The following is a 122,006-nucleotide window of genomic DNA, read 5'->3' as shown; positions in this document are numbered from 1 at the left end:
AAATTTTTGATAAATTTACTTGTTGCTTTAAGTGTCAAACAAATACTAGTCTTTTTTTTCTATAAATGAAAATATTCTTATATCCTAATGGCATCGTCCCCTAGTGTCAACTGCATTCAAGCTATCTTTTATTCTTTTGATAAAGGTAGGAAAAGACATTTTCCAGATATGTATTTAGCATGTCAGTCAGTGTTCAAGATATCATCCCCTGGTGTCCGCTGCATTTAGGATACCACACTTCTTGCTATCTTACTTGCTGCTGACACGGGAGAGACTGTAAAGAGTCTCTCTCTCTCTCTCTCTCTCTCTCTCTCTCTCTCTCTCTCTCTCTCCAAAAATTTGCGGAAGCAGATTTAACATTGTTGTGCTGATATATAGAGTAATTATATATATATATGAGAGCCATGTTTGTGATTTGAGTTATCCCCCGTTGGCCGATTAGAACATATTATAATCATTTAATTTTATTGTACGCTTAATATTAGATCCATAATTGGAAATAAATAAGACAACGAAAAGATATGGGCCCATAAATATGTTACAATTATAATATGAAATTTGCGTCAACCTTTCTCATCACTGAAAACATCACAAGCGTTAAAGGAATGCTTATACCGTCATTGAAAATTATTCATGTTCTCAATTTTAATGCAAATGAGAATTGTAGTACATTTAGTTTAAATCATTCGTTCAAATAATTTTTTTAAGTGACTGATCAATTCCATTATTTAACGTTGAAGTTGTATATTTAACATATCGCAATATATTCAAGACCGCTTTTGTAGTCTTACTGTAAAATTAGAATTAAAATGATAAATAAAATATTAACTTCACGTCATTGGGTCAAACGGATGAACAAATATTCTTTTTCTACAACATTGCAATATATTTCTCCCAGTTTACTTTTTATTATGTGATTTGATTTAAAAATTACACCCATATGGGTCAACAAAGTCACAAAATATAACACATTATTAACACAGTATTAACACAGTATTAACACAGTATTAACATTCAAGAATTTCAGGTGCAAACATAAAACAAAACACATAGTTATGATAATGCAATTGTTGATGAACATGGACCTAATTGTTGATGAACATGGACCTAATTGTTGATGAACATGGACCTAATTTTTGCAACTCTAAATATATATACATGTACATGTATAAATAAAGCGATGTGGTATGATTGCCAATAAGACACCTATCCACCACAGTTCAAATGAAGTTGATATAAGCAGTTATTTCTAACCGTACAGCCTTAAACAATGAGAAAAACCCATACCGTATATTCGGCTATGAAAGGCCCGGACATGAAAATTGAGAAACAATTCAAACGAGAAAACCAACGGCCTAATTTATAACAAAACAATTTACGAAAAACAAATATGACACGCATTAACCGACGATAACTACACTTTATTACAGACACGTGAAGAATGTGGCGAGATTAAACATGTGTGTGAGCGCTCAACCCTTCCTTAACCTGGGACAGTGGTATAACTGCACACCATAAGAACAAACTGTAAAAATCCGAAGCAATTGGTTTAACTCAAAAGATCGGTTTGAGGGACAAAAACAAATAACATAAAAACAAAAGGAACAAAGCACCGGAATTAGAGTATCCGCAGTTACTGAAAGCCAATTAAAAATAATAAATAAATCATTTAGACTAAAATATCAATCAGTACAAAGATTGTTTATCAGACCTCATTTTCAAAAATTTTATAAAGTAACCAAATGATGTCAAAAGTTAAGATTCAGGATTTAAAAGTTTTTTTTAGCTTGAAAAGTGGTCGATAATTTGTAATAAACAAGTTTTATATTATTGATTTCGGTTTATAATCTAGAAAAGATAGGTATTATAATCTACAAAAGATAGGTTTTACCGTATAGAAAAAAGGTATTACATGTTTGTACTCATAATTTTAAGTTCCACTATATCATGACTATAATTCCTCTTACAGCAATATATGTAGAAGATATATTATTTAAATCTTTCCTAATAAGGTACGGTGGTATATATGTCCGGGTATTATTGAGAACAAAAAAAATATATGCTAGCTGTGAAATCAACAGAAATTTCGATCACGAAATGCTATGAATCAGAAAAACATTGAATCATTCTTATGCGTGCTCTAAATCACGAAATCACGATTTTTCAAAAGACGGTCTTATTAACCTTAGCTACTTTACTATACTATACCACGGTCTGGTAATCAAATTCTAAAAAAAAAACTGCCATTTAAATATAACATTCATTTTCAACAATCGATGGACAAATGTACTGAGGTGGATTTTCTATTATTTATATTGGGTATTTAAATTATGCAAGCATAGTTTACGACAATTAACAGATCGTAATACACCGGGTACATTTGTACATACACACACCACTCTATACGCTAAAACGATACATCAGTATGAATACAACTCAGCGCCATCTGTTGTTATTATTATTTGTATGGAATACTTCTGGAATCTTTACACTTTCGAATATTTTATCACATTTTGAAGAAACAGTTGGAGGTAAGAATACATAAAAATTGTATGTTAAATTCAAGATTGTAACCGCATATATGAGAGGGGGAGGGTTGGAGCTGATCCGGGTAGAATAATTAGTTATCGTGCATTTGTCCTGTACGTGCAATTGGTCATTTCAATTTGCCGAATACAAGTGCTTGTCTTTTACATTTAGAAATACAATTTTTCGGCCGGGGGGGGGGGGGGGGGGGGGTAAATATAATAATCCAAAAGATATTTTGTCACTTCATTTTTTTCATTTCCTCGTTCGGTAATGATTAAAATAGTCGTTCAAATTACGAAATCTTCCTGTATGTTTGTTATCACTAGATTGACAATCAAGTACCATTATTGTTTGTAAGTAGCTTATTTAATTACCATTACGGAAGAAATTGCCGTTAAAGTGTAGATTATAGATAACATAAGATTTGTGGATTAGATCAACAGACAAAACTAAACACGACATCTAAAAGAGACATATTGCATGCTGTTCAGCAACAGGGAAGTGACAATGCCATTAGGCCAATCTTAAAATATTTTCGCGTGTAGACAGATTATGAATTTATTCAACAAAGAGCTACAACCTTCACGTTAGTATCGTATCGTGTCTACTAGCAAAATTTAATATGTCTTTGTCCTCAAAGAATGATCATTACTGCCTTGAAAAATATTACTATACATATATAAGGTACCGAACGATTAGCCTAATAGTATATATTACAATCATAATTTTGTATTACCTCTTTTTCTTTTAAATATAATTCAAACTTTAAAACTTCTTTAAAATATGATTTATCTGAAAGGAACATTTGAACCCACGCGTCTGTTTTCAATACCTTTATATTCGCCTTCATCAGATTTTTTGATAACAGAATTGAGATTTTGATATTTAAATCAGTAAATGTGCAGTTTATCAATGTGCAAGCATATCAATTACAAACGAGAGTAAACGGAATAGAGAATAATGTGCAAAATGTGTAGAAAAAAGGGCAAAGAAAATAAAGACTAGAGAAAAATTGGCCAACAAAATTAAGAATAGAGAATAATGGGCTGTTAATATGAAAAATAGAGAAAAACAGGCAACATTTATAAAGAATAGAGACAAATGGCTTGAAAATCAAAGGATACAGAATAGAAGGACCCGGCATCCAGACCCTAATGTAATAATTGTGGTAATTTATTGACGTTAAGGAGCAAATACTGTAAGCGGTGAAAGCAGATATTATAATAACATATACAGTGTATCTTGCATTGATTGGCTTAATTATGCTAAGGAATAGAACCTCCATGATCATAAACATCCGCATAATTCCAAAGGGTGGATTTAGTGTAGAAACATGCAGGACACCTGCACTTCTAATATCCGGCAGTCAGACCGCTGTTGAGGTGCGACCGTTTCGTTTACCTGGATGTCATAAGCAGACATAAATGTTTCAAAATTGGGACGTCAAATATCTATATATATATATATATCTGCAACACAATTTTGTATTAGTTTCTTTCATTTAAACATAATCCATAATAATAAAATCTGATTTATCTGAGATGAGCATGCACTTAAACCCACGCTTCTATCCTTTGTGTCTTTATATTCGCAAATTCTTCGCTTGAACAGATTTTTCTATAGAAATATTGAGAAAGTAAGTTGATATTTAAATTAGTGGAGGTGAAGTTCAAATTAAATTTCTATCAATGTGCAAACAAATCAATTACAAAAGCATACAATATAATAACTCTAGTAAATTATTGACATAGATGTATGTATTAACAGACAGTAGACTTTAAATGGTGAAGGCAGACATAAATATATAAACAGTTTACTTAGTTAATTGGGCTCATAAACCCATTCGCAAAAATCTAAAGGGTGGATTGGCTACAGCAATAAAGGAAGGTCTATAGAAAGGGGAGGGAGTCTTACATTTCGGTATTCTTAAAATGTTTAAGTCATTATTCTTTACTCTTTAAAAATGACGCTCATTCTGTAAAATTCCCATGAAAATGATTTAACAAATATTATTTATTCCCTATATTTTTGCTCGTTTTTCTCTTTTCATTACTATTAATTATTTTTTAGCCATTATTTTCTGTAAACCCTATCCACACCCTCATATATAGCCACCTACACTTTTACAATCCGACACTGCAGCCGTTGCTGACGGAGCGACCGTTTGGTTGTACGATATGCCAAACACAGCCATTTAAAATATGGACGTCGAATCTGTTGTCTTGTTTTGAGATAGTGTCATACACTCTGCACGTAAAAGAACATGTGTAAAACCCTTTGAGGATTCCGTATAGGTAACATATTGCTTTTTTCAATGGCAGTAGAGCTTTCCCGCCGTTTATCCTTGTAGACCTGCTTTCCGAACCATCAAAATTGAATTTAATGTTGGCCACTGAAGGTTAAAGCAAAATCAATTAATCAATCGATTGTCCGTATAAATCGTACTGTACGTTTTCAAACCCTCATGATTACCGGCTATCGAGTGAATATAATTCTATCATAATACGTGATACGGCAGATACAAAACGATCTGTGTCCTTGATTTTTATTAAAACAATTGTTTTTGCTATCGTGTAATTTTGAATTAATTAACATTAATAAATGGAAATACGGGTTAATTGCACGCTTTCTATTGTGTCTAGCAACTTCTCGAAACCAACCATGACATTGATCGATTGTCCTTTCTAAATACCTGAGTTACCCCAACTTCAAACTAATTGAAACCTTCAATATATTGAGTCATTTCCAACTAATAATTTGTAGTAGAAAAATCATTGTTTGAGTCATTTAGCTATTCTCATCACTTGGTGTCCATCATCCGTCGTCGTCGTCCGTTATCTTTCAAAAAATCTTCCTCCTCTGAAACTACCTGATCTAATTTATCCAAACATGGCCGCAAACATCCTTGAGGTATGTAGTTTAAACAAAAGTGTCCGATGATCTAACCGACATGGCCGACATGGCTAAAAATAGAACATAGGGGTAAAATGCAACTATTGTCTTATATATCCTGAAATTCGTTATAAATAGAGAAATTCTGGCAAAACAAAAATTTTCAGAATATATACCTGTTATCCATGTACACAAAAAACTGATAGTTACTCCTTATGGGACTGTTGTCCCTGAAAGACGATTTGTTTTACTTATTTTGGCATATTGGCCAAACATATATTAGCCTGAACAAAAATATTAAAAATTAACAACAGGACAATATCTACATATTTGTCAAGATGGCAGAAATTTTCAGTTGACTCCTTTTATGAGCTATTGTTCCTTTAATGATGACTTTAACCAAACTTTTGCATATTTGCATATTAAGCTACATGTATAGTAAATAAAGTTGAATTGCAAAATGAAAAAAATTATCAGCAAGATAAGATTTGCAAATATATCAACATGGCCGAAAATGTCAGTCGACTCTTTATAGGAGTTATTGCCCTTTAACATTGTTTAATGATGATTTTTGCCCAACTTTTGCATATATTATGCTAAAACATATTACTGTAATGTTGGAGACTGGCCATTGTTGAAGTTGTTTGTGGATCAAGGTGAGCGACTCAGGCTCCTTGGGTCTCTGGTTGTTGTTTTTGTTTGTATGCACCGGCAATTCTTATTGTTTATTCATGATATTCAATAATATCAATACACGCATGTTTATTTAATCAAATTTAGTTATACATTACCTTTCATAAGTGATTATTATTATTTTTATTATTATTTAATCCTTGAAAATGTATATTTATGTATAAGAAATATTTGTGTGGGTCGTCTTCTTTTAAAATCACTATTCAGCTAAACTTGCCAGACCGCTCAAACAATCATAGTGATGGAGCACGCGATATCAAACATAAACCAAATAATTTAAAAGTCATTCAGAAAAGGAGTGTATAGATATATGATTAAACTGTTTGCCACTTTTCTTTGAATCACAGCGTCTATTTCGGTCAAAGGTTAATATATGTTTACCATGATTGAGCTTTGGACGACATATTTTCTTTTTATTGTTTAATCGCTCGTCCAAATATTTTTCAAACACTTGACAAAAAAGTAATTTGCTTGGAGCATACATAAAGCTATATCAATTTAATGTTTTACCATGAAGTGTGAAATTGTTTTAAGAAAATGGGATAATCTTAGTACAATTAGGTCAAAATTTTTAATTCCTATTGTAAATATTTCATGTACATGTATCAAATGTTGAAAAACTGAAAACTGGTGCTTTATTATTTTTATTTTCACTTTCGATGGCCTTGTTAATTTTTATCTTTGCGATGATCAATGCAGTCATTAAAAACTACCATTAAAAGTGTTAATGTTGCTGCACGGCAAGTTTGGCTTAAGCACATTTTTTGCAAGTCCAGCAGTTTAATCGAAGCCAGTTCAATGTGTCTTATCTTCCGTTTATATGTGAGACAGGCCAAGAGCTAGCTCCCATTGTTTGCTTAAATTGTTTTCGTTGTCTGTGTTCTTTCTTTCTAGAAGCTATATAATCGACTCGTTATCAGAATTATATTTCTGTCCAGGAAAAAGGAGACATTTCTTCCTGTTGACTGTAACCTTGTGACGTAGCTTTGGACGACATGCTCTTGTTATTTTTTAGTCGCTTGTCGAAATAATTTTTGCGAACTCGTAACAAAATAGTCATTTGCTTGGAACAAATATAAACTAGATACATTTCATTTAATGTTGTACCATGCAGTATGAAAGTGTGAAAAGAAGTAGAACATCTATGTCACTGGTATCATAAGGTCAAATGTGTAAATAGTGTAAGAAATATAGGCGAAAGTCTAAAACACTGTTTATTTTATTCGATTCATGAGTATCTATTCCCTGTATTCTAACTTTACATAAACGCAAATTTAAGTAGATAAAAGAGTGCCCATATATTTAATCACAATTTAAATATATATCTTTGTGTTGACAAATATGAAAATAGAACACGATTTGAAAAGAGTTCTAAGAATGATTCCGACCAAAACTGGTTCAAGTTACCAGTAGACTAGTCGGGTTTAACGTTCTTCAATGAAGCCATCTTTATCTCTTCACATGCATTTTTCGTCTAACTTTGAATAAATGTTCCCTAAATATAACTATACGATAATGTAAAACTGAATATATTATTGATCGATTTTTTGTTTGCTTGAACATCCAGTGGCAAATATTTCATGTACATACACATATATAGAGTGACTCAATATACTGTGTGAAATGACTATATCTATAAATATATTTGACATTCTACAGACAAAATATTTTATATTGTTTTACAAGTATTTCTATTCCGTTTCGTACGATTATTCTTTATAAATATTGATTATGAATGACACAATTCAAACGGACAATAAAATCAATGTGTGAAGCCTTGATTCTTTCATAAAAGTATTCAATTTGTATTGATATACTTCCTTGCCAAGTTGTATTTTTAAATCATTCATGATCACAGATCAATTGATTTATTATGTACAATAGGCGTATTGACTTCTTCCAAAAACACAGATTTTTTAGACATCTGGTATAACCAGATATATATGAATGTATTCCGTTTATATGTGCTGTAATGGTTATCATTGCCGCCATTTTGAAAGACAAATATGGCCCTTTTCCCGAACTTTAATGTTTCTAAATGTTTCACATTTGCAAAAAATATCGAAATTGCTGTAATAGAGGACTTGTTGCATACATATTGATTGATTGACTGCATAAATATTGATTGATTGATACATTTTGCTGGAGAACCTGAATTTTGTAACGTTTTTGATGGGGTTTGTGTTGCTCATCTTTTAATTTATCTGAACTATTTGTTTGTTTGTTTTTTTATCATTTGTTGCCATGTTCCCTGTTTTTATTCGTTTTTTCTGTTTTTTTTATTATTCCGTTGGTATCTTTTGTATCTTTTTAACATTGAATAGGCACCTGTTGGATGCATAAAAAGATATAAAATTTACATTTAAAAAATCTGCAATGGAACCTAGACAAGAAATTAATGTAATGTAGTGTAATAAAAGACAAATATAATATAAAAATGAGGAGATGTGCTATGAATGTCAAAGAGACAACTTTCCACCAGAGTTTTAAAAAATCGGTAGTAAGCAATTATATGCCACACTATGGCCTTCCACAATGAGAAAAACCCATACCGTTTAGTCAGCTATAAAAAGCCCCGACATAAAAAATGTGAAACAAATTTAAACGAAAAAACTCATGGCATAATTTATAACAAAACAATTTACGAAATACAAATATGACAGATATGAACCAGCCTCAACCACTTTTCTACATGCTCTTAAAAGCCTAGTATTGACGTAGTAAAACAAATATTTTTCTAACACACACACGGTTCTCAGGAATTAATACAAATGAAGTCGTTGGACATACTTCTTATCACACAAAAAAACACGGACAACTAAACATAAACGTTCTTGAATAGGTTGATATTTGAAATTGGAAGACCATTCCTACTTGTAGCCTATTTATATATAACAAATACGGTTTATATATTTTGCTCTTGTTTTAGTCTACTCCCTCTGTAAAAAATAGACAAAGTTGTTTATTTATGCAGTTAGTTTCCTGTAAACATTAATGATCCATCAAAAAAAATGAAGTATAAATGGATATTTTAATATGTCTTAGTTTGACGTATACTTTCCATTTGTTCATTGTCGTTACTACCCCCCCCCCCCCCCCCCCCGGTGGATCGCTATCCTTGCCGTGGTCGGGGGGCTTGCGTGTCTCAGTGACCCCAAGAGCTATGCCAGTTGGAGCTTCGTCTCCTAGTAGGGTTACCCATGCTGGACAGGTCGAAGGGTAGAGACCAGACTAAAGTGATCCGAACATCGTACGAGTTGCCCGATGTTTTGAATAAAATAGGCTCTCCAACCCGTTGGCCGTGGGTTGCTACCCGTGTCGGTGGTTGACGAGATCCTTGCGGATGAGGGCTGTAGCCAGACTCCTTACGGTCAGAAAATACCCGGACGGACAAGACTATAGTTCAATAAGCTGCTTTGGCTCCAATATCATCTAAACGGGAGGTCGGATGGACCCGGTTCGATCAATCGGCTGGTCATGTCGAGCCCTTCAGTTAATCCTCAACAATAAGCTTTCTTGTAACAATTTTCATGATATACACATGTGTTTAAAATAAAGCTATTTATATTTCGGATAACTGAAGAAGGCGATGGCTCATGGGTCAATCAAGTGGTACGCTTTCTATTTCGCTTGATGGATACGCTCTGCTTGAGTATACCATTCTTGGAACATCTGGTGCTTTCCGCAGTGGATCTTGGGTGCTAATTTTGGGGACCAGCTACGTTATACATGTTATACTTGGAGCTCGTTTTCAGCATTAGCACTTGACCCCGGCTCGCCACGGAAACACAGCATCGCCCTTGTAGGCACTCCGAGGTGGGTGGATGACAAGAATGGTGAATCTTTCTCATTTCCTATGGCACAACAAAACCAACCCTCTAAATCAGCTTTAATACATAAAAAAAGAAAATGTGATGATTCAGTGCCCTGTCAGGAAGATGACAGTTGGCCCAGATTTATTGTAATAAAAGGAACAGATGAAAAACCAATTTCCAAAATATCTCCCTTTGTGATTCACAAACAAATTCAAAGCGTTGCTGGTACTGTAAAAAAAGTTTCAAAAATGAGATCAGGCAATTTGTTGGTTGAATGTTCCAACAAAAGTCAATCAACAAATTTGCTTACACTGACAACAATTACAAACTTTCCTGTTTCTGCCTCTCCTCACAACAGTTTGAACAGCTGTAAGGGGATCATTCGAGACAGAAGTCAATACCTTGGTGACCTTACCGTGGAAGAAATCTGTGAGGAACTTTCAACTGATGTTGTTAGATTTCAAATAAAAAAGAATGGAAATATAATCAAATTAAATACATATCTTTTGACATTTAGAACTCCAACTCCTCCTCCATCTATTACTTTAGGTTGCTTCGGAATCAGAGTTGACAGGTTTATCCCTAACCCAATTCGATGCTTCACTTGTCAAAAGTTTGGTCATGGAAGCAAACAATGTCGTGGTACGCAGAGATGCTTCAAGTGTTCTGACGAAGGACACGAGGGAACAACCTGTAGCTCTGAATCTTCTAAATGCGTAAACTGTGGTGAATCCCATTTTTCATCATCTAGGGACTGCCCTGTTTACCTTAAAGAAAAAAATATTATCAAAATTAAAACAGAAAGAAACATCAGTTACCCAGAAGCTAAACAGATAGCTTCTGTTTCGAATGATCTTGTTTCGAACAGACCATCGTACGCCAGCAAAGTTGTCCGCTCATTCAGTCACGAGCATACACAAACTCGCATGACCTGGCCAATTGATGCTGAGACATTTACAATGCTGCCTGTTGAAACAGAACCTAACGATAAAATATTAATTCCAAGAAAACCAACACCTTCTAAAACCAGTACTCAGTCAACTCAATCTTCCTTACAGAGCTCAATGTCATCATCTAAAAAAAATGAAAAAAAGAAATCAAATAAAAAAGATACAGTTAAATCAGACAGTTGGGGCGGTGAATCTGTCTGGGATCTTCCCAGTGACATTGATGATTCTTCCATCTCCAATAGTCCTCCTTCATCTGCATCTAATAAAACTAGTTTATCTTCTGCATCTAGTACAAAGTCTTCTAAAGCCCCGTCTCCTCTTCGTTCTCCAGAACAGAAGGATGTCCCAAAGAAGCCAACAAATACATCCTCTCAGAAGTCTTCTGATTCGAGGTCGCGGGGTAGGGGTCGAGGCGGAGTAAAACCAGCTGCACATGGTCCTGGAGATCGACGACTCTCCTCACACAACAGATTTTCAACACTTAACGACGAATCAGAAATGGAAATCGAAAGTGTTCCGCCACCCGAAAGATTACAATCTCAGGGTGAGCGAAATAAGAATGCTGGAAAACTCGATAGCATTCGCCCGTCTATTAACAAAACATGACTAATATCATCCAATGGAATTGCCGAGGTCTTAAAATAAATCTTCTCGAGTAAACGCTTCTAGTTCAGTCTTTTTTACCTACTGCATTTTGTCTTCAAGAAACTCATTTAAAAGAAAGTGACAATGTATCTTTAAAAGGATACAACATGTATAGCACATTTTCTAAGGTAGATGAACGTGCTGCAGGCGGATCATCCATTTTTGTGAAGGACAACGTCATTCATAGCACAGTCCAACTCACCACGGATCTGCAGGCAGTTGCAATTCGTTTATCATTAGATAAAACAATTACATTATGTTCTATATATATTCCACCCAATTCAATTATCGATAAAGCTGAACTCAAAAACCTCACTGATCAATTACCCTCACCATTTATACTTATGGGCGACTTCAATGCTGATATTCGTAAGAAGCATTTCAATGTCAATAATATGTATGATTTATTTAATAATGTTCCATTTATAAATATTGTTTCATTCTTAGAAGTTGGAATATATTCTAAAATATAAAAATGTTATTATATTTAAAACGATTTTAAATTTTATCACGTTATCTTAATGTTCATTTTTATTTGTAAATAATCAATTTGCTTTAATCTAGAATTTTAGTTTATTGAAGGGCCTTTTGTCTGATTTTAAGAATATGCTTTAAATTGTAAAAAAAATATTCGAATTAGCTCTCGCCGCGATATAGCCTTGTTGTGCTAATGCGGCGTAAAGCAACCAACAATCAATCAATCAATCGTTACTACCATCCTCACAAAAATGTATCCGGGCCTTAAACACAGACCGGCTGGAGACGATAGGTGAGGTGAGGTGGTCCCTGCAAAGAACAAAAAACAATATGTAATCAAACCTGCGTAAGAGACCAGCTAGAATAAACAAAACCTTGAGTTATAGGACTACTAAGTCCCCCCTTGTAGTGTATTTCATATAGATTGAAACTGTATTAAAAGACCACCTGTCTTATGAGACCACTTTTATGCCCACCCTTTAGTGGTCTCTTAAGACAGGTTTCACTTTATATGTTTACATATGTATAAATATTTCAAGAGTTTAGACATACAAAATACAGTTATTTAATTTATTTTATTGTTACATTTTCAGATGAGATACTGGTACGAGTAAGAGCCAGTGAAAGAAACAAACGTTCAGCATCCGGGACATTTCATCCTGATCGATTCAATTTAAGATTAGCACCATCTGGTAAAGAGGTCCACCTTTCGCTTCGAAGAAATGACAGACTAACTACAGACGTACCGACTTTAAGTCTTAGAGATCGACTAATGCGTAATGAAATTTTCGAGGAAACAGAGGTATGCATGAACAATTTTTAAACTGCCTAAATAAAAAAAAATCTTCACTCAATATTATAATAAGTTAAGACACACTGTATTCCCTGTCTACCGAGACTTTTATAGCTTACTATACGGTATGGATTTTGCTCATTATTAAAGGCTGGACGGTGACCAATAATGCGAACTTCTACGTCATTTGGTCTCTGGTGGAAAGTTGTTTCACTGGCAATCATACCACATTTTCTTATTCTAATAAAGCAATTGGCATAATCACGATATATTGTGCGACCTCTTACAATGTGACAATACATTTTAATTCGTATGAAACTGGGCCTGTCAGTACAAACATTGTGTATGTACAATGTCATGCAAGTATGGTTTGTGTAAAGAAACTTAAGTTAAAGTGGAAACAACATCTAAATTTCGGAAATGAAAAATGGACTGTTATAAAAGAAAGGCAATATCGAATCAACACCACAAAGTAAATAAAAAAAAAAATACAAAAATACAACAGCCCCCTCTCGCCCCCAAAAAAATAGTAACGAGAATCCATTTCCTCGCAACTAAAAAAAACTCACACGCGGTTAAGATGTGGAGATATATGGATAAAATATGGTTAAAACTTCATTATTTGCATGCTAACTTATATGATATATGAAATAGCTTATTGAACCATATCCTTTATCTATCTTAGGAACAGGTTTTTTATCAAGAAATAGAAAATGGAGGCTCCTTTCTTGTTCACTTCAATAAAGACAGTACAGAAACAATGGTAAGCTTTCCCATCAAGACCTCTATTTCAATCTAATTATTACACATACATGAACTACAAGCATGGTACATGTATACTGTTACAAAAAGTTTAGAAAGATATATCCTAATTTAAAAAAAACTTTTGAATTAAAATTTGAGAAAATTGAGGAAATAAATTTTAAAATCGATTTTTTGTCCAGTGAAAATTTAACCTTATGATTTATTTTCTTTGTTACTATAATGTATTTATTGTTATTTTTAGAAGATTCGTTTAGTTTAATTTTAAAACTTGTTTTACTCAGTATAATTAAGTAAGACTCAAAGATCATCGTCCCTTTGTCGCTAGCTAACAAGAGAGACAAAACTACATCACGGAGCAAAGTGAAAGTTCTGATTTTCATCAGATTGTAACAATCGTATACATTGCACGTTTGCAAAATGGTGAATTCGATTACAATTGTGTACGACACATTAACAAATGTATACACATTTGTCTGATTTAATTTTTTTTAATTTTTTTTATTTCTTTTTACATAACAAATTAATTTTCCACTATATTGAATTCGTCTGAAGTAAAATTGGAAGTTACAAAAATCTTCATTTGGCCAAAATGTTTCTAAATGATACTTCCTATTTAACTGTAATAACTTACTAGTATATGATTAGAAAATATTTTCAAAATTTTCAATGATATGTTTTTGTTCTCCCATTTAAAGTTAGATGGGTAGTTTTAACCATTACAATTGTTACGGCCAAGGAACATTTGGTGGTAAAGGCACAAAATGGCTAAACCTTTGATCACTGAAATGATTTGTCACAATGTCTGTTTTGTATACTTTTTGTATATTGACTTCATCCAATTTCTAAATGATTTAATTTAGTTGTCAATAATTGTGAAACCAGATGTCTTCTAGTGCCACTCTTTATTTCATAACTGCTACAAACATGACAAAAGATTGTCATACAGGAATTTAACTTTTATACCATATTATTTGACGGTTCTTTATTATATCATTTACGTCTATTGAAAAAAGGTCGAAAGTTTGCCTGTTGGACCGTTAATATTCAACTATAAAATGATTTATAGAATCCATTCAGAGAGTAGGGAAATATAATAATAGCAGGTTAGGTTTGTATACTATTTTTATGGTTGAAGTTGTATTATATATATTTGATGATTTGTGTTATTTTTAAGGTCATGATATAAATTTGACCCCGGAATTACTACCCCTGTAAAGCAGTACATTCATTACTTTAACACTGGTTCTATATGTAATGGGGAGGTATGGTGAAAAGCAAATGATACCAGAATACGAGTTTCATATTCGAGTAGCAGCACAACTTTCTTAAGACTAACAAGACTATTCAAACTAAGCAACTAACATAGTGTCTGAAGTTTAGACTCGGGGACTATTAAGATTTGATAATATGGTCTTGACACATGTCGCGGAGGTGGCATGGCTTTCTAGTAAACAACAGCATTCTATTTTTTCACTCTTCATGTCCCAAATTAAAACAACCCATAGCAGAAAGGATGATTTCTTACATGCGTCTCGTATCACTAGGCTTGTAATGAAGTTAGTCTTTTGTCTGTTCATAAAATCAATTCTTCGTCTTTATAGTTAACTTATAAATCAAGTGATATCATTTGTGGCAAAATAAACAAAACATAGAATACTAAATATTTATAAATGACCAGAGGAAAGCGTGCAAATGTATAATTAAACAAAATATAAATATTGTAAAACACCGGAATCTGACGAGGCGAGGCGTCTTCTCCCGGATCCCAAAATGAAGACCCTGCCCTCAAATCATCGTGGGTCTAATGAGGCTTCAGACACAATTCTCCGTCTTTCTACAAATCCTATTTACAGTCCTGAGGTTCATAAAAATCTACTAAAATAGTTAACTTATAAATCAAGTGATTTCATTTGTGACAAAATAAACAAAGCATAGAATACCAAATATTTGTAAATGACCAGAGGAAAGCGTGCAAATGTATAATTAAACAAAATATAAATATTGTAAAAAACCGGAATCTGACGAGGCGTCTTCTCCCGGATCCCAAAATGAAGACCCTGTCCTCAAATCATCGTGGGTCTAATGAGGCTTCAGACACAATTCTCCGTCTTTCTACAAATCCTATTTACAGTCCTGAGGTTCATAAAAATCTACTAAAATAGTTAACTTATAAATCAAGTGATATCATTTGTGACAAAATAAACAAAGCATAGAATACCAAATATTTGTAAATGACCAGAGGAAAGCGTGCAAATGTATAATTAAACAAAATATAAATATTTTAAAACACCGGAATCTGACGAGGCGTCTTCTCCCGGATCCCAAATGAAGACCCTGCCCTCAAATCATCGTGGGTCTTATGAGGCTTCAGACACAATTCTCCGTCTTTCTACAAATCCTATTTACAGTCCTGGGGTTCATACAAATCTACCAAAATAGCTAAATCTCAATTAAAGTTGTTTCTTCTCTCAATTATAGACCCTTTCATATCTGAAATAAATCTAAACCCGTGGTTTAAAGTAAATCATAAAAATGATGATTTAATATTTGCTCGGGTCTCATGTTACAATAAGATTAAAAGCCATAAAAGTAGCCGCCTTTCATTGAATGAAGTGTATGTCAACTATTTAGCATGAAAAGGTGGATTAATTTGACAATGCAGTGTTCAGTTATTGAAATATTTCATCATATTTCACGTTTCTTGTTTCAAGAGATACTGTCACGTTGTCTCCGCTCGTCTGGAAAGTTTGTGCAGTAAAAATAATCATGACCGTAATATAATTTCCTTATTTACGTAAATATTATTATTAAAGTCGAATTTCTCACGTCGATAAGTTTTGTAAACATTGTAATATTAATGATAAAACAAACCTTTCTTAACATGTAAAATAAATAAATCTTTACGAAAACAGCTTGAAAAAGACTTAAATAATATTTGTCCGGGATTTTTAAAATTATCTCAAAAAGAGAGATTGCAATTACTTCTATCTTCATATGATATTTTGCAGCTTACTGTTCCTTTCATTAAAAAGTTATTTGCACTGAGGAGAGTGGACACAACACCTGCATACATATAATTACTTTTTTTTTACTACCTCTATATATTATGATGTTTAATATTTTATAATTTTTGCATTGTGTATTTATTTGTATTGTATTGTTAATTATAATATGCCTTCAATCCCTCAGGGTATAAATGTGCATTTCAGTGGTTGTCGTTTGTTGGTGTGGTTCATAAGTGTTTCTCGTTTCTCGTTTTTTAGATAGATTAGACCGTTGGTTTTCCTGTTTGAATTGTTTTACACACGTCTTTTTGGGGCCCTTTATAACTTGCTGTTCGGTGTGAGCCAAGGCTCCGTGTTGAAGGCCGTACTTTGACCTGTAACTGTTTACTTTTTACACATTGTGACTTGGATGGATAGTTGTCTCATTGGCACTCATACCACATCTTCTTATTTATTATATTTCATTAATAAACAATAAACATGCAAAAAATTGATTCGTTGTTTGGTTAGCGTCCAGTAACAAATATTTCAAGCATATTAAGGACGAGAATAGATAAATCAATACATCATATTCTATATTAGATTTGATTTTTTTTCAACAATTTGTATTCTATATTTAAATTGTTTTCTTTTCCAACAAATAAAATTTTAAACCTTTATAACTACGGTATCGTATTTTAAACTATAACAACTCTAGGGACAAAAGTGGGATTTTTCGACATAGAAATAATTTTATACAAGCAGGCTACATAATTTGAGGGTGGAATTTTTATTTAATGAACATAATTTAACAGATATTCTTTCAAATTAACTCAACCTTGCTTATCTGTATTCATAAACCATAAAACTAGTTTATAGAAGGACATTAAATTTATTAAAAGTGTATTAGTTTATAAAATGTCATAACCAATTCATCCATTTTTTTTTAATTTCAGTATGGGATTTTCCAGTCCGGTGGCAGTGAATTTATTTTACAATCAAACGATACAGATAAAACTACCTCTCATAGAAATGGTTTTCGAAAATTTCAAATAAAAAAGGCGGAATCAATAGGCGTCAACGATGAAACTTTATATCTAGGTAATTTTATTCTATTTTACAATTTATAATCTTTTTATACTATTTTACAAGTCTATAATCTTTTGAAAATACTTGTGAGAAATGACCATATTACAAAGCGTCCAACCTTAAAGAATTGTTTGTAAAATATTCCAAAGAATTAAATGACAAAAGAGGCATATAGAAAAAAGACACACGTGGTCCTGTCGTTTCTAAATGAAGATAATTGAAAAGTTTTCTTGAAGATAGATATTAAATTTTTAATTTCTATGTATTTTAATCAGCTATAGCCTATACAAATATGACGGACAGTGTTCCCAGTTGCTGTTAAAATTTAGGTGTTAAACCAATCGAAATATAGTCGGAAAGATTACAAAAAGGGGGGATAACGTAATACGGCGCGGATTTTCTTACGCACCCCATCAGTTATCTAAATTTTGATTTTCGATGTTCGAGTCTCGCCGTTTTAAAAGACCTAGATAAAAATAAATCAGATTAGTTCATTGAAAGAATGAAACGTCAGCGTGCGAAGCCCATTCAGATCTTCCAAAACTGTCAATGACAAAATTTGTCTTGGATGTTGCAAAATTAGGATAAAAGCAGATAATCTTTTCCAGAACATTGGAAATGTGATATTTGCAATTGCTCTAAGTTCATGCTGTCTAGAGGTCAAAAGTCAGATCAAGGCGAGCTAAAAACAAAGGCTTCAGAGGTAGTAGTCAGCAACATTTTGAAAACAAAATTCATATGCTAATTGACGAAAGTCACATGGGAAACTTTTTTTTAATGTTCGAACATATCTCAAATATGCCATTTCCAATGTTCTTGAAACAAAATGTCAGAAAATAAAAGAGATAAATGAATTACTTTTTTCGGTTTTTAATTATAAATCAACGAGCCTAAGTTGTATTCAAAATTTTATCAAAATCTGTGACGCAGTCCATTTACTGTACAGTAGTTCCTTGACTTTAAGTGTAATTTAGCCCTGTTTGTTGTCATGACTAAATCATAATAACTGATAAATTTTGATTAAAAAAAATCATTATATTTCAGACAAACGTTTTATCATATCCCCCGCTTCAATGAAAGGGTATATATTGATGTACATGTCCGTCCGTCCGTCCGTCCGTCCGTCACATATTTGGATTCCGGATAATAATTAAATTACCGCTAGACAAAATATTAATTTAAACACATTGACATGGACTAAGGAATACAGGTCAAATGATAAATTATTGTTTTAAGCATTTACCGCTTAAAATTAAAGTAATATACCTTCATTATCTTAAAAATATGATTGCTTTTCTTATTTACGGATAATAAATAAAGTACCACTTAACAAAATCTCTGAATGAACGACAATGTATAGGTCAAGTTCAGCTGTATCTGTGGTCATTAGAGCGCCTTATTTTAATATATATTCATATTTATATCAAACATTCAAAATACAAGAAAATGAATTCACATTTCAGACAAGAAATTAAAATCTTCAATTGAAAGGCACGAATTATCCGGCACAAGGAGACATAAGAGAGCATCGGGGACATACAGTATAGAATTACTTATTGTGGTTGACTATGCAATTTATCAAAGGTATAATGTTTGTCATTATGAATATTTATCAGTGTCAATCTAAGATTGTTAATTAACCGTGCAATACATTATTTTTATTAAATCTAAAAAATGATTATGAAAATAATTGTTATGTCATTCCCCAGATGAAAGATAATTATGTGTGTGTATATTTCAAATTGTTTATTTATAAACACTACAAACCAGTAAAAGTCTGAAATGGCCTATATTTGTACTCGACTGTACTGATTTTTACTCGACCAGTCTGAATTGGTCTGAAATTTACTTGATAATACTCGACTGTAGTCTGAACCATACTTAACAGTCTGAACTTGTACTCGACCTTTACTCGACCATTACTTTTCATCTGAACCATGCTCGACCTAGTCTGAACCATGCTCGACCTAGTCTGAACCATGCTCGACCTAGTCTGAACCATACTCGACCTAGTCTGAACCATACTCGACCTAGTCTGAACCATACTCGACTAAGTCTTAACCAATCTAGACCTAATTTTTGTATCTATCTATTGTATTTCATCAATTTAGGAACTGTTTTTAACAGCTATTTCCCCTGGCTAGAAATTTGAACAACAATTAATGAAATTTAAAATGTATTCAATATGGCATTGAAACCAAAATTTCACAATAAACATAATATAAATTCAACACCATATTTATCAACACTTACATATAAATATATATCACCTTTAAAATAAAAATAAAACAAGCTAATCAAATAATCTCAAAACTGAATTGTGACTAATATTTTCAATGTTATTAAAATTTTTTTGAATGTTTCAGATATATTTTATGGTTACTGGACAATTTTCACCATTTACTTAAGCTTTGTATAGATTTATGGTGTCAGTTGAGTTTAGTTAATAATGCAGTGAACATTTTTTTTATTAAAATATATTTAAAATAGTATATAAAGCAACTTCATAAATTTTTAAAATTACACCTTTGTTTTGTAAAACCAAGAATTTAATATAATCATGATAATAGAACTTCCATAGCAATCCTTGATAACCATTTCAAAAAGGAAATGTGTTCCAAAGTTGCAGAAAAAATTTATTTCAATTAAATTTAAATAACTTTTGTCAAAATTAAAGACATGGCATAAAGAAGCACTTTAATAAGGTTTAATTACCTCAGTACATGTGTGTTTTACAGGTAAAAAGAAAGCCCTTTTATTCTTAAACTCGTGTATTACTTATCTAGTGAATTCAAAAGGCCTTGCGATTTAAGTTTTACAGGATGTTGCAATTTTTAATGAATGTTAATTAGAAATTAATACTCTCTGACCAGGTGTGATCTTTTTAATGAGTTTGCCCCAAGCAGGAGGTATTACTTTATACTTTACCACTAATCAGAAGAATTTTTTTTATCTATTTCTTTAATCTTTTATCCCTTTTTGATATATATTATATATAATATATCCCAAATTATATTAAGAATAGGTATATTTCTAATATAAGGTTAAACAATTTCAGTGATTTTTTGGCTGTTGTTACCTCATTAAAAAGATAATTATATAACTATTGTATGTAACCATGAAACCTATATAGTTTTTCTTTAGGAATTTAGGAAAATTAAGTTTAAAAAAAAAAAAAAAAGCCAAACAAGAAGCACCTTAATCATGTTAATAAGGTTTTATTACCCTCAGTAAAGGTGTGGTTTTTAGTTAAAAGAAAGTCTTTTTTTTTAACAAAACTATAAAACTTTAAAATTAATTAATATAATTAAATTATTGTATAAGATAATTTAATTTAACTATCTCTATTTGATAAATCTGAGAATCATGTAAGGATGTAAAAATATGTTTTTATATATTATCTTTATTTTATTGTGGCTGTTGTCATGTCAGAAAAAAAGAAATTAATTTTTAAAGCTAAAATTAAAAAAAGTATAGGTTTTTTGGTCAAGTATGGTTCAGACTGGTCGAGTATTGTTCAGACCTTTGGTCGAGTATGGTTTAGACTGAAAAAATTGGTCGAGTACAGGTTGAGAATGGGTTAAGACTGTTTCAGACTGGTCGAGTAATAGTTCAGACTATTTTCAATGGCAAAAATAAGGGTCAAGTACAAATCAGTACGGTCGAGTATGGTTAAGACTGGGGTCGAGTAATGTCGAGTAAAATTCAGACCAATTCAGACTGGTCGAGTAAAAATCAGTACAGTCGAGTACAGATATAGGCCATTTCAGACTTTTACTGGTTTGTAGTGAAATGCATATGCATACTCACTTATATAAAAGCTAATAATGTTGAAATATATGAATAAATCACAGATTAACTTTTAGAGAAATCAGAAAGAGGGATGCAAATACAGATAAAAGTGTTTCGTGTACAAATATCTCACCCAGCAAACAGTGTGCATAGATTTTAACCCCAACTTTTTGAACTCGGCGTTTTATTCTTCCAGCCAAACCTTTCGCATAAAAGTAAAATTATACGTAAAAATTGTCATCGTCACTGGTCTTTAAAAGAAAATTAAAGACCATTACTAATCTTATAAAATGTGATTTGTCATTATTTATCAAATGGCTTTGACTATTATTCTTATTCAGTATTACGTGACTTTTTCACGAATTATATTTTCTTTTATGAATACGGAAACCCATTATCTAGAAAAAAGAATACATACATTTTTTATGAGAAAGTTATTAAATAATAAAAGTAATAGTTTACTTTATATTGGTTCCAACGATTGAGTATGTGTTTTATGCGATACCTTTGACTTAAGTTATTAGATTCGAATTTGTTTTTCTATTTTCCGGGTTTAAATCGAAAAGTTGACTTCGCATCATTATTTGCAAAGTGCCAAGCAAACGATAATTTACTTTGAGGGGGGTGGGTGGGTATCTGATTTTTTTTTAAAGATAATAGGCACATCCCTCATCCCTCGCCCACCTTAATGTTAAATAGTCGTTTCCTTATTCAAACCGAAGGACAGAAGCTTAGGTCTTTGGGAGTTACTCTGTTAAATATACTTTTCCATTATAGAAAGACATGTTATTGGCCGAAAAAATAGAATACCAAACACCTTAATATCTTTGTTGTCAGAATATGGCACTCATGGGAAGTGAAAAAAACTGTTTATCAACTAGCCGATATTTGAAAGTAATTCGTGTCCATAGAATATGCAATATACATTTTAAATTTTACAATGCCTTTCTATTTAATATTTTTTGTAATCAGAACATTCGTATATTTAAACCATACATTATTTTCAGTTTTTTTTAAGCAGTTACAAATAGAACTCCTTACTTAAAGCCACATTCCTATCCCATTTACACAGTTCGGTAACAAAAAAGTAATTCCCCAATACCTGAGTAATGTAATTGATTTGCTTGTAATTAAATAGATAACAACTGATACAAGATTTTTTTTTTTTTTTTCATCTATGATGACCTTCCAGTCATTTCAAGATTTATAATTGTATAACCAGTAACAGTTGTTCTTTGAATAGCTTCTTCTGTTGAGTTTTCTATTTTCCAGCATATTTTACGAATTTTACTATCACTCCGAGTCTTTATCGATCTAAATCATTCAAAAGTTACATGTATGTTACGCCTTACAATAATCCTTTCATTTACATTTATTGTTAAAGATTTATATCTGTCTTTATGATCAAATATTGCGCAACAAAAAATGTTGATAATTTGACAGATAGTGTTAATTGCCGAAAGCAACTCTTTACAAACTTTGATAAACGAAAATGTGTTTAAATCCGAAACCCCACTTTCACAAAACGTGAATAATATGATTTGACACCAACATGTTTTGATTGGTTTCCTTCTGCATGTCAATCAGACTTTGAATTTGCACTTTGTATGTGTTTTATGTTTGTTATTTAGATATGCTTTTGGTCATTCAAATATACATATGTGAATAAAATATGCAAACGTTCCAGCGACTTTGAAAAACACAAATATATGGTTCATGATTGATTGACTGCTGGTGTTTAACGCCACATTCAGCACTATTTGCGCTATTGTGGCGGCCAATATATATTGCATGGTGGAGGAAACCGGAATACTCGGAGAGAATTTCCGATCTTCGACAGGAAAACTGGCAATCATTGTCAATTAAAATTGGAGTCGAATACACTTGCCACGAGCGGGTTTCGAACTCGCAACCTCAGCGTTGCCTCAAATGCTAGTAAAAACTGAAGATGAACTACTTAGACCACTTGACAACCAAGACCCCTCTCATTAATTATATGACCGACCCGACGAACAACTATATCGTAATGGCAATAGAAGAGTCGATGTTTTTTTTCTTTTTCATCATTTCTGAGTATTGCCAAATCTCATATACAACCAGTTCGTATTTTTTTAAAGAGAAACGTTTAAATATTTAAAGATTGGACTATCGAATATTTGAAGCATCTTTTTTTCCGTCCTCGTACAAACATGTTTTTTTTAAAAGAAAATGCTCATATTTTCTAATGTGTAAACCTTTTTATTAGATGGTATGGCAAAAGAACTGGCTCAACTTTGAAAGACATTTGAAGCATCCTTAATTGTTTTGCTTCCGACGAGTGCATTCTTTTTTTAATGAAAAACATTAATATATTATTATGTTGAACAATCGAATATTTGAATCATCCCTTTTCATCCTAGCGCAAGCATTTTTTTAAAGCAAATGTTGATATTTTCTGATATGTGCACTTCTTTTATTAGCCTTCAAACTAGTTTAACCCCACCACATTCTGTAAGTGCCTGTCCCAAGTCAGGAGCCTGTAATTCAGTGGTTGTCGTTTGTTGCTGTTTATCATATTTGTTTTTTGTTCATTATTTTTACTCATTGTTGAAGGCCGTACGGTGACCTAATTTGTTAATTTCTGTGTCATTTGGTCTCTTATGGAGAGTTGTCTCATTGGCAATCATACCACATTTTCTTATTTTTATACTCCTTTAATTAGATGGTATGGCAAAAGTACTGGTTCAACTGTCAACGAGAGAGACCAGAATGCTGTTGCTTCTATCAGACAATACTATGCATTTGTTATTAACGGGGCAAGTATACTTTAATTTTCTTCATCGTAATATCTTTCAATTAATGACGTTCTGTAATAAGTCATGTGACTACTTTTTTAATATTTGAATATTTCCAAATTTTGTATCTACCTTGTATTATTTAGATATGGTATGACTGTCAATGAGACAACTCTCCACAAGAAACCAAAATGACGCAGAATTTAACAACTATAGGTCACCGTCCGGCCTTCAACAATGAGTAAAACCCACACCGCATAGTCAGCTATAAAAGGCCCCGAAATGACAGATGTGAAACAATTTAAACCAGAAAACTAACGGCCTGATATATGTACACAATAATGAACGAAAAACAAATATGATATACAGCAACAAACAACAACCACTGAATTAGAGGCTCTTGACTTGGGACAGGCACATAAAGAATGTGGCGGTATTAGACATATTAGCGGGCGCCCAACCCTCCCCTAACATGGGATAGTGGTGTAACAGTACAACATATGAACAAACAATAAAAATGAGTTGAAAAGAGCTTAAGTCATCAGATCGATACAAAGCACAAAAAGCAAGTAACAAAAACACAGAGTGGACATGGCAGGTTACTTATACATCCCCACAACAAAAAGACACTAAGTACAGATCTAAGAGTACTCGCAGTTACTGAAGCTAGTTCAAAGCCATTGACAACTAATAGATAAAATCATGCATCTAAGACTAAATTGCCAATCGTCTTGTAAATTATTTCAGATGGATGCCATGTATAAGAATCTACAAACGTCCAGTTTTACCATTAATATTCTGTTTTCCGGAATAATAATAGCAAAGGTAAATATATTATCATGTAGAACTATTTTAACTAATCGATCATCTAGCATATCAAATAAATATTATTTGTTCACATCCCTAAATATTAATTGTTATTTAATTATAAAGCATCAAAGGAGAGTGTTCACTAATGGCAAAATATGGCCTTGAATCATAAAATATTATACAGGCCACAAGTTGGTTCATAAATGGATCTATTTCAAAAGCCTACATGCTAGGTAAAACAATCTCTTCATAATAGTACACCATAGGCTCCAAAGTCAGCACATTTTGGAGATATTGTCAAAATACAATTTTGTGCATTTTTTGGAACTAAAAGCTTTAAGAAAAATTTTGTCTCAACCTACGATCCAAAATATTATGACACCAAAAGGTGCCAAGGTTAATATTGAATCCATAGACACAAACATTTTCTGGATCAATTAAATTGTGGAAAAACTGTTATAAATCAAGGAAATATTGAACCAAAACTGACGTTACAACACAAATAATGCATAATTAAGGGGTCATAACTTGGTAATTTATAATGTGATGTGCCAAAAATAAGTTATTTTGTGTTAATAGTAATATCACAACTATTTTAATGTGAAATTTGCAGTATTTTGGCCTGATTAAAAAACATTAAAATCTTAGGGACAATATAAGCCCTTCGTGAACCTTCTCCAAATAAAGACTGAAATCACTCCAAAACAAATATGTAAGATTAGATGACATTTTTATACATATGTTAATTGCAGATCTTTACAAATATAACACAAGTTTGGTAGAAGGGAGACGACTCAATTTCGTAAAATGTCAAACATGCGTTTGTGTACGTTTTCAGGGGTAAATTCAGTACTAGTAATAAAAGATCTCCGATTGACTTCAGTGCAAATCTATTTCTAGAATTAAATGTATACCTGGTTTACCTTAAGAAATCAGAAGCTTTCATATATCATTCATTAAAGTACAAATGTAGCCCCATATTTTGCAACAATAAAAACATAGGGCCATAGTTTTAATCCATCCTATCAAAATTATTTATTACAAAAAGTATCTACCAATCAGTGGAGCACAGGACTTAATTGTTATCCAGAAAGCTCTCCCCCAAATGAGAGGTCCTTGATGACGTATATCTATTTACTAAATTTACACCTTCATATACATTTTATCAAAGTAATGTTTATAAATAAAGAAGTTTTTTGACATACAATTTGTACGTCAACGGTACAGTCACCCAACGACACAAAAAAGTATTTAATATAAAGTCCAGGACCAGCATATACGGACTTCAAACGCATGAGTAAATGTAACATGTCTTCAATACCCATGCTTTTTTTGTCCTTTCTTACTAGTATGTATTTTCCAACTACGTTATCTCACATTGTAACAACCAATAATTTGTAGTACAATAATTACCACGTTCTGTTTAATACTTTTTTGGTCGCTGTCTTATTGGTGTTTTCTCAAAACATCAAATGCACATGACTTGTAATATTGATAATTATGCTATGTTAATTTATTTATGCAACATGATAGAACATTTTTTCTAGGATTTGGTCTATTCATTACAATTATAGTTACGCATACAATTGCGATTAATACATTTCAAAATAAAAACAAACTAGAAGACATTTTATAGGAAATGACACCAATTATTGCTTCCTTTCAGCTCCTTCCCCCTTAAATCATTACTTTGATACACTACCGTTGTTAAAATTGAGTCACAATATATTGAATCAGCCTAATATGGGAGATGTTGAATCGTTGTAAATCTCAGATAAAACATTTTTTGGTAAATCTGCTATTCATCACTTACTGACCACACCAAGAAGAGCACAAGAGAACGGATTTTTTTACCACTATTTAATGGAATGACATTGTTCACCTTGCTTACTTTTTAATTATCATTTATTTATTTTATTTCATATTCCTTTGTTTTCTAAGACAGCATCTGACGCACCATGGACAGAGACAATTAAAATAACGAGTGTCACTCCTAACCAAGTACCTGCATCTGCTATGTTGAATAGTTTTAGTTCCTGGGTCAAGTCACAAAGTAGTATACCAGGGCATGATCATGCTATGTTATTTACTGGGTAAGTCTTTTATTTGTAATACAGTCAGCTGTCACAGAATAGTAAACCAAGGCATGATCATGCTATGTTATTTACTGGGTAAGTCTTTTATTTGTAACACAGTCAGCTGTCACAGAATAGTATACCAAGGCATGATCATGCTATATTGTTTACTGGGTAAGTCTTTTATTTGTAACACAGTCATCTGTCACAGAATAGTATACCAAGGCATGATCATGCTATGTTATTTAATGGGTAAGTCTTTTATTTGTAATACAGTCAGCTGTCACAGAATAGTATACCAAGGCATGATCATGCTATGTTATTTACTGGGTATGTCTAATATTTTGCAGCACTGTCAGGTAAAGCATGCTTAGTATATGACCAATGAAGTTCTGTTCGGAACTCCTTGATATGGATGCGTAGTTTATTACAGTGGTGAGAGCAACCTGCATATTCAATGTTAGGCACCGACAATTTATACTTGTTCTGGGGCATGGTCTTGTTTTTGTCTCACCTACGACTTTCGTCGCGGTATGCGAGACATAGATATTACTATCCGGCGGCGGCGACAGCGTAAACTATTTGAATAAAGCTTTATAATTTAGAAGGTATAGAAGACCTGGATGCTTCATACCTTGTATGCAGATACCTTATGTTACGAAGTTTCCGTCTGTTATATGCCCATAGTCCTTGACCTCATTTTCATGGTTCAGCGTCTGCTTGAAAAAGAATTACAGTTTTTTTGTTATGTGAATTTCTCACTTATTATGAGTAATAGGATAACTATATTTGGTATATGGGTTCCCTGCGTCTACATGTCCATCATACAGGGTTAGCCTGACCTTGACCTCAATTCATGGTTCAGTGATCAAGTTACGTGATAAGCTCCATTTCTCAGATACTACAAGCAGCAGGTCAACTATATGTGGCGTACGGAATGATGTGAGTGGAATATGTCAAACTGGCAGGTTTCATCTGACCTTGACCTCATTTTCATGCTTCATTTGTCATTGTTATTTTTTTGAGTTTTGGTCTGTTTTTTTTTCAAGCACTGTAAGCAATAGGTTAACTATATTTGGTGTATGGAATGATTGTAAGGTGTACATGTCTGTTTAACCGGTGTCATCTGACCTTGACCTCATTTTCATCGTTCCTTGGTCAATTTTAAGTTTTTGTGCTTTAGTCTGTTTTTCAAATACTAATAGCAATAGGTCAACTATAATTGGTGTATGGAATGATTGTAATTTGAACATGTCTGTCTAGCCAGTATCATCTGATCTTGACCTCATATTCATGGTTCATTGGTTAACATTAAGTTTTCGTGTTTTGGTCTGTATTTCAATCACCATAAGCAATGGGTCAACTATATTTGGTGTATGGCATAATTGTAAGGTGTACATGTCTTTGTGACAGTTATTATCTGACCTTGACCTCATTGTCACGGATCTTTAAAAATGTTAAGTTTATGAGATACTTATAATAATAAAATCTTTATCTTTAAGACTTTCAACATAAAATCAATGGTCAGTAAAACAGGCGAGACATTTCAGCGTGTGCACTCTTGTTTGAATACATTGTTTGATTCTAAATTTCTTTTAAAAAATCTTTCAGAATGGAAGTGAATAAATGAGAAATGTTAAAAGTTAACAACAGCTACGATTTTTGAAAACAATTTTCTTGTTCCTGTATGCTATTGAAAAAAAAACCCAGTTTGTTTTGGGTATACGTTGAGAAAAGTGTTTGTCATATAACAGACATATATGGTGACCGGATAAGGCCATTTTGCTTTTTCAAGTTTTCGCCTTTTCGCATCTCATATCTTATTGGGCGAAAACGTGAAGTCGAAAACGCGAAAACGCGAAAACGCGAAATGGTTTCACTTTAAGTTTTTGCGTTTTCGACTTCGAGTTTACGCAATTTTTCCCTTTCGCCATCATGTTTTCGTGTTTTCGCGTTTTCATGGTTTCACATTTCCGCGTTTGTTAATTTGTCAATTACTGCCCACTTCTGTCAACCATCTCGTATCTTTGATCTGATTGGATAATGATTAGCTCAATTAACAAGTGTGCGCGTGTTTGTGTATTAGTATGTGTATAATTGTGCTTAGTTTCTTCTGTAACCTATTCTGACATCGGACTCGGACTTCTTTTAAACAGAGATTTACTGTGCGTATTGCTGTGTGTTTGTTTATTGTACATTGGTATAGGTGGAGGGTTGAGATCTCACAAAACATGTTTAACCCCGCCGCATTTTTGCGTCTGTCCCAAGTCAGGAGCCTCTGACCTTTATTAGTCTTGTAAGTTTTTTTAATTTTAGTTCATTTATATGTTTTGGAGTTTAGTGTGACGTCCATTTTCACTGAACTAGTACACATTTTTTAATGTGCCAGCTGAAGCCCGCATCTGGGTGCGGGATTTTCTCGCTGTGTTGAAGACCCATTGGTGGTCTTGGGATGTTTTATGCTCTTTGGTCGGGCTTTTGTTTCTTTGACACATTTCCCATTTCCATTCTGAATTTAATTACTATATTATTCTATTTTGTCTAATTATTATAGGTATGAGATGATTAAGGATGGATCAGCATCTATAGCTGGTAAGTAGAAACAAATCAAACAATCCTGTAACTATCTTATCAATACGAGACTTTAGACGAGTGAACTCTTGGTTGTAGATTAGTATGTCCATTTTGCATTCACGACAATTTAAAAAGTTTATTTATTTTATAATTCAAGTGCTTCATCAAATGACATTGTTAATATATTCTACCCAAATTCTATCAAGGATGGCCCGTTCATGACAGATGACCTTGACTTTCGTACAATGACAATGCTGCAAGATTTTTTTATTTCCAGCCGTATATCGGTAAATTTTCGTGAGTGCCTAAATTTCGCTATGTTCTCGGAAGACATTTTTTACTACGCAAAAGTAACCAAAGTAATATTTCATCGTCTATCTTAAGAAAACATAGTCCGTGAAACAAACAATGCGGTAAAGTCCCTTCTACAGAACCCGACGCAAAAATAACATGACATACGGGTATTATAATTTTAGAAGCTAGTAATTTGTCATTCTTATTTTCTCACAATGTATATAACAAAAATACTTTTTGATAAAATGATAGAATTGCACAATACTGAATTTGCTGATATTGAATCCTGCCACCTTTTAGTGCACTATCGACTGCTTGACTTCCAAGTAGATCTGCTGATATTGAAATCCTGCCTATTTTTAGTGCACTATCGGCTGCTTGACTTCCAAGTAGATCTCGAACAGCCTCGTCATGATATGTGCAGAAAAATGTGAGCATGTTGAGGATAGCTCAAAATAAGTCTGTGTCATAAAATTTAATACAGAGAAGAAAAATAAAGAAAATATTTGAGTCATAATGTTTAAGAACTAATTTCTTACTCAACATTAAACAATTCTTTACTAGATGTCCATCTTAACCTAAGTCAAATCGTTTGAGTAACAATGTATATTTACATCTTCTATATTTTAAAGTGTAAACTACACGTGGACGAACATAACGCTGTGTATATATGTGTTCTATGATGTAAATTATTTTCAAAAATTGCAACTTTAGGTTTTGCCACCACTGGTGCCCTATGCACAGCAAACAGTCAATCAATTGTAGAAGACAAATTCAACTTTGTTATACTAACTGTGGCGTCACACGAGCTTGGACACAGGTAAACTATTAATATCCACAAGTAAATTATCATAATAAACCAATCCTAATTCTGGGGAGGGGGAGGGGGAGCGGTTGAGGAACTGCAGGTATTTGTTGTCTTATTGGTTTCATTTTAGAGACAAATAAAAATCGAGGCTAGGCAACAAGGGTTGCAATATGAAATCGGTGGCAGGATGACAAGAGAGATAACCGTATAAGAAGAACATAAGATAATTATGAAAACAACATTGCATGACAAACAAGGTCGATTGACAAAGGCAGGGGTATACTATATATATTTTACGTCTGTCCGTCAGTTCGTCTCATAAATTTTCGGTCGCACTTTTCTCACGAAATAAGAAATAAATCTTGTTCAAATTTGGTAGCAAGCTTTGTGTGAAAATGCTATATCGTTTAATGCATTATCATATCTATTGCTATTCCGCTTCCTAGTTGTTTACCGAATTCTTAATGCCGGGGTATCATACCATGGCTCATAGTTAAACTTGTTTCACTCAGTTTATCATTAAATGGAACATTATGCACGATACTTCAATGGCAAATCTTATGATATGATTTCCTTGCACCCAAAACGTGTGTCTGTATTATGAGGTATGTCCGAGGTCAAACGTTTAGATATGGAAAAATATAAAAACGTGTGAGAGCATAACAAAACAAACGGATCGAAACAGAAAAGCAAAAACCATCTGAGGTCCACTTTGCCTGTGGGAGTTGTAACCATAGTTTAAGAACGATTACATAAATTTATAAACGGGAAATACAGACAAAATGAATTATTTAAATTAAGTCAGCAACCAACATACTGGGTTAAGGGTACTCTCGAGGACTAACATAACTGTGAAAAACACACGAGATGGACGTTCCTATCCACACATTGGTTAAGGAAAAAGAACCTACTCAATAAATTCATGCATTCATGAGTTTATAATAGAAAAGAAAGGATTTGGAGTATCCCTCCATGACACAAAAGCAGCCTGTGCACAGCATAAATCACAATAAGCACAGGAACAGCGCTTTTATTGCTGTTCTCCATCTCAATGTCACAGTGAGGCCTTCAACACGGGAGTTTTCTCAGTTTTGACTATGGGGGTTTTGTCAGTTTTATCAATGTCTTTTAAGCATTCAATTTAATCTGAATTTGAATAATCAGTGTTTCTTATTTACAAAAGGTGTACAATTTATACAGTTAAGTAATAATCTATGTGCTACAGGACTAATCATCTTGTTCCGTTACTGTTTTCGTTTTGTGAATAATCAACACAATAACAGAATAAATCGGTACGCACCGAATCAATCGACATTAAGTATACACATTATTCATACATGAAGCAATGAAATATTATATACAATGTATAATAATTATCGAGGGTGGTAAAGGGTTATTTTCGTGCAACGTGTTTTGCCATTTTTATTTCACGTGCAGCCGTGAAAAAGGTTCGTTATTCACCGTGTTTCGTGAAATCGATAAAATGATCAACGTGCAAGAAATTTTTGATTGTTCGTTCATCGTGAAATGGCAATTTTATTTCGCGTTCTTCCGTGCAGATACCCCCCTTTACGTCCCTCATTATCGACCAAATTCTATGCCTTGCAGGGTTTTAATAATTTGAGTTTGAATTCGGTAACTTCAATCATTCTGTGATGCGGTATAACAAACCTTTTCGCTATTGGAGAATCTACGACACTTGACCCGGGAATTTGCTACACTATTGACGTAACACAACAATCTTTTTATCTTTGTGAGTCAGAAATTATACGGGTACTTCTTTGATGTTCAGTAATGGTGGATATATATCGATTAGGTGTATATCGCTAATTATTGTTTTGTTTCTACCAATTTCCCTTGTTTGTAATCGTACTTTTGCAATTTATTATAAAGTTAATTTAGATTTATGTACGTTCTTTTACAGTTTGAGCGCACAACACGACGGGACTAACAATTTTTGTAGAGCAACTGATTCGTTCATTATGACTGCAACCAGCACACCTCAATCCAATTCACTTACAGCAAGCAATCCCTGGAAATTTTCGACATGTTCTACATCATATTTCAATACATACATTGATTATCTTACTACGTGAGTTACTTTTGTGTCCTACGTCATATTTTTTAACACATACATTTGTTTGTTTCCACGTGAGTTTTTTATATATATAGTTTGACTTTGTTTTATATTAAGGTGGATCATCGGTATATATTTCCTCAGATAGAAATTTCTTATACTTTGCCAAAATAATGATTTTTCTATGCTTTTTTTCAAAAATATAATAAAAAGTGTTATTTTTCAAGCTACAAGTCGTACAAAGTTGCCCAAATTTGCATAGATTGTTCATGAAAAAACACATTTTTGTGAATAAAAAGAAATCAATGCGAAAGAATTTTGAAATAAAATATGAGAAGATAGGTTTTATAATATGCTTTAAGAAAATGAAAAGAGAAAATGGGATCACTGAACTTGTTTCCTTGCTACAAAAGTAAAATATAAAAATTTCACTATCATTCCAGTATAAAATTTTTACTATAAGAGTTAACTCCCCTTAAATGGCTAAGTTGAAAAATTGATTCTAAAAACAGAAATATTTGTTATTTGTTTAAATCTTTTGAATAATGCAATAAATCACTTACTTTCTTTATACAAATAAACAGTCTTACACATAAATTGCAAATCTGTCTAAAAATTGGAAGATGAAGGCAAAAAAAGTAGACTGATAGTGTACTGCTATTGTACAATACAAGTTGGCGGTAAACAGTGAATCTAACTTAAAGAGTTTTTATTTTTTTGCATATAATTTGACTTTGTTTTATGTTAAAGAGTTTTATACTATTTGATTTTAATTGCTTTTCATATCTATAAGTAATCATATTTTCTTAAATATCTATATTAGTAAGACACCGTTTGTTTGATTAAAAAAAAAACTACTCGTGCTTACATATAAAATGTACATGTAAGAGGCTCTTGTTGAGAATCAGATGACACCGTTTTATGCACTGATTCGGTGATATACAATACTGTGGATTCATTAATTTATGTGGATTGAGGAAAACTTGCATTTTCGTGGATATTTGATATTGTGGTTTTGCCATTCTCTGCATACAAAGCATATAGACAGTTTGTCATTCGTTGAACATTTGAATTGATGGTTCACCTGTATCCACGAAACCCACGAAAATTGGTATCACACGAATAATAATGAATCCACAGTAATTGATGAATCAATGATTGTCTATTTTTAAGCTGGGGGAGGGGCAGGAGTATGTTTTGCGGATTGAACATTAATTTTTATCTGTTGCTTCACATGCTTATTTTCTTCACTTTTGTGAACAATTGTTTCCTGCATTGTGTGATGCAGAATATTCATTTCCATCTTGTCTTCTGCAAGATTATTTATTTTCAGCTGCTACCTAGCCAGGTTATTCATTTTCAAAATCCTCCTCCCATACCCCCAGAAAATCAAATGAGTTTCCTCTTAGAGAAAAAAATAAAACTCCTTGCTAGTAAGATAGTCATCAGTGTTTTCCGCTATCGATTTGGAGTTCGAACATTCACACAAAGTCGAACTTCAACTACAGCTCGAACTATTCCAGTTATAACTAGACTGTAAGCCACAATCTACAGCGATATCTTTACGACCTGGCATTCTCTTTATGTTACACTATGATTAGTAAATTTTTGCCCGTCTTACTGCTGTATGACTTACCAGACAGAAAACTTACATTTTGCGTATGTTTTTCTTTCTTTACCGTATAAATATAACATGTATAAAGTATATAATATAGGTATATAACCCCCGTCTGTTTATATTATAGAGGAGACGACAAGCAGCACACGTCTTTTTTTTTTTTATAAAACTCCCACATTTTATTTTAAATTTGTATAATTTATTAGGTATCCACATGTTTATCTTATCGCTACACTCCACACGGCGTAAAGTTTATACAAAAATAGTGCATACCCATGGTAGGATCTCGCATAAAACACGTACTGACATACATGTGTCATGGTATATAAGTTAGCGTTATTAATGAAAATGTATGTTAAACAGTTAAGCAGAATAATTAATTTTCACGTTAATTGCTTCAGATGTATTTTTATGGATAAAAAAATCTAAATGGAGGATTGTAGTCTCATTAGAAGACTGTTGTATCAATTCCAAAAAGTATCAAAATTGAAATAACATAATTGCAAAGGGTTTAGGCACATAAAGCCTGTAATAAGGCTTAACAAATGTAAACTAAACATTGTGGACATGATTCGTTCGGATCAGATGAAAACAAAATACTGTAAACAAGTGAGTTAAGCAAAGAAGGTATTCAAGAGATCACTCTACTTGTGTTTAGTGTCAAACATAACTGTTTACTTCTGTTCATAAAACTGAAAAGGTGACAGAAAACAACCGGGTTAATGGTAAATCCCACTGACTAGAAAATAATGTAACTTATGTATATAATATAACTGATGTAAATAATGTAAATAATGTAACTAATGTAACTAATGTAACTAATTTAAATAATGTAACTAATGTAAATAATGTAACTATTGTAAATAATGTAACTATTGTAACTAATGTAACTAATGAAAATAATTTAACTAATATAAATCATGTAACTAATGTTAATAATGTAAATAATGTAACTAATGTTAATAATGTAAATAATGTAACTAATGTAAATAATGTAACTATTGTAACTAATGTAACTAATGAAAATAATTTAACTAATATAAATCATGTAACTAATGTTAATAATGTAAATAATGTAACTAATGTTAATAATGTAAATAATGTAACTAATGTAAATAATGTAACTATTGTAACTAATGTAAATAATGTAAATAATGTAACTCCAATCAATAATGTTGTAGATAGTTGTATGTTTCAAGGTTTTTTTTACTTCTACATGTATTTATGTAATTCATTCCCTTCCATTTTAGGAATAATCTACAGTGTATGACCACTTTACATCCTGATTATAACTTTAATGCATTATACCCTGAAAGAAACTTTTTACCTGGTCAGAAATATGATGCTGATAAACAGTGTGAACATATGGTTGGACCAGGATCTGTAATGTGCAGGGTAGGTTGTTAGTCCTAACTTTACATATGGTGGGACCAGGATCTGTAATTTGCAGGGTAGGTTGTTAGTCCTAACTTTACATATGGTGGGACCAGGATCTGTAATGTGCAGGGTAAGTTGTTTGACCTAACTTAACATATGGTGGGACCAGGATCTGTAATGTGCAGGGTAGGTTGTTAGTCCTAACTTTACTTAACATATGGTGGGACCAGGATCTGTAATGTGCAGGGTAGGTTGTTAGTCCTAACTTTACTTAACATATGGTGGGACCAGGATCTGTAATGTACAGGGTAGATTGTTTGTCCTAACTTAACATATGGTGGGACAAGGATCTGTAATGTGCAGGGAAGGTTGTTTGACCTAACTTAACATATGGTGGGACCAGGATCTTTAATGTGCAGGGTAGGTTGTTAGTCCTAACTTTACTTAACATATGGTGGGACCAGGATCTGTAATGTGCAGGGTAGGTTGTTAGTCCTAACTTAACATATTGTGGGACCAGGATCTGTAATGTACAGGGTAGATTGTTTGTCCTAACTTAACATATGGTGGGACCAGGATCTGTAATGTAAAGGGTAGATTGTTTGTCCTAACTTAACATATGGTGGGACCAGGATCTGTAATGTGCAGGGTAGGTTGTTAGTCCTAACTTAACATATGGTGGGACCAGGATCTGTAATGTGCAGGGTAGGTTGTTAGTCCTAACTTAACATATGGTGGGACCAGGATCTGTAATGTACAGGGTAGGTTGTTAGTCCTAACTTAACATATGGTGGTACCAGGATCTGTAATGTACAGGGTAGGTTGTTAGTCCTAACTTAACATATGGTGGGACCAGGATCTGTAATGTACAGGGTAGGTTGTTAGTCCTAACTTAACATATGGTGGGACCAGGATCTGTAATGTGCAGGGTAGGTTGTTTATCCTATCGACTAGTCAGTTAGTTGTAATCTCCCCACAAATCATATAAAATTTATTATAATGAAAATATTAAACACAGTCAAACAAAACGATTTGTTTAATCAAAGTTTAGGAAAAACATTCCAAACTAAAGTCAAGCAAAAATTTAAAACTAGAACAATAACATATCAACAGTTATTAAAAAAATGTTCTAATAGATGTTTTGAAAAAAAGGAAAGGTGAGATGATATATAATATTACCATCACTTTAAAACAAAGATGAAGATATCAAATATACAATTAAAAATATAACTTAAAGAAAGACATGCATTACCATGAAGATCTGAAATGTAGACAAATGATTAGTTACAAAAACATACACAGACGTAAGGAATGAGAAACAAAATCTCAATAAAAAGACTGCATTCATTTCTTTAGGAGGGGTAAGCAGTTCATACGTCTTATGTGACATCCGTCTTTAATATTTTGGCATGATACATATAAAGGAGTGATCATGATACGGGTCGATGCCACTGCTGGTGAAAATGTTCCTGCACGAAAACATTAGCAGCCTAGTAGTCAGCGCTTTTTGATGACATGATTTATTATTGATATGGTCATATTTACAAATTTATTGTCAACAAAACTTTGAATTGTTCGAAATATTTAGGACTTTCTACCGCATGAATAGATTACTCAGCTGTATCTGGCAAAACGTTTTGGAATTTTGGATCCTCAATATAAACAAACATAACAGATATAATAAACAGAAAAAAAACTAACCACTACTGTCTCTAACATTATATTGATATCCATGACAGCTGTTCTTACCATAGGGGTTAAACCTCAAATAAGCAATTCCAATTCAAGTTTCATAATTTAAAAGTTTTATTAATATTAAATCTATCGTCATAGTGTGTTGATACTAAATTACATGCTGCTGAAACATTTTATTTCTTCCACAGCAACAATACTCTGGTGATTATTCTTCTATATGTTCAGTCTTATGGTGCTCTACGCTCAATAATCCGTCACAATGTCAAAGTTATGTTGCTGGAGACGGAACATTGTGTGGAAACAAAAAGGTAGGCTAAATAAAGGCGACAGTAAGTTACCGATGTTCAATTTCGTAAATCGATGTGGAAGAGACAAATCAAGGTAACGGAAAATACGAAAAAGAGTAGGTAAAGGTATAAAACCACTAATTCATAGCCCCATTGCTTTCTATGTTTAATTCTGCAATTTCAAGCATAAATGGCTACTTTGTCTTAAGTTCAAATAAAGTGGCAGTTATTTCATGTCAAAACTGTACCTTATGCTGACGTGCTGAAAAAATCAACATACCTTTAATTGCATATTAGAGCGTACTGGTTCCTGGAAGTTTGATAGTACAAAAACAGGAACTTCTGATCTGAACAACAGGCCAAATGAGCCCTCCTATTAAAATTGCATATACTTCTTTATTATTCAAATAAAACGTTCAACAAGGGTTCTACAGTGATTCCAAGTCCCCAAGCTTTCATTTGATACTAAAACTACCCAAATATTCCCACTATTGACAAAGATACAGCTATGCGTAAGAACTATTTTGTTTAAACTATGTACTTTCTTGTATGTTCTTTCCGACCGGGCCTGAATTAGTGGTATACCTAAACAGAGGGAGGGACTGTTCTACTAATATAGCAGTTCCACTGGGGATGCTTTCTGCGTATGTAGCATAACCAAATTAATTCAAACCGAACAATCTATCATATGCTGTATATATAGTACATGTATATGTTATTTTATCAGACCTTTGAATTTGCATCCTAAGTACATTTTGTAAATCTCATGCGACGTAAATGGTATATTTTCCATTAGTATTTGCTTTTTTGCCTTGAATATATATTCTAATATAAGAACAATGTTACATTAGCCTTGAAAAAAAACCCTTACTGAATATGTTCATAAAAAAAAGAGCCTTACAGACACAAATAGTCTAGAGTATTTATTGTGAGCCTCTTTGACAAAATCATCGAATAATCACTGTAATACAATTTTGATTAGTATTGAATATAGGTTTATGAAAACAGGACTATTTATATGTATATATATTTGATTAAAAAATAAAAGTATAAACAATATGTAACATATAAGGAAAGATAAACCAGCAAAGTCACGTAGCTTGCTTGTGTCCTAAAAAGATTCCGTAGGAAGACAAGTCGGTCATTGAATCTAAAAATAAACTCGGTTATCTCTTGTTAGAATGTTCAGTTCGAGTGCAAGGGCTCAAAGGTTTAGTCCAAGTCCGTGTCAACCGAAGGCTTTGAATTGACTTTTGCTGCTTTCCCACTAAAGATGCGGCATTTAGCAGTAATAACAAATAGTGTTTAGCTTGAAGTTAGACTAACGGTTATGGTGACATATCTCCCTATGGACTGAAATCATGCGGGGTACACGAAGGTCGTGAAACATCTAAATCAGTTTGTCGGCCCAGCACAAAACAGGATGTATTCATATCTCATTTAAATATTAATGTTTTCGACACGTAAAGAATTACAAATTTCCAGGTAGACGTTGGATAGATGTTAATCAATATCATGAATTGAATAACAACACTATCCCCTTAAATGTACCATACATGAATAAAAAGGAGAACTAGTAATTTTTTTGATCAAACATGTCGAATGCTAAATTTTAAAAAAGGAATCATACACAAGTTCTCACATCTTACGAATGTTCTTTCTTGAAAGAAATAAAAATATATTGCTAAATATGTATGTGTATGCAATAATCAGATATTCAATTATGATCATGTAAAACCGTACAAAATGAAAAGAACAGGTTATTAATTTTATGCGTCCAACTGTTAAAAATACTAAGGACGCCTTATCATTATTTTTATTGTATACTTATTTGGTTACTGTTTGTAGTGGTGTAAAACAGGAGTTTGTACAGCATCAGCAAATGCTCCTAGTGGAAGTGGTATGTATTGTTTTCTCATGTATCTAATTATTGATCATTCAGATGAGCGCTCTGTATGCCTTATTGTAACAAACCGTGATTGGTGAATTGACAATCTACTTTAATGTAGACATAGGGATTACAGATACAATTTATAATGTAATGTTTTTTGTTGTTTCATCCAATATATATTGACAGGTGTCACAACTGAAGAATATTCTCCTTACCCTTCCGGATCATCTGAGATCATCGAACAGTGATTGTTGAATTGTCAATCTACTTCTATGTGAACATAGGAATTACAGATAAAATTTAGCATGTAATTTTTTCGGTTGTTTCATTCAATATACTGATGGGTGCCACAAGTGAAGCAAAATTTCCTTACCCTTCCGGATCACCTAAGATCACATTAAGTTGTTGGTTGTATTCTTGTTGTTCAGTCTGTAGCTATGAATGTAATGTTTTCTTGACTTGCCTTTTCCTCGTCATCGTTTTTTGCCAGGGCGTATCATTTTATCTTTGACTTATGAGTTTTAAATGTTGCTTCGGTATCTGTTTCATTTTATCTTTGACTTATGAGCTTGGAACTTGTTTACAAACCTTTACATTTTTGAAATACTAAGGCTTTCCTACCTCAGGAATAGATTACCTTTGCTGTATTTGGCAAAACGTTTAGGAATTTTTGGTCCTCAATGCTCTTCAACTTCGTACTTTATTTGACCATTTTAACTTTTTTTGATTCGAGCGTTAATGATGAGTCTTTTGTAGACGAAACGCGCGTCTGGCGCAAATACAAAATTTCAATCCTGGTATCTATGATGAGTTTATAGTACTCTAAATTGGTTTATAGTTCTCCTGATTCGATGATTCGATCGCTCCAAAACTTTAATGCTGAAAACTTATCTCTCGCTCTTGAAAACATAAGTTTTGTTGAACAAAATTTAAAATACGTGGTCTGCTCACCAAATCTCAATTACCACAAATACTTCCTACAATATTCTTTTCAAAAAGACAATTAAAAGATACTAATTTCCCTCGCTCGAAGCTTTGTACATTATCGTTTGAAGAACAAGTATTCAGTTAAAATGACCTAGGCGTTTAAAGAAATGTCTGCTGGTTAAAAGCATTGGAAAAAATGTAAAAATAAACTGCATTAAACCTGTAGTAAAAATTACAAAAATAAATATAAGTTTAAACTGTTTTGTCAAAAGAGATTTTGAGATATATGCATAGAAAATTAAAAAAATGAGGGGTTATTAGAGAAAAGCATTAGAAAAAGTCCGATGAGATACAAAAATAAAGGTAAAGTTAAAATGTTCAAATCGAATGAAAATTATTATTGATGTGTAACATTTTAGTAAATCATAACGTCAAATTCCTCACATCAGTGTTTTGTTTACAACAGACACATGCTTGTATGGTGACCAGGTTGGTGCAATCTTTAGTAATGGTTGGACATGCCAAGTTATGTATGTAAAAGGACCGAATAATTGTGCTCAAACACAGATACAAACATCTTGTTGTGCAAGTTGCAATCCAACAACAGCAGCGCCAACAACGACAAAAGCTACAACTACCAAGGCAACGACTACTAAGGCAACAACTAAAACACAATCGACACAGAAAGCGACAACAAGAGTTACAGCTTCACCTGCTACAGTCTATAGGTTTTCTACCACACGACAACCAGGAGTTACTATAATCACAGAAAAAGAAGAGAAAGATTGTAAGTAGAGTGTGTGTTCTTATGAGATGTCATTATATACTGTGATTTCATTTTTATTGAATTTCGTGGTATGCCAATTTGTGTGGATTTCGTGAGTGTCAAAAAACCAGGAATTTGAATGTTCAACAAAGTATAAATTTTATGTAGTCTTATATGCAGACTTTGGCAAATCCACGAAATCCAATATCCACGGAAATTTATGTTTTCCTCGATCATTGAAAATTGGTACCCATGAAAATAAACATATCATCTGTAAATTGAATGGATAAACAATTTAATTTTAGGCTGTATGACATATTAATTTCATCTATTTATTTTAGTTGCCAGTAAAAGAATATTTCTAACTAAGATTGAAATTCTAAAAGGAAAATTAACTTTAAAATTATTTTTTTGGAATGGGATATATGTCAATGAGATGTCATCAAAATAGTACATAAAGGAACAACAAATTAAAACAAAAGACATCTAGAGGTTTTCAAGAATCAACATAAAGGAATTAACGGAGACTTCAAATTAATTAATTGAACGTTGCTTGGTGAAATTTGGACGACCACATGAAAGTGAGGGTATGTAGGATGGAAGCTGACATTTTGCCGTCAACAGGTCATCTACGGACCTCTCCAAGAGTATTTGCAAGGGTTCATTTACGTACAGAGAGCATAACAATTGCACTACATGAGGCATCGGATAAAATGTCGAAAATTCTATCTGTGTGCGTATTTATACATACAGCCAAAGAAATTTCTTTATTTTTTGACCCCGTTTAACCCTTGGGGTCCAGCGAATACCAATGATCTGCTATTAACACCAAAATTTGTAAAGGACAAAGAAAATTATAAGAACATTTCAGAAACAACCGCATGACTGGGTACTTGAACGTTTAGAATAGATGAGTCGTACTGTTTTTATTTGTTTGGTTTTCAAAGTACGAAAATATTATATTCTATAATAATGATTTTGCAGACAGTTTAAACGTTAGTACAAGTAACACGGTTCAAATAACAACAGTAAAAAAGAATGTTCGAAGTTACTGAAAGCTGCATAAAAAGACTTAATCTATTTCACTGGAAATTATGCCTTCATATACATTTGTAATATCAGTCGGTGTACCTCCTTAATTATTTATGTTATGAACATCGTAGAAAATGCGATCCTAATATGCAATATCCAAATTTAATTTGTAAACAGATTTTCAACATTACAGTTAAGAAAAATAAAATAAAAATTGTTGTCGTATTTCAATATCCGTCCTTCATGAAATAATGCAATGATTTCACAACAGCAGGGCATCGGTGACTGAGTGGGCGAAATAGTCCAACTATTGTATCACTAGCCTGTCAACGCTGAGGTTGTGATTGCGTTTTACTCCAATCTTAATTGACTAGGATTGTCAGTTTTCCTACCGAAGGTCGAAGGGCACGCCGGCTTCCTCCACCAATAAAAACTGACCACCACGAAATAAACCAGTAGTGTTAAAAGTCGGCGTTAAACATCATTTATTAATCAATCAATTTATTTAACAACAGCATTATTACACAATTTATCGGCAAGTTTATGTATGTTTAGTAGATGTTTAGTAGATACAGTTTCAGCGATAAGGACAGTTTTTTGCCAAGGTTTTACATGTTCTATTTATGATGACTTCATAATAAAGAAATAAAAAATCAGAGATCAATGAAATATAATGCTAATCGCAAAGTATACTGGTATCCATTGAATGAGTTGAAAAAAAGAAATGTTTGTCGTTTCAAATGAGATTTGGATTAAAATGAGGTTTTCGTTACAACATGTACAATAAATTACTTTATCGATCAATCATTGCTTTTTGTCACAATTCTTGCTAATTTTTCATCAAATATACGAGAACCTTGTGAAAACGATATCAGGCTTATAATTTGGTACGACAGATATTTGTTTTGTCTAGAAAAGAATTATTAATGACTCATGAATCAAAATAGTGAAATGAGGGTCGGAAATTCAACCTATCGCGGCATGTAAAGCCAAAACTTCAAAATGAAACAGTACTGCTTTTATGCTATAAGTATAAATTATGAGTGTTTTAAATATCATATTTTTACCTGTATCTCAAAATATTTGCAATGCTCTTTTAAAACAATAGGCTTTCAAAATACATGTTGTGTTCTGTGTTGTCGAAAATGAATAGTTTTATGTAAGTGATCCTCCTGCTTTAAATGTAACAAGATAATGTAGGAAAAGACGACCTGTTATCATCTGTATTTTGTGTATATCAATGGATTGATGCATCCTTAAATAAATAATAATGTCCCAACGAAAAATAATGTGTTGAAAATATGTTGCGTTAAACATGAATAACTGAAACGACGGTACACTGAAAAACATATTTTTACAGTCTTGTACAATGACCATATAAAAAATTGCGAGTATGAACATGCATGACGGATCTGCAGACGATGCTCAAATATGAAAACTAATGCTTGTACAAAATGATGTCACATAAAGTTGTGAATGCCAACAAAAATCATCACTACTTGCATTAATAAGATCAATGTATGATACATTTTATCAAATAGAACGACATGTGTTTCTAGGGGTCTCGGTGGTCGAGTGATCTGAGTAGTTCATCTTCAGCGATCAATAGCCTGTACACTGATGTCGTGAGTTCAAACCCCGATTTTTGCAGGTGCTTTCGACTCCTATCTTAATTGGCGAGGATTAACAGTTTTCGATGGTTCTCTCTTTTAATCCAGCTTCTTCCACAAATAAAGACTGGCCTTCGCGATATAGACAAGAGTGTTGAAAATAGCTTTAAATATCAACAATCAATAAATCATGTTCCTTAAATTACCTTTAAAATGTAGACTAGTCCTGAGAAAAGCAAACAAAAGCAAAAACAAAAACAGTCAAGCCCGTCTCAACTTAACTTTACCTATAACAGGGTTTTTCATTTTAAGATAAATGATAATTAAGAAAACTTGCAATAAATGTAAATAGTGACGCATTTAATTCATACGAGTATCAATGACCTTGGATGATGTAGCGCAGACTAGTTACTTCATAGACCTAATTGAAGCATTTCAATTGTTTCTTTCATTACTCGTTGTTGGTACGTGACAATAATAACTGCGTATATTCAAAATTTTTATTAGTGTATAATCTAGTCTGAGATTCTTCTGACAAACCACTGAAGTAGACCAAGAATTTTCAGCCCAAGTCTTGGTCAGCAAGTTCCTATTTTCTATTTTGACTGTACTCTAACATGTTGCAGCACTATAGAGTCTCCCATATATCCGTCAGACGTCAGAGCAATCTCGGACTGTATATTCTCAAAATGTTATTTTCAACATAAGCCATCAAAAAAGAGGTACTTGTAGTAAGATTTCTTTTGAATTTATATTCCACCTAGGTCATTTTCACGAAGGCTAAAGCTTCCTATCTTTATTTATAAAATATATATTCCATATATTATATCGCAATGTGTGAATTTTCGGGTTTGTTGGTGTTTTTTAAACAAATTTTCCAAATAATAAATGCTTAGTTATCGCTAAGATTTGCAATTTAACAGATTATGATGTATTTGAGGTTATAAGAATTTATCAGAAATAAGTATACAAAACACTATTTTGAAAACAACAAAACCAAAATCGTCTGGGAATTTAAGTTGTGGATTGAATAATAAATTCAAATTAATTGACTTTAAATGCAAATGTCCTTGTTTCAAAAGTTTACAAAAGTATGTTTAATGTAGATTTATCATTTTAAAATTGTCATTATAAGCAATCTAAATATAACGTTTTGATTTTATAGATGCATATTAAATTGATAAAAAAGTCTTTCAGAGTCTATTTCCGGCTCTTTAGGTTTCTTATTACACTACATTTGAACAATATAGTTGAACCCTGTGAATGAAACACTCAAAGCGAAAATTGTTCGTAGTTTTCATCGTGATTTCAATATTTAAGCACTTGCTATAATTAAAAGAATAAACATATGTCATTCTACTAGTCGAGACTCATATGTATAAGAAGAATACAAAACTACTATAAAAAAGGGATTTGAGACAATAACAATCCACGATGAATAACACAGAAACTACAGTAAATTATTACCTGCATTTACGATTGTCATCGTTGATAATCGACAATCAGATGCGAGTTTAATTATTGCGATGTTAGGAAATGCTCCACAGAAATACTGCTTTGATAATTTAAACGCGAGTTTTTATTTTTGCGACACCTACGTGTATCTCGTTACAATTTTTGCAATTATAATAACATCATAAAAACTTCTTTATTTACATTAGCTTGAGCCACACATATCCAACTGTAAACCAGAACGAAAAAGTATTTGAAGTCTTCATACTATTACCATAGTTTCATTTCTTTGGGATATACAGGTTCATTCATGGGTATACATGCTCGATTTGGCTTAAAAGTAAATGAAGCGATAACTTTATTCTTGTTTGCAAGAATAATTTATCGTGGGTTGTAATATTGCAGAATCTATGCAACGTTAGTTTGAGTTGTGTCCCTTTGTACGATTTTGTTTCAATTTACCGTGTGTTGATTTTACTTCATATTCAAATTCTATAAGAAACACTATAAAATTAAACATTTTTAAACTAAGACCTTCTATACATTGTTTCTATACTACAGTACATGTCAATAACACTTTATTCGTGAGCAAAACAAAACCTATGCAAACATAAATGTGGATAACATACGTACAGTTTAAATAACATTTTTTTATCAATCAATCAATCAATCTACAACTCTTTCAAAACGTAAACAGACATTTAAGCACCAAGCTAAGTATCAAATTGTATTAAAATTTTTATTATCTGTTCATGTCATGGTGACGGATGAGAATTATTGAAAACATTTTAGAATTTAAACTTACACGACGAACCAAGTCGGAAACAAAATTTCAACTCCACCTATCGTCTCTAGTTAAAAAAATAGCTCAAAAATGCTCTGCACTTATTACAGAAATTTTATTAAAATGCTTTGAAGGAAATACACGTCTGTTATTTTGCTTTAAAAACTGCATTATTCGAACAATCATAACTACGAGAAAAAAAGTTTCCATAAATAATCTCGTCAATCCTAAAACTTATCCATTGTACAGAAATATGAGTGTGGCCGTAACCTATACACAATTCAACTCAGATCAGTGTTTAACCTGCTAGTTTAAAATAAATTTAGAAAATCTGAGCATTACAGTAAGTTAGAATTATTCTGTAAAGACCAGACATATAGGTTTGTTTTTTTAATACTGCTGCATACCGATTGTTAGTACATGTCTGATCAAGCTGAACTTTCCAACTTTACCAGACTTGTCGCAGAAATGATATGCATCCTAAAAACAAAAACAATATAAGTTTGCATCTTGAACGGTCCTGTGGACGGGTTTGCTTCTTGATCCGTTCTGTGGGTAAGTCTGTCTCTTGAATTATCGTGTGACAGATCTGCTTCTTGATCTGTTCTGTGGGTAAGTCTTGCTCTTGAACTATCGTGTGACAGGTCTGCTTTTGGCAGATATGAGGGCTAGTCGACCGATTGATATTACACAATAAAAAATCTTTAGATGTATTATATATACAGGCACCCTTTCGTATACTGCAAAATATTACCATGAAAAAGGAAAATATTGCGTATATAATATGTTGGTGGGACAGTATATTAAGAATATAATATAATAAGTGGTTTGTACAATCAGCTACTCATATGACATTAATACAATTGAGGAACGATATTTCATGATAACATCGTTGCCATTCATATTGCAGGTATTTAGGTCTGAATCTCTGAATTATGTAAACTTTATCTGGTAAAAACCTGATAATTGATTTAGCTTCCAACTGTTTTGATTCGAGCCACACTTTGAGTCCTATGTGGACGAAACGCGCATCTGATGAACAAAATGATACACCTGATTTCATTGGTGATTTATTACACAGCATTTCACGGTCCCAACATTTTAAAACGACCCTTCTTAACACTGACGTCTTATTTTTCCTTTTTTTTTAAAGTCACATGGTTCATGTGGTTTTGAGGGCAGGGAGTCCACGAAAATATATTTTTATATGTATACCTAACATAAATATGTCGTTGATAATTGTATGATTTATATGCATATTGTTTTCATTTCTCTCACCGTGTTTGCTTTTAAGCAATTGACCCATATGGGTGTTAACTGAATTTCAATAAAGTAAAGTAAATCAATCAGAACAACCTCGACATACTCAGATATTTACTTTTTATTATACTAACTTCTAAAGCGTGGAGTAGACCAGGTCAACGTTAACTTTAATAATGGTCCGGTCGGATCTGTAAAAAGTCATAACAACTATCTTAGTATATTGTCAACAATTCAAGAACATCACTTTGGTCCGAGTACTTCTCGGAGCAGATAAAAAAAAACATGTAAAAAGAGTTGTTCTATGTGTATTTAAGTTATTGTGTTCTCAATATTCACCGCTAGCATTGATCCGGCAAACAAAGTTCATGGTGAAATAATCCTATATTTAATTAATAAACTATTCAAAATTCATGTCATTCATAAAAAGGGTGGGAATTTTTTTTAAGGCTATTTAATAACCTCCACCACTGATTTAACATAGTTTAACTTTTATTGATATTCATCAGCTTAAATCAACTGTATAAAACATACCTTTCAGCTTAAATCAACTGTATAAAACATACCTTTGAGTGTTTGAGAGTATGATATAGGATATGACTATTTATAAAAATGCAACGAGGGTATAATATAGAATATGAAGTTTTTAAATACAATCAAGGATATTATTACAAAAGGGTCGTTATACAAAAATGAGTGTAATTAATAAAAATAGAATACAGCATTTAAAGGTAAACGTAAAATAGGTTGTATCCTGTTTAGGAAACTAAAGGACGATATAAACGAAACACTGTTAATAAAAATCATAGAACACGAAAGTAGCATTTATAAGATTTTACTCTTGTGCAGTAGTTACTACACATAACATATTTGTTTTTTATGTTTATAAAGTGAGTATTAAAAAAAATGAAGTTATTTCTTTGCGGCAAATCATAAGTACGTCAAAAAGTGGTTTCCATTGTTCCAATTGTTTGTTTGATTTGTTTTCCTCTTATAGTTTTGTTTCACTCTGTGTGTGTGTGTGTGTGTGTGTGTGTGTGTGTGTGTGTGTGTGTGTGTGCATCAATACTCATACAACAATCCTCTTGCGATCATTCAAACTTTGAATTGTTTGAAGAACTGATGATTTTTTACCCGAGGAATTGATTACCTTAGTTATATTTGGCAAAACCTTTCGGAATTATGAGTCTACCATGCTCCTCAACTTAGTACTTGATTTGTCCTTTTAACTTCATTGATTCGAGCGTCACTGGTGAGTCTGTAGTAGACGAAACGCGTGTGATGCATACAAGATTATAAGCCTGGTATCTATGATGAGTTTTTTTAAGTCTTTTTAATGCGTGATACATTTCAGATTTATGTACATGATATTTTTAATGCTGGTGTTAAGCTTGACTATATTATATCACCATTATGGAACTAAGGTTACGAATCAACAGAATTTTAGTTTTTATGATAATTTGGTTGAGGTTACTCAATGCACAGCACTTGCATATAACAAAACTTCCGCATTAGATAGACTTTAAATAAGTATGTATTTTTGAGCGGCGTACATGGTTAAAACAGTCTATTATTTCTTTCATATTCATTTCATATACGTACAAAAACTGTTTGAACAACCAGAAATATTATCAAATTGATATTGATGAGAAAATAAAATATGGAATATTAGATATATTAAAACCTTTGAATAATCGAAAATGAAGGAAAAATAAGTCTAGTTCTAATTTTAATCTAAAGGTTATCTTTCTTCCAAATTATAATCATTTTACTGTATATTTGATTTATCATGAACCTCGAAAATAATAGTTAAAAGTTAACTTATAGTATTTAAAACTGCTGAAAAGTTGATGAACTGGAAATCTTGCAACAATTGACCATGCGTAAATATGACAATTGAAAACACGCAATTTCTGACAATTTTATTCAATTCATTTGTAAGTATCATGTCAAAATGTTGTTTTTTTACGACCGAGTTTTAATTTCAATTCGATCGTCATTGATAAGTCTGTTGTACAAGAAACGCACGTCTGGCGTACACAATTATAAGCCTGGTATCTTTGATTAGTTATTTTTTTGCACTTTATTTCGTCAACATTAAAATATATAGTTTTAATAATTACCTTTTATTTCTTTCAGATTTATTCGTAATCATTGCCTTTGGAGCCGGGGCTTCAATACTTATATTAATTATCATTATAACAACGACCTGCTGTTGTTATCGAAAGTCGGACACCACGCAAACACAAAAACAAAAACCAATTTCCAAAAGACCAGTAAGTATTGATTTTGTTTTTACCTGCTGGTTGTTTTTTCTTTGTGATAACAATTCAATTTTTAACAGAATTAAACATTTAAAACAACTTTTCTTATTTCAACATACATTGTCTTTTTTATTTATGAATATTTCTTTGAATATACAAAAAAAAACCAAAGTATTGAAAGACAATTCAAAATAAAATAAGTTAAGGACAGTTGACATTGAAAATACTTTTGTCTTTATGATAAATGTCGATTCCGCTGCGGGTTGACTGCAGTCCTAGACGGTATCATCATACTGCTATTCCTAGAGAATATCATCAGCACAGTACTGACATGAGTTTAGAACATATTTTCTTAAATTCGCCCTTGATAAATTCAGAAATTATTAAGAAACTAATGTTTTATCTTCCTATTTATATAGATAATCCTCGAATTTCAAATCGTTCCTGATGAAGGTAAATTTGAGAAAAGTGCTTCGGACGCACAATTTTTATAAACCTCTATGTTCATTAATTCGTTTTCTACAGGACCAGTTTGAAGGAAAAATCAAATTAATTTGTTCCATATTAAGTATGACAAAATTTCTTCTATTTTTAGAAAAGCAATGTACGCCACTCACAACCAAAGACAGGATATGATAATCGAGCTATGATTTACGATAACGTAGTTCGACAATCAGTGCCAAAAGTTCAACATGTACAACGACATTACAGTTATCTACAACACGTATAATACTCGTCATATGACAAACAGATCATGTGATCTAAGTAACAATCATATGATGCATAATTCATATTGTTGCATAATCTGTCTTACGTGTTGCATCAAGGATTAATGTTCGCAGGTTACATAAGTATGTCACCTGAGTATGATGTAATATACAGCACATGTGGTTGGCTTAGGTCAAATAATATGACTTCATAAGTTACATAACAATCAAAATCCATAAACAATTGTTGTTGTCTACTAAATGTCCAGTGGCAAATATATCACCCACCAACAGGACGAGAACTAATTTAATAATTAATCAAAATGGTTGTTTCGGAAAGGGGTGGTTTGTCACTTGATACATTTCATCTTTGAAAGGACGGAAATCATGACTGTTGTATGTATAAGACTCATTTCATTATGTACATGTATGTAAAATTTGATTTGCCTTGTCTATCGAATATGTTATGTCTACATTTTTAGTTTTAGGAAGTTATTGAGTATAATTTCGTGTTACTCTACAGTTTTAAAGGACAATATTGAATGTACGAACAGAACAGACATACATTTTTCAGTCAGGCTTATATTAAGCCTGAACTCATGAATTCAATTGAAAAAATATCTTAGTCGTCGTCACAGGTTGGTTTCTGTGTGAATCAAGCTATCATTTATGGATAAGCATTTTTTTGTTGATAATTGACAGAAACTACATGGTGATTCATTGTTTGATACTAATTTTCTTGGATTTCGTTGGTATACAATAGCAGATGAACCAAAAAATAAATTGTTCAAAACAAAACTAAATTTGTATGTTTGCATGCAGAATTTGTCAAAACCTCGAAATCAAGTATCCATGCACGAAAATATATGTATTTCCTCAATCCACACGAAATTTGCTTACCACGTCAACTGATGAAACTGTCTTGGATTGCACGTGTAACATGTGTCAGTCAATTACGAATGAAAAATCTAGTTTAATCTCATGTCATTCATTTTAGAAGTACAACATATCTTCACTGCGAATTCAAGCTCATGCTAACACTATCCAAATCCTACAACCGATGCCATGAGTTGGTCGCTATCACGCGAGAAACGCTGTGTGTTACTATGTGTAGATTCTTACGTTTTTCACTTTCCTTTATTCAGTTTGACACTTACTATATTTCATTCATGATCGGCTTACCACTAGGTTATACATTTAAGCAAGGTATATTTACCCTTCCTGACACCTCACCCAGTATTTATCGGATATGCATTTCCTTGTTTGTCCGTTCGCCTGACTTGTTTCCTCTGATATTACCTTCCTCTGTTGGCGTGTGCCGTTTCCGATCTTCTCATTTTGTGTGATGTCGTTAATATTGTAGTTACTATTATCATTATAAATTGTATTCATTTTAAATCAGACAACGAATTTTCGATGGTGTTCTTTTAGACGCATTGTAGAGTAATTTGATACAGAGAAGTATAGATAGTATAATTCGACTAGAAACATTTGTACAAATATCTCTAAAATTATAACATCATCTAGAATTGTAATGTCATCCACATGTTCACTTTATTTGTTCAGTCTCTGTGGCATTTTGTATTTAAAGAAATGTATAATATTTTTTTCGTTCTTAAAGAAATTGAGAGTCGATGGTAATTTATTTGGCCATGGCGTTGTCAGTTTGTTTTCGATCTATGAGTTTGACTGTCCCTCTGGTATCTTTCGTCCCTCTTTTATTTGTATATATGTTCACAACTTTACTAAACTTGGGACGATTTGACGCTTGACGTATGATAGAGACAATTGACTATTTTCACAGTTATCAATCTTTTATCTTACAATATATCTACAATGGTCTAAAACTTCATAAAACATGTTCTTTAGGAAATTAAGTTATGGAAATAATATCACCTTTAGGTGGTATGATGATATTTAAAAAAAATGATATAAACTAGTACATTATTTAATATTTTAAAATAAAACGACATACGTAAATAATTTCTTGATTATATCATTTAGAAGGTCATACAATAGGAAAAGCAAATGATATGGGGTATCCATCCATGACGAAATCATTACATGCACGGCCAAAAATACACACACAATAAAAGCAAAGGAACAACGCATTTCTTGCTGTTCTTCATCTCAAAGTCACAGCGAGGCCTTCAACACGGAGCCAAAAAACTCTCACCTCACTTAAGACGACCCCTAGCACTGGCTTGAGCGGAATTTTTTACAAAAGTTAGTCTTATTCTGTTTCTACAACAAATTAACCAATCATGTTTTTGCTTACACAGTATTGTCAGAGGACATTGTGTTTACTAAGGAATGAGAGACAGCTGGATTTTCCACGGAAAACTTAATATTCTCACTAATTACAAATGATGAGACAATTTTCGCCCGATCAGTTTGTATATCTTTTATTTGAAATTTCTCGTAATGTGATATTACAAGCTCAATTTATAAGACTCTAAATGATAATTTGTAATTTACCATCTGTAAGGTTTTTGTCTCGTTAAGATTCACTTGATAATCATTTTGTCCTGAATTAAGACATTTCATACTTTTGCAATTACAATTGAAGCTTCCAAAAGATTACTACATCAAACCTACATTGTATCAATACAGTATTGTTACTTTTCACTATATTAAGCATAGGTAATGGAACATAGGGTGCAAGGGATATGACCTACTCGTTCATAGTTGATAAGGAGTGCAAAACTTCATGTATTTATATACAGTCCCCATATTTTAGCAGAAATTTAAAAAATTCAGAAAGGAACCTTTAGCTTCTTTCAGATCTATGGAGGCACTTGCAACGACACCTTTTATAATAATGTTTTTTTCACATTTTGTACCCTCTCGTTTGAATTTTCGACATCTACTGAACTTAAGGCTCCTGGCTCGGAACAGACACATATCGAATGACGCGCGGTTAATCTTATGTATGCGCGCTCAACTATCCCCTGAAATTGGACTGTGATGTAACATTACAACAAAAAAAAATAAAAAAAATCACAAAATACACAAAGTACTGCCCTAAGAGTATACACAGTTACTAAAAACCAGTTCAAATCCAACTTTCATCAGATAATATTATAACAACTTAAACATGAAATTATGTTATGGTATATGCTAGTAGTTCAGTATGAACAAACTATGCTTTATGTAACCATCCAAACACTAAAAAACAATTAGTGAAAGTATTTTTGCTCACAAGTCAAAACGATTGATTGAGTGATTTTGCTGAACATACAGTTGGAAATGTGGGTTATAACATAGAAATTTCTACTACTGCTGAGATTGTGGGAATATTTATGTACCTTAATAGAGACAAATTCATAAACATTTAACAAATAACAAGGTCATTTTTATATGGACTCCATGGGAGGAGAACAACTTAACTACTGTAAGCTATATAAATAAGAAAGAAATGGACACTGTCTAATTAGACATGAAAGAGAGGCGACAGATAACAAATGGGTATTCATACTCATTAGTCAAAAACATACTGGCAATACCATGACAAAAGACTAAAAACATTCAAGAGACAAACAATAGATATACAAAACACAGCATCATAAAACCGAAGACTAAGCAACATGAACCCCATTAAAAACCGGGGGTAAAATTCGCCAGATGATAAATAGTCTTAAAATCCCCATTCCAACCTGTCAAATGCGGCTGTGCGTTCATTTCAGACAGCCAGGAAAACAAAAAAGAAAAGAGACGGGGATAGTTATAAGAGACTCAAACAAGAGGCACAGTGGGAAGTCAGGCAAGCCAACAAAAAATACATGGAAGAAGTAAGCACCAATTACAAAGACAACTCGAAGAAATTTTGGTCGCATATAAAGAGCAAAGGTCAACAATGGACAGGAGTAGCACCATTAAAGAACAGATTTGGGATTCCTACAACGCGATAATAAGAGCAAAGCTGAGATACTCAATGAACAATTCCAGTCAGTATTTACAAAGGAAAACCTAAATAACTTTCCCAACAAAGGAAAGAGCCCATATTCCACCATGGATGATATCAAAATCAGCACCGAGGGAGTACACAAACTACTGAAAAACCTAAAACCACACATATCTACTGGTCCAGACTCAATTTCATCCTTCATACTGAAAACAGCGGCAGACCAACTCGCTCCTTTTCTGACAGATCTGTACCAAACATCTCTCAAGACCGGTGAAGTCCCACAAGATTGGAGAGATGTTAATGTGGTACCCCTATTCAAGAAAGACGAAAGCCACTTAGCTTCCAACTACAGACCTGTGTCACTTACATGCAAGGTCTTGGAACACATAGTCCACAGCAGTATAATGGACCGTTTTGACAAACATAACATCCTAAATAATGTACAGCATGGATTCCGAAAAAAACGATCATGCGAATCACAACTAATCATAACCGTCAACGACATTCAAAAAAAAATGATCCCAAGTCGATATCATCCTTCTTGACTTTGCAAAGGCATTCTACAAAGTACCACATCATCGCCTTTTACACAAACTAGAAAATTAAGGAGTTAACCCTAAAGCTACAAAATGGATTCACTCATTCCTCGAAAAGAGAATGCAGAGCGTAATATTAGAAGTAGCTATCTCCTCTCAAGTCCCGGTACTATCTGACGTTCCCCAAGGCACAGTTCTTTGACCTCTATTGTTTCTGACCTACATAAATGACATGCCAGAAACATCAACGTCATCTGAAACCAAACTATTTGCAGACGATAGCCTTCTCTTTAGAACAATCGACAACCAGGCAGACAGTGACCTTCTGCAAAAAGACCTAACATCATTAGAAGACTGGGAGAATAAATGGCAAATGAGCTTCAACGCAAAAAAATGCATAGTAATCAGAATAACATAGAAGAACAAAGAAGTAATAGATACCTCATACAAACTTGGCGGACATACACTAGAAAATGTTGACGCCAGCAAATACTTAGGTTTAACCATCAGCAACAACCTATCCTGGGATTGACACATTAAAAACATTGTAGGCAAAGGCAATAAAACATTGGGATTTATCCGAAGAAATCTGAAAGACTGCACTAAACCAGTAAAAGCAGCAACATATACAGCCATCGTAAGACCTTCAGTGGAATATGCCTGCACAGTTTGGGATTCATCAAGCCGAAAAAAGATCAAATCATAAGAACAAGTTCAAAAAAGAGCAGCAAGATTTGTCCATAACAACTACACAGATCAAACACCTGGCTGTGTAACACACATGGTAAAACAACTACAGTGGGAAAGCCTGGAAGAACGTAAAAAAACCAACAGACTATGTATGCTATTTAAAATCCAGCATGGGCTAATAGATATAGACAGACAACAATATCTAATCCCAAACGACAGCCGGACCAGAGGTATAGGCCGCTTTTACCAAGAAAAAACAAAAACTGACACCTATGGACATTCATTCTTCTCAAAGACCATCAGGGATCGGAACCAACTTCCATCTAAAGCCACTTCAGCCGACACGATAGAGTGATTCAGAGCTGCTCTGAAAGCAGGCTTTGAAAGGGAGTAAACAGCATATCCTGCATAAGTTTTAATTGTAAATTGGTGAATGTTTTAAATGCAAATAGCTTTGAGAAGACTAGCTGTGTTGCCCGACACTGCGCAAAGTTTTCGCGGGACCATACACATTCATATATGAATTCGGTTCCTTACTTGGAAGAAGAAGAAGAAGACGTTGTATATAAACAATTTCAAGGAACGAATCAGTCCATGTTCAGATGCAGTCTGAAATCTTAACGTTTCATCCAAACAGATCGACCGGATCTGCATAATTATGTAATATACGAAGTATGGATGAAACATTTGCCGTTATCCTCAAAAACTTGCCAAAACTATCAGGCTTATGATTGTGTACGTCAGACGCATGTGTCGTCTAAATAAAACTCATCAGTGAAGCTTGAATCAAAACAGTTGGAAGGCCAAATCACATACAATGTTGAAGAGTATTAAAAATCGAAAATTCCAAAAAGTTGTGCTAAAAAAAGCTACGGCAATCTAAATCTTGGGGTAGAAAAACCTTAGTGTTTCGAATAATTCAACATGTTATAAACAGTAACACAGACAATTATAATCAATCTATAACCACTTCAATTGGAGTTTTTCAATTCATTTACAAATTTTCGTACATTCAGCCTATTTAGCTCTTCTTTGTTATCATTTGTTCGCTGCGAAACTGAGCTACGTTATAAAGATAAGATAAGATAAGAAAACTTTATTTTGATTCGGCATAAGTTAAAAGACACAACACAAGCTCTAAGGAGCTTTTGACCGAATATAAAAACATATTCATAACATAAAAACAGTCTAATTTGACATATAAAACAACCTGTTATACGAAGTTAAATCTCACTTACATAGCATGCAATAATAATTTAGCAACAAATTTAAAATGAAATAAAACATGCTAGACCAGATCAACTAAAAGCAACATAAATAATAAACATCTCAAGAATTATCTGCAAGCAGAACAGCGACATTCCAAACCGTTCCAGGACTGAACAAGACTTTTAAAATGTGAAAAACTATTTTCAGTCCTGAAATGGTTTGGAAGGCTGTTCCATAAAGTAGCGGCAGCAAATTTGAAAGATTTTTTACCTTAACGGGTTGACTTTACCTGTGGAACATCCAGAATATTTACATACCTGAAAGAATACTTAGATTTTTTGACACTCACCAAATTTTGTAAGCACACAGGAGCTATATTATTTATAATCTTAAAAGTTTCTAGAGCCATTGTTCTAATCCGTCTAATCTGCAAGGAGGGCACCTTAGCTTTAAGTAAGAGGTCCTCGTAGGGGCTGGTAAAATCCTCATATACAAAACGGAGTGCTCTTTCCTGCACCGTTTCTAATTTTTTGGAATTTTTCTTAGTGCAAAAATGCCATGCCAAAGGACAAAAATTAAAATTACTAAGAATAAAGGTATGAAAAATAGTAAGTTTACTAAGTCTATCCAAAACTGAGCCCAAACGTTTTAAAACATTTAATTGCTGTGATGCCCTCCTACAGATTGAGCTGATATGAACATCAAAATTTAACTGATAGTCAATTTCAATGCCTAATAATTTTACTGTTTTTTCACATGTAAGGTTCGAGTTTTGAATATGTATAGATGGGTTTTGTTCAAAGGTCTTTTTGCCAACAGCCAAAACTTGAAACTTATCGGGATTTGCTTGCATTTTATTCACCCAGAACCACTCAATAAGTATTTTTGACTCAGATTCCAAAGTTGAAATTAATAATTTGAAATCAAAATTTGGAGTACAGAAAGACAAAGTATTGTCATCTGCATAGTTATATAAACTACCATTTTGAACAAAAAGAAAAATATCATTTATAAATATGTTAAACAACAATGGCCCTAGTATAGAACCCTGTGGTACGCCTTTATGGATGTCAGCCTAACCACTCAGAACATTGTTGACTTTAATTTGTTGTTTACGATTAGATAAATAGGACTTTAAAAGAGCAACTGCATGGGGGGATACACCATATGCTGATAATTTATCTAGCAATATATTGTGAGGCAGGCAGTCAAAAGCCTTAGAAAGATCCATTAATACCGCTGCAATGTACTGGTTTTTATCAAGAGCTTCACGCCAATCTTCTAACACTCTGAGAAGTGTGGTCTGACATCCATGTCCACGTCTAAAAGCACACAAAAAAGGATTAAATATTTTATCAAAGTATTCAGTTAGTTGAATTTCATATATTTTTTCAAAGATTTTAGAAAATATGGGTAAGACACTAACTGGTCTATAGTTTGTTTTTAATAATGAGTCACTCTTTTTATGTAGGGGGGGGGGGGGTCACTTGGGCTTCTTTAAGTTTGTCAGGGAAACAGTTATTTTCAATTGACAAATTTACAAGAGTTGTCAGCTGTGGTGCAATATAAGATTTACAATTTTTTACTATTTTTGCTGGAATACCATCAGCTCCTGTAGCCTTCTTTATGTTTATTTTATTCAGGATTTTATTGACATTTTCGTTAGATACTTTCTTAAATTCAAAGTCAGAAACATGCTTTCTGTTACTCAAAATTTCTTTTATACTTGGGTGATTTGAGGGGTCATATACATGTACCACATCTGCTCCAATTTTGTCTGCTACTGTGGAGAAAAAATTATTAAAAACATTTGAAACTTTATTTGGACTATTTACAATTTTGTCATTTTCACACAATAAGATTTTTTGTTCTCCACAGTTCCCCTTTTTTGAGAAAAATGGTTTGACTGTTTTCCAAAACTCGCATGATTTTGACCCACCAGAGCAACGTTCTAAAAAGTATACTTTTATTGATTTTCTCTTTATCTTAGTTACCAAATTTCTTTGTTTTCTAAATTTCTCCCAATTTTTGTCACTCCGGTTTTTAGTATATTGTGAATAAAGCATTTGTTCCCTATATATGGCCCATCTCAGTTCTTTATTCATACATGGCAGTGTTTTTCTTCTTTGACACCTAGATTTGACAGGTGCATGTTTATTTAATATATTTTTTAAATCTTTTTTATAATCATCATAAATACTATTTAAATCTTTCTCAGTACAGTTTTCTGAAATCTTTATTTTCTGTAAATCATTTATAAATTTGTCAATATCAAACGTTTTGTAACTTCTATATGTTACGTCCCTGCATTTTTGTGCAGGTAAATTCCCTTTCACAACTGTAGAAATAATATTGTGACAGTCACTAACACCATTTGGACTATTTGTTGTTTTAAAACACACATTCTTTTTACTTGTAATAATAACATCCACAAGGGATGGGTTGCAACCCTTTTTAAAACATGTTGGACCTTTAACCAGTTGTGACAAGTTGAAAATATCACATATATCATATAAAGTCTGAGATTTTTCAGCAGACAACATATCAAAATTAAGGTCACCAAAAATAATAATATTTTCATATGACACAAAACATTTATCTAGTGATTTTGTAAAATTATCAATAATTTAAAAGTCATTATTTTTCATGGATGGAGGTTTGTATGCTCCCATAATAAGCCATTTGGCATCATTTATATAAATTTCATAGCAAATATTTTCAAGTTTATCAGATTCAAAACATTGTTTTCTACTGGAGGGAAAGTCTGATTTAATCAAGGTAAGTAAACCACCACCGTGCTGATCTCTGTCACGCCTTTGTAATTTATAACCATCGACTTGAAATAAGTTGTCTTGGAAGGTATTGTCCAATTTCGATTCGGCGATCATCAATAAGTCAACTATATTGTCTGTGAGTAGTTCTTTTACATCATCAAATTTGTACCTGAGACTGTTTATGTTTACATATGCCGCAATAAAGTTCTTTGGATGCAGACGTCTGGTCTCTCTCAAATCTTGGAACAAAAGTTTGTTTACACCGGAGGTAGAGTTTGACGATAGACTGTCATTTATAGGTGCGTTTGATTCCTCGTTAAAATCAATAAAATGCGAATCGCTAAAATCTGGTAAATAACATATTTTGCAGAACCAGCTGTCAGTTGAATTTCCAAGTAGTTCATATTCTTTTAAGGGTAGATTTGTACATTTTAGATGAAACCACAAGTTACAATCATCACACTGGATTGCCCGTTGGTTTTTTCTGACTCCCTTCTCGCAAGTTCCACATGGAAATTTTACTGGTCCAGGATTTAAAGACACATCTCCTGATAGTAAGAGTAATCTAATACAAATAGTCATTGTATATTTACAGTTCGTAATCTGTTCTTTATTTTTGTAACATGTATGACGGGTCTGTTTGGTTTGTACTCTGGGGTGCAGCAGATCTATTAAAAGTTCTCTATGAAGGTATGTTTGAATCGACCTTGTTGCATAAAAACCCAGATCTTCTATTTTATATTCGATGTTGGTGTTTACTGGCTCAGTTGGTGATGCCAGTAGACGGTTTAAAATGGTAAAAAATTGTAAGAGCTGTTAATACACCGCCTACACCTGCCGCCATCTTTCTTCTGACGTTTGGAATTAATTGTTGCCCCAGATTATTTCTCGTCTATTCGAACGCGTTTTTAAGTTTTCATTAATTCCAAAAGTATGTATACTTCTATGAAACATATAATCCAGCTCGATTATAATATTGCCACATATTGTTTACGAAGGTTTTAAATATTTTCATTTTTTTCCTCACAATCTTTATATTAATACACAAAAAGATGTTCTGGTCCATCCCCAAAGAAAAAGTATAATCTTAGAGCAAATAAGGAAATTACGAAAATGTCTTTTTTTATGGGAGATTTACCGATCAATATATAATGTAATTTTTTTTCGTTATTCGCTGAAATTAGGGTTAACTTCGCTAGTAAACTAACATGAACATTTATTACTGTACAGGAAGTAAATTACACCAGCTCAAATACATGTGCAGAGTTACATCGCGTATAAAAAATACCACTAAAAGTTTATAATCTAATTGCATATCAGGGATTGTTTTGTTATTTTCCCTGACAGTTCACGATGGACGATTAATCGAGTTTTTGTTTCTGTAGTTTTGACCTGATCTTTTATCGACATATTCAATTTCATGGATATAACTAATTGTACAGAAACTGTTAAACATTCCGAAGCACACGAGTTCACTCAATTTTGGTTGATTTAAATGGCTGCAAATTCTAGTTTTTAGTGACTTCATGCAACTTTATTTTCGTTTAACCACCCCGTTGCCTGTCTTTCTTCGACTTAAGGTTTTAACAACCTCGTTTCCATTTTGGCAATGATACTTTTGAATTGCGGTTTATAGAGTGGTATCAAGTTGCTTTTGAATAGCACAATTTAAAAACCTGTATCATTTTAATATAATAATTGTAGACTAGACATGTCCTTGCATTCATTTCTAATTGCCTTGTATCTTTTCAAATTAATTACTCTATGTTTTATGTTAAGACATGCTTTAAATGTGGACTAGCTTTTAGTAACTGCGAGTACTCTTAAATCGGTGCTTTTGTGCTTAGTATCCCTTTCAACTGATTTTTACATTTTATTTTCAAATGTTTTAAAACTGTTACGCAACTGTTCCAAGTCAGTGGAAGGCTGGCCTCTCATTAAAATGTTAAATCTCGCTTCACAAGCCATGAACCTGCAATTCAATGGTTATCGTTAGTTTAAATCTAAATTAGATTTTCTTTTAACTTTATTAGTTTAAATCAGGCCGTTTGCTTTATCTTTTGAAATGTTTCTTGTTTCGCTATCCCTGACCCTTTATATCTTACTATATACGGTATAGGTTTTGCTCGGTGCTGAAGGCCGTACGATTGAAATTGCATACTGTGGATTCATTATTATTCGTTGGGTACCAATTTTCGTGGATTTCGTGGGTACAGGTTAACCACGAATTTAAATGTTCAAGGAATTACACATTTTCTATAAGGTTGTATGCAGACTTTGGCAAATGCACGACAATGCAAATGCACGAAATCAAATATCCACGACAATGCAAATGTTTCTCAATCCACGAAAATTGATACCCACGAAAATAAATGAATCCACAGTAATTCCTTGTCCTTGTGGGAAAGGTAAAATATCTCGTGCATTGGCAATCATTCAACTTCTCCTTATTATAATATCACTGATGAAAGTTGAAACTGTGTTTAAGTCCACGTATGATATATTGATTCTATTGGGAGGGAGGATGTCTAAGCCATGCACGATTGGTCTAGCTCTGGTACAATCTATAATTATAAGCAACACTTTTTCATTATCTTCATCATTATAATCCTTACCTTTTTACGTTTTTTTTCATAGTTCATCAATAATGTATCACGAATTTTAACAAAAATCACATTGTATGATATTAACTTCGTGCAAAAGAAATCCATATCATATTGGAGTACTTGCGTACTTTATTTTATTATGATTTAAACCATTTTTATTTGCTCTACTGTTCTGAACAGTTCAGTAAGCAAGAAGAAAAACAGCGTAGTAAATCATGTTTAATCTCTAATCTGACATAGCTATGTATGTTGTTAAACGCTTACACGACCATTTGATTGTGGCTGTATATTTATACGGGAATATTTAACAACGTAAAAATTTATTGGTAAATGATTAAAACCAAACCTTTTTGAACCACAATACAGAATATTCATGCCATTCAAATATAAGTGAACGAGTGGTTTTAGTAGTTAAATAACTGTATCACTAGCCTGTCAACATCGAGGTTGTGAATTCGGGAACCCCGCACGTGGCAGGTGCGTTCTACTCCATTCCTATTTGACTATGAGTGTCAGTTTTCCTGTCGATTTCTCTCCGAGCATTCCGGCTTCCTCCACCAATAAAAAATGATTGCCACAAAATAACCAATAGCACTGAAATTGACATTAAACAAGAATTAATCAATCAATTATTTAAATTATCAATATGCAAATTCCCAATGCAAAACGATATGTAAGAACACTTTTGATTGGATGACGTCTATCGTCGTCAATTTAACAGTTGACGGTCGGAGTCATTGGGAACAACGTTGTGCAATCGAAGTCTACGTTTCAGGGATTCTTAATAAAAATGATTGGTGGGTTTTTTTTTTAAATTTTACTAGACTTGCGTTAGAATAGAAATAACAATACTGTGTTTGAAGGGTTGACACTCAATTCGGGCTTTGACGGTCGCAAATATTCTTTTCACTGGCTAACAGAATTAGCTGATGAATTTATGGTCGATGACATATTTATAATTCAGTATAACGCATTTGTAGAAGCAGGGAGGAATCAGGAGTGGGATGCAAGAGGTTTAAATGGATTTTTAAAAAATTTGTTCATATCAGTCAATAAGGAGATGCGGTATGATTGCAAATGAGACAAGTTGAACTATGATCCACCAAAGTTCAAATGAAGTTGATGTAAGCAGTTAAAGGCAATCGTATGGCCTTCAGCAATGAAAAATTTTCTCTTTTTTGTAAACCAAACAAACATTTCATTTTTTTTGTTACTGTCTCTGACATATGGTACATGTATACCCCACACCTTTATTTACATTCCAGCTCCTTTGTTCTACCAGGGGTGATCTGAGCCGGATCATCCCTACCAGATCACCCCAGCTTGAGTTTCTTTGTTTTGCATGCTTTCCTTTGTTTTGAAACATTTTGGCGGGAATGCCTAATCCACAATAAAACTTAGAAATATTCATTGAGAAAAGACACACTTTCAAAATTTATGTAGAAAAAATCCATTGTCAATGCTGGGATTCGAACTCAAGACCTATGGCATATCAACCAACGACACATATCCCTACACCAGGACGACTGGATACCAACTCTCAGTAATTTAATATATTTAAAGGAAGCAATATATTTTCATAAGTGGGGCGACTTTTATTCAGTGGGATTTTAATTCTTTTCATAAATAAGGCGAGTTGTCAGACTGATTGTTCAATGGGATTTTATCATTTTTCATAAGTGGGGCGAGTTGGTAAACAAGAGTGGGGCGATTTTTTAGAAAGTGGCGATTTAGTATGGGCCGATTGGCCAGTGGGGCGAGTTGACATGGTTTCATATTTAAACATCGTGTTCGGGGGTCATACAGGGTATATATTATATAGTAATATATAAAGTATATCATAACGGTTGTGTGGCGTTCTAAACTAGATTTTATGAATTGTAAATGGTTTTTCGTCTAATCTGAAACAGCTGGGATGTAAAATAGTTATCCCATTCGGACTTGGTGTGTGGCCATCGGGTGATCTTATGTGAGCCAAAAGTTGTTCCTGTGATAAAAGTTCCAGTGGAACAAATATCACATGAAATATATTCCGGGAGAACTTTTTTCACAGACAATTTCTATTTAATTTGTTCCATCTCTATAAAATAAGTTCCACACTTTACCTGGTGAAATAAGTTCTGGGTTTATGAAATTTGCTCCTTTCATTGTGAAATAAGTTCCTATTCTATGAAATTTGTTCCTTACCTGGTGAAATAAGTTCCTAGTCTGTGAAATATGTTCCACTGGTTATACAACTTATCTTTAATAATGAGCATTGTCATTAGTGAGTTTAAAGTTATCATTCAAGTACATTATAAAACAAGCACTACATTGATAATATATAATAATAAAAAGTGTAAACATCCAATATGGATCCTTTGGAGCATAGGAAAATATTTAATTACATTCTTGAAAAAAAATATCCAAATGAAACAAATGATGCAGAAAAAAGAAGAATTCGAAAAATCACACAGAAAAATTTCATAGTTGAAGATGAACATTTGTATTATATTGAGAAGGACAAAACTACTGGTCAGTTAACCAAAAGACAAAGTCCAAAGTATTTTAAAAATGTGCCATGACCATAGTGGGCACCAAGGTCTTAATAAAACTGTCAATAAGATAACAGAAAGATATTACTGGAAAGGTATTGTGAGTGATACAAAGCAATATGTTCAACAATGTTAAAATTGCCAAAAACAAAACTAGAAGGCTAAAACTGCAAAAATTAAATAGTCACGGTATTTATATTATTTATCACCTTTGTTAATCTTAATTTTAATCTTAATTGTGCATTTGTTTTTTAATCATATTATCTACTTACAACAGATATGCTGACTTAATTTGATATTTCAAAAATTTTTAACTTTTATAACGGGAATTTATTTGACTTTTTTTTAAACAATTTATATCGGAACGAAATTCTTGGAGCTGTGATATTTATTCCGGAGCTTATTTCACATTTGGTTAAAAAATTAGTTCCGGAACAAATTTTACAGGGCTGGAACTTATTTTCTATGAAATAAGTTCCGGCGGAACAAATGTCACGCCGGAACAAATTTTTTGTTACACTTACACTGACACACCGCGTTCTCATGGGATAACTATTACTTATTCAAATGCAATCTATTCTTAATTGAGGTTGTATTAGAATAAACTTTTCTTTCTACCTGTGAGCAAGGTAGATTGACTTGCCATTTCAATAATTGATGCACAGATTATGTCAAACAACTGGGATATGTAACTTTAATTACTTCGTTCAAAGGAAATCCATAATCAGTACTCACTGTCAACATTACGGTATGTCTGTGAATAGATTTTATTACACACTTTAAAATGAACTGTAATCAGCACGTAATTTATGGTTTGCAATTCAGATTGTCCTCACCAACCAGATCACGGAAGAAACCTAGAAATTGTTGTGGTCCATTATAATGGTTTATTTTACTTTTTACAATATCATCAGTTTTCGATTACAATAAGGCGTTGCAAAGGATGGGGTATTGGGACCGTACTACCCTCGTGATCCCTGATCACAATAAGGCGTTGCAAAGAATGGGGTGTTGGGAACGTACTACCCCTCGTGATCCCTCGTTTACTCCTCATCTTTGATATAAACTGATTGCGTCAATTTTTATTTACGATTTGCCTAAGAAAACACAAAAGAACAAAAATATTTTAGTTTAATATGACTTTACTTGCCTATCTTGATCTTAAGATAAAAATGTATCATAATTTGTCAATGGCATATAGTATTGTGAAAAGTGCAAAAACTTTGATTTGATGTTCACGAATCTTTGTATCATCTTTATATCATCTCGTTTATTAATAACACATGGCAAAATTAAATTCCATGTAAATCTATAAACAATCCGCATTCGCATTTGGAAAATAAAACAAATCTCGGACAAGTAATTTCAAGTACAAAGGTTATTTTACAGTAAGTCGATATCATGAAAAGAAAAAAATTCTGATCCACTGAGCAGTTAGCCTAGCTTGCTGGTATTTTGATCGATTTTCAATACTTTTCACTTTATTCTAACGACTTAATCAAGAATTAAAATCTACTAATAATTTAATTAAGTAAACGGTAGGTTCACAATGGTTTGTTTATTTCAGTTTCTTTGGTTACAAATTGTACGATGTACAAAACTGAGGTTCTATTAGGTATTAAAAGAAAACGCGCCAAAAAGTGAAACAGCAGACGACCGAAAAATAAAAAAATGTGTAAGGTAATAACGAAACCACCCAGTATGATCCTAAAAACAGTTTTATTTTAGTGGTATCAATTACCTTGTACATACTTAGTAATTGTAGGTGAAGAAATAAATAGTAATAGCCTTTTGACCCCCAGAAATCGATAAATATACCCGTTATTGGAAATGTTTGCAGGCCTTTGAAATGCACTCAAGTTCTTGATATTTCTAAACTTATGTTCATTTTGTAATAAGGAGATTGTTAGAATAATTGATTTTTTCTTACTATTGTCATTTGCTGATAACGGCAGATTAAAGGTGTGTTTACGGGTACAACAATCAAGGTAAGACTTTAACATTTTTTACATGCAATTGTAATTGGGTTTATTTTTACTTTACTAGATTTATCTTAAAAGTTCTCAATATTGATAGCGAAAATGGGATGCGGTTAGAGGTTTATATAAAAAATAAGGAGATGTAGTATGACTGCCAATGAGGTAACTATCCTTCAGAGAAAAATGAGATAGATGTAAGAAACTATAGATCACCAGACGTGTTTAACAATCAACAAAAGCCATACCGTATATGTATATCTTTAAAAGCTGTTTACCATAAATGAAGTAATGCCATCCTATTTGTTACTCTAACTGCTGGAGACTCATCAATTTATAATTTTATTTTTTTTTTAATCTGAAAAGCCAATAACAAATCCCGCCGTTTAGAAATTGTATTCATCCATACTCCCGCTCGTTGTAGTTATATCAGTTATCCTGTCGACGACGCACCCGCGTTCGCTCCTTTTGGAGTCCATGCGCTAACCGTTAAGTTACATGTAACCTTGATTCGTCCTTACGTGACGACCATTTTGGGGTCAGTGCAGGATGATAGGATTTTTTCCGAATGGATCATTTATTTTCATTTGTTTTTTTTTTTTTTTTATTTCGAGCGAAAATTTATTTTCACTTTTGAACACATTTGTGTCCTGCATTTGTGTTGCAGAATATTAATTTTCATCCTTTCATCCTATCTTCTTCAAAATTATTTATTTTCAGTTCTTACCAGACCAAGTCATTTATTTTAGAAATCTTCCTGCCCCCACTCCCCCCTTTAAAGAGACACTTTTTCATGTTAAGAGGAACAAATATATGTTGACAGCATTGAACTTGGTGAGATATTTTTGCAGATTGTATTATGTGATATGGATAAAAAAAAACTTAGTGACAGAAAACACCTACATTGACCACAATCGTGTAACACCTATTAAATGTTCGTATGAGCACCATTACTAAACGTAGAGATAAGGGTGATATTCTAAACGCATTATTCGGATTACCATCTACTGACAAATCCTTAGATTAGGACTTCATTCAGTTCATAATCTCACTACCAAGTTACTGACAATACTAGTACTTTATTTAAGATCACCATTTATAAAAACAGAGACAAGAGACATTATTAAGCTGTGAGATGTATCGATGAAACTCTGGATAGGGTTTACAGAATAGAGAAAATGGGCAACGCGTAGAGAATAAAGGTCATACGAAATAAAGAATAGAGAAAAATAAGTAAAAAAGGGGGGAATAACAAAAAAGGGACAATGATAGGCAAAAATATTAAGAATAGAGAAAACTGCTCTAAAAAATTAATAGAGAAATTATAACCTCTTCCCATTCAGACCTCTTCGACAACAATTAACAGAAGAACCTAATATATGCAGATAACGGTCCATGATTTAATATTCACTATAATCTTGAAATACATATGCTTGAGATTCTCAATTGGAAAAAAAGTGTGTGATTTTTCCCCCAAAAAATAGTCTTCGTTGAGGGACAGTACATTGCTTTATACATGTAACAAAAGCAAATCACATTTTTTGTAAAATAATTTGACAATGACATTTGTCTATTGTTGAAGTCCATATTTTGACTTCTATGAATGTCTCTTTAGTTTTTGTGTCGTTGGGATTCTTATCCCACATATCACTTTATTCATATATTTGAAAATTGCATCAAAAACGAAAGGAGCATCTGAAGTAAGTTTGTAACTTTTTATACAATATATGTGTATCACTAACCCGAATAATTTAGTCGTTATATTCCGCTGTTCTATAAAACCAGGTTTAATCCACCTTTTTCTAAATGTCTGAACCAAGTCAAGAATATATGACAGTTGTTTTCCATTCGTTTGATGTGTTTGAGCTTTTGGTTTTGCAATTTTATAAGGGACTTTCCGTTTTGTATTTACCTTAGAGTTCGGTATTTTTGTTATTTTACTTTTTACGATGGCGACAGGGAGGAACTTAAATGTTTTGTCGAGGAATTTAAGAACAATTAATCGAAAGAGTATAACAATTGGATGCTTTTTAGTTTTTCCCTCCAGCAGACAGTCCTTAAGCACCAGTAATTGTAAGAATCAGGCAATTTTAAGAAAATTCAAAACATGGCCGAAAAAAACCCACCGACCTAACCATCCTATTATATGAAGTTACTTTCATCCTGAGTTAGAAATGGTAGATCTTTCATCCTGAGTTAGAAATGGTAGATCTTTCATCCTGAGTTAGAAATGGTAGATCTTTCATCCTGAGTTAGAAATGGTAGATCTTTCATCCTGAGTTAGAAATGGTAGATCTGTCATCCTGAGTTAGAAATGGTAGATCTTTCATTTCTGTGTGTCTGGTAATTTGAGAAATCTCTAGATAACCTTTTGATTAGAATGATAGCAAAATTACGGAGTTTTTTGTTGAGGGGTTTTTTGTTTGTCATGTTTTCACCACTGCCTGATTCTTAGGCAGATTGGCACTTAACAATTACAACGCTGAAAAATTATGCAAATTTGTACGATTGTTTGAGTTCTTGTTTGATTATCGACCAGTGACAAATATTTCACTTTCATTCCGAATAAGAACTAAATAAACAATTAATCAGTTTGATAATTGTCTGCTAAAATATCGATGGAATGTGATGACATGGCATTTTATAATCAGCGACTCTTTTCACAAAAAATCTTAAGAGTAAAAATACTCGTAAGTCATACACATTTCAGTATAACTTACGATCAATTTTAATCGTAAGATTTTTTTGTGAAAAGAGTCGCTGGTCTTTTGACAATTTTATGTCGTTATGCATGTCTTACAGACATAAATGATGTTTTAAGACATGTACTCAGGAAAAATTTGTCTTTTTACATTTGTTAGTGACACAGAAGATAATTCTGACTGCCACCGGACAAAGCGGCAGACATTTTGCCTTGCAAAGAGTCACTTACGGATCATTTACGGCCTTCAAATTAATGAACAAAGTTTTGAACTCTCCCATCACGATTGATTGATAGATTGGTTGAATGTTGGTTGCTTAACTTCCAGTGGCAAATATTTCATGCATTTTCAGAACAAGAACAAATTGACAATAAATACAATATGTAAGTTTTTAATAGATGCCGTCCGGGATGAAGGGCGGAAAATCTGGACTGCCACTGAAAAATGAGGATGTATTGGATAGGGACAGACATTTTGTCTTGCAACAGGCCACCTACGGACTCTCCCACCACAAAGCTACGGTCTTAACTGATAAGTTAGATACCTATCAGGCGGTGTCTTAAAGTGATGTGTTATGTCCAAAAAAAACACAACATCCCTGACTGTTAGTGGTCTCCATGACAACGCATAGTAATATCTAAAACAGAAAAGGAAATGCTTAATTTCTTAATTCATATCGTTCTTTCATTGTTAAAGCCTTAAAAGGTAATTTTTAGAACTTAATGCGTCTTTCATTTAGTTTTATAAGGGCTGTAAAACGTTGACCGTATTCACATGTTTAGAAAGAAGCGCTTTCGCGTTGATTGAAATTGAAACGGATTCCATACTTCGAAAAAATACACTCCCAAAATTAGCGAATGAGATGTGTCAGAAAGATGTAAAAATGCATATAACTTTCGTTAGCGAATGAGATGCACCAGAAAGGTAGAAAAATACACCTAATTGTCGAATGAAATGCATCAGAAAGAACGAAATTGACAACTCTCGTTAACGAGCGAGATGTATCAGAAATGAGAACCAGTTCAACTCTTGACTAAGAAGAGTGCACCTCTCAGCAGTCGATCTTCGACCGTTATTTTCAAGTTAATCGTTTAAACATCACCATACCATGCAGGCCATTTATACGGGTTTGTTAAGTCGTCAAAGTGTCGACATTTCAATCATTTTATATTGAAATTCAAATACACATGCATGGAGTTTTCTCAGGTTTTACAACAATTTAATTAAAACATTTATGAATTTTCTAAACATTCAATGAAACACGTTTAACTGCATGTCGGGGAACTTTAACTGGCATCCAAAGAAGTATCATGTTTGCTTATGTGGTATTTGATATACATATATGTATTTCCCCAGTTAATGAAAATATATTAATATTTTTTAAAGATTTATGACGGATTATCTCAAATAAACCTTATGGGTTTATGGCTCTTATCACTAACTAATATCGGATTTTCATACAATATTAAATATCGTCAGAGTTATGTAAAATATTTTTTTATTTATCTCGGTTGAACGTAAACCATGATCGTGTCTTTTTATCATTCATTTCTAAAAAGGTTATATTATACTGAGTGTGTATAAAACGCAACACATCATATTTAAATCCCCTTTAGTCACTTTCAATGTATTCCTCAAGCAAGGCTACACGTTACTTTAACAGTTTGGTCTCGCATCGACTTTTTTTTCAATTGAAATTAATTGAAAACTTGCGATTATACCCATTGGAGTTAAAATTAAAAGTCACAAATTTCTTCCAAATGTATCCACACTGCACCAAATTCAAAAGAAAATTGTTAATCTGCACTTTTATATATAACCTTAGCTAAGATTTGCAAGGATTCAGTACGGTGGAAATTTGCCAGCTAAAGCGCAAATTTCGTTTATTTGTTGAATTTGTAAAGGTTAAAATCTAAAAATCAAGAAGATCTGAAAATTTATGGAAATGTTCCGTATGAATATTCTAAGAAGTTTTCAAAATCTTAGAACGATTAGTTAACTTCTAATGAATATCTATCGGTTTGACTGTTTATTAAATGGAAAATACATGTAGCGGTTATGTTTCTATTTTCACTCAGTATACTTATAACGTCCGAGAAAGAGGTTACATATGTACACCAGTAAAAATTCAGTTGCTATTCCCCCCGACTGCGATTACTCTAAGAAAGAGGACATGGTCGACAGAAGACGGGAATTGTATTCGAGTACTTACATGAAAAAACAAATATGATAAATTGATATGAAAATTAGAAAAATAAAATTATATTTATTAACAATTCTGTGAAACTAGGCATGCGCCAGAAAGTAATCATCAATCAGTTGATGTTTTTTTTTCCTGTAAATAAAGAAGAAAGAGGAAGAAGAGTCGGAGACATATCTGAATGTCTTGCAATAGCAACAGTACTGTGTTAACCTTTGTTATTTAACAGTATTGAATTCTTTTTTCATAATTATTCTTCAACATAACATTCTGGTATTAACACGAATGCTTGCACGAAACGGCAAAGTAATGAAAAGTGTATACATAGGTCGTGGTTCCTGTCCTACGCTTTCAAGGTAAAGTGTTTGACTATTTAACAAAACTCTTCTCTCACGCCCTGTTACCGTGGAGATTAGCATACACATACAACTTTTGATAATCTCTTCACTTTATGGATTTTTGAAATGAATATATTATTGATTATACGATTAATATCAATACACGATTAATTGAACAATACAAGAGAAAATCTGTATAACATGTTAAAGCAAACCCAAGGGAAATATCAGACATCTGCAAATAGATTGGTGCATATATCGGGTGCTTGAACTGTTTATTAAACCCTAGGGAAATATCAGAAGTCGGCAAATAGATCGGTGCTTAAACTGTTGCATGTTGCTGCAATTAGCGATGCATATTTCGCCGTGTATCAGGATCTGAATGGGATGCACACAATATAGAATAATGAGCGAAAATGGAGAAATAAGGGCCGAAAAACACAGACAAACACAAATAAGGAATGGAGAATAATGGGCAATATTAAAGAGTTGAGACAAAAATGGTCTATTGAAATAAAGTATACAGAAATGAACCCACATCAATTATAAATGCTATCTTCCGTTGCTTTGAAATATTGGCAAATGCGGGCATGGGTTTTGTGTTAGGAATTTACATACTTCATAACCTTTCTTTAATTAAATTACTTTCTTTGATTTAGCTAATATATGACGCATTAATCACTGATTGTATTCAATATTGTAAGATAGTAAGATAAGCCACTAAAATGATTTTTTAAAAATAAGTAAATGAGAGCCAAACGTAGATCCCTCGGATTTATTTTGTTACCATGGAAATAAACAGCATTCAGCACATACATACATGTGTCGAGGCTGATGATGGCATTCTCCTCATCAAAAAATTGTCTTATGTTCTGACTGTCAGCGATAAAGTATGGTTTTAGTAATGTCTTAGTTTAAAAAAAGAGTCAGAATGATTAAAGATGTGATAGTTACTATGACATTTCATATTGCGGATAGTTACCTTATGAACAAGCAAGTTAAATTTCGGTTCATCGTGTTGGTTTGGTACTAAGTAGGGTTTATTTTCATTACTATTTAGATCGCATTTCACGTCCAGATCTACATATAACATTTGCCACTGGACGTAATTTTACCCAAATCCAAAATTACGCCCAGAATCAAACAACAAAAAGAACAAAAAGTAAAAACGTTTACATGTGTTAAGAATGGAAAATGCTGAAAGATTACGATTAACACTCCGTGTAAGAACACCATTGAAAGTCTGTTATATAATTAACTACATGTTCATGCAATGAGATGGAATGTGCATTCATATATATTCCTTTCCTTTGTGAAATTTTATGTATGTGCCTTTGTATACAGTGTATTAGTAACATGGTATGTTTTTGCTTATCTATTACTCTTTTGATTATATATTACATGTATTATCTTTTAAAAATTGTTTTCTCTTATATGTAGAAGGCCACGGGGCGGATTAACTGTTTTGTAAACTGTATTACCTTCTGAAATATAGAATTTATTATTTTTTATTATTTTCAAGGTGAGATTAAAATAGTTTCTATTCAGTCAGGAGTCTACTTCGTCAAAATTATCTCCCCATTAAGCCACCTAATTTTCATAATCGTAAAAATGGAAGCCATTGTAGTGATGACGCGCTGTCAATTTATCTCTAGAAAACCCATAGCTTAATTACGATCCTTATATGCTAGGTGTATTTTAAAAGGCGAATGTATCTACTAGCTATTGAGCAACATGTAATGTACTTTTATGCATTTGGTCAACTTAAAACTATTGTCTGATTGGTTGCTTTCGAAAGTTTAAAAATATTTTTTAAAATTCTTATCAAATATTTCGTGGAAGGGCAGACAAACAAATTTCAGAGGTTGAAGACTAATTGTTATTCGAACACACCTACTGTGTTGTTATGGCTCATTAGAAAGGTATTTCACTTGACCCATATATTTCATCTTTTAGTACTGTAAATATTTAATGTTATTATATCAACCTATAGCCTAAATATAAAAAAAATACAGAATCTGAAGCGAGGTGAATCAGATGTATCAAATATGTTTTTCTTTTGTATGTTTTCAAGACAGAATAGTTCAACTCAAACACGCGTGAACATAAAAAGGTGTACTGGACTTTCTTTTTTCGATAAGATTATTGCGCTTTTTGGGGATTTTTTCCCAAAAAACTGTCGTCGGGGGCAGAGATGCAAACTAATGCTTTAAAAAGATCAATCTTTTATCTTTCTTAGGAATTTTTTTCGCCGGAATTTATGCTTATGCACAAAAAAAGATCCACATGCATTTCCACCTACCACAATCGACTATTTGTGAAATTATAATTTAAAAGTTTACAAATGGCTCGAAACTCTATACCATAATTTAGATAAAAAAAACGTAAATAAGATGCATAAAATCCTGAATTATGCGCATTCATTAAACTTTTAAAGCCCATAGAAACAGATGTAAACAATTCAAATTTACCAACTTGGCCTTTTTTACCTTCTCTAATAAAGAGTTCCATTTCTTTTCTTTAATTTCAACTGGGTTTCCGCCTGTATTGTCCATACATAATTAAAAGATTTACACGTCGAATAAAGCTTGGGAGAAGACTTATTAGTTTATGACAATAGTAACTCTCGCATGTTTGATTTTAACAAAGAAGAGAAAATTACAACGAACAATTCAGTCCACAACGGCGCACAATGTCCGTACTTGATTTAACAATTTACATGTAGAATCGAGCGTGATAAATCGATTAGTTCATGACAATAGAAACCCGCGCTTGCTTGAGTTTTGAACAGGTAAGCGAAATATACGACTGACCACTCTTATATGTTATTATTTTGTTAATGTACTTTCAAACGAGATGTATTTCAAGTAATTTATGTTATTAAAACTAATTTAACACTTCACGTGTGCATATACATAATAGTGGGAAAACTGTAGGGAATAGAATATAACATATTTTGAATAAAACATGGAAAATGAAGGAGGAAACTGGCGAACTCCTTGACTATTAGACCATAGAAAAGAATACCTAATTTTTGCTTGTAATTTTTAGAAGTTTGCACCCTGTAGTCTATTCAGTCCACTCCGACGCACAAAGTCCGTACCTAATTAAACAATGCATGAGTAGAATAGAGCTTGATAAATCGATTAGTTTATGGCATTAGAAAATCGCGCATGCTTGAGTTTTGAACAGGTAAGCGAAGAAGACAACCAACAACTCTTATATGTTATTATTTTGTTAATGTACTTTCAAACGAGATGTATTTCAAGTAATTTATGTTATTGAATCTAATTTAACACTTCATGTGTGCATATACATAATAGTAGGGAAAAAAACATATAGGGAGTATATTAAGATTACAGATTTATGGACTACTTGTACTTGAAGGATATGTCATGGCATAAGCAAACTTGCACTGTAAATAGTAATAAGGAAGTGGATACGCACTTCAAGTGAACAAACAAGAAAAAATAGTCCTTGAAATAGTTGTTATAATCAGTTGCATGTGTTCTGTTTTCAAATGTGTAAAGAACACTATTATCTCCTATGTAAATTTACAAGCACTGCGTGACTGTATGAATAAATTAGTGATTAATTTAGTATATCACTTGCAGATAATTATTGGGAAATCTAGCGAAATCACATGTTTTATTCATTTATAATAAGTCTTTTATTCTGGTTTATTTCCAGGATGTGACTAAGGGAAAAATGTCTTATAAATCAATTTTAGTTCAAAGTAAGAGGTATTTAAAGCAAACACACATTACGTACATGCACTTGTTACATCGTAGATAAGTAACATATCGAAAATGGCAAAGATGCAATGATTCTTACTAAGGATGCTCAATTTAAAACTTTCAATCTTTCTTAAATGGGTATAATAATGCATTATTTTCAATAAACTTATAAACTTATAATATTTCTCAAATACAATTTCAATTTTGATGTCAGAAGTGAGCATGTTTTCTTTCATCATATAATATATTTCAGCTCATTGTCAGTCAAATGAGAAACAGCGATCAAAGTTTGTCATTTTTTATGTCCAAACACTTCCCTTTTCTATCATCTGCCTATATCCAATTCTAATCAACAGCGCATTTATAAATACCTTTGAAATCTCATTGGCAGTTGTATTTGTCGTCGTTTCTTCCTTAAAATAAGCTAAAGCTTGCGTTCGTGTTACTTTTGATCGTTTGCAAGATATTCTGTCAAGCTGGTATTCAAGTGGAGCACTTGTTTATCTTCTTCGTTCTACTCTCGGGATCCTCTGGTTTTGTCGTAATAATACACACCTTCAAAAATTCGAATGCTGAAAATACATTGGCTGATGTAATAATTATCAAAACATTACGTTTTGTCAGATCCTAGTAAGAAAAGCGTTGACACAGGATCTGTTTTTCAATCAGATTGTTTTTGTCCAAACTAATTAAAAGCGTAAGGACGGTTAAATCAAGAAAACAAATAATGTAGATCTTTAATCACATAATGAAATTGCATTGGTATTTTTAAACGCGATACACTTAAGCCTTTATACACAAACAAGGACATATTGAGCATTGACAAAGCATGAATCGAACAGCGAATAATGATAGTACAATCCTATTTTTGGATTGATAAAAGATCTACTGATGGTAAAGAAATTTTACAACAGGTCTTTAGTTCATTAATGTTTTTGTCAAGCCTGTATTAATATGTCTTTTTCAAAGTTAAACTTAATATTGTTTTGAGAATTACCGAACTTAAGTATATTTTTTTTATACTGTTCTTTATCTTCTGATTATTACCAGCGTCCCTTAGGCTATACGAACATTGACGCAAATTGACGCAACATTGAATTAAATGTCTACTGAAAAATTCCAGGAAAATTTGCCAATCTTCTTTGACGCATACATGTGCATGTATATATGCACGTAAGACTGATAAATCATATTTTCAAAGTTGAGAGAACATCCATATGGAAATTTAATTCTTTTGGCAGTATTTTATATTAAAGCGATAAAATTGTGCAATATCATTTAAATTAATGATATACATACTTGACTCATAGGTATTCGTTTTGTTTCTGGAGACAAACAAATGTTGTCGACTTAAATTAAAATATAATCGATAACAAACAGAAACAAATTTAAAATGTAGACTTTATTGTTGATTTTTATTATTTTCAATTGAAACAAACTATTTCTTTAAATCCCTTTAGATACAAATTTTTCAGGGTATTTAGGATAAAAAAATAATTACGATAAAACTAACGGCCTGATTTATATACATAACAATTCACGAAAAATATATATGATATACAACATTAAAAGACAACCAATAAATTACAGGCTCCTGACTTAGGAAAGGCACACATAGAATATAGCGGGGTTAAATCTTCTAGCACCAAACCCTTCCCTAACCTAGGACAGTGATGTAACAGTACAATATGAGAACAAATTATAAAAAAGGGCTTAACTCATCAGATCGATACAAAGCACAAAGAACCTTAACCTAACAAAAACACAAAAGACACACAGTACAGAAGTCGAACATTTTTTGACCAAGTCCTAGTAATTTATAATTTATACCATGAAAACGACGAGTAAAAAATACAAGATATTTATGTCGCTCTTTAAGAAAAAATAATGAATTTTAATTGGAATATTTATACGTGAAGTATCGAACAGGGTCTACTGTGTTTTCAGTACATTCCTGATAATCAGTACAGTTAAGATGAATGTTTAGTGCACGTAAGCAGTGTATAGTACGTTACAATAGAAACAGAAAATTGTGTAAGACCGGACTTTGTACCAGACATCAAAGTGTTTTATAGGACTGGACTTTATATCAGGCATCGAAATATATAACTCATGACTATTGAGTATTGGGAACAAATGTCCATTTAGTGCGATGGTCTGGATGGGGTTTACAGAATAGATATTAATGGTGAAAAATACATAATAAAGGAGAAAAACAAATAGAGAATAACAAATGTATAGACAAACAAATTAAAGAATAGAACATTAATCATGTGGTGCTAAAATTTAAAGAATTGAAAAAATGGCACAAAAAATATAGAAATAAAGACCTCACAGACTCTCTACTTTCATTCGGACATGATCCCTTTAATTACATTGTTCTACTACAGTGATGGCAAAGTGAAGCCATTGACTAGTTTGTCTAATAGTAGCATTGTTACAGAATTTTGAATTTGCCCAAAATTAGAAAAATCGAGTGAAATTCAGATTTAATAAGACTGGTTAAGTAAAACATAGTGATAATTACGTCATAAAAAAGAGGTTTGATTAACGTGGTGTTCACGTCATCAGAGTCAAGGTCATGGGTCACATTTACGAGCAAAGGCAAAGACAAGTTTTAAAGGATATGTTTGTTTACTAATTAATCAAAAAAGGACGAATTCGGATCGCTTGAACTATTTATGATGGTTTAGATATTATCTTTGACAGTTTTATTAAATCCTTATTTGTTGAAACCAGGAAAGATTTTGACGGGTATATGTGACGTAATAAAAAATAAGTTGCGTAATTCCAGTTTATCTTAGTTTACTCCGAACTGTCAATTCGTATGTATTACACAAGTTGGCTGTTTCAGACTTCCCGGTTTGTAGTGTACGTGTATAAAGGTACAAACAATAAGTTTACAATTATTTGCATATATATATATATAAATATATATATATATATATATATATATATATATATATATATATATATATATATATATATATATATATATATATATATATATTCATATAGGTAGTTATGATACATCGTGTGTACAATTCATAAAACTTTACTCAGTACTCGGAGTACAAAATTTGTGCTCGAAACAGCAAATCAAGGATTTTGATTGGTAGATTTCTGAGTCTGAGTGCGAAAATCGTGCTTGAAAGTTTTATGACCGCAAGGCCAGAAGATTAGTGTAAACTTCTTTGGTTAGATCAAAGTCAACAGTCCGTTTCGATTTCTGGTAGTTTTTTCGATGGTATGAGGTAAAAAGCAACACAATATAAAAAAAAATAGGATTTAAAAAGGACATTTGAACTTGATTGGTGTTGTATATCGTTCTTAACTAAGGAATAACTGTAATATTTTTTCTGTCTATGAAGAAATAACATCAAAAATGTGGTGCACACTGAATAACCCGCGTACAGTCATTTCTTATAATTTAATTCTGAATTCCATTTTTAAGGAGAAAATCATGAAACAACGTTGGTGACGTCACGGTTACATGACAAAATTATGTCTATGAGCTGAAAGACAAAAAACTTTTAGCCAATCAGAAGACGTGTTACGTCCAAAATTAAATTATTTCAACATAAAAAAATTCTGTAATGATTGTTAGTTTTCTAAATAAAATATTCGAAAACAAATATTATTTTTTTTAATATAAACTGGCGTCAAAGCGTATGACGTTATTAGTGGATGGATGTGATCTTTTGTGATCGTTTTTTTCCTCCTGACTGGCTGGTAAATTTTGAAAATAAAAATTGACGCATAACAAACAATAACACATACCTGTCTAAGGTTGAATCATAAGTCTTCTTCAGACATCTTTTTCTTAACCAACCAAATGACTTATTCTGTTTCAATGACCTTGCAGTTCGTTGTAGCCATCATTTCAACCAATCAAGAAATAAATAAGCATTCAGTCCCAAGACTCATTTTACTATAACATCCCATCTACAAGGCATGAGGGAAATTGATAAAAGGACTTTCAGAATTCATAAGCAACAGAGTGAGACATCATTTTTTTTATAATTGAGATATAAAAATTAATTATTGGGATACAGGGTTGATGGTACATTGAGGCGAAACGATATCAGCAGTAATATGGACCCTTTTGTAGTCGGTACTGAAAAAATGAACTTCAAACAGAAAAAATTCGTTTTCATCTATAACTTCCAGTTCATAAAACCTAATATGTTATTGTGGTAAAGCAACTTTGGCTGAATTCCCTCAGTTGACCTTAGACAACAGCTGTTCTGTATTGCTCTGTTGGTTTAATGCTATCAAACGTGTTATATGTTTGACTTCTTGAAGATTTTGCCTCCAGCGTAACTCTAGAAACTCGCCTTTTGCACGCGAAAATCATATATATCATAGTCTTTTCAAGTCTTGTTCGAAAATTAGAATACTGATGAAGCATTTTCTTTTAGGTAATATTCAATAGCGTTCAGACAAATTGCATTAAGTTTGACATGTGTAAGAGCCTCGTGGGGATATCTAGTATTGAAGTAATTAACTTTATATATTTGACACTATTAAAATGTGATCATGTGCTCAAAAAATGTAAATATTTCCATACTTAGTATATGGTAAAACTGGGTAATCATTTAAAGTCAACTATATGCTTTATTTAAAATATTCGATGATCATGGGAACATTATTAAGTTATATGTCGCTCGCGTCAAAATTAGGTAGCTTTCAGACATTTAGTTCGACTTTAAAAGAGTCTCAAGGGGATACCCGATATGCCAAAAACTAAAATTATAAATATTTTACATGTGATAAATGTGGTCATATCCGAAAATATTAAATCGTTTACATTATATATGTGAGGAATCTGGGCAATCAATTATCATATATTATGTGCTATTTTATCTTAAATATTCATTGAATATTTATATGTACTTGCAAACGAACGGTTGCACACGAAACCAAAATTCCCAAGAGTGACGTCTTTCTATAAATACTTGATTTCTTGATCTCTACAACTGATATACAGTTAATTTGTTCAAAAATCATAACAATTCAATTCAAATTTTTATTTCCATTACACCATACATTTATAGCATGTGACACAACATAACAAATGAAACAAACAATTTCAACAAGATCATTTATATACATAATGAAAGTAAATATTTCAAGAGTCCCCTGTCCTCAGTTCTATGGGCTGTTTCAAAAAGAATCCAAGCTTATTTACCTGAATGTGTGATCTTGGGTTGAGTATATAATGTAATTTTATCTATAACCAACATTTAGAATACGAAAACATAGTAAAAAAGATATGATCCGGCTGAACAGAAAGAGTCAAAATCTTTCATATCAGATTATTTGTACTCGGGGAGGAAGACACTCAAGTTAGGAACAATTGTGCAAGTTAATATTATTAAATATAAACAGTTTCAATACAGAAAAACAACTAGACGCAAGACGACTAAGTTCTTCACATATTGTTTAATTTAATTTTGGATGTAATAAGTCTTCTGATTGGCTGAAAGTTTTTTGTCTATCAGCTCATAGACATAATTATGTCATGTGATCATGACGTCATCAACGTTTTTCATGATTTACTCCTTACAAATGGTATTTAGAATTCAGAAATTATAAGGAATGACTGTAATATTTTATTTGTCTATTCGAAAGAAGCGGGTTATTTAAAAGTGTGCACCACATTTTTTAGGTTATTTCGAATATACAGAAAAAATATTACAGTAATTCCTTGAATAGACATCTACAATGCACATGTATGTATTGTTAAATACTGTATGTCATCCTGTCGATGTCATCCTGTCAATGTCATCCTGTCGATGTCATCCTGTCAATGTTATCCTGTCGATGTCATCCTGTCAATGTCATTTAGTTATTTGTGTAGTTCGGTTGTTGTCTCATTGACATATACTCTATATCTTCTTTTATCTATATTGAACTTGCACGGAGGCTTGACCTTTAGCTTGGTGCTGAACGCCTCATTGTAACTTGTCTATGAGATAGATAAAAACAATACAAACACTCTTCCTTTGCTTTTGGTTTTGTAAAGCGCTTGTAGATATTTTGTTTCATGAAAAAATACACCACTTCCCGTGGTCTGTGTGTCCGTCCATTCGTTCTTCATACACAAATTTCCATCGTTCTTTTTTCAGCTAAACTGAATGATTTCATTTTTGGTCAACAGCTTGACATTGATGAGTTGTACCTTGTGAGAGTTACCATGTCCCTAGTTAATGTTTGCCGATACTTTTAAAATTTCAATATGTTGAATGAACTTAAAACTTCTCAAATACTACTGAACTTTTTAATCAATAGCTTGGCATCATGTGTGCGCTTTTCCGATCCGTGAGACACCTACTTCCTGTTTTCCGATAAATTGATATACGAATGATGGTAAAAACTATGCTTAGTACGACAACGCATGCATTCTTGTTGTTGACGACTCGTTGTATAGAATTTCGTACTAATAAAAATTGATAACTGGTAATTTAACGGGTTTTACCTATTTTTTAATGTGTTGACAATACGGAAATCGGTATCATACAAGTAGGTTCATTTTACTACGTAACAATTGATGGTGGCTTGCAAGTTCATGCGATAGTACCGTTGTCTGTGCAAGTTCACGAGATAATTCCGTTGTCTGCTACTCCTTTCGCAGGGTAATCAATTATGGGTTTCTACCCGCCTTCCCAATTCTTTGACAGATATTCCGTTACATAGTACAATAAGAGGCAATTAAATCAAACCCTAGTACATTCATTGACAACGGGAGTACAAAATAGTCAAGTTGATATTTGATCAAATAATAAACTTTTTATGGTATCTTTACACTCAGTGGATTGTGAAGATTGAAGTCATTCAAGCTGTATATAAACTGAAATCGTTACAGGTTTTTTGACAATCCGCCTTCATCATACACTACACCCAAGCAATTCTTTACCGTTTTCATATTTTTATGTTAATGAGTTCACTGCTTTTATTGAGTAGGTATCCAATTGTATCTGTTCACGGTGTATGAATCAAGATTGAACATTAAACAAGTATTGATAGAACCTTTCAATTGATACTGTATTGATCTTATAAGAGAAAAAATAGTTAAAAGAACTATTTAAAAGATACATATTAACATCAAAATAGTCTTTGACAGAAATATATACGAGTCTCTTGAGTTAGAATTATATAAACACTAGATATTAACTTTATGATCCAATGTGATTGATCTTCAAACATATCTTTTTATCTTTTATCAATGTAAAGGCATGGATTGACGTGAGTTTGAAAATATCAATAATGATGAATATTTGATCAGGAAAAACAAATTATAAAATCCTTTTATAAAAGATTTTGCAATTAAAAAATTATAGGGCGGCAGGATGTCAATCAATAATTCTACCACGATGAAGGAAAAACTGCAAGATGGTCGAAAAAAAAAAGATGAAATGACAAACAAAGGTTATTAAAACTAAAGATCAAACCTCAACCCACAAAATAATAGCATTAACTTAGTTACTAGACTACAAAAGAGTAAACATTTAACTCAGCAACTCCTGCTCCAGAAAAGGCTTATGGTCACAAGTCGTATTCAGTAACAAGCCATGTACGAGGATATCGGCAAAACTCGGGTGACTCCGCTATGCTTCTTACATATTGTTAGGCACAAGCCATCCGAGGAGCTCCAAGTGATGCACCAGAAGTGGAGTACGGGATAGTGACGATGTGAATTGATAATATATAGTAAAGGTCAAATCAAATTCATGATGGCATCCGTTATTTTTTTCTCGAAGATATGACTCCAATCTAACCAGTCTAACATTTATCATTCAAATTGCTTAATTTCATGGTTTTATCATTTCGGTACAGAAGACTATGGGAAAATGGTATTTGGTTGTTAAAAAACAAGACAGAAGACATCAAAGGGACAGTGAAAAATCACAAGTTTAAGAAAGGTCGACAATATACCATAGCAAAAAACGTAGTCCTCAAAAAAGTCCTGAAACCACTGTATAGAATACTGAAGACTCTGCAACACGAACCCTTACAAAAACTGGGATTATCGTGGGTGCTTCCACATGTTTCACCGGCTTCACGTAGTTCATGGCAAGTAGAAACTTGGTGAACAGCTTTTTTCGGCGATGTTACAATCCAGGAAAAAATGAATATTTGCATTTATGGTACGCCAAGTGTACCCACAAAGTTCACGAAGTTTTTGCCCAACAAATAATAGTCTAATGAATCCAAAGCACTGTAAGAGCGGACATTCAACTTTCCTTCAACTTTTCTTCCAATACATTTTAATTCAAATGATTTTCTATTAATGTATTTCAACCAAACACTCGTGTTTCATCGATATCCATACCAGTAAACTAAGCTGCATACTTCCCTACAAATATGTCAATTCATCTAGATAAATGGACTTTGATCATTCTTAGTTTGATCATAGTTTATTAACATTTAATTGAACAATATTCAGTCTCGTATGAAATCGATTTTCATTCAATGTAACATTTAAACCGTGTAGTTGTTATTTTTTTCATCGTTATCTGAAAGCAAATACTAGATTTCCCGTGTCTGTTGTTCTAGCTGAAACGTCGTTTGAAACTATACCATTTAAACCTAGGTATTGGTGCATTATGCCCCGCCTAGTAGAGGGGAAGTGTGTATCCGGTCTGTGAATACGCCTGTCCGTTCGTTCGCCAGAAAATTTTGGTTTAGGTAGTTTGTGGTCACATCAACAAGGAAAACTCAGTACACAAAAAGGCATATTCAGTATATAGTGAACTTTACTGAACATGGAAATGTGATAAGTGCTAGTAGAGCACGGCGTCCTATGGACATACAATCTTATTTTCTACTTTAAACGTTTCTCTGTACACTGATAAAAACAAATCGTTCAAGTGAAGAAATGACACAAAATCTTGCTGAAGAAAAAATGATTTTTTAATAAGGTAGTGTGTAGGTAGAGTGGACCTAAATCATAAAGGTTGGTGGTACTTTACCATTTAGACTGATAAATCTGTCTCAAATCTGACCGATATAGCATAGGTGTTAAGCCATTGGACATCACTCATCATTTTATTTAATAGCATTTAACATACTTGGACTATTTCGCGGCGGAAACCAACATAAATTGAGTGCTACAAATTAAATATATAGTTAAAGACCCGTAGCAGGTAAATAATTTGAGATGAACAATGAAAAAACAAAGAAAAGAAGTGATTGTCCAGGAAATTAAACAAATTAAAACACCTTTAATACCCAAAAGATATGTTCCAGATAGTTCTTTAAAAGTAAACAATGATTTAAAATTTAAACAAAGTTATGACAAAATAATTTATTCGTTTGGACTGTTTGTGTCGTTGGATTGCTGTCTTACACCGTAAATCTCCTTTTGTACACATAACGTTGGTGTGTGATAAAAGAATTAACCGGTTTATTGAGTGTTGTAATAAACAGTTTTTATCAGGAATATTATCTTTAACGACAATAACTTTTTTTGACATTTGGTTATTATAATAGGTTAATGACACATATATGATCAAATTGAGTACAACAATTGAAATTTAAGAAACAAAATTCCAGAGTCTATTTACGTTGTATCTCATATCTCATCACATTTCACGCCTCATTTAATTGTATTAAAATGGCTGAATATTATGTCAAATTCGCCTTGTCGAAAGGAAAAAAACTTGTCCGCTTTTATTTTTATTTATTTATGATTACAAACAAAATCTTGCCTTCAAAGCGCGAAAAGATACTGTGGACAGATCGGGTATCCTATAGAAAAAAGTATCAATATGTTCAAAACCATTATCTAAGAAGTAAAAATAGCCATACTTATTACAGATACAGTTTGTACTAACTTAAAGGCTTTATGGAATTTGAAAAAAATATCTAAATATGAAGGTGACGTTCTCGTCTATGAAGTACATGTATCCTAAAGGATGTTCTCTACTCTTCAGACTTGTTGTCAAATATTCGGAATCCTCTGGTTTTATCGATGTAGTGACATTAACAAATTCGCCAGCTAACCCTTATTTTTCCTTTCAAAATTTTACTACATATAGTTCAGAAAGCCATTTTTGAAAATCTGATAAAATGCTTGTTATTTTTTCATAGTTTTTAAAAGAAAAAAAGGTCCCATTGTTAAATGAATGAAAATCTAGATAGAATCATTTCCCGCCAAATTTTCAATGGCTTATATCTCAAAAACAAGGACACGGATCTCTAATTTTTTCCTACTCTTTTTAGTTCCGTTATATATATGTAAACCTCAGATCTGTGTACGGCCTCAAATATGTGTCCGTTTCTCAAATCTGTGCCCTATCGTGACGTCAATCGCTAATCTATGTCCGTTAAAAAAGATACGGCCTCAAATCTGTGTCCTATTTTCAAATTTGTTTTCAATCGTGACGTCATTCGCAAATCTATGTCCGTTAAAAAAGATACGGCCTCAAATCTGTGTCCTTAAATCTTTTTCCAGTTTCACTGTTTGTTTCGCCATGCTCAAATTTATGCCCGTCTAATAAGTACGCCCATATAGGATTTTTGTTTTATTAAGTCATTTCCCATAATTCAAGGTTAAGTTGGGATGTGTTCTCCATGTGTGTGCTTCAAAATTTTACATGCGTGTGTAATTATGGTATGATTTACATTTTATTGTAAAACTACAACATTTTCAAATTGTTTGCTTTCCTTGATCCCGTGTTTAATTGTTCTGTAGTAATTATCGCTACTTCCCTTTACTCATTACGTCTTGGTAACAAATACGAAATATAAGTTGATTGTTATGTACAGGACGACATAGTTTATTACTTTGAATTTGAAATTCAATAGACAGTAATAACAAAACATTCAGTATAATAAATTAAATAACACATATCTGAGAGGGTGATAGAGCAGATGTTACCCCTAGAAAAGACATTGTCAACCTTGGCTTCGCCTCAGTTGACAATGTTTCTCGGGGTAACAATCTGATCTATCACCCTCTCAGCTATGTGTTATTTATATAGTGTTTAACAACGACATTTTGTGCCACTATCTTATTAAAAAAGTTTTTTTTTTCTGGTGAAACTATTCCAGTTTCGAATCTATGTATTTTTTAAAATCCATTGAGTACCATGACATCAACATTCAACAACCACAACATAATTCAGTGTACAAATTATTGGCATAACGAGCATACATGTTACTTTATCAATATGCCTTCAAGAATGAAACTACATAATTTTTTTCACTAAAAAAACAGTAAAGACTGAATATTTTTTTGCAACATCAACATATCTCATTTTGTCTCTCGTCCATATAGCTGAGACATAAATGACCATAGATTTGAGTTAATAAAGGACATAGATTTGACAATACAGGACATAGATTTGAGACAATAAAAGACATAGATTTGAGACAATAAATGACATAAATTTGGAACGTCTATGACGCAATATTAAAAAGGACATAGATTTGCAGAAAGGACATAGATTTGAGGCTGGACATAGATTTGAGGCTTACATATATATTATCAATTGATAACACTTTCAAACTGCTTGTTATTTTGAAACAGAGTACGTTTCGAACACCCTTTATCCTATGCGCCCATCAGCACTAGTTTTATGAAAAATATCTCAATATGAAGCTGACCTTAAAAGATTGGCTTAATTACTTACCAGGTTTTACTCCTGCATTAATTCGTCTTTGCAGAAGGATCTAGTTGGGGTATACAGAAAAGAATATAAGAGCAAAAATTGCAGAATAAAGGGCGAGAAAAATTAAAGAATAGAGAAAAATAAGCAAAATAATTAAGAATCATATTTAGAGAATAAAGAGGTACTAAAATATAAAGATTACGGAGTAATGGGCAAAATAAATAGAGAAAAATGGCATAGAATAAAGAGATTTAGGTCCCCCACCCAGAACCTCTTATATTTGCCACCTTACTTCCCTTAATTTTTATGCCTACCCTAACAAATGTTATGAACAGTTTTGATTAAGCCCCGCTAAAGTCCAAAATATTTCTCTATGTAGTCTATGTAAACTTTAAAAACAATTATTTTAACCTACCTTCCTAACCTGCATGCAGTTTGTTTTTCTGCTTCTTCGAGGCAGGAGATAAGTCTCTCTTATTTTTTTTATCTAACACGTGTAAATTACACCAATACAAATTATGATATAAATAAGAAGATGTGGTATGAGTTCCAATGAGACAACTATCCATCCAAGTCACATTGTGTAAAAAGTAAACAATTATAGGTCAAAGTACGGTCTTCAACACGGAGCCGTGGCTCACACCGAACAGCAAGCTATAAGGGCCCCCAAAAGACTAGTGTAGAACAATTCAAACAGGAAAACCAACGGTCTAATCTATATAAAAAACGAGAAACGAGAAACACTTATGAACCACACCAACAAACGACATGCAACCACTGAACAACAGGCTCCTGACTTAGGACAGGTGCATAAAAATGCAACGGGTTTAAACGTTTTTGCAGGTGCCAACCTTCACCCTAACCTGAAACAGTGGTATAACATTACAACATAAAAAGACACACAATAAAATATCAATCTATTAGAACAACCAACTAATAAAATCATATAATCTAATGATATACATGTACATGTATATAACGCTAAACAAATAATTATTAAAATTTAGATTTAATAGAAAAGAAAGGATATGGGGTATCCATCCATGATACAAAAATCATACACAGCAAAACAAGAGTGCACACGCTGAAATGTCTCGCCTTCTTTACTAATCATTGATATTATGTTGATAGTCCTAAATATAAAGCTTTATTACAACTGTCACATAAACTTAACATTAACCAAGAAAACTAAACACTGACCAATGAACCATGAAAATGAGGTCAAGGTCAGATGAACCATGCCAGGCAGACATGAACAGTTAACAATTCTTCCATATAACAAATATAGTTGACCTATTGCTTATAGTTTAAGAAAAACAGACCAAAACACAAAAACTTAACACTGAGCAATGAACCGTGAAAATGAGGTCAAGGTCATATAAAACCTGCGCGACTGACATATAGATCATAAAATATTTCCATACAACAAATATAGTTGACCTATTGCATATAGTATTAGAAAAAAAGACCAAAACTCAAAAACTTAACTTTGACCACTGAACCATGAAAACGAGGTCAAGGTCAGATGACACCTGCCAGCTAGACATGTACACCTTACAATCATTCCATACACCAAATATAGCAGACCTATTGCATACAGTATAAGAAAAACAGACCAAAACACAAAAACTTAACTATAACCACTGAACCATGAAAATGAGGTCAAGGTCAGATGACACCTGCCAGTTGGACATGTACACCTTACAGTCCTTCCATACACCGAATATACTAGACCTATTGCTTATAGTATCTGAGATATGGACTTGACCACCAAAACTTAACCTTGTTCACTGATCCATGAAATGGGGTCGAGGTCAAGTGAAAACTGTCTGACGGGCATGCGGACCTTGCAAGGTACGCACATACCAAATATAGTTATCCTACTACTTATAATAAGAGAGAATTTAACATTACAAAAAATGTTAACTTTTTTTTCAAGTAGTCACTGAACCATGAAAATGAGGTCAAGGACATTGGACATGTGACTGACGGAAACTTCGTAACATGAGGCATCCATATACAAAGTATGAAGCATCCAGGTCTTCTACCTTCTAAAATATAAAGCTTTTAAGAAGTTAGCTAACGCCGCCGCCGGATCACTATCCCTATGTCGAGCTTTCTGCGACAAAAGTCGCAGGCTCGACAAAAAAAAAAACCACAAAGACCAAAGGAACATCGCTTTTATTGCTGCATTTCTATTGTTTAGATATCGGCAAATATTCAGCAAATTATCGACGTCTACATGTATATAATTGTAAATTTGTATATACATAAACAAGAATATGAAAGTTATACAACATGTAAGGCCAAAGTTGTGTTTTTCCTTGTTTTGGGTCTCATTGCTATTAAGATATTATATGGTAGAATCACACAGGGTATCCTCATCCGAAACCGAGAAATAGTTATTGAAAAGTTTGTAACGTTGGGTATGTAAAATCTGGATCTGATTCCCATCAAGGAATTATACTCCGTGGAAATCGGATCCAGATTTTTATTAATTGCTATTCGGGATTCAGATCCCATCGCGGATTTCGGATAGGAATACCTGGTATGGAAAAAGTCTACAACAAACACATATAATTTTGTTTGTTTGTTTGTGTCGTAGGGTTGCTGTATCAATAACTCCTTCAATTCTGTAAATACAACTTTGTTTCTTCAGAAGATTGTTCTGAAATTTCAATAAATTATTTTTTAAAGGGAACACAAGAACTTAAAGCACAGACCATTCATCTTTAGAAGGGCATGGTTTATTTTTGTAAATAAAAGGAAATTTAAAAAAAATGTTTCGATTGAGAATTGGCAGGTAAAAAAAGGGGGGGGGGGTATGTAGGACAAAATTGAGTTTCCAAAAACAATTATTGTTCCTAAATGTAACATAAAAAAATTACAGTGACAAAATGTTTTACCAGGTCCCAAGAAAATAAATCGATGTCCCTCCCCCCCCCCTCCCTCAAGATGAATGGTCGGTGCCTCAGTCATATGTTTACCGGAAATCATCATTTGTTTTAAAAAATAAGAATTAATTTGTTCAAGATGTAGATATCTACATGTCTGCTGATACTTTTAGTTTATACATCCTTGGATTGTTAGATAGTTTTTTTTAAACAAGAATGATTTTGTTTTTTAAAATAATACCAATAAACTATATTTTATGACGCAAAGCAAACAAAGGAAGAAATACAAAAAAAAGTGTGTGTGTTGCTAATACGTTTTCGTATCATTTCATATTAAGTTGAAAGGTGTTTCAATTTTTGAGTAAGATTTTAAGAGCTGGCTGGTAAATTAAGAAAATCTAAATTGACGCGAAACAGGTAAAAGAAAAGACACGGCCTATAATGATAACTAGTATACAACGCGTTTGTTTACCATGTTTACTAAACACACAAACAATAAAGAAATTTCAACCGAAACCAATTTTGCATGATTTGAATTTAAATATCTAGACCGTTTAGCATTGTAAACTATCATGTTTGTATATTACAAAAAAAAAATTCACTGTGCCATAACGTTGTCACAAATGGCTGGTTTTCTTTGGAATGACTATCGATAATAAGGTCATATATCTAAGGACGCGAATTTCTGTATTTTTCTGTATCTAACGACATTCGATAAGTGATTTTTGTAGGCGTGGACAACTTTTATCAATGGTCATACTTAATCAATGAAAAAATATGAGAGTTTCTAGTATTTCAAATATTATCATAGGATAGCTATATATATAAATCAGTAAGTAGTGTTTTTTTTTATTTTGATGATCAACCTTTTAAATTTTAACTGATGACATCTTTCCTTTGCATTTAAGTTAATTAGAATAAGTTCATTAACATTAGAATAGAAACACGTGCATGTACCTAGTATTTAAACTTTTGATAACGTGTATCTGTTTTAATTTGAAGAAGTATTGCGAGATGCTTTAAAAAGACCAATAGCAATCATTATGGTCAACAGGTACATATTTTCTACGAAGTAGTTTCGGGTTTATATATTATAGTTAAAATGTTGTTAAAAGCCTTAAGGTAAATACAGTTTTTGAAAAAAACATTGTAAGATTTATTATGAAAATCGTTCTGAACATGCTTGAAATATTTGCCACTGGACGTTAAACAAACATCAATTAATCAATCAATGAAAAGAGGGAAAGGGATGTACTAATTTAAAATTAACAACACCAAAATGCTATATATTTTAAACATAATTTTCCAGCAATGTTAGCGAGTACCTTCTATCAAAAAGTATTGAGAGGAATTCATAGAACGTCAAACTGTTTCTCTATATCCCAACCCGGTTCATTAGGTGAAGCTGGTGATCCATATGATTTGTTTTGTATATGTTTTGGGTTTTTTTATTTTTTGTATGTTTTGTTTTTGTGTTATCATTCGACATAGGATATTGTATTGCCCATTAATATCTTCTATCTTTCATTGTTTTGATAACCACCATGACATGTGATTAATGTTTTACACTAATATAGAATTCTTTATAAAAGGAAAATTTTCTAGATGATAGTCAAGTCACAAGTTATCGTGACAGTGTAAAAAGTAGAACGTCTGTTTGAATAATGCAAATATTTGCAGTGCGCTAAGTTAATAAACACACGTTTTAAAACATCATTATACGTTCATATTTCTATTGGAGATCAATTTGTAGGACTGATATTGATAGCCAACGTGTTGTTAATACAAGTGAACGAGTTTGTATAGCCTTTAAAAAATCACAACGAGGTTGACTGGTGTATACAATTACGATAATCTTAACTTATCCCGTCGGACAGGAAAACCCATGTTAAGGGCGCTGTTTAGGAATAGATTACCGTAGCTGTATTTGGCTTCGTTCTTTATTTGGCCTTTTTAACATAGTATATATGATGACTTTATTTAGGTGTTCATTTTTTTGATGTTCAGAATTCATAAGTAGACAGTCTGGTCCAATTTGAACTGTAACGTTTAATGCGATGCCTCATAGGGAGATTATCAAACTCTTTTTATGTTAAGGAACCCATCATACAACTTTTGACGGAGTCTGTAGATTGCCTGTTCAACGCCCTGTTGCAAAGTAAAATTACTGGCATGATCCATCAAACCTTATTTTTCTAATGCCGGTCCTAATTTTTCGCCTTACATTCTAATCGAAATACTTTGTAAAACCTAGAAATTGGTTTTAATGTTGTATGATTTGTTGTCGTCTTGATTATGTATGAAATATTTACAATTGGACGTTAATCATACATCAACCAATCAATGAATAAACCTAATATGTCCAATGTGAAAATCAGCTCGACAAAACATCTCTCAAACAATAAAACTGGTTCCAGTCTGACATTTGAAGCAAACGGTAAAAAGAGAGGTGAAAGATATCTAAGGGAGCTAGAAAATTCATAAGTAGAAGAGAGACTAACAAAATCAAAGCAAAAACGGAAGGAAAAACGTAGAGACAAAAGACATGCTACATAACACTACATAAAAACTAAATACTGAGCCACACGATCCCCACAAAAAAGCACTGGTATTCTGGAAGAGGTGAGCAGATCCAGCTTTACATATGGCATCCTTCGTGACAAGTACAACTAAACATCCTAGTCTGTAGTCAGATGGTGCATTTTCTGTCACTATCATCTTGCAATGCAGTATAAACTTGTACAATAGAAGGCGCAAATACTATGTATGTTTCCTTTATGGGGTTAAAGGTTGTTCAATTGAATCTTTAATATCAACAATTTCTTAATTAGTCCTTTTTTAAAAGAGAATAAATGTGTAATCAGGACAAAATTGTAGAAATATTAAGATATGTATTTGTACATTTTTTATAAAAACTAGACTTTTTAGCGGGGAAAATGTTTCTGGATGATTTGTTGGTATTCAATGAATGGCAAGACATTTTAGATGTTAAACGATAAAAAATGTAGCAGGCATACCAACCATTAAAAATATCATTCAGTTGTGTTTTCGAGATAACAATTTCATTTGAAAATTTATGGGTTGCCGTGGAAAATTTTAGAATAAATAATCCGATTTCCAATTTCTTATTAACTGTTAAATCCTATACTACCCCAGGAGCGAATGGTATGCAAACACTTTCACAAACCATATGTTTATTGTAAAGTTTATCATTAAATAGAGAGATAAAACAATAAACCCAGTGGGCAAAAAGCGGGAATTGGCTTTGAAGCAGCCTCGATCAACGTTGATAAAATGTGACACTACATGCATTTCCAATTTTGCCTAAAGTTATTGGATAATATTGATTTTATTGATTAACTGAAAATATATACTAACCATATGACCCACTGTAGCATGTTGAAATACGTTTTTTTCTAAGTGACCAAATTATGCAAGATACGATTACTTTACCATTATTGGAATTTAAGTAGAGTTTTAAATCTTTGTGTCAACAAAGTAAATTATATACTATGAACTTGGCATACAATGGCAAAACTCCACCTAACCTAGTTTCACTTCGCACTTTCATTATTATAATCAATATAGGGTATATGATGACAGATAATTACAAGTCAAACATTGTCACGTTTAAATCCCTTGGCGTTAGTGATACTGAAATAGATTTCTCGTGTTTCTTTAAGACTTTTTGATTTAAACTGTTTTTGTTTGAGATTTTCTTATCTATTTAGAAATACGGGATTGTTTGCAATTCTGTCGTGATATTTGAAGCATACTTATGCATACTTGAGGATGTGGACGGGGTTTGCAGAATAGTTAATAACGGACAAAATGTGGAGAATTAAGGGCAGAAATGACGGACCTCCCATCCAGACCTTCATACTTGACTTAAATAAATATGCCCCAATTTAAAAGGTTACGGAACTATTTGTGAAGCCATATTTAAATATTGACTTGTTTAGTGCTGATGGTTTTCATTTTTTTAAAGGCGGGAGATACCAAGGGAACATTCAAAATTCATAAGTTAGAAAGAAACACACATCGCGATGGCAAAAACAAAACCCAGAAAAAGATGAAAAGAACAAAGAAATCCACAAAACACTACATAGAAAACTAAAGACTTAAGCAAACCAAAAATAACCCCAACACTGGATATGATCTCTGAAAGGGTTAGTAATGTTTGGTCTCTATAGCTGCGCAGACTGGTGTACTCAAAACACTACATAGAAAACTAAAGACTAAAGCAATACAAAAATAACCCCAACACTGGAGATGATCTCTGAAAGGGTTAGCAACGTTTGGTCTCTATAGCTGCGCAGACTGATGTACAATTCTTAGCCAGTCATCACGCCGTCCGTTACGTAGACTTAAATAACACTTCTTGACCAGTCGACACTCAGTCCTTATCTCTCAGTGCAGACTAAAGTAAAACTTGACAGTGGTCACTTTATTATTTACCAATTTTCGTTTGAAATTAAAGGGTCCTAAAATATACGCTATAATCAGTATTCAAGTACAAATGTGGTTCAAGTTTGTAATTATGCATGAGTTTGTTTGGAAATTTCATTGGCATTATAAAACGAGGGACACATTTTGTCCCCCGCGGTCTGCCGTCGCGCGGTCAAGGGTTTAGTGGCTACATGTATATGTAATATGATTCTAAATTTCCCGTTGTTTATTTACGTTTATCTAATGTATCATAGATTATAGCACAGCGCGAAGAAAAATAGCACAGTGCGAAAAAAAAATAGCACACGGCAAAGAAAAATGGAACAGTGCGGAAAAAAATAGCACAGCGCGAAGAAAAATAGCAAAATGGAAAGACAAACAGCACAGCGTGAATAAAAATAGATCAGTGCAAAGAAAATTAGCACAACGCGACGAAAAAAAGCATATGCATATTACAGTAGTGTAAGGAAAATAGAACAGTGTGCGAAAAAAATAGCATACACCATAAGCAGTTTTGATAAAACTTAACAGTTTAAAGGTTTTCGTAAAATATGGAACTCAAGATTATGTTACATCTTAAGAACCAAACTAAATATTGATTTGTGATATGAAAAAGAAAACACAGATACATTTAGAATAAAATTGAGAATGGAAATGGGGAATGTGTCAAAGAGACAACAACCCGACCAAAGATAGAAAATTTTTTTAAATTTTGGATTGAAATAATTTTCCTCTTCATTGAATATAGTAGCGAAAAAATACGTAATATACTAGATCAGAATTTCATGTTTGAGCTAAAAAAAAATATTAAAAATTGATTACATGTCCAGAAGAAACTCAAAATTTACACATGAAGCTGAAATACTGTAAGTTGTTGTAAAAAAAAGTATAACAAAAATACCGAACTCCAAGGTAAATTCAAAAAGGGGAAGGAAGTCCATAAAAACTGACAAAATCAAACGTTATCAACCAACGGAACGAGTGAAAAACAACATTACTATAATATTCCTGACTATGTGCAGGCTTTTTGTGATTAAAATTGTTGGTTACATCTGGTTGTACAGCTAGCTAAACCTCTTACTTAAGATTGCTAGATTTTTTAAATGGAAAAGAAGGTTTCATAAGTCAGAACGTTCAGAAAAAAAAGCTCACATAGTAAACTGCTGACAGTGTAGTTCAAACCGTTTTTTACAACAAAAATGGTCCACTGTCTTTATCAATTATTTTCGAAGGCGGTGGAAAAAGGGAGAAGGTATAGATAAACATTTAATTTAAGGACGGAAAATGTGATGAAAAATAAATGTGAGCTCTGTAGATGTGTTTAATCTGATTCTCAAGGTCGGTAAATGTGATGAAAAATAAATGTGAGCTCTGTGAGTGTGTTTAATCTGACTCTCAAGGTCGGTAAATGTGATGAAAAATAAATGTGAGCTCTGTGAGTGTGTTTAATCTGACTCTCAAGGTCGGTAAACGTGATGAAAAATAAATGTGAGCTCTGTAGATGTGTTTAATCTGACTCTCAAAGGTGCCTTGATATAAAGAAAAGTAGAAGTAATACTATCCCTTAAAAGTCCAGTACAATCCATTAAAGCGTATCTATGTTGTTACTTTTTCATTCATGTTTTTGCTTCTACAAAATCAACCGTGGCGATTGTTTGTATTGTATTGTTCCAAAAGAACAATTAAGGGTAGCCAAATATCGGGTGTAAGCGGGTTCTCTAGTCAAGTTCTTTCCAAACGATTTAGGAGTGTCTATTTCAATTATATAAACATAGTTTTAATCCGATTATCAGATACAAAACTCTTTAACCTATCACGAATACAATTCAGTGAGAAGTCTTTATATAATACTAATGAACTGAATTGTTTGACCAAGTTATCCGATAATGGTTTAAATAATTTTGTCCTAAATATTGACATGTTACAGTGGCTTAATAGAAGTAAAGTACATGTTAGCGATTTCTGCTTCACAACATAGAAATTTCGACATTGACGCAAGCAAGTCTTAATATAGACTGTTTCAACACTGTTTTTGAACGGGATAGCTAAAGATTTGTTTGCTTGTTTTATTGACTATATGTGTCTTACTACAATTAGTGTGAGTACTTTAATTGTGGCTTTTTGTTTGTAGTAGTTCTTTTTAATTATTGTAACTTTGTCATTGGTAATTCTTAATGACCATTGGTTCTGTGGGGTGGACTATTATTAACACGTGACTTTAAGTTTGTAGTATATGTAAAATAAAAATAAAACGAATATTCGTTTTCGGTCATTCTTAAATGATCTTGGTTGTTTCGGGCCTGAACTCTGATTTTGTAATTCTTCTTATTTTTCAGTCGTTACAGTACTTTTGTAGGATTTTAAAATGGACCCGGAACTCTGGACCATAAAAGATGTGGGTGCATACCTTGACGAAAATGATTTCAAACACTATAGGAAGCTGTTTTGTGAAGAAAATAAAATTGATGGCAGAGTGTTTCTATCGCTGACTGAAAATGACCTCAAACAACCACCTCTGCAAATCTTGCCATTCGGAGATTTAAGAAGACTTTGCTTTCTTATTGAAAATCTAAGAGAAGAAAAACGTAATCGTGACCAGAAAACAAGTGATTCTCCATTCAAACAGACCTATTCAACATTCAATAATTACATCCATTCGGAACAATCATCCACACGGTCCGGATTATCTTCCCCTTCCGGCGGAATTTCGATTACCGACTCTGATGACGATTCTTTTCAGACCAGAAAGAGACTGAAATTGGACCGACGGAAATTTGCACTGTCTGTTTTGTATCTGTTCTGTTCTCATTTTTTCTCGGGGTTTGCTGTGACGTATGCCCAAGAAAATTTACCGGATAAAAAGAAGTACCCGCCCTTACCTGATATATTTCTAGACAATTTGCCATTTATACCATGGGCTTACCGAGTGACAGAGGGAGCTATTTTTGTTCTTATTATAATGGGACTTATAATGTTGTTTTTCCATAAATACAGGTAATTCTTTTTATCTATAAAAAAATTATACTATATAATAATTTTTATATGATTTGCTTATCTACAATACTTGAATGTGATTGGTCCGTAAGTTTCCTACCCCCACTTGGGTTACACTTATGAATAGACCATGACGATGATATAGCCGAACTACATTTTTAACATATGTAAATGAACAATCCGTCGAAAATTTTATATTCATGCCTGATACATACACATTGAATCCTTGGGTTCGAAAAAAGTTGAAATTTGAAGAAAATTAACAACCAATTTTTCGGTAGAGAATTATAAGGATTAAACACATTTTTTCTCTCGATGTTATTGGTGTGCACAAACATGACATTAAAGTCCTATGCAAAATCCGAAAATGCAAACAAACCGGGATTTGAGAAATGAGCACCACCGTACCCCCCCCCCCCCCCCCTTTCCCCACCACACACACACACATACACACACTTCGATATATTTCGACTTAGCGGAGAACGAAATGGAAAAGAATTTACAAATCTAATTTGATCTTAATAAGCGATAATTTATCTTAAATACGCTGTTTAAGTTTAAATTTGAAGTACTGTCAAAAGTCTGGAAGGGTGACATGTCTTTCTGTTGACTGTTACCTTGTGAGCTAATCTAAAACACGAACAAATCCAACGTTAAGCGGCCATCAATCAATCAGTCAATATATAACAATGAAGATATTGAGAAGTACATTGAAAAGATATACTTCAATCCAAGGGATTTCAACTTGTTTACTGTATAAATATTTAATTGTGAAACACAAGTAGAAAATTTGAAACTACTGTCCTAGCTTTTATAGGCAGGTCGAAGTTTATACAGTTTAAAACAAACATTCAATTTAAAGATTGTAAACCTTTGAAAAGGAATAAAATTTGTTTGTATAATCAAATCTAACAAACAACTACGCAGAGAATATCAGGTTTCTTATTTAAACATAGATAGAATAAAAATACTTCACGTGAAATTCTTGACCTCGATTTTTCACTGATATCTGGTTACGTTGAAAGTTAAAATAGACATAAAAAGATCTTTTCTTTTATAATCACTATGCATGACGTTTCTCCTTGTGCGTTGTGTGGTGCAATATGTAGAACTTGTTTTATAATGATGATTCGTTAGTTTTTATACATTATATCATACATCCGAGCTATTTTACGAATCTTCAAAAAGAAATTTAAGTTGACAAATAAAAGTTTTAAATCACAAAATTATCATAATTTGGTAATTGTAAGTACGTAATTAAAGGGGCGACAGCGAGTACTTTGAAAGTGTTCACTTATCATACAGAAATTGAATCAAATAACTTCAATAATTTTATAAAGCGTCAACAAAATTGAATCCCTCTACCCCCCCCCCCCCCCTCAAATCCTAGATGATTGTTTTAACTTTTGTTCTATTCTGTAGATTTTTAGTAATTCAGCGGTTAATGATAATAGCTGCCACTATCTACCTTCTACGATGTTTTTGTGTGATGTCTACAGCCATACCAATGCCACAGAAAGACTACAACTGTAATCGTATAGTAAGTAACTATTTACTGGGAAAGTGGGATAATTGTTCTTTAGCTAATGTTATGCCCCCATGAACTACTTTAGACAGATACTAGCATCTGCACATTTAGATATGGATAGGTCGGACAACGAATGATTTTTTTTAATCTGAAATCTTTGAAAATAAGTTTATCCCCATCACACGTTCATGTGCCTATCAAAAGTCACGACGCTCGTCTTTGCTTGTATTTTTTTCATATCTTAATGATTTTATTTTGCATTGAGAAAATTTGATGTTGACGGCAGATCTAGATAGTCTGTGTTAAGATTATTCCACTTTTGACTCGGTGTGATTTTGAGCCTGATATTTGACAGAGACACCTAGCTTTTGTTGTTGACTCGGTGTAGTTTTGAGCCTGATATTTGACAGAGACACCTAGCTTTTGTTGTTGACTCGGTGTGGTTTTGAGCCTGATATATGACAGAGACACCTAGCTTTTGTTGTTGACTCGGTGTGGTTTTGAGCCTGATATATGACAGAGACACCTAGCTTTTGTTGTTGACTCGGTGTGGTTTTGAGCCTGATCTATGACAGAGACACCTAGCTTTTGTTGTTGACTCGGTGTGGTTTTGAGCCTGATATATGACAGAGACGCCTAGCTTTTTTTGTTGACTCGGTGTGGTTTTGAGCCTGATATATGACAGAGACACCTAGCTTTTGTTGTTGACTCGGTGTTATTTTGAGCCTGATATATGACAGAGCTAGACACCTAGCTTTTGTTGTTGACTCGGTGTGGTTTTGAGCCTGATATATGACAGAGCTAGACACCTAGCTTTTGTTGTTGACTCGGTGTGGTTTTGAGCCTGATATATGACAGAGATACCTAGCTTTTGTTGTTGACTCGGTGTTATTTTGAGCCTGATATATGACAGAGACACCTAGCTTTTGTTGTTGACTCGGTGTTATTTTGAGCCTGATATATGACAGAGCTAGACACTTAGCTTTTGTTAAAACTAAGTTGTCCTCTAGACGTCGTTTATATTTTTTGTTTTGTTGGCTTGCTGTCTCATTGACGTATGCCTATTTTCTCAATGCAGAGAACCATTTTAAATTGTTTAATTTATTTCCATGTACTTTGTGAAGATTTTTTTTTACTTTTGTCTGATTATTAAAATGTTAAAATTACAAACTATATATCAAGCAATATCCGCAACCCGTACACGTAATGTTTTAGTCACGTTTAAAGAGATAAAGTTAATTCATTTAAATAGTTACGTATCTGTCGAGTGCATAAAGGGTATCCAAATTTAAAAGAAAATCGGGGACAAATATGAATTGAATTTATCCAACAAGAGAAAATATACTTTAATATACTTAACATTTACTAATAAAAATGGAAACCCCCCCCCCCCCCAATCTATGTTCACTACTTTTTGTTAAGATAGAAGGCTAAGGTACTTACAATGTAAGCCTGCTCTTTTCAGTGTGATATTTTTATACACATTCTAACCTTCAAATCTGAGCTGATTAAAAAGAAAATGTACCACTACTTCAATTTATGTGTAAGGAATAATGCGAAATAATAAATAAAACAAATCATTATAAAACGATTGTATTAAAACAATTCTCACTTCCTAAAAAGTAGAGTTTGGGTCAGTTCGAATCGGTCTCCAGAACTGGCTGAATATTCTGATATAGAACTGTTCTATATAAAAATAAGGAGATGTGGTATGATTGTCAATGAGACAACTATCCACTAAAGTTCAAATGAAGTTGATGTAAGCAATTATAAGTAACCGTACGGCCTTCAACAATTAGAAAAACCATACCGTTTAGTCTGCTATAAAAAGCCCCGACGTGAAAAATATGAAACATTTCAATTGAGAAAACTAACGGCCTAATTTATAAAAAAACAATTCACGAAAAACAAATATGACAGACTTGAATCAACGGCAATCGCTGAACTACAGGCTCCTGACTTGGGACAGGCACATTAAGAATGTGGCAGGGTTAAACATGTTTGTGAATGCTCAACCCTCCCCCTTACCTGGGACGGTGGCGTAACAGCACAACATAAGAACAAACTATAAAAATCAGTAAACTGTTCTAGAACAGTTCTACCCTTGTACAGTTATAGGATAGAACTGTCCAAAATGTTCTAGGGTAGATCTGCCAGGCTCTAATATATTGTCTACCTGCTCAAATCTATATTTTAAAACAGCTCTAAATGACGCAAATAAGAACAGCTCTCTAATCAGTAGTTAGTCGAGGAAGTCAGGGCATTTACCTTTTGTAACTAGGTTTTCCCTGTATGACACATTTTAGATATAAAGATCAAATAATAGATAAACACAGTCTTTATTTAGTCTTGGTTTATAGGTGCGTTCTTGTTTTTAACTTTGTAAGACATGAATGTGTGTTAGTTCTATTATTTCTCCATATTTAAGGTTAAAATTAAATCATTTTTTTTTTATTTGTATATCATGACGTTTAAGCAATAGAGAAAACATCTTTTCAAGATCAGTAAGAAGTATAAAATAGAATATATTTTCTTTGGAACAATTATTATACTTTGAGTTGTTTGTTACAGGGTAAAATTTTACCGGGTAACATTTTTGGAATGTAAAAATACTATAATCACTACGGGGGTGTCTACGACATTGACTCTCAATGAAGTCACTATAAAAATACATGACTATCCAAAACTGTTCTAAAGATAAAACTGTCAGAATATGTTCAAAATAGAGTTGTAAGATTCTATGCAAAATGTCAACGAACCAACCCCCTTATAAAAAAAAACAAAAGAAAAAACAACCAAAAAAAACAACAAACAAACAAAGAAAGAAAAATAAATACAAAACAGAAAAACAAAATCCTTGTAGATTTATCTTTATTCATATAGAATGACCCACACAAAAGTAATTTCTAATCCATTTCAGGAAGTAAAGGATGGTTGGGAGAGATTGTCACGTGTTGTACGGTTCTATGCAGCTATTGGTATGAAGTCAAATGGAATAAAGACGTGTGGGGACTATGTGTTCAGTGGTCATACTGTCATAATGACTTTACTTGTGCTAAGTATTAATGAATGTAAGTAATCTTAGGGTCAAGGTCGAACGGAATAAAGACGTGTTGGGACTATGTGTCCAGTGGTCATACTATTATAATGACTTTACTTGTGCTAAGTACTAATGAATGTAAGTATTCACAAAGGTCAAGGTCGAACGGAATAAAGACATGTGGGGACTATGTGTCCAGTGATCATACTGTTATAATGACTTTACTTGTTCCAAGTATTAATGAATGTAAGTAATCTAAAGATCAAGGTCAAACGGAATAAAGACGTGTGGGGACTGTGTTCACTGGTCACACTGGTATAATGTATTTACTTGTTCTCGGTATCAATGAATGAAAGTAATACGAAATAAAGACGTGTGGGGATTATGTGTTCAGTGGTCATACTTTTATAAAGGCATTACTTGTGCTTAGTATCAATGAATGTAAATAATTTAAAGGTCAAAGTCAAACGAAAAAAAAAACGTGTGGGGACTATGTGTTCAGTGGTCATACTGTCATAATGACTTTACTTGTGCTTAGTACAATGTATCAATGCATGTAAGTAATCTTGAGGTCAAGGTCAAATGGAATAAAGACGTGTGGGGACTATGTGTTCAGTGGTCATACTGTCATAATGACTTTACTTGTGCTTAGCATCAATGAATGCAAGTAATCTAAAAGTCAAGGTCAAACATTTTATTGATATAAAATCCAAAGTAAAACAATCGACAAATACAATACAGATTGATTGATTGATTGCTGATGTTTAACGCCATTTACAGCACACTTGGCTTTATCCTTGCGGCAAGTTTCATTGGTGGGTGAATCGGGAATACCCGGAAAGAACCACCGACCTTTGGCAAGAAATTGTAACTAGCAAATCTAGTAAATTAAGATCGGAGTCGAAATCATCTGTCCAGGAAAGGGGTTCAAACTCACAATAGCGCTGTTTACAGACGAGTGACCACGTTTCCACTTAGGCACCAAACACGCATTGATCATTATAACCCTATATACATATTCTATTCCGGAGCACCTGAGATCATCAGGCACCAAACACGCATTGATCATTATAACCCTATATAAATATTCTATTCCGGAGCACCTGAGATCATCAGGCACCAAACACGCATTGATCATTATAACCCTATTCCGGAGCACCTGAGATCATCCCGGGTTTTGGAAGGGTTCCTGTTGCTCAGTCTTTAGTTTTCGATGTTGTGTTTTGTATACTGTTTGTCTTTTGGTCTTTTTTCTTTTCTTGTCCTGGCGTTTTTCAGTTAATTTTCGACACGTGAGTTTGAATGTCCCTTTGGTACCTCTCGCCTTAGGTAAAAGTTAAGTAAAGTGTTAATAATGGAATATATGTCTCGTTGATACCTTTCGCCTTAGGTAAAAGTTAAGTAAAGTATTAATAATGAAATATATGTCTCGTTGATACCTTTCGCCTTAGGTAAAAGTTAAGTAAAGTGTTAATAATGGAATATATGTCTCGTTGATACCTTTCGCCTTAGGTAAAAGTTAAGTAAAGTATTAATAATGGAATATATGTCTCGTTGATACCTTTCGCCTTAGGTAAAAGTTAAGTAAAGTATTAATAATGGAATATATGTCTCGTTGATACCTTTCGCCTTAGGTAAAAGTTAAGTAAAGTGTTAATAATGGAATATATGTCTCGTTGATACCTTTCGTCTTAGGTAAAAGTTAAGTAAAGTATTAATAATGGAATATATGTCTCGTTGATACCTTTCGCCTTAGGTAAAAGTTAAGTAAAGTATTAATAATGGAATATATGTCTCGTTGATACCTTTCGCCTTAGGTAAAAGTTAAGTAAAGTGTTAATAATGGAATATATGTCTCGTTGATACCTTTCGCCTTAGGTAAAAGTTAAGTAAAGTATTAATAATGAAATATATGTCTCGTTGATACCTTTCGCCTTAGGTAAAAGTTAAGTAAAGTATTAATAATGGAATATATGTCTCGTTGATAACGAATTGAAATCATCAAAGATACCAGGATTATAATTGTGTACGCCAGACGCGCATTTCGTCTACTAAAGACTCATCAGTGACGCTCGCATTAAAAAAGTTATTAGGCCAAATAAAGAAAAAAGCTGAAGAACATTGCGAACCCAAATGCAGCCAAAATTACACCTACCTGGTGCACCAAAGATAATACACAAAACAATCATTTATTAATTGATGAATGCTTAACTTTAGGCAGTAAATATACATTGTGCCATATAAAACTATATATTTATAGTCATGATGGCATTAATAGTATTGTTATACATTGAACGTTGTAAATATTTATCTTTGTATGACTGGGTCACAATGTAAACATGTCTATCAGTTACGACTTCTTCATAATGTCAACATATCGTTATCACAAATACAAGTCTGAACTGTAGAAAGACGCTGATAAGATTATCAGAGATTATGACTTGTATCTGGAGGAGTAATAACGGTCACCGAATTTTTAAAGTAACCATATTTGAATCTAGAGGACCATGGATAATTGTATGGTTCAAAAGGTAGGGTTATGCTTCCCAGGACTCACCGCAATAATGAATGATCTATGAATTATCAAGTACTAGATTATTCAATCCATCTTGCATGGGAAAGGATTTGTATAAGCTTTGTCTTTTGTCCAATCCCTTTATTTTGAATGTATACGTTTGATATTTGAACAATAAAACTACTTTGAATTTGAATGGTTCGTAACCAAAAATTTAAATTCTTTCATGTCATTGGTTGATATTAAATGATATCAAAGCACGTCGTTTACCAATGCGGTTGAAAAATACCTAGCGACTCATTTCACAAAAAAAAATCTTGAGACAAAAATACTCGTAAAGCTTAAGCATGAATATTTCAGAATAACTTGTTATCAATTTCTGCTCCGCACTCGGAGAAGTTTGTCTTTGTTGATAGGTGTTCGGAACTGCAGTTGTATATTTCGAACTTTTAGTAGTTTTCATTGAATCTTTACATTTTATGCCATTCATTTATCAATGTTATCCGGTTTATTGAATTGACTATAATAATAATAAGTAATGTATTTTTTTTTTTTTGCAGATACTCCCCGCAATATGCTGTGTTTACATACATTGAACTGGGTTGTTGGTATTTTTGGAGTATTTTTCATTCTTCTAGGCCATGGGCATTATACACTGGACATACTATTGGCCTTTGTCATTTCATCTAAACTTTTCTCATACCACCACACTATAGCAATCAATATGTCGCTAATATCACGTGACACTCACCGTTTGAAAAAGTGTTTTCCGGTGCTATATTATTTTGAGCAAGATACGGATGGACACATACCAAACGAGTACGAATGGCCGTTACCGAAGGTAAAGAAAGTAGAATCATTTTACAGTGATGTTAAATTTAGTTTTGGAAATTATTTCAGTTCGAAATCGAAACAAGTTGTGTAACGTGTTGTTGACATTACGGTTATATTTATAAACACAGGATGGGATCACATTTTTAGAATAAATATCCATTCAGCTATATAATGAATAGCAGGAAGATCTACACATACATCGCATTAACAATTCTCTATACATGCTATATGTCGAAGAGAGGCATACATTGACTTAAGTTAAATATCAGCCTAGACGAACACAATTTTGTAACCTTAAGAATCTAGTATCAATAGCGTAGAAAGACTGACTGAAAACATGTTAAACAAGGAAACAACGACTATTGAGATTAAGGATCCACAGTTTGACGAACTTGAAAAATATAGATAATGGTAGTGCCTTGAAATTAGATTCTATCACTGGAATAGATGATTGCATTCTATTACGTGAAATAGATCATGACAACAGGTGTAATGTAAAAACTCACAACACGTGTTATGTCAAAACTCACGACAACACGTGTCAATTCAAAACTCATAACACGTGTCATTTCAAAACTCACGATTACAAGTGTCATATCAAACATCTGCAATATTTAATCCATTTCGATCAATTGAGCAATTTATTATATAAAAATCATGTCTGTCTATCAGAACTATAAGAAATATCAGAAAATAAAAGGCGTTTAAAATACAGTTAAACATTCCATGTTCAGTAGAATTTTTCTCCACTTCATTCCAACGTAGTCTTGAACGACCGTCTGAAGTCCGTATTTCAACGGACATTTTTGTTGATTTCGATTATGTTAATCAATTACAGAAAACAAAAACTCGTACAATTTAATTTTAGTAGCTAAGAATACAATAAAATTATGTTGATTTATAATCAAATAATTATTTTCAAAGGTATTTTTAAACACTATGTGCTTTGTACCGTTTTGAACCGTCTATGATCTGGTTAAATGATTTGCCTGTTTAGAGGCTTAGTTTTTAGTTAGACCAAAATATATATACTTGTTTTTCCTACCTACCCTAAGTTGTGATGCCTACTCGGACACAGTTTATGGACATTTTTGGTTTAGTACTGTTTAAGTCCAGACTTGGTGAAACACTGTTAAAGATATTTTCTTATATATTCTATGTAAAATATTAAAAAATCATTTTACCTACCTAACTACTCTATTGTTTCTAACAAGGGACCGGAAACAAGTATATATGTTTTTTTCGGTGTAGGAATGATTGATGATAAATGTACATTTTTATATTGATATATATATATATATATATATAATATATATATTAAGTCAACTTTTTTTTCGTATTGTGTTTTTCTACCTCGCACTTTAATGCAAATGTGTTTTAAATGACAGGACATCTGTTACTATTCTGTTTGTTAAAGTATTCCAACCGACATTACTGAAATAGGTATCACATGTACCAGTGGACCTTTATCAGTATCAGTACCGAAAAGTTAAAAAAAAAAACCCAAGTGGAATTCAAATTATTCATGATAGTCAAAATTAAAGACTTCTTTTTTTTGCAGCAGTTAGAATCAAATTCCATAAAATGAAAAATGTTGTTCTCGAAATGAGTTTTCAAAAATTTGACTTATTTCGGCAACCTCTTCTTAACTTCAGTCAGGCATTCATTCGACTGAAAGTTTTTTCTTGATGAAATATATTTCTAATAATTGTTGTATATAGATATACTTCCAATATTTTAAAAGTATATCAACATAATCTGTTATAAAAAAATATCAAAGGTGTTTTTTTTTTAACACTTAAGCTTTGCTGAAAACAATTTGAAGACAATAGTCATGTGTATGCACATTTAAACTCGTAATTCATGTGTGCAGTGTGCCAGCCAGAGCAATCACTATTTATTATCGTACATAATCATTGGTTTTGACAATCATCGTCGTGCTATTCTAGTTATTTGTGTTATAGAATATCTATTTATAAAAAAATATTTTATTAATAAAACACTTTTCAGTTTGTATTGTGTTTATATATTCATATAATTAAAAACTGGCTTACTTTGCTTATAAGGGTTTTGATTCCAGCTTCGCTTAGGGAACGACCATTTAACTTAAAAGGGGGGGGGGGGGGGGGGGGGGTAATGTTTTTTTTTCCTAAAAGAATATTCTGATCCACAATTTGATGAAAAAAATATTGTGGTCAAGCAAATGACAAAAAAAATCTGAATCCAGATTTTCCCAATACCTTATAGTGTTTAATTTTGTGACTCATTCAAATAACCATACCCCTCCCCTTTGAAGTTAAATGGTTGCTCCCTTATGAGTTTTGTGCGTAGACTAAATTTCGCATCTGGCGGCACTAAAAACGTGTGACTATTTTCGCAAAAAACTGTTTCTGGTTCCCGTTTTTTATATAGATTAGACTCTTGGTTTTCCTGTTTGAATTGTTCTACACTAGTCTTTTGGGGGCCCTTTATAGCTTGTTGTTCGGAGTGAGCCAAGGCTCCTTGTTGAAGGCCTTACTTTGACCTATAATTGTTTACTTTTTACACATTGTGACTTGGATGGATAGTTGTCTCATTGGTACTCATACCACATCTTCTTATTTATACTTACGAGAAAAGCATGCTCGGAAATGATAAACAGTTCAGTGAACTTACGATTAATTTTAATCGTATTTTTTGTGTGATAAGAGTCCATAGTAAAAGAGAGACGGAATATACCAAAGGGATAGTCAAACTCATAAGTCGAAAACGAACTTACAGTGCCCTTGCAAAAACGAAAACGATCAAATGACAAACAACAGTCCATGAATACCAGCATAACAAACTTAAGACTGAACAACACGACCCCCCCCCCCCCCCCCCCCCCGCAAAAAAACAAAAACAAAAACAAAACGAGGTGTTCCAAGGTTTTCCGGAAAGGTAAGCAGATCCTGCTCCACATGTGGCACCCGTCGTGCTGTTCATGTAAGTACAAACCCGGTTTAGGACGTTAACACCACCAAATGATAATGTGTCTGTCAATCATCAATATGGAATCTCATCAGTGGCTGTTTTCAGGTAATGGTCCCATTTGCATGTGTATTCTCCGCCTTATTGATATCTCAATGTTGTATTTTTATTCAAAGACTTTGGTGTTGAGGGAAGATTTAAAAGTCTCTCAGATGTGTTCATTAATTTACTAGACGGTACAATATAGAGTTTGACATATTCACCACCCATTTTACTATTGTTGGAGACCTGTACTATATTGACCTATTCAAGTCGTCATTTTGTATATACAAATTCACTAGGTTGAAGGCTTAACATATTTGATAGACATTTTTGTATTATTAGAGATCGTATATTGACCTCTAATTATCTGTGTCATTGCTTTGTTGTTATATTGACGTATACCCCATATCTCAATCACCGATACAATACACCTAACGACTTGTATGCATTACATTTCTTAAATACTTTAAACATTAATCCTTAAATGAAAATTACACTTTATAAATTTCGTGCGTCCGAAGCTCTTTTTTTATTATTAAATTTATCTTCATCAGGATGTATACATATGTAGCAACAGTTGGAGCTATGTGACCAAACGGTACATAAAAAGAATAGCCAAATCGCATAATGTCCGGCCATAAACCGACATCCTGTTCTAAAAAAATCGAAGTTCGATTAGCAAATTGAACGACACAATATTTGTCATCTTTAATATTTTATCACACCAGTGCTTAGCCAATGTTAAATTTTTGTATCCTCAAGCAAGGAACAAAATTAATACAGCCTCAAATCTAAACCTGATTGCATCAAAAGGTCAGTTTTGCGACCGTCAATTTTTTGTGCTTTTGGCTGTTAAGCATTCATGCGTTCTTTAAATTGTAACGACAATAATTCGAGTTGAGCTTGGACTTTTATCATTTACATTGCTGACATATGCATATTGTTATTTCTCGCGACAAAATGCATAAGATCATCTGTACGGCGGTTGTACCATGAGAAGTAGACACTCCACTGTACGACGGTTATACCATGAGAAGTAGACACTCCACTGTACGGTGGTTATACTATGAGAAGTAGACACTCCACTGGGCGGTTATACCATGAGAAGTAGACACTCCACTGTACGGTGGTTATACCATGAAAAGTAGACACTCCACTGTACGGCGGTTATATCATGAGAAGTAGACAATCCACTGCACGCCGGTTATACCATGAGAAGTAGACACTCCACTGTACGGCGGTTATACCATGAGAAGTAGAAAATCCACTGTACGCCGGTTATACCAGGAGAAGTAGACACTCCACTGTACGGCGGTTATACCATGAGAAGTAGACACTCCACTAAATGGACACAAGGTTCATTTAATGTGAAATCTGTGTATTTTGAAAAGTTTTCAAAGTAAAATTGAATTTCGTAAATATTAATCTATCAATTTATTACCAAAAAAAAATGTGAACAATTTCCATTTCAAATATTGCCATCAAAACGTGACCACTTTACAAAGCGTATAGCTTTAAAACTTGCTGCGTACTTATTTGCTCCCTCTAGCATTTGTCAGCTAGCAGTTGTTACTTTGGTCTTTTATCCTTCTAGCGATTCGTGAAAAGTGTTCACTCTAATGCATGAAATGAATCATTCTAATGCAACATAGTTTGTAACGTTCATTTTTATTGGATAACGTCACCAATTTTCATGGCACCAATTCACAATTAATGCTATGAAAACGTACGCGCAAGCGCAGACGATGTATGACATATTTTAAATGTATGATTTGACGTTGTTTTCTGTCAGTTTCATTAGAATGGAGATTACAATATTGTATTTTAAGCTCCGACGTCATCAATCGGTGATTTGATGGTCGCAAATACCAGTAAACTTAATTTGCGACCATCAAATAACCAATTGATGCCGTCGGAGCTTAAAATACAATACAGTTATCTCCTAAATTTCATGCACATAACTTTATAATGATTAAAGTCTCATTCCTCTTCCACGATAAATACGAGAAGAGGAATTCGATAAAATAGTCATTTTGATTTGTCGCTGGGGATTCTCGGACGGAAGGCATTTCGAAAAATTGACAAACAAAGGATAAATAAAAAAAATATGTGCATATTGGAATGGCGCAGTGTTACAGTATAACTTAATTCTAAAAAAAGTAAATAACTAACCGAGAAATATTAGTATTCTGTATAAGAATCATGCAAAATTTAATTAATGGGTGGAAAGCCTACCATTTATTTTTTGGATATCTTAATTATTTAGGATATAAAAGGATGTTGAAATTCGTATATAATTTTTATAAGGACCCTTACCAGATGAAATATAAATTATATAGAAAGCTTTTTAAAACTCATGTTGACGGAAATGATTCCAATAATATCTACACCTGTTCTGAGACTGGTTAACAAAAACAAACATTTCGGTTTCTTTATTACTTAAAGATAAATTAAAGAACACATTTGTCGTTAAATTGAAAATAGAAATTCACATTAGAAACATCGTAACTTGAAATTAGAAAAAAATACGCTATCAATAATTAGAATGTCATGAGTTGATACACCCTCCATCTAACAGGAAGATCCTGTTTATTTTTTACCTTCGGTTGGTTAAAATGTTTATAATCATGCAGTCACTTAATTCCACAATGTGTCCCTTAAATCATTCAAATAATCTAAAGGTAAAGATAATAACAACTTCTAGAGTACATGTACAATGTATATCCTTGTATATAAATTAAACATTAAAAAAATATCTTATAATAAAGACATATAAAACGAATTTCTTGTAATTTTAACGTTATCGAAATTATTGCACCAATGCATGCACACCATACTGACTAAGTCCTGTATTCACCATCTTTAGAATTATTACGAATCTATAACATATTATCGACAAATAATAGTTCATTCAGTGATTGTTAATCGCAAGCCAATTATTTTACCAGAATGTTGCCGAAATTTATCTAACGGCATCGTGATATTGATAAACAATCAACACAGAGCATGTGCAGTCTGTGACAAATAAGTGAATTGATAGAGCCATATGATGTATATTTTTTTTATACATTTTTAATGCGTTCTATGTTATTTAAACTTTTCCTTAAAAGTTGTAAAATGATTTGCTGTATCAAATTTGTTCTGTATGAATCAGTTATTACTATTAACCTTCCAGTGCACGTTTGTTTCCATGCTTTCATCACAGTTTTCCCCCGCACTTGCGCTGTGCGGTGGCCGAAATTCTGCCGAGAGGTCTCGTAGTTAAGGTCACTTCATACTGAAAAACATCGGCGAATTAGTGTACGAGAAGACAGTAATTCAATTGCAGTACATATATGAAGATTTTGATAATATAAAGGATTTGCTTTTACAAGAAAGTTTACGTACGCTTGTTTTATAGTAAAACTTACCCATTCAAGTATATATATAAACATATCCAACTTTTTTTTAAATTTGAAGTTTCATATAACTTTAGTGTTCTAAAGCGATGATTTTTTTTATTATTCCATTGTGTATACATATATTTTCATTAAATATAAATTTCTTTAAGAACAATTGATCAACTTTAATGTATTTGTAATTGAGAAACCTCCCTGCTTGCATTCCAGATAAAATGAGTTGACCCAAAGTTTGGTATTACATAATGTTTGTAATGGTTTGTTGATAATTGTTCGTAATTTTGCACAATTTTCATATTAGTCGTGAAGAGTTGTGGGACATTAATCGTGATACATTTGGTCATATGATATTGATTCTCCACCAGTCTAGGCTATTTGATATTATATAAATAACACATAGCTGAGAGGGTGATAGAGCAGATTGTTACCCCGAGAAAACATTGCCAACTGTGTCTTTTCGAGGGGTAACAATCTGCTCTATCACCCTCTCAGATATGTGTTATTTAATTTATTATACTGAATGTTCTGTTATTACTGACGATTACATTTCAAATTCAAAGTAATAAACTACAGACGTCTTGTACATTATAACCATCCGTATTTAATAACGCGCACACTTAAACATGCGTCTCCGTGAAGGGTAATAGAGTATTTGCCATAGGATAGCGTCGTATTTAATAAAGCGCACACTTGATCAAGCGTCTCCGTGAAGGGTGACAGAGTATTTGCCATAGAATAGAGTCATATTTAATAAAACGCATATTTGATTAAGCATCTCCATGAAGGGTAAAAAAGTAAATTAACACCCTAGTATTAGCCAATCAAAATATGGCATTTTAAAGTGAAGTATAATAAAAGCTGTTTGTATACTTCTTTTTACATATACACCCAGTTATTGAGTTAATCAGATATTAATTTCATACTGCTATCTTAAATAATCTACAAGTAGGTTCTTGTTAATTCTATAAATCTTACACGTAACTTATACTTCTATCCGGTGGTCAGGTTTTCTAAGTAGTTTATCATACTGAATCACTATAGGCTGTCAAAACAGAGGTTGTGAATGCGAGACTTGCATGTACATGTAGCATGTGCGTTCGACTCTAATCTTAATTGACCAGGATTGTCAGTTTTCCTGCCGAAGACTGGCGGATATTTCCGGGCTACCCCCACCAATAACATCTGACTGTCATGATATAGTTAGTAGAGCTGAATGTTCCATTAAACACCAACATCAAATGATAAATCAATCAATCTATCCTGTATACCCTTGCACCAATACCGCATCAGTTGTATTTTGGTAGCGTGCTCGACCCGAGTGCTTGAGGTCATTGGTTTGATCCAAAGTCAAACCAAAGACTTGAAAAAATTGTACTAAGTATTTGTTAATTACCTCTTTGCTAGTAAGCACGCGAATTTTAGAAGTAGGAATAGACACTAGTCGGCTCGGAGTCAGAACTATTTGTTTGAGTAAGGTGGCATGTCAATCTGTTGATTGTTACATAGTGAAATGATACGTTAAAATACGACTCAGTGTGTCTGTGCTGTATATCTGATGATTTATTTGCTGCACAACACATATGTTATATTCTAATCAATTTCATTGATATGACGTAGGGAGATGTGATATTATTACAATTGAGACAACTATCTATCAGACACCAAGTTACGTAGATATTAGCAACTATAAATCACTTTACAGCCTTTAGCGATGAGCAAAACTCATACCGTATAGCAAGCTACAAAAGGCCCCGAGATGAAAAAATGTAAAACCATTCATAAGAGAATTTTAAAACACTTTCTCGTTCTGATATGTATATTATATTTGCTTATGGTCGTTAAGTAATAGTTATCCCATGAGGACAATACATGACCCCGATGGCCGGAGGCCAGAGGGTGATCTTACACTGACACACCAAGTCCGAATGGGATAACTATTCTACATCCCATCTGTTCTAGATTAGATAAAAAAACCATTACGCTTCATAAAATTTAGTTTAGAACGCTACACAACCATTATAATATACTTTATATATTACTATATAGTATACCCTTTATGAGCCCCGGACACAATGTTAAAATATGTTAAATTAACAGCGAGTTTGTATCCAGTCGTCTTGGTGTAGGGGTATGAATCGTGGGTCTATATGCTAAAGGTCTTGAGTTCGAATCCCAGCAGTATGTTTTTCTACATAAATTTCGTTAGTTAGTCTTTTCCGTATAAATAATTCTAAGTTTTATTGTGGATTTGATATTCCCGCCAAAATGTTACAGAACAAAGGAAAGCATGCAAAACAAAGAAACTCAAGCTAGGGTGATCTGGTAGGATGATCCGGCTCAGATCACCCCTAGCAAAGGAGCTGGGATGTAAACCTCTTTCCATCCATCCATACGTCCATCTGTTGCACCAGTAAGAAATGTGTTTAGCTAGCCTTTTGAAGAAGAAAAATCGATACATCTATACGTGTACTTAAGAAAGATGGAACAACTAAAGTAATGATTTTAAAATCTCTCATATCAAAATTTACTCTCTCAAAGTAGTATTTACATTCGAATTCCTTGTTTGCAGTGATCACATTTTACCGTTAATACAATGTACCTTAAAGTTTTAAAGGGTTGTTTTCGTGTTAGATAACGTACAATGAATTGGACCCTACTTCTAGAACATCTCGTTCACCATGTATACAGCTTGACCAATTATGCATAGTTGCTCAAACAGAATTTGTATAACAATACTTAACCTGATATGCTAATTTGTCTTTTACTCAACCAGGATTATATCAAATGGTATAATTTAAGGCAAGCCAACAAATATTTCTTCCAGTTATCTTAAAATATTTTTGTGAATATATTAAACCAATCCGCGTTGATTGATATAATGATAAGGAGATGTGGTTCGATTGCTAATGAGGCAAACCTCCGCCAGAGACCAAATGACGTAGACGATAGCAATTATAAGTCACCATGCGGCCGTCAACAATGATCAGAATCTATACCGCATAGTACATGTTGGCTATAAAAAGCCCCGAAATGACAAATGTGAAACAATTCAAACGAGAAAACTAACGGCTTGATTTATGAATTAAACAATATAAGTTTGCTTCTAAAGGAAACCTTGTAAGAAAAAATGCAATCATCGTGACTATTGAAGGTATTATGTCAATTACACGAAGTGGTTTTCTAGGTTTACCTTCATCCAGAAACTACAGAAGAAGAAAACGTAAAAAAAGCCAAAACATTAGTACAAAAGATACTGATAGAAACAAATTCGGACAATGACATAAAAACCAATAAGGAAAACCTATGCCGTCCTCGTTAATCACATTGCTACGTCTCAGCGTCCTACTAACTAACGTCTGGACCCCCCCCCCCCCAAAAAAAAAAAAAAAAAAATAATAAAGAGTATCAAACAGTGTTATTTCCCATAATATATAAAACACCATTTCTGAATTGTTCTATTCATAAATGTATTACACTGCAATATGTCCGTTGAAGCTTACCGAAAGAAGGGAGACAATTCATTTTAATCTGTTTCTGTTAATACATGTAGTATTATATCTAGAGTAAAGAACTATATATAATATAAGGGTGATTTAAGAACATCCGTTGTTCGACCTGCTAGTCAAATGCGTTTTTGTTGAAATATACTTTTCCACTTTTTTGGTCTTTTGGAAAATGTTGTTTGTGCTGTATTTAGACCCCTCTACCAAGAAATTTGTTTTGCATGCACACGTATACAAATTGCGGTTTTTATCCAACGCAATCATAGGTTTGAACGTTGTTTTGAATTAGACTTGTTAATATAAGGGAATATATATATATATATATATATATCAACCAACAAGTCTAAATTGAAAAGAACGTTCAAACCTATGATTGCGTTGGATAAAAACCGCAATTTTTATACATGTGCATGAAAAACAAATTTCTTGGTAGAGGGGTCTAAATACAGCACAAACAACATTTTCCAAAAGACCAAAAAAGTGAAAAAGTATATTTTAACAAAACGCATTTGACTAGCAGGTCGAACAACGAATGTTCTTAAAACCTTGCAGACTGCCATGGCGATTGCCAAATAAACGGATCACTAGATGTAACAAAATGGATCTTAATTATTAATTTAATACCAAACAGAATCAATAAACTTGCGGAAAAGATGGTATACCGCAAACATGAGGTGCAAAAATTTGTACACCATATCCGGATTTCGATAATTAATGTCTCTTCAGTGATGTTAGGAATCGAAACATATATATATATTTAAATATGTTTGTGAATTTTATGAAAACAACCTAGCTGCAAACTTATACATATACACAAATGTATAACTAATTGGTATCGGATCGCCTGTAAATGAAAATGTTACACGAACAGGACGAACAACTATGCAAGGGTAAATAAAGTTCGCAATGAGACTGATAAAACATTTAAAAACGAACAAGATTATAATCTATCGTGATGGGGTTAATATTTTCGGCCTCGGCACAAAAAATTGCCATCTTTAGTGTTGGTATTTTTCAAATTGAAAGAATAAAATAAAATAAAATCATTAATGGTTTAAAACCTATATACAGGCTCGTCACCAATACATTGAGAATTCATGAAATACAAAATTCATTACTGCAGACACAAAACAAAAATACATTTATATAGATATGCCAGACTCACGAGACCTTCTACATCGCAACGAGGGAAGCAAAGTTCTGAACGAATGTAACATAACTTTAAAGATAGATAATGTTTAATTGTTGGCATTTAACGCCACTTTCTGCACTCTTTGCTTATTTTATTGGTTGAGGAAGCCCAAGTGTTTGGAGATAATTAACACCGACTTTCAACAAGAAAAGTATCAATCTTAGTCAACTAAGACCTGAGACGACCGTCACAAACAGGGTTCGAACTCAAACCCGAGATGTGTCATGAAATGAAAACTCAACTAGGGTGGATTTAGCCTTGCTTTATTGTATAGACGTCTATGTATTGTTCAATACTACATCTATGTCCCCATCTATACAAGGTTTTTATTCGAGTCAGTTCGAGATACACGACGGGTTAAACTTCTAGTTCAATTAATAATTCGAGTCATTAGATTGGAAATTATATTGCATTGATTGTTACAACCTGAGTCTCAATATTAAAAAAGTAAGCTTTGTGGTACATGTACAAAAAGAGAAACTAATTAAGATTCGAACTTTATAGGGAGTTCATTTTTAACAATTGTCAAAGTGATTTCTAGGAGCTAAATAAATTGAGGGAAAAGTGTTCATTTTTGTAAAAACGGATCAACCTGACATTGGTATAACGTAAATACAACAATTTATATCCATTAAATAAATTGGACCCCTGATGAAGATGACCCTCTTGTGTTTGTTATAGTAACATTATATATAGCTATAATTATAGTTTATCCCATGGCAGTCTTTACTTATTATTATTATACTATTATATTTTCACTTCTATTACATAAAATTGACTTCTAATGACGACGACTAGCTTGTGATTGGGACAGTAACGCTATGCGAAGTATTAAGTGCAGTCTATCCCTACCTCACCATAATGAACGAAAACAAATATGACAGACAATAACCGATGACAACCACTGAATTACAGGCCCTGGGCCCGTATGCACAAAACTACCGAAGTTAAGAATTTTCTTAGTAAACACTTAAGTTAAGGAAATTTCACCCCTTTTACCTAAGTAGTATGCATAAAATATCTTAAACTAAGTAGCTCCTTAGTAAAATCTTTGTTTGTTCAGGTCACGCCCACAAAACTTAAGGGGTATGCATACAACCCCTTAAACTTAGAAAATGACTAAGATTATCCTCAAGTATAAGATACCTATAAAGCTACCTTAAACATTTTCAAAAATAAATAAAATCAGCCAAAGTATGCGGTTTTGCAGAAAATGGATAGATAAGCTACCATTTAATAAATAAATATTAATATCATTAATTATATTTCGTTCGTTTATTAATATGAACGACCATTTGAATTTCCGCTGAACAAATACGCAGCCAGTATTTTCCTATGAGGACAATAGAGAGTCTAGATGGGGGATCTTTAATGTCTGTATTATTTAATGTTTTAGGTCATTTTTCTCTATTCTTTATACTTTTTTCCATTATTTTCTATTCTTTATATTTTAGCACCTCATTATTCTCTATTCTTTATTTTTTTGGTCCATTTTTTCTCTATTCTTTATACACTTTGCACATTATTCTTTTTCTTTATATTTTAGCACCTCATTATTCTCTATTCTTTATATTTTTTGCCCATTATTCTCTATTTTGTAAACCCCCATCCATAACCTCATAATACATAATGCACGAAATCAATAACTTCATCAAGAAGTGTAAAATCTGCACTCATAGCACAGTACATTACAACTTACTCTTCACCTTCTGATGAAAGTTTATTTAGTACAACCAATTAGCTTTGTGAAAGAATTTTAAACAAATTAAAACTACGGAAAACATCTTCACTAAAACATGCAAGGTAAATGAATAAATTGTTGCTACGCATCACGGTGCGGAGCTATTAGTTTCAGTCGATAAACACGCCATCTTGAAATAATTACTTATCACATATAGATTCTGATTGGTTGCTTTACGATGCGGCTAAGATACAGCAACAGCTATTGGCTTAAATGAGATAAAGAATTACAGACTTTTCTCGTCTCAGGATAAAACATCAAATGCCGGAAAATTAACTATGTGTATTTCAGTTCCGATCAACTGTCATTAATTCGTGTTCGTTTTATTATGCATATATTGCACACTGAAATTCAATATTGAAATATCAATTATTAATACGTGTTTATTTGCTTTGTTAATCTGCAATATGCACGATTTGTTTTGCTAAACAATGTTCCTACAATCTGTATTTTATAACTTCTGCCAATCTAAGCACACCTCCAGAGAGGCACACATCCAGAGTCGTGTCTATTTGTAAATGTTTTAATTTTCAACAAGAAAAGTGAACAAAATTTTAAAAGCATGGGTGTATAACGCACACTCTTAAAGTAGAACAACATCATTTTTACTGAAACTAAATATTTATTGCTGTTTCTTATTTATTTTAACTGTTGTAAATATCTTTTGGTAGTACAAGTCTTTGTTTACTCCTTGGTTTTGATTGCTATTGTCTTCATCACTCGAAATCATGTTACTCTTAATCAACATACCTATACATTCATATTTATCCAAATTATTTATATACAGAACTAGCAATCAAAGTCGCAAGTCAATGACCAGCTGAAAGAACTAGAAAACCACACTCCACAAAAACACATTGACAACTAAACACTGAACAGCCAGTTTAAAATTTCAGAAAAGTTCATCTTGATATATATACAAAAATTAATATTCCAAGTCTAACACATCCATTTTATATCAATCAATAACTAAAAATACCACATACCCAATACTAAATCAACAACCACATGCACACATATTACCTTAAATTAGGATAGAGCGAATCAATTCACAGCTTTTTAGAAAGCTCAAACTTGTTTCTACTATTTTCATATTACTCACTTTCGACTCCGGAGTATATAATTTTTCGACAGGTTACCTACTGGTGGGTATAGGACATTACGTACTCGGTCAAGTAAGAATAAACAAAAGAAGTAAAATCAATATAATAGTTACGCTGAAAGGGGCCCATTGGTAACCTCTATACATGTAAATAGTGCTATTCTGCGCAGTAATATTCAGGTTCTAAAAATAAACTAAACTACACTTATTTACATCGGAGAGCTCGCGTATAAAACTTTTCTAAAGTATACTAACGACATGAGCAACTGGTTTTTACCGTGAATTACTTAAACTTAGGTCAACTTAACCCTTTATAGAATATGTATTTATTATAATAATAGATGTTTATTTCATACATTTGTGATGGTGACATATATTTATTAAAATGAAACTTCACTTGAACAGCGAAATATTCTGAATGACCATTTATCCTTACAGGACAAAACCGAAACTTCAAAAATCTTAGAGTACAAAATGTTTAGTAATAGACCTGTAGACTCTTAAGAATAAAACTAGATATGAAAATAGGTGTAAGTTAATAAATGTTCCAGATATTGACTCTGGTCACCTAGGTATTGACTTTGCTTATACCAAATATTGGCTTTGGTTACTTTTTAATACAAATGTAGAATTGACTTTGGTTTACATCTTCTGGTCACCTTACACACAATTAATGTTGACTTTTGTTAACTATGGTAATCTTACACATGCATTTACTGTGCTTACAATTGGACACCTGACACAGATATTGACTTTGTTTACGTCTGGTCACCTCACCTCACCTCTTCTAACGTAAAACAGAAATAATGCTCATCCTGCAGATATTAACTTTGGTAACCTCTGGTCATATTTTGGTTTATAAGCTACTCATATTTTTAATAACCTTTTGATTTTCAAATATTTTGGCCTCGATCATTACTGAAGAGACATTTATTGTCGAAATGCGCATCTGGTGCAGAAAAATTGGTACCGTTAATGTTATTAAACAGATCTCTAGACATTAAATTTGTTTACCTCTAGTCACCCACACCTAACATATATATTATCTTTGATTAAATCTGGTCCCTTACCAAATATTAATTTTAGTAATTAACGGTCATCATGCACATGCTATAATTACATCTGACCACCCTTCACATGCATATTTTGACTTTGGAAACCTCTGGTAATCCTTACAGAGATATGATTTCAAATGGTAACCCCTAATATCCTTGATAGATTAAAATTGGTAACATTTGGTCAGCCTATGAAGATATCTCCTTTGGTTACATGTAGCTCTAGTCATCTTACACAGATAGTGACTATGCTTAACTCTGGTAATCTTACACATATATTAACGTTGTTAATCTCTGATCACCATACACCTGCAGACATTGGATTTGGTTACCTCTGGTCAACTTGCATAGATATTGGCTTTGGTTACCTGTGGTCACCTTGCATATATATTGACTTTGGTTACCTATGATCACCTTACACATGCAGATATTAACTTTGTTTACCTGTGGTCACCTTACACAGATGTTTGTTTGGTTACCTCTGGTCACCTCACACATGGATATTATGAGTTCGGAAACCTCTGGTCATCTTAACATAGATATGACTTCAAATGGTTACCCCTGTCATCATACATAGATTGAATTCGGTTACTTCTTGTCAACTTACATATATATTGACTTTTGTACCTCTGACCACCATACACATCCATATATTGAATTTGGTTACCCATGGTTACCCAATACAGATATTGAATTGGTTACATCTGGTCAAAATACATTGAAGTTGACTTTAGTAATTGGTTACATCTTGTCACCTTACATTGAGGTTGACTTTAGTTAACTCTGGTCACTTTACATAGATATTGAATTTGTTTACCTATCGTCACCTTCCATAAATATTTTAAATGATTACTTTTGTTAACCTTGCATAGATATTGAAAAAGTATACCAAAATACTGAACTTAAATATAAGTTCAAAGGGGGAACGTCCATAAAAACCGACAAATTCGAGCGCTATCAATCAACGAAACAACTGACATATTGCTGACTTGGTACAGGCATTTTCCGAAGAAAATGGTAGGTTGAACCTGATTTATGCATTTGTATGGTGACCTAATGGTTAACTTTGGTTACCTCTGGTCATCTTAAATATATACAGATATTGGATTTGGTTACCTCTGGTTACCTTACATGGATATTGAATTTGGTAAATTCTGGTTACCTAACATAAATATTGACTTTGGGTGCCTCTGGTCACCTGACAGAAATGTAAATTTTTGTTACCTCTGGTCACCTTACACATTTAGATTCTAACTTTTGAAACCTCTGGTCATCCTTACATAGATATGACTTCATATGATTACCCCTGCCATTCTATATAGATAGAATTTGGTCCCTTCTTGTCACAACTATTGACTTATGTTACCTCTGGTCATGTTACAAATACATTGACTTTTGTTATCTGTGACCACCATATAAATACAGTTATTGACTTTG

General features: G+C 32.8%; 2 protein-coding genes across 4 annotated transcripts; both read left to right on the top strand.

The window, feature by feature from the left end:
• Positions 1-2,279: 2,279 nt before the first annotated feature.
• Positions 2,280-51,006, top strand: LOC127717563 (A disintegrin and metalloproteinase with thrombospondin motifs 14-like). Its single transcript, XM_052223248.1, has 17 exons — positions 2,280-2,531; positions 12,595-12,803; positions 13,480-13,557; positions 17,500-17,644; positions 19,096-19,216; positions 24,126-24,219; positions 24,946-25,023; positions 26,950-27,101; positions 29,638-29,675; positions 30,666-30,771; positions 32,684-32,851; positions 35,705-35,849; positions 37,715-37,834; positions 39,662-39,713; positions 41,098-41,418; positions 49,675-49,811; positions 50,395-51,006. Exons 1-17 carry the CDS (start codon positions 2,426-2,428, stop codon positions 50,527-50,529), a joined length of 2,205 nt encoding a protein of 734 aa, XP_052079208.1. The 5' UTR covers positions 2,280-2,425; the 3' UTR covers positions 50,530-51,006.
• A 39,854-nt stretch (positions 51,007-90,860) lies between these two features.
• On the top strand, positions 90,861-107,601 carry LOC127717562 (sphingomyelin synthase-related protein 1-like). 3 transcript variants are annotated; one of them, XM_052223245.1, is made up of 5 exons: positions 90,861-91,059; positions 97,013-97,670; positions 99,093-99,210; positions 102,119-102,269; positions 105,314-107,601. In XM_052223245.1, exons 2-5 carry the CDS (start codon positions 97,042-97,044, stop codon positions 105,676-105,678), a joined length of 1,263 nt encoding a protein of 420 aa, XP_052079205.1. In that variant the 5' UTR covers positions 90,861-91,059; positions 97,013-97,041; the 3' UTR covers positions 105,679-107,601. The 3 variants fall into 3 exon arrangements, with proteins under 3 accessions (XP_052079205.1, XP_052079206.1, XP_052079207.1); XM_052223246.1 differs by lacking the exon at positions 90,861-91,059 and adding an exon at positions 91,263-91,281; XM_052223247.1 differs by lacking the exon at positions 90,861-91,059 and adding an exon at positions 96,685-96,774.
• Positions 107,602-122,006: the final 14,405 nt, after the last annotated feature.

This window comes from Mytilus californianus, unplaced genomic scaffold (assembly GCF_021869535.1).
Source record: "Mytilus californianus isolate M0D057914Y unplaced genomic scaffold, xbMytCali1.0.p SCAF_10, whole genome shotgun sequence".
NCBI classification, from domain to species: domain Eukaryota; kingdom Metazoa; phylum Mollusca; class Bivalvia; order Mytilida; family Mytilidae; genus Mytilus; species Mytilus californianus.
The sequence above is the reverse complement of the archived record's forward strand: the minus strand, read 5'-3'. Positions and strand labels throughout refer to the sequence as shown.

Bases quoted from the DNA above. Each gene is read 5' to 3' on its own strand.
- LOC127717562 (XM_052223245.1), top strand. From the start codon at position 97,042: ATGGACCCGGAACTCTGGACCATAAAAGATGTGGGTGCATACCTTGAC. The intron at 99,211-102,118 runs GTAAGTAACTAT...AATCCATTTCAG, and splicing joins ACTACAACTGTAATCGTATA to GAAGTAAAGGATGGTTGGGA. The intron at 102,270-105,313 runs GTAAGTAATCTT...TTTTTTTTGCAG, and splicing joins TGTGCTAAGTATTAATGAAT to ATACTCCCCGCAATATGCTG.
- LOC127717563 (XM_052223248.1), top strand. From the start codon at position 2,426: ATGAATACAACTCAGCGCCATCTGTTGTTATTATTATTTGTATGGAAT. The intron at 19,217-24,125 runs GTATAATGTTTG...TCCTTTAATTAG, and splicing joins GACTATGCAATTTATCAAAG to ATGGTATGGCAAAAGTACTG. The intron at 24,220-24,945 runs GCAAGTATACTT...AAATTATTTCAG, and splicing joins ATGCATTTGTTATTAACGGG to ATGGATGCCATGTATAAGAA.